Here is a 144,179-nt window from a genome sequence, read left to right on the forward strand (position 1 = left end):
TTAAGAAACAGAACAGAGCTGTAATTCTGCAGAGCTGTAATTTGACTCCGACTGGTTCGGTAGTAGCTAATGTTAGTCCCCAGACCCCCACCCCCACTGTAATGGCAGAGCCGGTGTCCCCTTTGGCCCCCACACCCCCACCTTATAAGGGTAGGATGCCTCGGGTTACAGAGATTGCCCCCTCGGTGGGACTCTATCCTTTGCTTACCGAGACTGTTGTGGCTTGCCCAGGGGCAGAGGGACGTCAGGCTACCACTATGCAAGTTTACACCCATGTGCCATTCAATCCAATAGACCTAGCAGCTTTTAAAACACAGGCTGGGGAATTCTCAACGAACCCTAGCCGGTTTATTTCAGTCTTTGAGGGGTGCCTCAGTAGTCACAAGCCAGATTGAGACGACTGTAATATCCTCCTGAGAGCCCTGTTGTCTGAGGTGGAGAGGGATCAGGTTACAGCTAAGGCAAGGAGAGCGTCAGCTTTCAAGCGAAAAAAAAAAAGAAAGGAAGCTATCTATCAAGTTCCTACCCCAAGTAATCGTAAGCGGCTCAGGGCATTTCTGGGTATGGCAGGCTTTTGCAGGATATGGATCCCAGAGTTTGGACTGTGGGCTAAACCCCTGTACGACTGTGTAAAAGGAGCAGATCATGACCCCTTCTATTGGACCCCAGAGGCTGACAGGGCATTTAAAATCTTGAAAAGGAAGTTGATGGAAGCCCCGGCTCTGGGCCTGCCGGATCTCTCTAAGCCATTTCAGTTGTATGTACATGAACGAAAGGGGGTGGCCCTAGGAGTGCTCACACAGCTGTTAGGAGCGCTCACACAGCTGTTAGGAGCATAGAAACGTCCCATGGCTTATTTTTCTAAGCAACTGGATCAGGTTGCAAAGGGTTGGCCGGCATGTTTACGGGCGATCGCAGCTACTGCCCTAGTGCTTGAGGAAGCCGAGAAGCTAACATTGGGAGGGGTTATGCAAATCTATACTCCCCATATGGTCCGAGCCTTATTGGATGCAAAGGGAGGGCTTTGGCTCACCCAGGCTCGGATTGCTCGGTATCAGGCTAAGCTGTTAGAGAACTCTGAAGTCACTTTACAGCCTTGCCCCTCCCTTAACCCAGCCACCCTCTTGCCAGAAACAGAGGAACAGAAACATGACTGTTTAGAGATCATAGATGCCCAGTACTCCAGCCGTCCGGATTTAAAGGATGTACCCCTCCCAAATGCAGATTATGAGTGGTACTGATGGTAGCAGTACTGTAATAGATGGGCAAAGGAGGGCGGGTTATGCTGTTGTGACCCTCCATGACACTGTGGAAGCTGAAGGTTTGCCTGCTGGGACCTCTACCCAGCTTGCCGAACTAATAGCCCTGACCCGTGCACTTGAACTGTCAAAAGGAAAGCGGGTCAACATTTTTACTGATTCAAAGTAGGCTTCTGGTGTGCTACATGCTCATGCTGGCCTATGGAAGCAAAGGGGAATGCTGACAGCCCAAGGCTCCCCAGTCAATTACAGGACCCAAATCCTCTGGCTCCTAGAAGCCGTACAACTTCCCCCGGGAGTGGTGGTGGTACACTGTAAAGCCCATCAAAGGGAAGATCAAGATGTGGCCAGAGGTAATGCTAGGGCAGATAGAGAGGCTAAGCATGCTGCCACCCTGCCATCCCCTCAGACTGAGAACACCCATATGCATGCCCTTATCCCATCAGTAGGGGAGCTTCCAACACCTCAGTACTCTGGGGAGGAGAGACAGCTAACTGACAAACTCGGTCTCCGGGAAAAGGAGGGATGGCTCCATTCCCCGGAAGGGAAGGTCCTCCTACCAAAGGGCCTGATCCAGCCGGTGCTGCAGAAACTACATCAAACCACTCATGCTGGCAGGGAAGCACTTATCCAGCTAATGGGAAAATACTTTATCACTTCCGGACTCTGACCCCTGGCTGCCCAGGTACAAGCGGACTACTTAGTCTGCCAAAAAAATAACCCCCGACCGGGACATCCTGTGCCACCAGCTGCCCTAGAACCCACTCCGGGCCCCGGACAAGTGTGGCAAATAGACTTTACTGAGTTTCCCCAGACCCAAGCGTTCAAATATCTCCTTGTCATAGTGGATCGGTTCAGTGGATGGCCAGAAGCCTTCCCATGCCGTAATTGCACTGCCAGAACCGTGGCCCTCAAGTTTGTTAAGAAGATCATTCCTCGCTTTGGACTCCCCCTGTGGATGGAATCTGACAACGGGACACACTTCACGTCAAAAATCATTCAAAGCATCTCACATGCCTTACAGATCCCCTGGAAACTCCATACGCCCTGGAGACCGCAAGCCAGTGGGGTAGTGGAGCGTACCAATCAGACCCTTAAACGGCATCTCTCAAAAGTGTGCCAAGAAGCCTAACTGCGATGGCCTGATGCTTTGCCCCTCGTTCTACTTTGTATCTGCGTTCTCCCAAAGGGTAGATTAGGGCTCAGTCCCTTTGAAATTATGTTTGGAAGGGCATGGCCTATGAATGGCACCCCGGTTCTGTCAGGGGAATGGGAGTTGGGTAATGGTTTTTTGTCACAGTATATGTGTTCCCTGTCTGCTGTTCTCTTGTCTCTTCACAGGTATACCAAGGCTTCCCAGCCTCTCCCCTTGGACTCTCCCGTCCACTCCTTACAGCACGGTGACTCCGTGCTTGTTCGTACCTGGAAAGACGAGCCTCTCCATGAAAAGTGGAAAGGACCCTATACCGTCCTGCTGGTCTCCCATACAGCGGCGAAGATCGAGGGACACAAGAACTGGATCCATCACTCTTGTCTGAAGGCAGTACCCGCCCCCTCGTCAGCAGAACAGTAGACCGTTCAACCTGCTGACTCCTCATCTAGTGACGATCTCGGGCTAAAGCTACTGTTTAAAAGACACAAATAGCGGGCATCTTAACGCCAAAATGGGCCCACCCAGGTATGGAGACCCTGGATTGGGAAGACTCTGGTGATAATTAATTGGGTAACATTGTTATCTCTGTATTGTTATTTCCAAACTGTGCATATCGGGAGCATAACTCCTTTGTTTCGCTTGCGCACCATGTTGCTACTTTAACAAACCAGACTGATTGCTGGGTATGTGCTCCGACTCCACTGTCCCCCAAAATGGGAATGCCCCTTGACATGCTGCCCCTGACCCTAGCAGAATTAGCCGCCACCAAAGAGCAGGAAAGAATGGACTCGTCGTTCTGGAACAAGACTTCTTTACAGCAAGCCACCTATCAGGACCAGGAGTATTCAGTTGCAGTACTCACTGAGGGAGTGTTATGTTTTACCCGAAACCAATCTGATCACTATGGGCGTCCTGTGTGAAAAAGCCCCTGTGTTATTACACAGTGGGCTGATGGGTATTGGATAAAGACCAAAAGGGGAGGCCAACAGTGTGGGTGTAATGGTTCTTCCCCTTTTAGGGAAACTCTTACAAATAATCTTACCACAAAAGAAAGGTTTGGAAATATAACTTGCCGTCCAGTTAATATCTCCAATGTAGCAAACCAATGGTGGGTTTGTAGTGCTCCCTATGGCGAGTGTAATTTGAACGGCACAATTAGAAACGCCTCCACTTGTACCCAATCAGGAGGATGGGATGCCCCCTTAAGGGCATATGAACTATTTGGAAAAGCAGCCTTAAATATCCCAGGAATCCCCTTAAGAAACAGTCCTTACTGGACCCTACAGGGTCACTATTTTGTATGTGGCCGAAAGGCTTACAAGGTGCTGCCAGCCAACTGGACAGGTAGCTGTTATATAGCTCATGGAGTTCCTCATCTTTCCATAACTGCCACACTGCCCAAAGGAAAGATTAGAAATGCCCGAGACACCTCTGTTAAGTCACGAGAAAAGACCCTGTGGCGACTGACTATGGCATTGGAGGGCAATATAAAAAAATTCCCTCACAACTGAAAAGCTTGTAGGGTGCTCTGTACTGGAAATAGCGCCACTGTTTACCGGGCCAGCCATGGCATGCATAGGCTGCTATACTGTAAGGCTGCAAATGGTACTTGAGAAAGTTGCCTTAGAGTTAGAGGACTTGGTTAGTGATTTAGGGTCAGCAGTAAAAACATTAAAGAAAGAGGTACAGCAGCTCAGGACGTTTTCCCTCCGAAACAGGCTGGCTTTGGACTATCTCTTGGCATCCCAAGGAGGGGTTTGTGCCCTCGTCGGGCCCCGATGTTGTGTATAGGCAAATGATAGCAGTTATGAGATCTATGAAAAGGTGGTACAGGCTGAGGCCCATGCTTGAGCCGGAGCACAGGTTTCCTATACTGCCCCTGAGAGCGATTGGTTGCAAACCTTGTTTTCAGGCTGGGGTCTGTCGTTTTGGCTTGGTGGTTTATTTAGCCTGTTATTGAAACTTCTCTTTCCTGTATTGCTTGTATTACTGGTATTATGCTGTGCAGTATCATGTGTCAGGGCCCTTTTGCAAAAGTTAATAAGTCATTCTCTTCAGGGCTATCATAAAGTGCTTATGCAAAGTCCTATTGTAAAGAAATAAGTAGCCCAAGTGAGAAAACTCAGAGCCAAGGCTGTTGAGTGTTCTCAAAGGAGGGAGTTGTTGGGGACACTGGGGCATGGCCACTAGGTAACTCGAGGGGATGGAAGACCACGAGTGTCGATGAAGCTCCCTCGCACTAGGCCCAGATATCCTTGGGCCCGCCCCCGCCCCCCCCCGCCTGGAGGCACTCGCAGCAGCTCTGCGTACTAGGCCCAAGTGTCCTTGGCCCCCCCGCCTGGAGGCACTCTCAGCAGTTATGCTGAGGATCTGCAACAATATGTTGCAGAGTCAGACTGCCTGAAATGAAACAAGGCCAAACAAGGCAGATATGGCAGAACAATGCTGAATAAAGCAGCTTTATGTATAGTTTAACAAATGATACAAAAAACAAGGGAACTAGCTGGTAACTGGATTGGCTGGCTATATGGATACTTAGGGCAGCTTGCTATTGGATAAGTATGCTGGGAAAAAGGATGTATAAAAGCCTGTGTAACTTCCTGCTCTGTGTGCAGGATTTGAGATCTTATTCTCCCTGTACCTTTTTGCAGCTGCAAATAAACTTTTCTGCTTCTCCACCCCGTTGTGATTATTGGGTGACGCACACTGGGTAACGAACCCCTGCTGTTGTTTTGCCTCTCGGCACTGGGTGCCGGCAATACTCTGGTTTCTTGTTTACCAGTTAGACTTTGGGGGGGAAAAGTCCAATGTGCATTTAAAGGTAATTCCATGTAACTGACCCCGAACTGCATCGTGCGTGAGAGAAAGAGAGAGAGAAAATTTAGTGCTGGTGAAAACTGCACAACACCCGAAAGGAAGGATGGGCCAGTGATGAGGACCAAATTGCTAAGGGCAGCATCCTCATCAGGAGGATGTACGAGTAGGCGTCACTGAAGGTTTCACAAAGTAACCAAATAAAATAAAGGCAGCAGAGTCTGAGGGTCAATGGCACCCAGCAGATAGCAACGCTTGTTAAGCCTTTACAGCATGAGCATGGCTCGCAGGCCGCGTGTGCTACGACAACAAATACCAGGCCAGCTCCCTGGCTGGTGTAAATGGTTGTCGCTCTGTTGGCAGCACCCTTTGTCCCCAGCTGGGGAAATGGCCCAATGCGGATGTCTAACTGTAGGAACAGACACGCACATTTCCTTGTTAAAGAGGAAATCAACCAGATGGGGGCGGGGCTTGGGGGAGAGGGGCTGGGGTTAGAAGGCAAGAACATTCTGTTTCATTCTTGCCCCTTCCCACCTTTCTTTATGGGGTTAATTTTTTTCCCTCCAGGGGTTTACAAATGTTCGCTGAAACGCGCAGGCCAGCTGCCTGCCTGCGGCAGCAGGAAACCAGGCAGACAAAGCAGATGGGCCCAGCAGGGGTGAGGCAGCACTGTCTTCAATGGGCCATAGGCATCACTAAAGAGTAAACAGCTCTTCAAAGGGAACCGTGAGCTAACCCCCAAACCCCATCCTCTCTGAGGTACTCAATCACAGTGCATTAACAAGAGCTCCTGAACTGCTAGGGTAGAGTAAACAATGAGAGGTTAGCAGGAGAGCGGGAAAAGCAATGCCCCCTCCAGCTACTATTTATTGTAAAAGGGTGTAAAAGTGGCTTGTGGCTAAGTATGTTGTCAGCAAGCTGTATCCTTTGTCACCGCTCATCTCCTTTTGGAAAAATTGTCCTTTCTTTTCCACCATGACAGAAAATTAATACCATACACAGAGAGAGAGAAGTACATTAGAGATACCGGTAATGGGCCTGAGCAGTGCCACAAGAAATTAACAAAGGTAATTCCAAGTTAAAGGTTAAATAACATCCCTAACCTACCTGCCTCCCTCCCCATCGGCCTTTATACCTAGATTTTGCAACACCTGACAGGGAATAAGCTGGCCTATGGATGTGCAGTGTATTTAAAAATGCAGACAGGGAGCAATATAGTTTCTGGGCCAGATTCTCCTTCTTTAACATGATTGACTTTAACGGAGTTACTCCTGATTTACGCTGGGGTAGTTGAGCGGAGAATCCGACTCTTTGGCTCACATTTCAGAACTCAGCATTATCATGTTAAACATAAAGGGGCTGATTCTCCTCTCACGTACCCTAGTGTAGCTCCATTGATTTCAGTGGAATTGCTCCAGATTTAAACAAGTGAGAGATGAAGAGCTTTGTTCTTTCATCTACGTATTGCATTGCAGCAAAGTTGGTTTATAAAACTTTTGGGAGCAGGAAGTATCTAGAGATCCTCTTCCCTCTCCCCTTCTAAACATCTGAATTTCTCTCTTTTGGCCCCTGCTGCAAAATTGATTGGCCTCATCAGGCCGTGTCTGACACATGAACCATGGAAAATCTTTTCTACTTTCCAATCCCTGCACTTACTTGGGAGCCCGGCAGTCTGTTAGCAGCATGGGTGGGTGGCCTCCAGCAAGGGAGTTTGCCGCCTTCTGGAGCGGCTTTGCTTTCATGCTTTGACGTCCGATCCCTTTGACGTTGTGTGAATGAATTTTTTTTGTAGCTTTGTTTCCTTGGTGCTCTTTTAAAAACAACGGCAACATCACTAGTAATGTGCCCCTTACATGCTTTGGTGTCTGCTTTTGAAATGGATGCTTTTAGATACAGCTGAGTTTCGTGTCTGAGAACCAACTGCACATTCCCATCACTCCCTGCATGGAGTGTTAAGAGAAGAACAGCACATACGCATGTTACAGCTCCAAGGCACCAAACGTACAGTAAAGCTTCTTAAGAAAAAACTAGTTCTAGGGCACGCAGAGTAGCTGGTTGTATATACTGTGTCTCTGTATTTTAGCCATGGTTAATGATGCTTTAGGAAACACACTAAGAGGGTTCAGTGCTTAGCACACTTGGGCTACTATAGAGTTAACAACAATAATGGGCCCATGCACTCCTTAGCTGGATATTTGGGAAACATATTTAAATGTGTCATTTTCTCTTAATCCTTCTGTCTCAGGGGTAAGAGGTTTGTCAACCCATGAAAGAAGCTGGGGATTCAGCCCCCGTGTACTAGGAACTGGATGAAACACCAACCACACTGCTTCCCAAAGACCACCTGAGCAGTGATCAGATGAGAGGTAACAATGTCCGATCATTGCTATCCAACTGGGCTCTAATCAGTCCAGTGACCTAAGTCAAAATGCTCTCTGTCCTAGTACTGATTCCTTGAACCAGTGACCATCCCGTCCCCACTCTACAGCTGCCACATTTCTATGCAGAGTCTTCTTCATAGTGTTATGTAAACCTTGAACCTCTCTTTAGACTAGAAATCCCCCGACATCCATAATGACTCCAAGCCAAAACCCACTGAAGTCAATGGCAGCCTTTCCGTTGATTTCAGGAGGCCCAAGGAGAGTGTCACTATAGCTTAAAAATATCATCAGACCTTCCTTGATTTTTCTTTTTAAGCAAGACACACACAAAACTTCTTCAAAGCCAATAACAATACAGTGAATTGCATTGTGTGGGTCTAATTTAGCATATTGAAAGCATAGCATATTCCTGTTAGGAATTTAAGCTCTCTTCTCTTTTAAACCTCAAAAGGTTAAACACTTGAGTGAAAAATGATTCTCCTCTTTAGATACCTATACATGATGCCTGAACTCCAGATAAAGTAACTCAACTCCAGTTCAGGCTTTTGCAGTTTATTGGAGTCACTTGTTTTCTCTCTGGTCTCTTCTTTATTTTTCTGCTCATCCACCCCTACTAACAGCTGGTGCTGCTAATGTTCTGCCTCTAGCCATGGAGCGTGCTGTTGCTTCTGTATAAGACGGACCTTTCCCCTGCTGCTCCCTCCTAAAACTGAATCTTGGTCTTGAATATAATTACTGATACCAGCAACAGAGCCCGCAAGCATGAGCCCTGCTGCAGGGCAGTTGCAAAGCAATACTGTAGGTGTACGTATAGCCCTGATTCTACACGCAGCTTCCTGCACTGGCAGAGCCTTGACACAGACTTTTACTGGACCAGTCAGTTGTAGGCAGAATTCCTGGATCCATGATAAATATTCAGCAGCCCTCCATCTCCCCTAGGGCAACGCTTCGCACTGAGAGGCCATGGTCATTGACAACAGATGCCGGGGGTTCCAGGAATGGCCTCATGCTTTCAGCTCATTGTACCGTGTTCTATGCATGGTACCACTCCCTCTCAGCTGGTCTGCAAGAATTTAACCCTTAGGAGTCTGGCAAAGAAATGCTCCTACTGTTAGGAAGGTTGCAGGTGCGTTTCTTCAGCAGCCAAAGTCCGGTCACATTTTTCAAATGTGTCCACTAATTCTGGGTGCTTCATTTTTTTTTGGAGTGTCTGGTTTTAGGTACCTCGGGCCTCATCCTCCTTTCATTTACACCGTTGTATCTCCATTCTGATAGCCTGATTCGTCTCTCATTGACACCGGTGTCAATCGGGGCAACTCCAATGAAGTTGATAGAGCCAAATCGGTCAGTGATGGTGGAACACTTTTAATAGTGGGGGTGCTGAAAGCCAGCCCCCTTACCTCTGGCCGTCCTGTCCCCCCCCACCTGGGACCCGGAGCATGGCCGTGTCTCCAGGAGGAGGGCACCCGGACAGGGGTAAGGGGGACAAGGGTGGGGCCAGCAGCCAGGACCCTGGGTGTGGGGCGAGGAGCAGAGCCCCAAATAAAACCTGGGGGTGCTGCAGCACCTCCTGCACCCATAGTTCCCACACCTATGATATCAGTGTAAACCTGGTGTAAGGGAGAGGAGGATCGGGCCTTCAGCAGCTCTCACAGACCTCAGTAGGAGTTATGGCTTCTCAGCACCTCTAAAAATCAGGCTCTCAGAGGCAAAATTAATCCCAGTGCAGAGATAAGAATGTAAGAATGGCCCTACTGGGTCAGACCAAAGGTCCATCTAGCCCAGTACCCTGTCTTCCGCCAGTGGCCAGTGCCAGGTGCCCCTGAGAGAATGAACAGGTTATCATCAAGTGATCCATCCCCTGTTGCCCATTCCCAAGTGGCTTGTGCTTCTTTGGTTCCTGGGTGGGGGAGCTGCTTTAGCCTCCAGAACAGGTTAGGGCAGCCCCGAGGCCATCCTAACTTGCACCAGTGGGGAATCACTGGGAAACATAACTATGCCCATCTGCCACTCACCCCAAATGCAACCTGTGCTGGGGGCTTCTGCTGAGGTGGTGCAAAGCTGGCTCCATGGTAGGTTGAAAGGCCCCCTGTGATGGTGCTATTTACTGGGGTGAAGACTTACGTTTGCCATCTATGCCTTTGCACTGATTTACAATGATGAATTTGCTGCTATGGCCAATATTTTCAGAAGTAACCAGTGATTGGGGCCCCTTTGTTTTTTGGGGGCTGATTTCCATAGGGCAGGAGCTCAGCATTTTCTGAAAATCAGGCCCCCGTAGGATGTCTCAAGCTGGGCACCCAAAATCAGGTGCTATTTTTGGAGATGGGGGCCTCAGCCTCGGTATCATTACAAAATGGGTGTAATGATACTCTGCCACCTGGCAGGAGTGTTATGAGACTTGCTTAATTAATAACTGGAAAGTGCTTTGAAGTCCTTGGCTGAAGGGACATATATGCAGTGAATCCAACGTATGGTTATTATTCCCAAGAGTTGTTTGCCAGCAAATTTCAGGGATTTGAGTTACCAGATGGCAAATATTGCTCACTACAATGCATTGACCTCTGGGTTGCTGTTTTATTTGTAAAAGGCATTACTATTCCCCCAGGAACAGTGCTTGCTATGTTTTATGCTGTAAGGATATAGCTCCTTTCACGTTTATCTTTCATTTGAATATTGTAAGGGGCAGTCCCTCACACTCATGCAATTCATTGTATTCTATCCATGAGAAAGTCTCCCCTGCTGTTTGTATCTTTTTCTTTCCAGTGCAGCTAGTAAAATATTTGAACAGGGGGAAAAAGGACCCACTAAACAGCTTCCAGCATTTAGAGGGTAAATCAAAGATTAGAGAGGAAGCATGGCTGTGTAGTTAATGCACAGGGTTGGGAGTCAGGAGATATAATTTCTATTCCTTGCTCTTCCCATGTGACTTTGGGCAAGTCACTTGACCTCCATCTGCAGCAGTGGTAGGATATTGTAAAGTGCTTTGAGATCTCTGGTTCGAAGGCAAAATATTATGAAGAGCTCACATTCAGTGGATGTTTGCAGTTATTCTTTGTCTATCATTTTTATTTGTATTTTGGTAGCACCTAAAAGCAAATCTGAGGATCAGAGCCCATTGTGCGAGGTTCTGTACACACACACACATATAACGAAAAGGTGGTCCATGCCCTAAAGAGCTCAAAGGTGCATAGGAATTGCCAGTATCCTGTCTCCGACAGCGGTTGGTACCAGATGCTTCAGAGAAAGGTGCAAGAACCCTGCCATAGGCACATGTGAAATAACCTGCCTCACCTTAAACCTCATACATATATACATACACATACCTTCTGTGCCCTATCCCTTCTCTTCCCCATCCCCTCTCCCTCTCCTTGCCTTATTCCATCCCCTTCCTGCCTCACCGTGGGCAGTCACCTTTGTACCGAAAACAGGCTGGTTCCCAGCATACATAGAAGGGGACATGACCAACACTAGGACCCAGGAGGCGGCATCCCGCTGCAGTCAGTTAGCTGGAACAGAACCCTCCCTCACCCAGTCAGCTCTGCGCTCACAGAAATGGGAGGGAGCAGTGGAACGTGCCCCCAAAAGCCCCCTCACATTTTGCCTGTGTTTGGGAGGCAATGTCCCCTGCCCCGCCAAACTACGCCCATTGGTGTCCACAGCCACTCCCCTGGGGTGATTTACCGCTCTGCTAGCTGCTCCGGGTGCTGGAAATCATGTGCTCACACTACTGGGGAGGGGTGCGTGCCCGCTGTTGCGGCTTCCCTTTGCTTCCCTGTCACTTTCTGTGGGGAAGCAAAGAAATCTGCAGGGGACATGAATTCTGTGCACGCGCAGTGTCACAGAATTTTCCCAGAAGTAAACCCACACGGCCCACAAACTCAAGTTTTCTTCATCTGATCGTCTTCATGTCAGTTATCATCCTGGTCATGCTATAAATCTGGGTGATTACCTCCTTGTTATTCATGTGTGAGGTATAACTAATGCACAGCAATCACGTGATGCATTTCAATTTGGAGGCAGAAAGCCTCTTAATGTCCTGTTTCCTTAACGTCCATGTCTTACCTGTGTACAGCAAGATGCTGAAGACAAGAGACTACAGCAATTTCATTTCACACTTCATAGTAATACTTTTACTTCTCCAAATTAGCTGAATGTTGCTAGAGCAGTAGTCACACGTCCCATTGTAGGTCAAATATCTAAGTGATGTTTAGTGTCTCTTGTAGTCATGCTACCCAGGCACTTGAAATACTCATTGTACTCCAGTGCCTCCTCAGATTTGTGAAGCAATATCTTTGCCTTTTCAACAGACTCAGATGTCATCATTATCTTTGTCTTTTCATATGATACTTTTAAACCTAACTTCTCTGCTTCCACCTTTCTAGTAATTTTTGAACCTCTTCTTGTGACTATCCAATCAAGTCAATTTCATTGGTGGAGAACCAATAACTAAATTTCCATCCACTGATGGATACACCACCCTCTACATTTCCAACAATAGCTCTTAATATTTCTTCAAGATAACAGCTGAAGAGGGTCAGTGATAGCAAGAGGCCCTTTTTGACATCTGTCCTCAAGTCAAACCAACTACTTTATTCATACCCCACAAACATCAAAGCTGTTGTGCTTCCACAGAGATTTTGTATCAGACTTAACACATTTTCACCACTCCAGCCAGCCACAGGATTGCCCAAAGAGGTTTGTGCCACATGCTATCAAATGTCTTAGCAAAATCCACAAAAAGATGGACCACCTTCCCGTTGTTCTCCAGCACTTTCTTGTACAGAATCATAGAAGATTAGGGTTGGAAGAGAACTTAGGAGGTCATCTAGTCCAATCCCTTGCTCAAAGCAGGACCAACCCCAACTAAATCATCTCAACCAGGGCTTTGTCAAGCCGGGCCTTAAAAACCTCTAAGGAAGGAGATTCCACCATCTCCCTAGGTAACGCATTCCAGTGCTTCACCACCCTCCTAGTGAAAAAGCTTTTCCTAATATCCAACCTAAACCTCCCCCACTGCAACTTGAGACCATTACTCCTTGTTCTGTCATCTACCTCTACTGAGAACAGTCTAGATCCATCCCCTTTGGAACCCTGCCCCCTTCAGGTAGTTGAAGGCTGCTATCAAATCCCCCCTCACTCTTCTCTTCTGCAGACTAAATAAGCCCAATTCCCTCAGATTCCCCTCGTAAGTCATGTGCCCCAGCACCCTAATAATTTTCATTGCCCTCTGCTGGATGATCTCCAATTTGTCCACATCCTTTCTGTAGTGGGGGGCCCAAAATTGGACACAATACTCCAAACGTGACCTCACCAGTGCTGAATAGAGGGGAATAATCACTTCCCTCGATCTGCTGGCAGTGCTCCCACTAGTGCAGCCCAATATGCCGGTAGCCTTCTTGGCAACAAGGACACGCTATTGACTCACATCCAGCTTCTCGACCACTGTAATCCCCAGGTCCTTTTCTGCAGAACTGCCGCTTAGCCAGTCGGCCCCAGCCTGTAGCAGTGCATGGGATTCTTCTGTATAGCACATGCAAATTGAATATTTGCTTCAATTTAATGCTTTGGGTTTAAACCCAGCTAGTTCTTCAGCCAGAAAGTTCTCTATCTTGGGCACAGTTCTCCTCAGCATGATGCACAGCAGTATTTTGCTAGGGTGTGTCAATAAGAGATTGTGCGGTAATTTTCACAAACAGCTGCATCCCCCTTTTAATGAATAGGACCCATCAGGGACTGTACCCAAGTCTTGGGCCATCTTCCAGACTTTCAAATCACATTGACAAGCTTATGGTATGCCCAGATGAGTGCCTGTCCACCACTTTAAACTAGTGCTGCTTGTATATTGTCCACTCCAGGGGCTTTGTTGCTTTTCAGTGTCCAAACCACATCTGCAACTTCTTTGGTTGTAGAAGGAAGTTCATCAAAGTAAGTCTAGCTTCTCACGTAGATCTCCTCTGCCTCTTTCACTTCGAACTTAGAATTAATTTTGTTCCTCAGGAGTCTAAGAATCCCTCAATGCCAACTGGCAATGAGTTCTCTGCTCTGTAACAACTATCAGGCCTGACAAATTCATTACCTCTAACACTTTGCGCTCATTATCTAGAAAGAACCTCATGTAAGGTATCAAGTAAAAGCTTATATCATACTGGTCATCATAAGCATTGCAAGACGTATGTATGGATGGATGGATGTCATTCAAGAAGTTGTAGGTATGTACTAAAAATATGTATAAACAACGTAACCAGGCAGGGTAAGTAATCAACTTTTTCCCAGACAAAGGAATGTTGATTTAACTGTCTACCTAGATCTCTAAGGTAAATGAAGCAGCATATGTCAAACACAAAGGAAGTGCTATTTGCATATTAAGTCAACAGGAAAACAGGTTGACAGGGGGAGGGATGTGAAATCAGCATGGGAGACCAAGGCAATAGGGAGTTGTCTTGCCTTTAGGGTCAAAACAGTGAGTTTTGGGCAAATGTAAGGTGAAACAAAAAGACTGGTTATCATGGAGGAGAACGATTCATGAAAAACGTGGATCCTGATTTGATTGAAAATCAGCAAACTCTGCAAAAGGGCTTGGAGGGTAAGAAAACTGCTTTAGCCAAAGCATTGAAGCATGTTATACTTCTGTTTTATTTGTAACCAATTCTGTGTCCACTCTCCTTACTCAGTGTCACTTAAAACTCTATCTTTGTTTTAAGCTTCTCTTTGTTTTATCATCAGTAAATCTCAGTGCTGCAATATGAAACATAATATGAATTCTTAGTTGACTGAAACAAGCTGGTGTGTAAACTGTCTCTTTGGAGGTAGCAAACTAGGTAGTTTCTATGCATGTCCATTGATGGGCCGGACAGTACAGGGGAACACTTTTCTGGAGGGCTTGGGAACTCGGGTGCAACAAGTAAGAGCTGGCAGAGTCTTGAGAAATCTGTCTGGGGTGGTTAACAGACCGGGGTGACAGGAAGCTGTTATCTCTTTTAGCTCCAGCAAGTCTCTCTTTTGCTAAGGCAGAGTGGTAACAAGGTCATGCATAGTTCTTGGCGCCTCTAGAAAGCGTTATAAATGATTGGAAATACCTTTTCACCAATAGAATCATAGAATCATAGAATATCAGGGTTGGAAGGGACCTCAGGAGGTAATCTAGTCCAACCCCCTGCTCAAAGCAGGACCAATCCCCAATTAAATCATCCCAGCCAGGGCTTTGTCAAGCCTGACCTTAAAAACTTCTAAGGAAGGAAATTCTACCACCTCCCTAGGTAACGCATTCCAGTGTTTCACCACCCTCCTAGTGAAAAAGTTTTTCCTAATATCCAACCTAAACCTCCCCCACTGCAACTTGAGACCATTACTCCTTGTCCTGTCATCTTCTACCACTGAGAATAGTCTAGAACCATCCTTTTTGGAACCACCTCTCAGGTAGTTGAAAGCAGCTATCAAATCCCCCCTCATTCTTCTCTTCTGCAAACTAAACAATCCCAGTTCCCTCAGCCTCTCCTCATAAGTCATGTGTTCCAGACCCCTAATCATTTTTGTTGCCCTTCGCTGGACTCTCTCCAATTTATCCACATCCTTCTTGTAGTGTGGGGCCCAAAACTGGACACAGTACTCCAGATGAGGCCTCACCAATGTTGAATAGAGGGGAACGATCATGTCCCTCGATCTGCTGGCTATGCCCCTACTTCTACATCCCAAAATGCCATTGGCCTTCTTGGCAACAAGGGCACACTGTTGACTCATATCCAGCTTCTTGTCCACTGTCACCCCTAGGTCCTTTTCCGCAGAACTGCTGCCGAGCCATTCGGTCCCTAGTCTGTAGCGGTGCATTGGGTTCTTCCGTCCTAAGTGCAGGACCCTGCACTTATCCTTGTTGAACCTCATCAGATTTCTTTTGGCCCAATCCTCCAATTTGTCTAGGTCCCTCTGTATCCTATCCCTACCTGCCACCGTATCTACCACTCCTCCTAGTTTAGTATCATCTGCAAATTTGCTGGGAGTGCAATCCACACCATCCTCCAGATCATTTATGAAGATATTGAACAAAACCAGCCCCAGGACCAACCCTTGGGGCACTCCACTTGATACCGGCTGCCAACTAGACATGGAGCCATTGATCACTACCCGTTGAGCCCGACAATCTAGCCAACTTTCTACCCACCTTATAGTGCATTCATCCAGCCCATACTTCTTTAACTTGCTGACAATACTTGGGGCAAGTATTTTTTCCTGTCATAAAAATCTTTCAAAAGAGTCTTGATGGTTTGGTAGGCCTTCCTGGTGGCATTTGCCACAAAGATTTCTGTATATCAGGTCACTGTTGTTCAAAACAGTCGTCTTTTGCCACTTTAATTAGTGCATCTATTTTTTTTCATCATACAGGAATATTGCTCTTTTGCAGTTTCATTCATCTTCCTTTGTGCTCTTAGCTTCCTTCCTTGATCACACAACTTGATGATCTTCTCCACAATCCAAGGTTTCTTCTTTAGGATCTGTTTCTGCAGGAGTTCACCCGCAGTCTCTGTAATGGAGCAGGAGATGTTGTCCTATATCTGATCTATGCTCGCTGTGCAGAGGTCTGTGGCTTTTGTTCAATTGCCTTCTTGAATTTCACTTGTGTTTCACAGGCTTTAAGAGTGTGAACCTTATAATGGACTCTGAAGGTACTTGCAGGTCATTTCTTGCTTTGCAGTTTGAAGGTTATGTTGGCTATAACTAAGTTTTGATTGGCTCCTGTGTTGATCTTCTTGAAGGATCAACTCCCCATCACATCAGAACATCAGCTGTTTGACTTCATCATGATCTCAATCTGGGTCTGAGTCTGCAAGTCCATTTAGCTGCATGGCTTCCTTTCATATCAATTCGGCACAGGTCTGATTTCAGACCAGGGTCATTAGCTATCTGCCTGGCTGGTGGCAAAGATCTCTTTTCCAAGGAAACTAGTCTTAAGACCCACAGATTCAAGTTTGACAATCCTTCTAGTCCATCTAACTATTTTACTTTTCAGACGACAGCTCCCTCAGGCCAGTAACAGTTTGTTAATGTTATATGTATTATAGTATCCCAAGCATGTCAGAGATCCCATTGGGCTAGGTGCTGTAGAAACCTAGTAAGAAACAGTTCCTGCCCCAAACAACTTATGGTCAAGTAGGCAAAAGAGTGGAAGAAAGCGTGTTGTTATTCCCACTTCTCGCATGGGAAACTGAGGCATAAAGAGATAAGTGACTTACCCCCAAGATATCCTAGAGAGAGGCTGTGATAGACAGGTATTCTAGAGAAAGGCAACTGAACTCCTAGTCCAGGGCCTTGACCGCAGGTCTAGCATTTACTTCTGAGCTCCAATGACTAGTGTCAAGTTTAAAGCGGGAAAGGAACTACAAATTCCTTCTAGCCATATGGTGAAAAAGGCACTAACTTTCAATTTTTCAAGACAGTATATAGTTGTATAAGACTGCAGCAGGATTCAAAGAGGGATTTGACATTTATATGGAGATCAAGACTATCCAGAGTTATCATAATTAATGGTAAAATTGGGAAGAGATAACACACTTCATGCTTTACGTCCTAAGCCAGTCTCTAGCTATCTATCAGGACTGGGACATGGACAGGTAGGCCTACTGGTTGGAGCATCTGGCAGTCAGGTCTAGTGGTCAGAGCTGGAGTCAGCGGCCAGGAACACCACCAAGGGTCAGAGCTGGAACCAGGAGTCAAAGCCACGGGTCAGGGACCCGGAAGGAGCAGGACTGGAGTAAGTCTGGGAACAAAGCAGGCATGGGAGCAATTGCAGCTGCAGGCATTACGTGTTGAGCAGCTGGCCACCTGCTGGCACTGCTAGGCTTAGGAGCACAGCTGCCGGGTCCCTTCAGCCAATCAGGCGATTCTGTTGTAGCTGATCTGGGCTCATTAGTCTGCCTGAATGCTGAACTAGCTAGTCCCCAGGCTCAGCTGCAGGCACCTCCTGATGCTATTACAGAACAGGATGAGGACCAGCGAATCAGGAGTTCCTTCTCCTAGGCAGGCTGTTTACCAAGGCTGACGAGCCACGCTTGTCCTGAACAGACGTTCCCTTTTTGTGCCCCTGCTTTTAGTAGAAATACCTCCACTGCATGAAGGCAAAAGATGGGGAATTTGGCTGTCCGAGGTGGTTGCTTTCACCAGCCATTTTATAGGAGTTTGTAGCTTGTCCCTAACCCACCCCAGCCATAATCCTTTTAGAAGACAAGCTTGGCAGGAACATGTTCTAGTGGTGGTGGTATCTCAAGAGGTTAAGAGATTTGCTGTAGTCCAGACAACGACTCCACAGTTCAGATGCTTCCCTTGGGCATAACTGGTGATTGGTTGGCGGGGGGCGCCAAAGCTGGCAATGATTAGCTTTTAATTTGGCCTTTCATTTGAATCAATTGAAATATCAGAATAATGGTGGTCTATGTGCTTGTGGTAGAGATGTGAGTCTGAGAAAGAATGACCAGATTTTTTTTTCCCCCATAGGAAAGCACGAGGCCTTTCATCATGTCTAATACCAGGCAGGAAGAGGGAATGGGGAGCATAAATTTCACCTCTGTGGGTGATGGTTTGAAAATGGTGGTCCCTAATTCTAGGAAAGATTGGCTGGAGTCAGGCTAGCAATACGTGTAGTGTGCTGCCGGATTCATTATGGGTGAAATTTCCACGAGGCCTAGGCACCACTCCACTCTGAGTGAAGCCTTCAGAATAGGGTTTGTGTAGTACCTAGGCCTTGGACTGGCCCTCTGCCGAAGGCAAGATTTTGCCCTGCTGGTGAAAGCAGATGCAACTCAGCTGGCTGCAAAGGCATCATGTCTGCCTACACCAGCAGGGAATGTGTCCCATTAAATTGCAGTGATAAGTAAGTTACAGGCTACGGCAGAAGGACACGGGTAATTGCTGGTTTGAAAATGGTGGTGTGTACTGGTAAATTTGAAAAGACGGATTAGAGTAAAACTAGAAAGTTAGAAACTGGTCCGTGTGCTGTGCCCAGATTCAGATTCTGAATGGTGGGCATATTGAAAATTCCCCTTCTGTTATCCCCAGTGAAGCTGTCTAGTTCTGGAAAGCAACAGAAGTTGTGCTTTCACTAAAGATCCTGTCTTCTTTGGTGGGTGCTAGAGGACTAGCGAGGCATTAGGTGTGATTAAACCCCTTGAGTATTTCCTTGTAGTTCATGAAATACTAACTGTGTTTCCTTGTCTGTTTTGTTGTTGTATTTTCAATTCTTGAATCAGGCCCCTAAATCCCTGTTTCGGCACCAAAGTGCTGAGGCCCCAAAGCTCCCATTGTAGCCAATAGGAATTATGGATTCTCAGCAGCTCTGAAACCTAGATCATATAATCAGGTGCTTAATATGGGTTTAGTTGTCTAACTTTAGGTGCCCGAGTTTGAAATTTTGGCCTTAGTTTGTGAGGTCTTTGGAGCAGAGCCCTTCTCTTCATACAGGCTGTTGGATGCCATAGAGGCAGACTCCATATAATTACAGACAAGTTCTATCCTACTTGGTAAAGTGCCAGGAACACTTGGTGCTAAATAAATAATAATCACAAAATAGCACAAATACAAGGGAATTGTCAGGAATTCCCCCCCCCTTCCGCCGCACAAGAAAATAATGCACCCTCCCCAGTTGGATCCATGTGGGGGGACCCTGTGCACATGCAGTGCACGGTGGGTCTCTGCACAGGCACAGTCCACCTGCATAGATCCAGTTGTGGACTCAGGACCTACAAAACCCTCTTGGGTTTTTTCAGGTTGACCCAATCGTGCTTTTTGTTCCAATGGGTCTTGTCAATGTCGACACATTCTGACATGAGCAAGGCTTACAGCACTGCTGCCAGCACATGCAATCCCAGAGAGGAGCTTTCGTGATAATACAATGTCTTTCCAACTCCTTTCTTGTCACTTCTTTTCCAGCCCGACCACATCGGTCTCAGGAACTGACCTCATTTTTTGCTATTTTTGAGCTAGAAACTTGGAGCACAGGGGATGTATGCACACAACACCTGTTATTATAAAACCTTAACAGGTTTTGTGAGCACATCTCCCATGCAATCTTCCAGAAACCTGCCCGGAATATCTAAATCAATACACTGTGTCAAGAACCATGGAGGTTTCTCAGTTGCTTGATGGTCTCAGCAGGCTCTGGTTTTAAAAGCAAGAAAATAAGGTTCTGATTCTCTCTGTTTAAAAAATTGTAGCACTGTCATGCAGAGCGAGGGCAAGGGAAGTACTGGGAATTAGTAGACAAGGCTCCTCAGGGCTTCCAGTTAAATTTCTTTTTTCTATTTAAATGAATGCTAGTTTCTAAGGGAACGCAGAAATACCGAGCCAGACCAATGGTCCACGTAGCCTCTTGTCCTGTCTCCAACAGTGGTCAGGATTAGCGGCTTCAGAGGCAGGTGCAAGAAACTCTGTCGTGACAGTTACGGGATAATTTGCCCCCAGGGAAAGTTTCTTTTAGATTCAGTGATGATTTGGGGTCTGCCTGTACAATTCATGAAGGCTATGTCTATGCTACAGCCGTTATGAAGCCTTTTGTCTCTTCTGGTGTCCTTTAACTTCCATGTTGAACAGTAATCCCAACAGGAGCAGTGGCGAAGGCCTAACAACAGGGGGTCACTAAATGTGGGTGGTCCTTTATTCAAGATGGAAGCACCCTAGATAAAAGGCTGGCCCCTGCCAGGAGAACTGGTTTATCACGGGAGAGGTTGCCTAGCAACTAAGTCACCTGGTAGGGCTCTGGTCACCTGGGAGTCACCTGATGGAGAGGCTGGAAGGTTATGAAAGGGCAGAAGCTGCTCTATTTGCTCTCTTTGACTATTTTTCACCAGCATAAAATGAAGGAAGCTGAGCCAGATCAGGAAAGAGGGGTGGAGGGTACCCTGCCTACCTGAGTACAGATGGTCCCCCAAAGACTCTCAAGAGAAGGGGAAACTAGAGAGAGGAAATGCATGTAGGATTTACTATTTTTGTACAGATCTGTGTATTTCTTGTGTGACTGAGCTAAGAGCAACAGCGGGGCAGTGTTCTGTGCAAAGTGTTGTTTGTAATATTCTATGAGCTGCCAGGAGAGCTAAACTGTAACCCAGAAGGCTCCCATCTTTGGTGGGATGCTGAGAGAGGGAGTGTTTAAAGTATGGGGGCAGCCTGATGAGTCAGCACTGGATCCAGGGGCTGGGCAGCTGGGCCGCATGGTCATAGCTCTCAGGAGGGAGCGCCAGGCAGAGGGTCTGTGCTCTGAGGGAGTGCCTCCAGACCCCAAGGCTGGGACAGTGCCTGGGCTCTGTTGAGATTCTTGAGGCTTAAAACACCTGGGGATCTAGAGGCTAGATTCCCCTAACAGCAATCTGTGGCCACTGCCAAGGGGAGCCTGAGCGGATCTGTGACAGATTCCCTTTAGAGGCTAGCTTGTGTCCTAAAGCATGAAGGTTTATATCCCTTCCAAAACTCTTAATTCTGTTTTTAATCCTTACTAGTTTAATTCTGGATATTCTTGTTATCCATATAAACACCCAATCCTTTTTTGAATCTTTGGCTTCAGTAATATATATATATATATATATATATATTCACCATATATATATATAGTGGCAATGAGTTCCACAGGTTAACTGTGATTGTATGAAATCTGTGGATGTCAGAGAGTCTAAGTGAGATGACTTTGGTAACCTCAGCTTCCCTGCTGATGATCTAGGTGTTTCCATATCTAGTAGTTTGGATAAATTAAGACCCATCAGGAACCTTTGCCTCAAACTAGAACCCTGTGCAATACAATTTTTGATTCCTGCTCCCATCCCATCCAGCAATTCCCACTCCCACATGCTCCTGCATTGTTTCTTGAATTTTTATCTGCTCCTGCTATTATGGCTGTGGAAACTGTGGGATCCCAGTCCCACTGCAGGGCTCTAAAATTGTCCCAGCAATGGCTGGACATGCTGCTCTCAGCAAATGTCTCCCCACCCACCCACTCCCTGGACCTCCATGCAAAGGGATGGGAACTCCCGACCCTCCCAGTTCACCCATGCAGATGGATTGGCGTCCTCATGCACTGCTACAAGGGGATCAGCAACCCCTGAGTCTCCCCTTCCCCATGCAAAGGGCTTAGAAATCTCTAACCTTCCATGCAAATGGCTGGAGAGCTCCTGCATCGTCATGCAAAGGGGACAGGAAGCTCCCATGCCCTGCCATCCTCAGGCACAGGCAGAGAGAGTCCCCATTGCCACCCTTACTTCTGTGTTGCTGCTGGCAGCAGCGCTGCCTACAAAGCTGGGCAGCTGGAAAGCAGCAGCTGCTGGCTGGGGCGTTCATGTTGTTGGTGCTGTGGGAAGACTTTTTTTTTTTAATTCCGCTCCTGCCCTGCAATACCCTCTCTCACCCGCTCCCGCATTGGTTCTTGAATTGTTACCCTTCTCCCGCTATTATGGCAGCAGGTCCTGCAGAACCCGTGGGATCCCAGCCGGGCTGTGGGGCTCCACCACAAACTCAAGTTAAAGAAAGTTTTGTTTTGTTTTGTAGATTTAAGAAATATTGTTGGTTTGACTTTTTTTTTTTTTTGGTCTCTGTGTTACTTCTATTTGTGTGGCAGCCTTCCCCACCCCTTGGTCTGGCCAGAAGTCAAAGTACTGACATACGGTTTTCTTTATTCAAACATGTAGAGGAAGTGGTCAAAACTTGTAGTAGAAGTAGCAGCAGTATTTTATCATTATTATTTTATTTAATATAATTTTTACTTAAGATGCTGTTTGCCTGTCACGCCTGACTTTTGTTGCTCTATTTCTTATCCCATTTCGAGTTACTGTTCATTTCATTTTCCAGATTTTGAGATCTCATTTTGTGCCAACAAGACCAGTGAGTTTGATTTGAAAGTTGATGGTGCTGAGTCATGTACTGTTCTGGTACCATCTGTGTGCAGCCCATATGAAGCCGAAGCCAAAGCCATGAGCCTACATTCAGCTCTTACCACCAGTTTCTCACTCCGCAGAGGCTGGCAGGAACTGTGAATGCTATGGAAGCAATGTGCCCAATCACAGCTGGTATAATCAGTTGCACCACTTCCTTGGAGCTGTTCACTTGACTTGTGTTCAGATGGTAGAAAGAAAGTGTCCTGTTTCTAGTGACTTCCGTGGCTGATTATATGCACAGTGATGAGCATGATATAAATAGTGTCAGAAGAATCACAGAATATCGTTGATTGGCTCTAAAGGGAGTCGCCAAATCAGAAAGGATCGTAGTTGGCAACAATAGGGCACAGTAAGATTCTTGAGGTTGCAACAGATATGTGGAGAATCCAACATGAAAGAATTATGTAAACTGGGGGGCGTGTCCCTTTCCAAATTTGCCCTGAGCAAGTCACGACTTTTGTTGGTCATCTTATAGCCAGGACACTGGCACATTGTCTGTTTAGCTTTATCACCATTGTATCATAGCACAGTAAGCACCTCACACTCATTTTATCCTCACAACACCCCTATGAGGGAGGGAAGCATTACCCAAGTTTTAGAGATGGGGCACTGAGACAGTGTGGATTAAGTGACTTGCCTAAAGTCACACAGGAAGTCTGTGGCTAAATCAGGAATTGAACCCAGGTCTCCTGAGTCCTAGGCTAGGTCCCTATCTGCCAGGCCATCCTTTCTCCCATATGGGCTTTCCTCCCTCTCTGGTTTGGAGTTTGTACAGTATGTGCTTCTGTGCCTAGATTGCCTTTCCCAGCTCTATTGGTATATCTCAGAATCCATAAATCAGTGGAAGACCTAGCAATGCATGATGGAACCAGTTTCAAAATGCCAAGCCACCATTTTTGGTGCAATTGCTCCCGGGGGGGGTGTTCATGAGATTTAGTGCTGGGAAGCCAATGAAGTGGCTAGTTTACAAAGATTTACATGGGGAAAAAATATTTTCAGGTTCTGTGTTCTTGGATGGAATGTTGGGTTATTTCAGTTTAATTCTTTCCTAATTTGGTACATTTAGCATGGCAGAAGCTGGCGTTAATCTATCTGTTTTCTAACAGCAGTCCACATTGTGCATTTAAAATCAACTTATCAGTGTCTCCCCTTCTTTTTCTGTCTCTAGGAACAATGGAGAAGATCCAATATAATTTCTACCTCCTGGGTTCCACTGCTTGAAGAAGTAGATGGCACTTTACTGAGGGACTGGTATTGCTGTTTTTGTGTATAGAGTATAACTGGTTTGCATTTCTGGGTTTCCAGAAGGGAATGGCTTTGCAGTGGCTTTCCTTTTGCAGATCAATTTCAATCTTGGCTTTGGTCACCAGTGTAACGACTTTCATGGCCAGGAGTTATTTCTTGTGGTCATTTGCAAGGGAGTGCATTCTCAGAACAGAATTACAATAGGTAACTTAATTTTAATAGGAACTGCATGCATGCCTAATCCTTGCACAGCACATTCAGGTTTGACTGTACCTCTACAAAGAGGAACATCATCGTCAAAGAGCCTAAACATGTGAGCCATTGACATCAAGTGTTTTCTGGATGTCACCAGTGATGAGCTACCAAAATCTTAACAATGGGTTCCCTCCTAACCCCAAGAGGGGGTCGTTGCCCACCCCTGCCCCCCGGGACTCCTGCCCCATCCAACCCCCCGGCATTCCTTGACACGCCCCCCCAGGACCCCTGCCCCATCCACCCCCCTCCCCTGTCCCCTGACTTCCCCCAGAACCTGGCAGGAGGGTCTCGTGGGCCACCGTAGTGGGTGCCCACCCCACCCCAAGAGCCAGAGGCACCTGTCGGGGGGCGAGGTAGGGAGTCCCAGAGGTGCTTACCTGGGGCAGCTCCCAGGAAGCATCTGGCAGGTCCCTCTGGCTCCTAAGGGCGGGGAAGCGTAGCTGGGGGGGAGCAGGGGGAGTGGCCGCTCCCCCTCACTGATCACATCAAAAGTGGCACCTTAGGCGCCGACTCCCTGGGTGCTCCGGGGCTGGAGCACCCACGGGGAAATTTGGTGAGTGCAGAGTCCCCACCGGCAGCTCCCCGCCCCGCACCCAGCCCCAGCTCACCTCTGCTCTGCCTCCACCTCCTCCCCTGAATGCGCCGCCCTGCTCTGCTTCTCCACCCCCTCCCCCGGCTTCCCGTGAATCAGCTGTTCGGCGGGAAGCCTGGGACGGCTGAGAAGCAGGCCGCGGCTTCCCGCTCAGGCAGAGGGTGGCGGAGATGAGCTGGGGTGGGGAGCGGTTCCCCTGTGCCCCCCCCACCTCGGTTACCTGCTGTGGCGCGGGCGGCCCTCCTCGCGCCCCCCCCCCCCCCCGCCCCAGCTCACCTCCGCCTCCCAGGGCCTGAGCAGGAAGTCGGGGCTTGCTTCTCAGCCTGCCCCAGCTTCCCGCGGGAACAGCTGATTCGTGGGAATCCTGGGGCGGGGCAGAGAAGCAGAGTGGGGCAGCACGTTCAGGGGAGGAGGAGGAGGCGGAGGGGAGGTGAGCTGGGGCTGGGGGTGGAGCGGGGAGCTGCTGGTGGGTGCTCTGCACCCACCAAATCTTCCCCTTGGGTGCTTCAGCCCTGGAGCACCCATGGAGTCGGCGCCTAAGGCGCCACTTTTGCCTAGTTAAATTTAGAAGCCCTTTTAGAACCGGTTGTCCCTCGCAGAACAACCAGTTCTAAAAGGGCTTCGAAATTTAACAACCGATTCTAGCGAACCGGTGCAAACCGGCTCCAGCTCACCACTGGATGTCACATGGGGGGGAAAATAACTCAGTGAAGTCAAATCTTAAAATGTACCATAACTAGAATACACACAGGAACATAGGAATTGCCACACCACAGCAGACCCAACGTCCATCTAGCCAGTATCCTGTATTTGACAGTGACTAGTGCCAGATGCTTCAGAGGAAGGTGAATCTGCATACTATGGGATAATCTTCCTCTTCCTCACATACAGTAGAACCTCAGAATTACAAACAACCTCCATTCCCAAGGTGTCTGTAACTCTGCGGTTTCTACTGTAGGTCTCATGCTGATCTCTTAAAGCAAATATTATTATGGCCAACATAGCATCTGTGCATTAGAAATAAACCACAGGATGGATCACCCTGACTCAGCAAAACAACAAGTAACTGGGATAAATGTAGACACAAATGTCCAGGTCCTCAGCTGCTGCACCTCAGTGTAGTCCCTTTGACACCAACAGAGCTCCTCTGAGTTACACCAGCTGAGGGTCTGGTACACTGGGGCCAAATACATATCATGCTTCTTTCGTAGAGCTTCTCCTATGTTCATACTCCGTCCGTTATATTGAAAGCAAGATGCATTTTTAGCATTGTCTTTTCACTGTGTGGACAGAAGGAAGAGGCCGTCAGTCAACAACGTTTCAGCAGCCGGTACATAGTTATTGTTTATGTTAAACAAAATTAGAATGTGCAGCATTTGAGTGTATAAACAGCAGGGCATCAGTAAAGATAAAAACATAAGATGGGAAGCAGATTTCACTTTTGGGCCTTGGGAAGCAGATGGATCTTAGATTGTGGTACATTTGTACAGTTTCCAGACCTATAGAAACTCTATCCCTTTGTCAACATAAGGTAAAGGAGCTGAATGCATCACTGGTGCAGAGGGACACAGGTCCATTGAAAATAATGGGCCAGAGCCTATCCCCCGCCTAGCTCTGTCCCTTTTGCACTGCTCCAGCAGCCCTAAAGGGATGAGTGCTGCTCTAGTCTTGCAGCTGGAGATTCCTTTGACATAGCCACCACTCCACCACCTTCCATGCCTAGGCTGCGGGGGGCGTGGGGTGCGGGAGTGGGAAGCTGAATGGGAGGGGGAAGCCAGAGTACACTGCATTCCAAAGATCCATGGTTAGTGGAGAGTGGTGCTTCACAAAGGGCTGGTTTGTTCCAAGGATCAGAGTAGTGGAAAGGTGGCTTAGACCCTCCTCCCTCTTCCACTCTAGATCATACTCTGAGCACAGCACATCCAAACACAGGGATCTGGCCCACACATTGGAACTGCATCCCTGTGCCCTTGTGTAAATCAGGAGTGACTAAATGAGAAGAGAATCAGGCCCACTTAGGGTTGCCAGGTGTCCAGTTTTCGACCAGAATGCCCGGTCGAACAGGGACCCTGGTGGCTCTGGTCAGCACTGCTGGAGGGGATCATGTTGCTGCTTCTGGGAGCTGCTTGAGGTAAGTGCCGCCCGAAGCCTGCACCCCGACCCCCTCCCACTCCCCAACCCCCTGCCCCAGCCCTGATCCCCCTCCCACCCTCTGAACCCCTCAATCCCAGCCCAGAGCCCTCTCCTGCACACCAAACCCCTCATCCCCAGCTCGATTTTGTGCGAGTAGAAAGTCGGCACCCCTAGGCCCCCTGAATATACTATTAGAGATGCAGCTTTCCTTTCATTCTCTTTCTCCCTTGGTCCTCAAATACGGGTGACAAAATGGAGCAATTCAAGGCGGGTTTGAGGTAACAACACTAATCCACAGGCTGGATTGAGAAACGCAGATTGGGGAGGGGGGATTGATACGCAGCCAGGGTGCAAATAATAACTGTAGAGGGGGCAGCTATTTTCCCGTGCGGGGCTTGTTAATGGAAAATGCAGAGTGAGAAGAACAGAGCTCCAGACTCATTTTTTTTTTTTAATTTCTGGTACAGCATTGTAAATGAGCCACTGTACAAAGGCAGCAATAAAAGTATATCACTAGGGTTACAGTATCGCTGAGTTTGTCAGCATTTAGCTGCATCAGTGCTTATCGTAAACTAACAGGCTGAATAATATCCATGTTAGCAAACATTGGGGAAGAGAGCAATTAGAAAGAAGGGCATTACGATTACAACAGGGCTCATCAAGTGCTTGATCCTCCTTCCTCTGGCCACTCAAAGGGAGCTATGTATGAATAAATGTGGCAGGACCATCCCCCATGTACAGAATCAGCACAGAACCCTACCGTTTTCCCGTAGTGGGTATAGGTTTATTTAGACTACCTAGTAGTCCTGCTACATTAGTGAGCTCACTTAGAAAGACAGGAACTATTCAGCTGGAAAAGCTACTCATCCACAAATAAGGAATTTTAATACATTAGTTTAGTGTACATGCTATATGTGTAGTCGGCAATCTAAGTGTATATTCTAATCACGCCAATGCCACTAGCAGCAGTGTCAGAAAGACCAGTGTTCGAAATGGGTATGAGTTTTCAAGTGGAAAAAATATTGCATGTTTCGTACAAAATTGGACCCTTTCTTGAAAATTTGACCAGACAGAGGACACGGCGAGTGATTTTGGGTGCCTCAGGTTTTACGTGTCCATCTGGAGACACCTTAAGGGGCTCTGATTTTCAGAGGGCAGCTGCTTAGCGCTGAAAATCCAGCCCATTCAAGGTGTCCCAATGTGGACAGTGAAGAATGGAGGCACCCCCCAATCACTAGTTGCCTTTGAAAATGTAAGCCTGCATGTCAAGATTTTCAAATGCTGCTGTGAATATTTTGCATAACCCTATCTGAGAACCAGGGTTGAAATCCTTGCCCTATTGATATCAGTGACAAAACTCCCATTGACTTCAGTGGGGCCATGATTTCACTCCAGCTGTTGTTAGGATTTTAGTCTCCTTCTCAGTCCTCTAAATCGTGCTGCCTCTACAAGAGGGATTAAAGTCCTAATAAATCAAAAGAAGCATGCTCAATCTTTCTTGATTTAAACATTCAGTAAGGGTCAGATTATCTATCCTCTGAACCCTGCATGTTTTGGATATTTTATTTTTCAGAGTTTAGTACATAGCCTGATGTGAGTTTTTATGGTGCTTAAGACGGAGGCTTTATTGAATTTGGCTTTAAGTTAGCATTGACTGGATAGACTGTATCAATTCAGAGAGAACTATTGTGGTCTCTTCTGCTAATTATCTGTAGCTTGAGTATCCCAAATAACGTGCACCAATAGATCTTAATGTCAATAACCTTAATCCATACACATGCATGCTGAGATTTGACATCGCCTTTTTTACTCGTTTGTTAACAACACAGAATATACACAATTATGTATTCCATGTTATATTAAAGGCCACATTCTCTTCACAGTTACATACATACATTGGTGTCAATGAGGTTGCATTGGTGTAACTGAGAGCAGAGTTTAGCCCCAAGGTTGGACATCAATGAGTCCAGGATATGGCTTCATCCTAGGGCTCAGCAGTTTAGGACTACAATATAGTCTATATGCAACAAAGTTGGAAACCTGACCTGGAGTCTTTGGTCTTTCTCTCTCCTTGAGCAGGTGGGAGTAAGGACAAAAGGAAAGCTGAAATATTCAGTCAGTATGGAGTTAACAGCGGTCTGAAGGCGTCTCAGTTCCATCCAGTGGGATGGAGGACAGTGATGGTGATATGAGGTCTGTAGGCTATATAGGGTAATAGTAAAGATTTCATGAACATATCATGTAGGTTTAACCCAGAACGCAACCCTTCTCTGCGGCCCAGGCCATAGATTTCATGTACTGGTCTTTGAGGTGAGGTAATATCTTTTACTGGACCAACTTCTTTTGGTGAGAGACACAAGGCTTCCAAGTTTATGCTGAGCTCTGATCAAGCACACTTTTTATAATCAGGATGATTCTATGAGCAAAAAGTTCTGAGTTGTGAGCCTAGTCTGAGTCTTAAATTTATCAGAAGGAAAATCTCCTGAGTAGGGCTGTAGATTAATCGCAGTTAACTCACATGACTAACTCAAAAAAATTAATCGTGATTAAAAAAATTAATTGCAATTAATCACACTATTAAACAATAGAATACCAATTGAAATGTATTTTGGACTTTTTTTACGTTTTCAAATATATTGATTTCTATTACAACACAGAATACAAAGTGTGCAGTGCTCACTTTATATTATTATTTTTATTACAAATATTTGCACTGTAAAAATGATAAATGAAATAGGATTTTTCAGTTCACCCCATACAAGCACTGTAGTGCAATATCTTTATTGTGAAAGTGTAACTTACAAATGTAGCTTTTTTTCTTACATAACTGCACTCAAAAACAAAACAGTGTAAAACTTTAGAGCCTACAAGTCTACTCAGTCCTACTTCTTGTTCAGCCAATCGCTAAGACAAACAAGTTTGTTTACATTTATGGAAGATACTGCTGCCTGCTTCTTATTTACAATGGCACCTGAAAGTGAGAACAGGTGTTCACATGGCACTTTTGTAGCTGGCGTTGCAAAGGTATTTACGTGCCAGATATGCTAACATTCGTATGCCCCTTTATGCTTAGGCCACCATTCCATGCTGATGATGCTCATTAAAAAATAATGCTTTAATTAAATGTGTGACTGGACTCCTTGGAGGAGAATTGTATGTCTTCTGTTTTGTTTTACCCGCATTCTGCCATATATTTCATGTTATCGCAGTCTCGGATGATGACCCAGCACATGTTCATTTTAAGAACCCTTTCACAGCAGATTTAACAAAACACAAAGAAGGTACCAATTTGAGATTTCTAAAAATAGCTACAGCACTCGACCCAAGGTTTAAGAATCTGAAGTGCCTTCCAAAATCTGAGAGGGATGAGGTGTGGAGCATGCTTTCAGAAGTCTTAAAAGAGCAACACTCCAATGTGGAAACTACAGAACCCGAAACAACAACAACAACAAAAATCAGCCTTCTGCTGGTGGCATCTGACTTGGATGATGAAAATGAACATGTGTAGGTCCATTCTGCTTTGGATCATTAGCGAACAGAACCCATCATCAGCAGGGACGCATGTCCTCTGGAATGGTGGTTGAAGCATGAATCTTTAGCCCCTCTGGCACATAAATATCTTGCAACGCTGGCTACAACAGTGCCATGTGAATGCCTGTTCTCACTTTCATTGTAAGCCGGCAGCATTATCTCCTGCAAATTGTAACCAAACTTGTTTGTCTGAGTGACTGGCTGAACAAGAAATAGGACTGAGTGGATTTGTAGGCTCTAAAGTTTTACATTGTTTCATTTGTGAATGAAGGTTTTTTTGTACATAATTCTAAATTTGTAAGTTCAACTTTCATGATAAAGAGATTTCAGTACAGTACTTGTATGAGGTGAATTGAAAAATACTATTTCTTTTGTTTTTTATAGTGCAAAAAAAAATACAAAGTGAGCACTTTACACTTCTGTGTTGTAATTGAAATGAATATATTTGAAAATGTAGAAAACAGCCAAAAATATTTAAATAAATAGTATTCTATTACTGTTTAATCGCATGATTAATCACGATTAATTTTTATTAATTGCTTGACAGCCCTTCTCCTGAGCAAACGTCAGCCTGGAGTCTGCAGCCTCTGCTACGATTGGCAGTTTGACACTGCAGATTTGGATCCCTAGGCTAGAAGAGGTAAAGACTTAGGGTGGGGTTTTCAAAAGCGCCCAGCACTGATCTAACTCTGCCCCCACTCTGGTCCATGGCAAAAACTCCCATTGAGTTCAGTGGGAGCAGAGTTAGGCCAATGCTGAGTGCATTCGGAAATCCCACTCTAGTCTAGCATATGACTGCTGCAGAGGGCTCCCCCTGGCTTCTGGGGATGGGGGATTACACTTCAAAGGCAGCTGATTCTCCCTCAGTATTTAAAGGGATAGAGCTGTGTGCAGAGCTAGGGGAGATGACCAGGCCCTACATGACTTTCATTAATAGGGTGGTGAAGCACTGGAATGGGTTACCTAGGGAGGTAGTGGAATCTCCATCTTTAGAGGTTTTTAAGGCCCGGCTTGACAAAGCCCTGGCTGGGATGATTTAGTTTGTGTTGGTCCTGCTTTGAGCAGGGGGTTGGACTAGGTGACCTCCTGAGGTCTCTTCCAACCCTAACCTTCTATGATTCTATGACTTACCTCACAGAACCAAAATGGGATCAGCAGCCTCTGTCTGAGTGAGAGGTGCTGCACCTAGAAGAAGCTTTCTCCCCCACCCCCCAACCCCTTCCTTCTGCATCCTATGCAGTCCATCGAAGATTCATGCCAGTTAACGCTAGTGCCGTTGATGGAGATTGTACCCATGGTAGGGTACATTGTGGCTGCTATGTAAATATGACATTTATTTTCAGCAAATGAGAGGATGTGTCCTATCAGCCACATTGCATTTGACATCTTTGGAAATTTAGAGCCCGATATTTGGTATCCAGTGAAGCCATAAAAATGTGGACTCATCACATCGCTAATCACAGCACTTAAGCAGCTCACATGGGTACTGTGGGGCTTATTTATATTTAATATTTATGAATTGATTTGTGTTCTTTCTGCAGACGGGGCTCTTTAAGTGCAATGTATTAATCTTATTGTTCTGGTTGCCATCTCTTGTAATCTCTCAGTTTTAACCCTATCCTCATTAGTAACAGGAACAAGCAGAATCCTGCACTGTTCTCTTTTCACGTGAGCACGAATTCTCTCAGTCCCCATTCCTTTGCCCTGCATATGCTCCCAGCTAGGATAGCCACTCTCTTTGCTAGTCCTCCCTCTTGTGACACCCCAGGTCATTCCAGAGGTCTGAAATAATGATTTCCCAAATCCACAACAGGACTCTTGTGATGCCCACTTATTTGTATTTCAGGAGGACGCTGTAGCTTTCAGTCACAATCATGTAGTGTAGTCACATGACTGTATAAATGAGTGTCCTTTGACAGGGTTCTATCTCTTTGGGCGCCTTTTGTGAAAGAAAGGCCTGCTTGTAAGGAGGAGCAGCTGTAATCCCTGAGCAATAACAAAATAGATACATAGATAACAAGGTCTGTAGATTTGGAAGTGCTCGCTTTTTCCATATTACAACAGTGCATAGAGAAACTTTTTAATTCTGTTCATGTTATGAGAAGTGGCTTTTGCAAGCCTTTCCTTTAACATACAGTGTTCTTGCCAGCTTAATAGCTTTATAACATATGGTAACGGTGCAGGGAGGAGGTGGCTAGGAATTGTATTGTCAAGCCCTGTATTGCAGAGGTCACTAAATGTCCTGTAATGCAGACAGTGGGCCGTGTTCTCTGCTGCACAGCACTTCATGGAGTCACTTACACCTGTGCAACATGAGCATCAGAAATGGTACCCAATCAACATGGCAGCCTGCCATACCCATTTTTCACTTGCTGTATAAACAATGACACAGGGTGTAATAGGGGAGAATCAGGCCCAATAAGTACCACAAATGCCAGCCACAATGGGGAAGAGTTGAGCATAATTGTTCAGCCTTAACCCTGAATTGTGCATGCACAAAAATGTCATTATGAATGTGTTTTGATTGGCGATGGAGGGACATCTCCAACTGGATGGAGTTTGGGGTGAGTCCAAAAGGCTCAGCTACTTCTCTGATGCTTATCAAACCTTGGGAGTTTGCACAAGTGGGCTGAAGACTCTGTCTCAAGCTTTCCAGCACTGGTAGGATCTGGGAGCACAAAGACACCAGAAATGAATTCAACAAGTTCCCTGAGAACCTCCAGAAAAGGTTTAGCATAATCCTGAAATATGGGAGAAGGCCCTAAAGCGATGGGAGCTTCTTAATCTAGTTTTTATTATATCCAAACAAGCTTGTCCAGATCATTTCTGAAAAGCCAACATCAATGCGGGCTGATCAGGGAAGATGCATGACACACGCATCTTTAAGAACACAGGCCTGTACGGAAAGCTGCAAGCAGGGACTTTCTTTCCACACCAGAGGATTACCACTGGGGATGTGGAAATGCCCATAGTGATCCTGGGAGACCCAGCCTACCCCTTCCTTCCATGGCTCATGAAGCCTTACACCGGCCACCTCAACAGCAGCAAGGAGCGCTTCAGGAACAGGCTCAGTAGGTGCAGAATGAAAATTGAATGTGCCTTTGCCTGTCTGAAAGGGTCCTGGTGCTGTCCACTCACGAGATTAGACCTCAGTGGGAAAAAAAATCCCCATGGTCACAGCTGTTTGCTGTGTGCTTCATACTGTCTTTGAAGCAAAGTGGGAGAAGTTTCCCCGGGGGGGAAGATAGAACGGCTGTCTGCTGATTTTGAGCAGCCAGATACCTGTAAGAAGGCTGTAAGAAGTGCTCAACTGCGCGTGGAGGTGAGGGGAGGGGCTATAAGGCTCAGGGATGCTTGGAAGAACCATTTTAACAATGAGCCACAGTAATGTGTGTTGCTGTAGTGTGCTGTGCCTGGCTTTTTTTTTTTTGCACTCTGGTATTAACATTATAATGAGTGCTGTGTATGTGGTAATAGAACATTGCAAATGCATCTGTTGCTATTATCAGTGAATGATGTCAGCCCCAGCCAATATATCTTGTGAACTAATAAAGATGAATTTAGTTTCCATAAATAGACTTTTATTCTGAACACATACAGACATATTTAACACTGAACAAAACTTTATAAATACAGGTGTGATGAGGTGTATAAACCCCTCACTGGCCAGGAAGAGGTTAAAGAACAGTTGTGGGCTAAGGAGGCCCCGCCCCTACACCCTTGAGGAGCATACTTGGGCTGGAGGCAGTGTTTAAACGCCAGCCACGCAGTTTAGACAAGGGCTGGAAAGCCAAGGAAGAGGATGTGCCCTGGGAGGGCCCCCAGAGGACCAGAGCTGAACCCGCAGCAAGCCAGGAACAGGGGAACCACAGCATCCAGAGACTGGGATGAGGGCTGGAAGCCCAGAAGGCAGTGTTCACCAGAAACCAGCGACAGCTGGATGGGATACGGACTGGAGTAGGAAGTGGCTCAGGCAGTCTGATGGAGGCTGACACCATACAGAGATAGGTGAGCAGCTGAACCAGCCCCACAGAGACCTGGGGTCAGAACTCGGTGGAGTAGGGTGGGCCCAGGTTTCCCTACCTCGCTTGCACTATAGCCACTGGGCGGGGCTGCTGCCACATTGAAGTGTTGCCACTAGGCAGGGCTGCTGCCATCTGCACTGTAACCAGTAAGCAGGACTGCTGCCACTTCAAACTCAAACTGTTAGGCAGAAGCCCCCTGCACCATGCCCCCGATCACAACAGGGAAAATAATCTTTGAAGGGAAAGAACAGTCATTTCCATTTCACTAACACATTCACCAACCATGTCTCTCACAGGTCAGTGTGTGTATGGCTGTGATTGTCTGTACTCTCCCCCGGGATGGAGTGATAGGAGTACTGCAGTGGCTCCGGATGCCATGTGGAATGGGGCAGAGGCGTGTAGGGAGGAACTGTGGAAAGCAGTTCTCTGTGGGCTGTAGCGGGAGACGAGCATGGATCTATTGAGCCTGAAGATCAGTCAGAGACAGCAGAATTGGGCCAAAAGAAATCTGATGAGGGTCAACAAGGACAAGTGCAGAGTCCTGCACTTAGGGTGGAAGAATCCCATGCTCTGCTACAGACTAGGGACCAAGTGGCTGGGCAGCAGTTCTGCATAAAGGACCTGGGGGTTACAGTGGACGAGAAGCTGGATATGAGTCAACAGTGTGCCCTTGTTGCCAAGAAGGCTGGGGGTGTCGCTGCACTCCTTGGCTTGAAGTAGTTTCCATCATATACAGGGTTTACAGTTTTGTTCAACTGCTCTCAGCGCCCCCCAGCCCCAACACAAATTGTTCTGGCACCCCTGTTCCTCAGTGTAGTACTTTGCACTTGTCTTTATTGAATTTAATCTTATGGATTTCAGACTAATTCCCCAATTTGTCAAGGTGGTTTGAATTCTAGTCCTGTCCTCCAAAGTGTTAGCAATCTCTCCCAATTTGGGATCTTCCAAAATTGTATAAGCATACTCTCCACTACATTATCCAAATTATTCATGAAAATATTGAATAGTACTAGATCCAAGTCAGAACCTTGTGGGACATCATTAGGTACATCAACCCATTTTGACAGTGAACCACTGATAACTACTTTTTGAGTATGGGTTTTCAACCAGTTATGTACCCACTTTATACTAATTTCGTCTCTATACCAATTTTGCTTATTAGACTGTCATGTGGGACTGTGTCTCAAAGTCTTTACTAACATCAGGAGATCACGTTTACTACTTCCCGCCCCCCCCATCCACTGGACCAGTAACCCTGTCAAAAAAGGAAATTAAGTTGGTTTGGTGTGATTTGTTACTTATTATTCAGCTTGTCAGAAATCGATTTTTAATGTTGACAGACATCTGTTTTAAGTACTTTTTTATATTTTCACAGTTGTGGAAAATTTTTGAGGGGTTAGACATTTATTTAATGACAGTGGAGGTTGACCTTCAAAGAGTTAGTTTTATAACTGTAAAAACACAAATTGTCAACCTCACATGTCAAAATATTCAAAGTAAAGATCCTTAAATCAAGCTCTGAAGTTCTCAAGCAACACTTTTCTTATTCTGCATATCTATAAATGTTGATGATGATTATTGATGGAAATATTTTCCCATCAGTTTGTGTGTATACAGTGAAATTGATTGCCAACATTTGCTGATTTTTTTTAAAAAAATCTTATACTTCCAAGATTATTTAGCAACCTGTTTAATAATTTGTTCCAATATCTTGCCATGTATAGAAGTTTGGTCTATAAAAAAGAATTTGAAGAACAGCTAGCCAAAGACTCAAAAAGTAATAATTTTTTTTTAAGTACATCAGAAGTAGGAAGCCTGCTAAACAACCAGTGGGCCACTGGACGATCGAGATGCTAAAGGAGCACTCAAAGATGATAAGGCCATTGCGGAGAAACTAAATTAATTCTTTGCATCGGTCTTCACGGCTGAGGATATGAGGGAGATTCCCAAACCTGTGCCATTCTTTTTAGGTGACAAATCTGAGGAACTGTCCCAGATTGAGGTGTCAGAGGAGGTTTTGGAACAAATTGCTAAACTAAACAGGAAGAAGTCACCAGGACCAGATGGAATCCACCCAGGAGTTCTGAAGGAGCTCAAATGTGAAATTGCAGAACTGTTAACTGTGGTATGTAACCTATCATTTAAATCTGCTTCTGTACCAAATGACTGGAGGATAGCTAATGTGATGCCAATTTTTAAAAAGGGCTCCAGAGGTGATCCCGGCAATTACAGGCTGGTTAACCTGACTTCAGTACCAGGCAAACTGGTTGAAACTATAGTAAAGAATATAATTGTCAGATACATAGATGAAAATAATTTGTTGCGGAAGAGTCAACATGTTTTTTGTAAAGGGAAATCATGCCTCACCAATCTGCTAGAATTCTTTGAGGAGGTCAGCAAGCATGTGGACAAGGGGGATCAAGTGGATATGGTGTACTTAGATTTTCAGAAAGCTTTTGACAAGGTCCCTCATCAAATGCTCTTAAGCAAAGTAAACTGTCATGGGATAAGAGGGAAGGTCCTCTCATGGATTGGTAACTGGTTAAAAGATAGGAAACAAAGAGTAGGAATAAATGGTCATTTTTCAGAATGGAGAGAGGTAAATAGTGGTGTTCCCTAGGGGCGTGTACTGGGACCAGTCCTATTCAACATCTTCATAAATGATCTGGAAAAGGGGGTAAACAGTAAGGTGGCAACATTTGCAGATGATACAAAACTACTCAAGATAGTTAAGTCCCAGGCAGACTGTGAACTACAAAAGGGTCTCTCAAAACTAGGTGACTGGGCAACAAAATGGCAGCTGAAATACATGTTGATAAATGCAAAGTAATGCACATTGGAAAACATAATCCCAACTATACATATAAAATAATGGGGTCTGAATTAGCTGTTACCACTCAAGAAAGCGACCTTGGAGTCATTGTTTATAGTTCTCTGAAAACATCTACTCAATGTGCAGTGGCAGTTCAAAAAATGAACAGAATGTTGTGAATCATTAAGAAAGGGATAGATAATAAGACAGAAGATATCATATTGCCTCTATATAAATCCATGGTATGCCCACATCTTGAATACTGGGTACAGATGTGATTGCCCCATCTCCCAAAAGATATATTGGAATTGGAAAAGGTTCAGAAAAGGGCAACAAAAACGATTAGGGGTACGAAACGTCTTCCGTATGAGGAGAGAGGAATAAGACTGGGACTTTTTAGCTTGGAAAAGAGACTACTAAGGAGGGATATGATTGAGGTCTATAAAATCATGAGTGGTGTGGAGCAAGTAAATAAGGAAGTGTTATTTACTCCTTCCCATAACACAAGAACTAGGGGTCACCAAATGAAATTAATAGACAGCAGGTTTAAACAAACAAAAGGAAGTATTTCTTCACACAATGCACAGTCAACCTGTGGAACTCTTTGCCAGAGGATGTTGTGAAGGCCAAGACTATAACAGGGTTCAAAAAAGAACTAGATAAATTCATGGAGGATAGGTCCATCAATGGCTATTAGCCAGGATGGGCAGGGATGGTGTCCCTAGCCTCTGTTTACCAGAAGCTGGGAATCAGCAACAGGGAAAGGATCAGTTGATGGTTACCTGTTCTGTTCATTCCCTCTGGGGCACCTGGCATTGGCCACTGTCGGAAGACAGGATACTGGGCTAGATGGACCTTTGGTCTGACGCAGAATGGCGATTCTTATGTTCTATGTCCTTTTTAGTGAAGACTAAAGCACAAGAGGCCTTATACACCTCAACTTTCTTGGTATCATCTATTAACTCTCCTTGCCCACTAAGTAGTGGATCTACACTTTCTTTTGTCTTTCTCTTGCTCCTAATATATTTAAAGAACCTCTTCTAGTGGCCTTTTATGTAACTCACTTTGTCTTAGCCTTTCTGATTTTATCCCTATATACTTGTGCATCTTTTGTACTCCTTAGCCATTTATCCATGTTTCCAGTTTTTGCAAGATACCTTTTGATTTTCAGGTCATTAAAGAACTCCTGATGCAGCCATATTGACCCTTTACTATTCTTCCTATATTTCCTTTGTATCAGAATAGTTGTTGCTGTGCCTTTAATATTGTGTCTTTAAGAAACTGCTAACTCTCCTGAACTCCTTTTTCCTTAGATTCCCCCATTCACATGGGACCTCTCCTACTAGTTCTCCGAGTTTTAGTCTGCTTTCTGAAGACCACTTTCCTTATTCTGCTCTTCTCACTCCTTTCTTTCCTTAGAATAAAGAAATCACTTCATGTTCTCTTTCATCCAAGTTCCCTTCCACCTTCAGATTTGCACCCAATTCCTTCTCTCTGTTACTCAGAATCAAGTCTAAAATGGCTGTCTCCCTGATTACTTCTTCCACCTTCTGAAACAAGAAGTTGCCCCCAATGCATTCCAAGAACTTATTGGACATTCTGTGTTTTGTTTGTTTGTTTTTCCCAACAAATATCTGTGTGATGGGTTCCTCCCGCAGTTCCACCTGGAACTGGAGTACCGCTGAGCCCTCTGACCCACCAGACTGGGCTCCCTCTCACACTGTGCTGCTGTGACAAGCTGCAGATATGCTCCTGGTCTTGCACTTCCACCAGCATACACACAGGTAGGGATACACCCAGCTGCAGTTACATGCAGGCTCTCTGACCAGCCACTGAATGTGAACCAACAATGGAGAGGCTACAGCCAAAATAACCCCCAGCTTTATAGCTTAGGACCCCAAAGTGGTACTGTCCTGTCCTGGTCCAAACTCCCCAACCAGTATGAATTTATCATCCAGTTCACCTCCCCTCAATATGCAACAACGTCTCTGAGCTAAGATTCCCACACGCTTCACTCCAACTCACTGGTTTAGATTAAAACATAAAATAAATTTATTAACTTCAAAAGATATATTTTAAGTGATTATAAGTGACAGCAAATAGACCAAAGCAGATTACCTAGCAAATAAACAAAAACACAACCTAAGCTTAATATACTAGATTGGATATTAATACCAGATTCTCACCCTAACGGATGGTACAGGCAGACTCATAGATTCTTGAGGTACAAGCTGCACTGGCTTTACAGCTTGGGTTTCTCAGGTCTTCAAACACAGGCTAGAAATCCCTTTAGTCTGGGTTCAGCACTTCCCCCAGTTCAGTCCTTGTTCCTCATGTATTTCCAGGAGTCTTGTTGTGTGGGGAGTGAAGAACAACAGATGATGTCACTCCCTGCCTTATGTAGCTTTAGCATATGGCAGGAATCCTTTGTTTCAAAACGTGGTTCCCAGATCGGTTTGTGGAAAAATACTGACATCCCAAGATGGAGTCCAGAATCATGTGGCCTGGTCACATGTCTTTGTAGAGTCATAGCAGCCATTGCTTACAGGCTGGCCAAAATGTTCACAGGAAGGTTACGTTCTTTCAGGGTCCATTGTCTTTGCTGATGGGCCATCAGCACTGTATGGCTTCTTCATTGTTGTACCAGAAAGGCTAGTTGTGGGTGTTACCCAGGGTAAGTGTGATTGAAATAAGATACATAGTCAATATTCCTAACTTTAGATACAAAAATGATACATGCATACAAATAGGATAATCATATTCAGCAAATCATAACTTTTCCAATGAAACCTCATATGACCCATCATGTACAAAATGCGTCATAATTATGCCATAATCATATAATAATATCACTGAAGAATATGGGGTGCAGTGTCACAAGCTGGATAGTTAAAGTCCCCCTTTACCAGGTCTTGTGTTTTGAGTATTTGTTAATCTAGAAATGCCCCCTTCTCCTGATTTTGTGAACTATAGTAAAGCCCTAAATGTCACCCCTGTTTCTCCCCCCCCCTCCCCCCGCTTTTATCTTTACCCTGAGACTTTCAACTGGTCTGCCACTCACCTTCTTCCCCACTTTAGAAAAAGCGTATGCATTCTTGATGTATAATGCAACATCTCCTCCCTTTCCCCCCTGCCTGCCCTTCCTGAACGAGCTATACCAATATTCTAGTCATAAGATTTATCTTACCAAATCTCTGGTGCCAATTAAGTCATAATTTAGCTTGTATACTAAGACTTCCAGTTCTTCCTGTTTATTCCCCTTACTTCTTGGGACGTGGCTGAAATCAAGTAGTTCCGGTTGCCTAGGAGAGGTCTAAATTGGAGGCACAAATACCTGCAGTTAGAAAAATGAATGTGTGGAGCCCCGAAGGATTAGTGCCTCTTTAAGGGTTATTGACTGACTAGTGAAAATCCCATTCTGATAGCCAACCTAAGTAACTCTTTATTCAATCTCATTGTGTAGCATTTACACATTCTTTCTTATGGTGTTTCCAGTCAGGCATTTGTAAACCTAAAGTCTCTGTAAATCAATCTTTCTACAATGAACTTGTTTCCTTTTTGAAGTCTTTCCTCATAACACTTTTCTTCCCATATCTGCAACCAGCTCTTTTACCCTCCTAAGTGTGCTCCTTTGTCTGATGTTGGCTTATTTATGTATGACAATGACAAGCATTTCTAAAAATAAAATAATGGGGCTGAAACTCCGAGGTACAGAATAGCCTGAATGCAGAGGGTGTAACTTAGCCCTGGTGTGTTGTGGAGATCTGAAGCCTTTCACAAGCTACTCTGTTTTGGAATTTGCCAGAGTCCTATCACATGATCGCTTTATGCACTAATGTGGAGAATGGGAAGCTCCCCCTGCTTTGGGGTAGTTCCTTTCCTTTTCATTGGGACTCCCCTGCTATCTACGGTAGTTGCATGGCCCCCATTACCAAGGAATCAGAGCCCCTCACAGTCTTTGATGTAGTTATCCTCACAACACCCCTGTGAGATAGGAAAGTGCTGTTGTCCTCATTTTGACAGAGAGGGAAGTGAGGCACAGATAGCTTAAGTGACTTGTCCAAGGTCACCCAGGAATTCTCTGATGAAGCAGGGGAACCAGCCCTGGTCTCCTGAGTCTCAGCCCAACAATCTAACCAGAGAACAGCTCTTCCTCTCTCCTGTTTGGGAAGGATGATATTAGTAAAAACAAACAAACCTTTTCTCAACATCTGCTTTAAAAACATGGAACAAATTCTTCCTCCCCTTACAAGCATGTAACCCTACGGATATGGGGGTGTGGAAGTAGTTGTGGATAGAACTTGTCCTGTGATTAGAGGAGCCTCTGACTTCCTTTTTCTTTCTTGCTGGATCCCTTCCATATTGTGAGCAGCAAAAAGAGGAACAGAAGTCAATGGGACTACTCACATACTTAAAGGTAAGCACGTGAGTACAGGTTCATAGGACTGAGGCATAAATGCGTGTTTTGTTCTTCAAAACTCAGCATAGAAGATAGAAACTCATCTTGAAGTAATATAAATATGCTTTAACAAGCAAAAGTAGCAAACAGTGCCAGGTGTCTGACATTGTGATGAGTTACTGCAGATCAGGTACAGTGTCTGAGCACCCAAATGACCATGCAGTTCATACTTTACCAGCAATAAAATATTTAAAATTAGTTATTTTTTGGTTTCTCTGATGATCCATTTGTTTCTAATGGCATGTTTTACACAACAGCAGAAAATACTATGTATTTTAATTTGCTCTGAGGCTAGCATCTTAGTGAAGAGAATACAGCCAGAGAGATTTAAAACACAAACATTCCATCTTCTAGTTGAGCTGTGACTTGCACAATGGCATTTGGCAGTGGTGCTACTGTCCACTGAGTACAACATTCTGTTTTTTATCTACTATCCAATCTCCCATAGTGTCACACTGAAAGGATGAAATTTCTCCTCTCTAATCTGTAAAGGATACTAAACAAAATACTCCCCTCCCCAGCAGCATTGGGCCAGATTGTCACCCTGAGTGGTCCCTTATTCTATGAGCACTTCCAATGACTTCTGTGAAACTTGAGTAAGGTAGTACTCAGTGGAGTAATGTTCTCAGAATCTGACCTGTTAAGTCAAAGTAGGCAGAAAACTGTCACTAGTAGGCAGGGAAACAATAGTAGTGGTGTAACTTATCGCTTTCTTTCCCCATATTTTAACCTTGGTCAATATTTGGGTGACAAATTGAAGACTATATTCTTTTGTTTGTTCACAGGACTCATGCAATATAAGCAGTGGCATTTGCAAGGCAGTGTGGAGAACCTTGCACCATGTTTCCATAACTAGCTGGAGGGTATGCCTCTAGGATTGATTGGATCTGTACTAAGTGGAGTTGGGGTAAGTGGAAGATGGATGTGGTCAAGGGGGAAGGCATATGTCCTGTTGTTTGAACAATAGAGGAGAGGGAAGAACAAGATCTGGTAAGGTTCAGTTAATGTGGAATAAACATCTGGGGTGAAATCCTGGCTCCATTGAAGACAATAGAAGTTTTGCCACCGACTTTAGTGGTACCAGGTTTTCATCCCTGAACTGTGGGGACATATTTAAAAATTTGACACTCAAGTATCTATCCTGCAAGTCCCTGCATGATGCAGTGATGGGAGTGCAAGGTCATTATGCTCCATCACAGTGTCAGAACATGATTCCTAAGTGATCTCTGATGGTAAGTAAGGAGAAGTTGTAATTATTACATTGTCCAGTCAAGTGCCTCAAAGTGTTTCACAATGTTTTTTCATTTAATTATGCTTCATAATAATGCAGTGAGGCAGGTATGTATTGTCTCCATTGTGTGTTCTTCATCCCCATGGTGTTTAAAAGTGTGGTCTTCCTCTAAAAAGTATCTTGGTAAAAATGTCACCTTCTTAATCAACTGATGGATTATCCAAGTGTAGTCAGCGGCCTATCTTCTTATTTTGTAGACTAAGGGCCACAGTTCCACCTGAGCACACAGGTTGTTCCACTGATTTATCTGGAAGACGCAATTGAGTTCTGGGACTATTTTCATACTAAGGTTCTACTCAACATGAATGAAAACAGGAGAATTGGGCCATAAGTTTTTACTGCTCTCTACTCCTGTTAGTCCTGCATGGTCAATATAGTAACAGGAGAGGCAGCTGGATTCTATTTTGGCTCATGTATCATCAGCAGATTTGCTAACTAATTTCTAGCTGTATATTCTTTATTGTTTGATGCATGGGCCAGAAGTAACTCAGCTGTGGACACTTAGATTCCAGGATGAGTTTGCAAGGGTGGCAGGAAAAAACTACCATCCTTTCACTTGTAAAGTGAGTGCATTTGATTTGGAGTCACTGATGTCCACACTACTGTGGTAAGTCGACCTACGCTATGCAATGCCAGCTACATGAATAACATAGCTGGAGTCTACGTACCTTCAGTCGACTTACCGCGGGGGTCGACGGGAGAAACTCTCCTGTCGACTTACCTTACTCTTCTCGCTGGGGGTAGTTCCAGGGTCAACTGGAGAGCAATCTGCTGTTGATCTGGCAGGTCTTCACTAGACCTGCTAAATCGACCGCCGGTGGATCGATCTCAGAACTTTGATCCCAGCTGTAGTGTAGATGTAGCCTCACGACAATACACATGGCCGTCTTTACAAAGTCACTTTTCAGACCAGTACCATACACCTAAAGAGAACAGAATCCAGCAATTCTGACCCCATGTCACCTGCTCTTTAATATACCCTTCCTGGAAAAGCAGAATCATTCTTTACCTTTAAAAGTAAGAGGGATTGAGGGAAAGCCAGGAGTTTAGAATGCTAACTAGCCGAGTGCTCCTGTTATGGGTGGAATAAAATCGCTGTTCGTGTTTCTGTCCGCTCATAACGATTTCCACAATTCAAGTAATGTTGATCCATTCTGTGTCTGACTTGTTTTTCAAATGTACTTGATCCTACTATCTGGAGCATATTACCCCCAGGTGCTTGAGTTTTAAATGTAGAAGAGATGGGGGGGAGGGGGGCGGAATCTAATCCAGTTTAAAAACCACCCTGAAGGAGAAATAGCAGAATAATTGCTCTTTAACACAATTTGCTGTCCTGCTCATCACACGGTCCCTTTGCTATGATACCGAGAACTTAGAGGAAAAACTTGGCTGAGGTGTTGTTGCAAGCCAGGAAACACACATACAAGTAAATCAGAGCACAGCATTTTCCTAAGGGAAAATTGGTAGATGCGCAAATCATTTTTAAACTGATACCAGAAATGAACTTTTATCTTCAATCAAATTTACTGTAAATCAGAAATTACTCTGTAAAATGCAACCTATTAGGCAAAATGCATCCTGTCACTTTCAATTAACGAGCTAAAAGGTTGTTAATGAATAAATATTGACTTTAAGAGGAAACACCGCTTAACCAGCTTCAGATCCATGTGCATAATATTTGACAAATGAGCAATACAGAGCTGGTACACTCATGCTAACCTGAAGGTAACTGTTCAGGATGGCTATGCACAGTGATAAATATGTTTGTACAATGAGTCAACTGTAATAATAAAATAAATGCCTAGATATTTTAAAGTTGCATATATTAATATACTAACGCTTCTGTAGCTGTTAGCACAATAGGGTCAGAATTGTCAAACTTGTGAGCCTAAAGTTAGCTGCCTAGAGGGGGATTTAAATGCATAACTTGCACTTGATTTTCAGAGGGGTTGAGTGTCCCCACTGCCCTGTGAGGTCAAATGGGGAGCTGTGGGTGCTCAGCACCTCAGCAGACCAGGCTACTTATTTAGATGTCTAAAATATGGATTTACCTGCTTAACTCTAAGCTCCCAAGTTTAGATAACTGAAGCTCATTTGCTTATATAGAGTTACCTCCTCTGTGACGTGGGACAGGTGAAAACCCATTGATAACACATCACTTCTGTCAATCAGCGTGTAGTGTCAGAGGTGTATGGTGGAATGCTCCAGGCCCCTGGGGCAAGCATGAATGCTTGGAGCTGACTGCTACTCCTTCCTTGTGGACATGCCAGGCTCAAAATGCAGTGGAAGTGTGGGAAGATGCCAGATGATCTTGCTTGGCAGGAAAGACGATCCCTTGCTTAAGGCACTAGTTTGGGACTTGAGATATAGTTTCCAATCCTGGCTTTGCCACATGACTTCAGGGCAAGTGACTCAATCACTATGTGCCTCTGTATGCAAACTAGAGATCCTGCTGCTGCTTTTGTCTGTCTTGTGCATAGAGACTGGACTATTCCCAGCAGGACTGTCACTTACTGTATGTGTGTACAGCACCTAGAAGAATGGGGCCTCTAGGGGTTGTTGCAATAGACAAGGAGGAGACTGCCGGGAGCAGTGTTGGGGCCTATCAGCTATAATAATGGTTTCGGTGACGTTGACTTTCCAGGGCTTCCCTTTGCTGTAGCTTTTGTACAGATTTAAAAGCCACTTTGTTCAAAGCTTTACAGATTCAATTTAGCCTTAAACGAAACTGCTGTCCTGGAGCTGATCATTTCTAGAAACCTAGAGATCACATCTGAACCAGGACAGCTGCCATCACGTTAGTTGCATGTTTAAAGTGGTATGATTTTGTTGTTGTTTTTTTAAGTGGTTTTCCTAGTGGAACGGAAACCCAAACATCTCCTGCTCCCTGAACTAACCAAGAATGATCAGATCATAAAGTTCATGGACAGCATGCTGCTGTAGCAGTATATCTAAATGAAAACTAATCTATCAGCTAGCTCTCCTTAGGAGAGCATCTGCAAGATTACTGTTTGAAATAAGCCTGTTGCTATAAAGGTTAAAAGGGACCCTGTTGAGAAATATTTGACCTCTCTTAACCGATGAGTGTAATCTCTACTCTCAGTACCCTGCTGCTTCAGTGTTGGATACATTTTTTTATAGAAGAACTGAAAAATTATTGTGTGTGATAAGTACACAGTGCACTAGTTGTGACCCTGCAACCAACAAAGCACACCACAGTTTTTCTTTGCTGTCTCAGATGTATGGGGCACAGATGTCTATATTTCCTCATTCTCCACCCCCCACCCCCTTTTGATGTCTATCTGATCCATTTTTGTAGTCAGACAAAGGACTACAGCTCACTAGAATCCTGCTAGGTGAAGTCAAGTGGGTAGATCCCCAAGAATCATCATAGGACAGAGTCAGAGTCAGGTAGATCATGACAGGCTGAGGACAACTCTAAAAGTTTATACCAGTGGGTGGGCTGCCCAGGCCTGGCACCGCACGCTGTGTCTGTACTCTGACATGGAGAAGTGGTACTGTCTGTCTTATTTCACTGACATGTGTATGACATGGGCCACTCTCATTCATCCTCTCTGGGTCCTGTATAGTACTTGTATAAACACACACTTGTCTAGAAAATGCCAGACTGTAGCCAGGCCCCAAACATGGGTATAAGGAGCCATGAATGCAAAGTCACAGGGGGAGTGTGAAACAACTGGAGTCCTTGTGTTCCCCTGAGTACAAAGAATACTCGTGGCTACCGCTCCTAGCTACCCCCAAAAGGAGTGGGGGGGGGGGGTGACACCTTGAAGCCGTTTGCACCTCTGGCTCAGGTTCATCTCCTTAAGGGAAGCAGCAATACTTCCCCTGAATGCACAGAGCTCAGGGCCCATCATACCTCCTGGAGTTCCTGCTGTGGAGGTTTGACCCCATCAGAGACCCCCATCAAGGAGCTGAGCCAACAAACTACAGCCAGGCCCTGAAATGGCAAATTTCTATTAGATTCTGCCAGCCTCATTCACATTCAGTAGCACCTTATTCTAGAAAAAGGTGCTTGAAATCAATGGGAATACTGGCAGACTAAGTGCTACTCCTGTGAGTAAAGGTGAGAGAATTTACCCCTATGATTTTCTCAATAGAGCAGTGTAGCAAGGCAATAACTCACTGGTGTGGAGCCTCCTGCTGGTTGTCTCAGGAATTAGCTCTTCCAGCCCTGTGCAGGCCGGTGTCTCATCTGCCACTGGCCCCCGGGGCCCTCCCAGACCCCCTTTACCTTGGGGTGCTGCCCCCTGGCAGTGCCCCCACACTCTGGGTCTCCCCTCCCAAGGGAGCCCCCACCCTCTAGCTCCACCTTGCCTCAGTGGCTACTGCCAGTCACCATCTAGCCCCCACTCACTGGGGCAGACTACAGTCTGTAAGCCACTCATCACGGGCAAGGAGGTTTGGACCAGCTGCCTCTGCCTAACCCCAGGCTACACCTCTGGCACCAGTACCTCTCTAGGCCTTGCACAAGGCCTGCAGCCTAGGGAGTTAGCAGGCTGGTTCCCCAGCTCCTCTTGCCTTTCCCCAGCACTTCTCTACTCAGGTACCCTGCTCAACTCCCAGGAACCTGGGTCCTTCTCTCCCTTGTATAGGACCAGCTGTGCCCTGATTGGGTTGTGGCCCCAGCTGTGGCTGCTTCCCCAATCAGCCTAGCCTTTCCTCTCAGCCCCAGTCCTCTCCAAGGACTGGATTTTAACCCCTTCTGAGCTGGAGTGGGGTGACTGCCCTGCTACAAGCAGGAATTAGTTTACCAATTAGTTAATAGTATACCCAGACACACCTATATTCTTACCTCTTTCATCGGAAAACAGGACAGAACCCTCACTCCCCCCCACAGTTAATTACAGATTCTTCATAAAAATTATATCCATTAATATATGCTTTCCATAGGCCACCTCAGCAGCACCAGCTGTGTATTAGAGGGCTCACTATGGCATTTACAATGAGGAGGTTTAGTTGTTCGTTGGGAGGGAAATATGTATAGAGATTAGATTTACACAAAGTCAATTGAAGGGGACCTTGACTTGCATGAAATTATGCCACTAGATTGTCACAAATTCTTACCCGTCACAAGAACTCAGAAGTAGAGATGCTCCCTCTCCAATTGCTCTAATGTTCTGCTCATCCGACTTCACTATTCATCTCACGTTCCCGTCCAGGCAAAGACTAATGCTGCACAAATTATAGGAATGGATGTTGGGTGCATCAACAACAGTAAAAGCTAACAGTACTGCACAGCGACCGATAAAGCTTAGATAAGAACTCCGGGTTTTCTCTCTTCTTCATTGGTAGTTAAATGTGATTCCTATTATCTTACTGTTTGCTTTAATGTTATATGGATCCTGTCAAAACCCCATAGTCTCAGCACCGACTGTTCCACTGGAAAGAAAGGACTTTGTAAATAATAGTACCATTTCCTGCTGAAATGTGTTTAAAAACAATCCTATCTGATCTAATGCAGAGAACCCTTCACTGTTAGCAATAGCGGCAACTTAGAAGATTAGGAGGGTCAGATAAGGGTCGATATCAGTCTGAATCTAACTCTCCTGACTTTACCCCGCATTCATCCCTTGCTCTGTCCCAGCCCAGATCCAGTGCTGAATATCCCCCCTTCCTAATACATTCAATTCTTGTTCCCTTTCTTCTGCCATTCAAGTCCTTGCATTAGACCTTTAGCTGGTGTACATGGCTATGTCTGCACTGAGGTCACAGCCTCGAGCATCTGGGCCATTTGGACTGCAAGTCTTGCAAACTCTCTCTTGGATGGGATTTCTGGTCACCACAAGTTTCAAACTTCCCTGCATTTGTGGACTCTAGGGCCTTCCTGTTACTCCAGCCTCAGACTGCCCCATGTATCTCTGGGAGAGAGGGGACCAGTGCAGGGGTATCAGTGGTGAGGTTGGGCTGATTGTCATTAGAGGGATTAATAGTGCCATCTAGGAGGGAGTGTCTGGAATTGGATCCTTTGGACAGCAAAGGAGGGGGAGAGAAAGAACTAGCCTGAATATTTCTTACTCAGAGCTGATTTGTCTGTCTCTCTTTGTCAAGAAGTTCTAGATGATCCTAACTGTGAGCTCAATGAGTGAGGAAGTCCATCCTTTCCCTTCATAGCTGAGCCTTCCTGAGAGGTTTTGGAAGGCAGTTCCAAATTACAGGGCCAATGAGGAGAAAGTCATCCAGAGATCAAAGGTGAGTCCTAGGAATTAGAAAAAGAGCTGAGGCAGAGGCCCTTAGACATCTAGCCGGTGTGTAACTTGAGCCAAGAAGATGCCCGACCTAGGAGAACTTTTTCTATAAGAGCATAGGGCTACAGTCAGGGTGGCGTGAAGGCAACTTTGTGCTGCTCCTCTGGCACAAAGGGGGCTTAACTGGCCACTGTAGGATTCCCTCTGGGTGGTGAGGACCTTGGGTTGTCCAGAGTTGTTGTAATGACTCCTTCACAATGATCCCTCCTGGCAGCTAGTAGCAAGGGAGTGACTGGGTCAAGCAGCAGCATTTGGGGCATCTGTCCATACTGGTAATCTCCTTAGGGGCATTTACAACTGGCATAAATTAGAGTAGGCTTCAGGCTTCTCTAATTTGTGCCAGGGACTGGACTTGCACACAGTTTGCCCCAGGATATGGGGAGCATTAAGGTGGCTTAACACCAGCCTTGCAGTCCTCCTTGCCCTATGCTAAGCTGCAGCCGCAGATCTGGCTCCTATATTTTCAGGTGAACTTGCTGTCTTATGAGCAGGCAGACAGTGCATGCATTAGATATTTAAATGAGAATGTGACTTACATGAAAGACCTCTAGATACTGCAGTATTTGGTGAGTACTCAGCAGACAGGGTAGTTAGAGGAAATCATTGGAATTACTCCATGTCTATTGTATTTTGTTGAATTTGTCTCATTTGTTTTCTCCCCTTATGGTGGATCAGTTCATTAACAACCCCTTCTTCATGCCTCATGCACAGTTGTCTTCCATCGTATGCCTTCAAGAGATCAGAAAGCCCATTATAAAGCTGGAGCCATCACCACCTTTTCAGGATTTCAGGTAAATTGATTGGAAATTGCCTCATGCACAATTCTGAGTTGTTGAGGACAGGAATGTTCATTGGATGTGGAACTGGAACACCCATAGAGGGACACAACTGGAGGCCATCTCAACTCGATGGGCACTGGAAACAAGATGTGCATTAAACCAGTGGCTCTCAACCAAGGGCCCGGGGCCCACTGGGGGGCCGCGAGCAGGTTTCAGGGGGTCTGCCAAGCAGGGCTGCCATTAGACCTGCTGGGGCCCAGGGCAGAAAGGCAAAGCCCAGGGCTCCAAGTCCCATCACCCGGGGCTGAAGCCGAAGCCTGAGCAACTTAGCTTTGCAGGGCCCTCTATGGCAATTGCCCTGCTTGCTACCCCCTAACACCAGACCTGGCTTTTATATGCAGAAGACAGTTGTTGTGGCACAGCTGGGCTGTGGAGTTTTTATAGCATGTTGGGGGCGCCTCAGAAAGGAAAAGGTTGAGAACCCCTGCATTAAGCTAATGTTGCAATTGGACTTCATTGAATAATGGCTCCTCTGGCTTTCTGAGCTAATTGATGCACAGGAACAAAGAGAATTTATTCATGAAGAGTTAGTTCTCCTAGGATCTAAAAAAACTCAAACAAGCAGAACCTATAATACTTAACAGATGCACTCAGGATCTCTGCAGACTTCTTTGCTCTGTCTCTGAGGAACAACTCTGTGTGTCGTAATATTTATATTCTGATAGCACCTAGAGGTCAACTGTGTCGGCGTCCTATTGTACCGCATTCTGTACAAACATCATAATAATCTTTAGTGCTTATATTGTACTCTTCGTCCATAGACCCCCGGTGCTTTACGAAGGTGGGAAGTGTCATTACCCTCATTTTGAATATGGGGAAACCGAGGCAGAGAAATGTCAAGGGAGTTGCCCAAGGTAACTCAGCAGGCTCATGAAAGAGCCAGGAATAGAACCTACGTTCTAGCCCCATGCTCTATCCATTAAGTCAAATTGCCTCTCTTTTAGTAAGTGACAGTCCCTTCCCCAGAGAGTTTATAATTTAGAAGACAAAATGCAACAGGTGAATGACAAACAAATGCACCAGGATGGGTCAGGGCAAGGGGAGAAAACAGAAACAAAAGTAGAATGTGTGCAATTAACCAGTCACGAGAAGTAATCACAAATCACCATCTACCTAAGGTAGTCTCATCCAATAGCACTGCCTGGATGACGGATTAGACAATCAGAAAGGTCTTTTCTATCTTACTTTTCTGATTTTTCTGAGGTCACACCTTGGCACTGCACTAATGCTGGCTATAATGTTGTTAATATGTGCCAAAATTTCCACTCTATTGGAAGCAGATTTTTTGATGCCCTTGTTGGGGGATCTGATGGGATCGATCAGGCCTTCTGTGTCCTCTTCTGGAGGCATCAGCACCCCTGCTCAAGGAAAATCCACTCAGTCCAGGCTACCAACAAGACAGCCCTCTAAAGCCTAGAAGGGCTTGGAAAAATATTGTCCAATCAAGAGCCAGCAGGCCAATTAAGATAGATTGCCTGCATCTTCCTAGTGGAAGAGCTAGGGAGACTGGAATACAGCATCTCCTCCTCCTCTGCACTAGTGCAGAATCAGGTCAAGACCTTGTGTTTAGTGCTTGCATTTGAGTTTTTTCTTTCTTTATTTAAAGGCACAGAGAGCCAAGTCCTGGGTTATTTTGTTATTTAACTGTGGAGAGACTGATGCTGAGTTTATGGCATGGGCTATTCTGCTCCAAGCAGGCAGCCAAAACTTATGGATGAAGGCAGGGAATGCGTGTAATACCATGCTTGGTCCCACAGGGACCTCATGTTTGATGTTGCTAGAATTCTGCAACTGGCCATTTCACAAGATGCAAGCAATATCATATATGTAGCAGAGGCCTCCTGAAACATGGCTAGACATTGTCCATCTCTATGCCAAATGGCTAATGATCTGTGGCTGGAAGGATCTACAGCCCCTATTGATTCAGGATTGATAGTATTATGCAATATTTGTATTCTAGAAGCAACCAGAGAGCCGTCCCCGCACCACACAGTACCAAGGTCTTGTTGTGCCAGGTGCTGTACAAACACATATGAAGTTGCAGCTGCTGCCCCACAGCATTTGCAAGCCAGGAAGCATGGAAGACATTGCTGGCTTTGAAGAGACAGCTTCCATGATAGATCTGAGGCATTCTTCCTCCTAGGTTTCCCAAATGAACTTACCAAGCTAAAGGAGGTTTGAGCAGATTCTTCAATGTAACCTTTTCTGGCAACCCTCTGTACAGGCAGTGTGGTGAGATGGTGCTGTGACTTTACAGCCCATATTCTTTATGAAAATATGCTTATGATATGGATATGGCATAACAGATATTTTATGCAGAATGGGTCTCGTAAGGTATCATTGGAAAGGTTTTAATTTACTGAATGTGATTATCCAATTTGTATGCATGTATCATTTCTGTATCTAAAGTTAGGAATGTTGACTATGTAACAATTACAACTGGGTGTGTACTTGGGAAACACCCACCAGACAACAGGCCATCAGCCTTGATGGGCCATTAGGAAGAAACAATAAGACTTTGAAGATACTAATATCTCTCTTTCCTGAGAGGCATCCTGGGATATTGCTGTGACACTACTAGGTCATGTGGTCATCTGGTACTAAATACCATCTTGGACTTCGAGTAATTTTCCACTAAAAGGAGGGGGACGTCAAGACTGGGAAACAAAAGATTCCTGCCTTATATAAATCTTATTTAAGGCTGGGGAGTAAGTTGATCTTGGTTCACTCTTCACTGAATCCCCACCCAGGATGAGCGCTGGAAACACCTAAGGAACAAGGGAAAGGGGGAGGAGAACTGAACTCAGTCTGGAAAAGGGATCTGGTCTGTGAATAAGATACCTGAAGATTTAAGCTGCAAGCAGGGTAGCTAACCTTCAAGAATTTCTGCAACCTGCCCAAAAATCAACATTTAGGGTGAGAAATGACTACTTGTAACCCATTTCTTTAAGATCTTCAGCTCAGTATGCATGTTTTGTTTTATTTGCTTAGTAATCTGCTTTGTTCAGTTTGCTATCCCTTATAATCACTTAAAATTTACCTTTGATAGTTAAAATTATTTCTTGTTTATAACATAACACGGTTTGTGCAATTCAATTATTTATTGATGATGATGAATAATGATCATCAATCAATGATGAATAATAATTATTATTCATATTTGGGGGGAGGGGAGGGCAAGAAGCTGTGCATACCTCTCTCCACATTGAGGGAGAAGGTGAATTTTTATGAGCATGTGCTGTGCAGACTTCTCTATACCGCGCAAGACAATATTATTTTGGGTTTACTCCTCAAAGGGGGTGTGCACCTGAGTGCTAGGTACTTTCCTAGCTGAATCTTCCCATACAGAGCTGCTTGCAGACTGTGTGTGTGTGTGTTGCCAGAGACCCTGATTCAGCAAAACAGGGAGAGGGAGCCCAGGCTAGTGAAGCAGGCAGGCTCAGTGAAACCCCAGTACATCAGGTGGCATATCAGACAGAAGGAGAGGGGGAGAAGGTGGGGGCAACCCCTCATGGGTGCCACAATCAAAGCAGACAGAGCAGCTTTGTGCTCTAGAGCAAAGCAAAATGATTTAATAACACTTATCATTGCTCCCCATAAGAAAATACCAAAAGAAACCTAGAATTATTCAAGAACAATACAGATGTTTCTATAGCTACCTCCTCTCTCATGTATTCCATTTTGGAATTCACCCTCCCCCATAATCCTACCTGCACAGACAAAAAGCTCCTGAGGTGTTTGCCTCAAGATTTCAAATATCCCAGAAACCCCAATGATGCCTCAGGATCCACTAATTGGGAACTGCTGCACCTGTGGCTTTCAATTAGCCACAGCTGGACTAGGCAGGTTCAAGTGGTTGCTACCAGCCAGGAAATAACTAGTAGATTTATTCCCGCCCTGGGCACAGCTATAACTTTATGTAAGGGGATAAATAAAAATACAAACTCTTTCAGAGCTTTTTATTATTGGGAGGCCCTAATCTTTCCTGTTGATTTCAGGTGAGCTTTGTCTACACTGCACCACTCAATTTCCTCTTTGTATAGGAAAAGAGAATATGGCTTTCTTTCTGATTTGGGGGAAAGGTAAACTAGAACATTGTAGAGGTTTACAAAGGAAAAGAATGGTGATGCCTTTTTACACCCTGTTGGAATCATGTTCATTCATATCCATGCACCCCTATGAAAAAGACTACCCAGGACAGCATAAGAGCTGTTTGTTAAAGGGACAATGCCTCTGCAGTTTTGGAGAGGGGAAGGAAAAGCCATTGCCCCCTCATGAACTCCTTTTGGAGGTGTCCTTAAACAAGAAAGAAGGGGTGGCAGGTGATTTCATTCCCTGGGAGCTGTCCTTTCCTGGATAAATAAGAAAGGAAGGGAAACAGGTAAACAAATCTTCTTAAATAGACAGGCTACCCAACTGGATTGTTGCTTGCGTGATGAGCTCTTGGGGGAGTCATGTATGTAGGTCTCTACTTATTTCTGGCTGTCTACCTTTTGCGGATCCTCTTTTTTCCTTTATTTATGCTGCTATCCCTCTCCTCTTTATGTGAGTTCTCAGCAGAGCAATCTCCTTGAACCAGCTCCGTGGTCCATATTAAGTTAGTTATGCCTACAGACTCAAAGCGTCTGGGGTGGTAGCGGGACTTTTGCTGTTTGACGTTTCACTTTAAAAAGATTAGAAGATCTGTGTGATTATTTAGAACCTTGACTTCTCAAGGCTTGTACTCCATCCAGCCCACTTTTGAGTGACCCCCAAGTCACTTCTTTGGGAGACTCTTGCACAGTCCAGGTCTTTCCATCCTGCCCCTCGTACTGAACACAATACACATGGTTTTTAAAACATACTTTTTGTGTGTGTGTATATATCTAAAAAGGTGCTCTCTGGAGCTGTGACTAGTTGATGTAAGGTTACCTGCTGCTTAAGCTGCACAACTGGGAAATGCAGAGTGGTGTTGAAGAATTCAAGCACAGAAGGACTGGGGAGCCTTGTGAATCTGTGCAGTCAAGTTTATTCAGTGCTGGAAGATAGGTCAGATTTTGCTCGTACAAGGCATGCGAATAATATAGCTGCTCAAAGGCATTTAAGCAGCCAGTGCGCTTCAACTACTGCATGGAATAATGCATGTTTTAAATATTTCAGACACATCTTGTTACGCTGAGTTGTGTTGCTTCAGTATGTTCTGTTGCATTATGTCAGAAACTGACATGACATGAGGTAATTGGACTTGATGTGACATAATCCAGCCATAGAGGAACATGTGATAGATGAAAGAATTTTCCCTGAGGCAAGCAGAAACAGGCTGGTACTGTATAGTACCTGCAAGAGGGGAACGTTTTTAATTCTTTACTGCTGTTAGTGCAGGGTGGTACATTTTTCAGTCTATGCACAGCTGTAATTGAAAACTCTAAATGTGGATTTTTTTAAACCACTATACATGATGCTGAGTTTGAAGTGAAATGAAGCTAAATAAAAATTCTAAGAACCCCAAGTATCCAATAGCATGAAAAAAACAGAAGCCCATTTATATACAATGAAGTGCGAGCTCCCACAGCCTATGAAATACAACTGAATTTGCGTCAGCTCCTTCTGGCCTTCTAAGCTGGCTGGCCGTGGCATAGCTAGTTGGTGTTAGAGATGGATCTGAAATTCCATTTTAGGTCCAATTCCTCCTGAATTTGGAGGATGTTCAGAGCCAGATTCTGAGCCAGTATCCATTGTTTGGTGGAAAAGCAAATGCTGATGGGTTCATACATGTCTTCATTTAGGTCCCAATTCTGAGCTTCCGTGGGTGTGTCCCTCCCTCCCACTGAAGCCAATACCACTCTCTATTGATGGAGTCTGCTTCAGGATTGGGGTCTTAACTAGTAGCTTCCAGTCAAACTCCATTCTATCTAATCTTTGCTTGGGAGACATCATGGACCCATAGATGTTCATTTTCTCTATAACTAGAGTGGGCCCGGGGGGCCTTGAGCAGGGGGTATCCCAGAGAACTTTTATATCAGCCACTGGATTGGTCCTAAGGTTGTATACTTTCATTTGTGGAGGGACATTCCCCATTGAAGCATTTTAGAGCAGGCAGAAGAGCCCCTGAAAATGCATTAGTGGGGGTGTAGTTCTAAAAGGAACTGTCCTCTGTCTCCTTGAATTCAGCTTGCTGACGCTTAGATATTTTATATGCTTTCATTTCAATGGTACTTTATTGGACATTGGCTTCTGTTCATTAAATGAAAAATGCATAAAAGGTCTAGGATGGGTGGGAGGAGAAGAGCCTGACAAATAGAAGGGACTTGGAGCGGGGGCGGTCTGAAAATACTTGTCTTGGTTCTTTATGACTTTGCTGCTGCTGTTCCTCCCTTAGCATGCTGTTTTCTGAACACTGTCTGTTTGTGCCCCAGTTGCAATCCTTTTTTATGTGCAGTGTGTGACTGTGTTACATCATATGGATAGTCAAGTGACAACCTGCTTCTATCTGCCCCTTGGAAACATCCTTTGCAAGGTGTCCGGTTTTCAACCAGAACACCTGGTCAAAAAGGGACCCTCCCCAGCTCACTGAAAATGAGTGAGTCAGGGTGGGGAGAGCGAGTGACGGAGGATGGAGTGAGCAGGGTGGGGCCTCAGAGAAGGGGCAGGACAAGGATGTTTGGTTTTGTGCGATTAGAAAGTTGGCAACCCTAAAGAAAAATAAACAAAAGTAGCAGTTGACCAAGTATCATGTCCAACAGCCTCCTACCACCATAGTGGGACATTAGCTTACTTTGGATAAGAAGGGAGGGGACGCCTTTTACTGCGTAACCAATACCAATCCCTGTAGTATTCTAGAATCATTTTCATCATTGTCTGCCATCCATGAACTAATTAGGCCTGATGGTGCTTAACGTCTGAATTCTCATGATATTCTAGCCTGACGAGGTCTGACTATGAATGGAAGCGTAAAGCCGACAGACCCTGGTCATCAGCGGGCAGGATTGAACTTGGGACCTCTGGAGCTTAGTGCATGAGCCTCTACCACATGAGCTAAAAGCTAACTTCCTGTTAGCTAAGGCTGTAGAGCAAACTCCTTAATCTCTCTCTCTCTCTCTGACAGGTTTCAGAGTAACAGCTGTGTTAGTCTGTATTCGCAAAAAGAAAAGGAGTACTTGTGGCACCTTAGAGACTAACCAATTTATTTGCTGGCAATGGCCCACCTTGATTGTCATGCACATTGTGGGGAGAGTGGTCAGTTTGGATGAGCTATTGCCAGCAGGAGAGTGAGTTTGGGGGGGGGGAGATGAGAAAACCTGTATTTGTGCTGGAAATGTCCCACCTTGATTTTCATGCACGTTGTAAGGAGAGTGGTCACTTTGGATAGGCTATTACCAGCAGGAGAGTGAGTTTGTGTGTGTGGTTTTTGGAGGGGGGTGAGGGGGTGAGAGAACCTGGATTTCTGCAGGAAATGGCCCACCTTGATTATCATACACATTGTGAAGACAGTGGTCACTTTGGATGGGCTATTACCAGCAGGAGAGTGAGTTTGGGGGGGGGTGGGCGGAGGGTGAGAAAACCTGGATTTGTGCTGGAAATGACCCAACTTGATGATCACTTTAGATAAGCTATTACCAGCAGGAGAGTGGGGTGGGAGGAGGTATTGTTTCATGGTCTCTGTGTATATAATGTCTTCTGCAGCTTCCACAGTATGCATCCGATGAAGTGAGCTGTAGCTCACAAAAGCTCATGCTCAAATAAATTGGTTAGTCTCTAAGGTGCCACAAGTCCTCCTTTTCTCTCTCTCTAAGTGGTCTCGGTGCTACTAGATGGGACAGAACACCACGTGCAGGAGGTGTGGGAGTTACAGAAGCATGTCTTGACATTACAATGTCTGTGAATATGAGGTGATGCTCTGTCATATCAGCTATAGTATCCTATTTATTTGTCTTAAGTTTAAACGGTTTCTGTTCATCTATCTGCCTGAGATTTTTTTGTGGTTCCTCAACACTGTTCTATCCAAGTGTTATCAGCAATGGCAAACTGAGTTTCAGTCTTAGCCGTGAACATCCTTCATTTGGGTTTGAAAGAGATGCTAAATGTTGTTCTTCTAGCCTGTGTCCTTTGAGGTTTTTTAATATAAATCTCTGCCCCATTTCTTAAAAGCCAGCTCAGCTGCATGAACTAGGCTTTATTTTTATAGGCTCATTATTTTTTATATTGATGTTCATTTTCTGAAAATAGTGTGAGAGCTAAATGTGTACAGCCCTCTAGACATTTTAACAAAATCATATTTCAGTGGTGATATTGATTGCCTATCGATATGGTGAGATATGGCCATGAGTTAACGTTAACAGTGCACTGTGTTAACTTAAGTAATGTGAAAAACAAAAATGAGAGGTGGGCTTGTTTTACTTTTTGCTCCACTCTGTGACCCTCTCACTGTGCTTTATCCCTCCTCCCCCCCCCCCCCCCCCCGGGGTGTTAGCTGATCACAGGCACAACCTCTAACTGTTTCCCTTAATGGGTGATAAGCAAAATCAGCCAGGGTTTCTAGTATGGAGATAGGATATAAACTGTCCTCCTCCCCTCCAGTCTGTGCACATGCTTTGTGTTGGTAAGTAGAGAAGCAATCAAGTTCACAGTTAAAAGAATTCCCACTCTTGATCACCCCTAGACGATCCTAGAGCCTTAACATTCCACCTGCCCTACAGAAGGGGTGGGTTCATTTTACAGCAACTTGGGGTTTTTCAATTGAGTTCACTTTTAAAGCTAACACCAGAAATCAATTAGGCACCAGTTCAGCCTGCAGAACCTTGATTACTGTTAAGAATATATAAATTGTAGGGGGAGAGAATCCTAGTCTGCACTGCAGTGATAATCCCATCAGTCACAGCAGATCTGTGCACAGCCCACTTTGCTGGGAGCATTATTTTAATATAGGGTTGTTGGTTTTTTAAGTACAGCAAGTATCTTTATTTCCATTTTACAGGAGGAGAAACCAGAGGCACTAAAAGGTGAAGTGATTTACTCAATGTCACATAGTATGTTAGTGGCAGAACTGGGAATAGATCCCAAGACCCTTGACTCCCTGTTTAGGGCCTTATCTGCTGGACTATGATGCCTCTGTAAGATAAACCAGTAAAACTATATATTGGTTATAGCAGTGTGTGGATAAGACCCTGACTAGGTACAGGGAGTAGGAGAGGAAGGATGGTCTAGTGGTTAAGGCTTTAGGTAGGACGTGGGTTCAATTCCCAGCTCCATTGCAGATTTAGGGCATGGCACTTAGCCTTTCTGTGTCTCATGTCCCAGTCTATAAAATGGGGATGACGGGAAAGTGCTATCCTACAGAGGTGTTGTGTGCAGATAAATACATGAGATTATGAGGCACTCGCATACTAAAATGATGGGGATTATATGAGTGCCTTAGATAGATAACAGGTCTGTCAAGTAAAACAGTACCATTTTCAGAGTTAGGAGAGCTGCCCTTTAAGCAAACAGAAGAAGCTAGAGAGGACCAAGGCCCAGTTAGGTCAGTTATTCCTCTCTGGCCTACTGTCTCTTATAAATTTTTTTATTTTTTAAATCACATTTGTTGGTGGAAACTCCACTCTTCTCTAGTTTCCCCAGGGCCTGATTGGACAGCTTCTGACAGTGCGCAGGATGGGGGCTAGCAATAAAGAACAAGGGAACCACTCATAAAAATGAGCTGGGGGGAGGGCAGCATGAGGGACTCTCTTCAGATCATTGGAGAATGGGGAGAGGGGGAAGTGGCACTCCCCCAGACCACCACAGTAAGGGGAAAAGTGGGAGTTCTTCCTCTGGTTTTAGCTTTGCTTCCCTTCCCCTTAACCCCTGCTCCTCTTTTACGCTGGAGCGAGCGAGAGAGAGACCATGATCAGGCCCTTTAAGAGAAAAGAATTCCTGTAGGACTCCACCCATTACTCACACAACATAAGCACTATGGCCGCCAAGCGCTCTTTCGCTCAGGTCTCAGTGTTAATGCCTCGTACCCCAGTTTCCCCATGCATTCCCTTTCACCTCAAACTCTGGGGAGAAACATAAAATCAGCCACAGATTACTCAAGTCTGCTGAGTGTGCTGTCTAACCCAGGGCATATATTCTCTACACGATGCATGTGCATAATTCCCATTAACACTAATGGGAGTTATGTGCTTGCATTCACAGGAGAGTATGCCCCTATGTCTGACATCTCATTTTATGAGTTATGGTACTGAAATTACCTGCAAACAGTGGGGGTCAATGTGCTGCAGCTGATCTGAAAGAAGTGAACACTGGTCGCAGCAGTTGTGTGCGTGTCCTCTCAAGTGTAATTCGTAACAACACTAGTAAGCCATTTTGGGTGCCATGGTTACATATAGGAGCTAATTCTCTTTCCCACTGTTAATGGAGTGAAGAATTGGGCTCACATTCACTCTGTGGTATGAGTGCAAATGGGGAAACAATAAGATTTTTGCAATGTATTTACTAAACTTTTGCTATTGTATTGAAATAAGTCTAACCTTAAACTCCCAACTGTGCTTATGCTCATGTGTAATGTACTAACTCCTCTCATTTACAATCTTATAAATCAGGTGAATCAGCCATGTGGTGATGGTCTGCAAACATTATGAGGTATAATTTCTATGGAAGAACAACATTTGGTACAAGGTGGTACAACTAGGAGTATTGAGATAAAACTGAGAAGGGAAATTTAGGTTGAATATTAGGTAAAATTTCTAGACAGTGAGATATATTAGGCTGTAGAATAGTTTAAAGGGGGTGGTAGGAACGTCATCACTTGGGGCATTTAAAACTAGACCAGACGCTTCCCTGCATATGGCTCTGGAACCCTGTGGAGAGACTTTTGGTGGGCTGGGAGAAGTGGGGAATGATGCTACAGAGGCAGGACTTTTGTACCAGGCCGCAGGGCTGGGCTCTGATTGAATGCTATATTCTCTTCTGAGACCAGACGAGTGAGATATGGGGTATAGTTAACTGAGCCCCACAACAGCCCTCTGAAGTGGGTATCAATATCCCCATTTTACAGATGGGTGGCATGAATGTTATAGAGCTTAAGGGCCTGATTATTTTTTAAAGGTGCAGAGCAGCTGCTGCTCCCCTCAACTTCAACTGGATTTGTGGATGCAGAGCACCTCTGAAAATCGGGCTCTAAATGACTTGCCCAAGGTCATACAGCAAGGGACAAAACTGGGAAGTGAATATGGGAGTTCTGACTCCTAGGGTCGGCAACCTTCGGCACACCTGTGTAATCTGCTGGCAGGCTGCAAAACATTTTCTTTACGTTGACCGTTGGCAAGCATGGCCCCCCCACAGCTCCCATTGGCCGGGAATGGCGAACCGCGGCCACTGGGAGCTGCTGGGGGCCGTGCCTGCAGATGGCCAATGTAAACAAAATGTCTTGCGGCCCACCAACGGATTACCCGGATGGGCCGTGTGCCAAAGTTTGCTGACCCCGACCTAGAGGACAACCCTCACTGTGTGTGATAGAATTTGGAGTAATTGGTAAGAAAATTTGGTCTCTATGAGCCCTCTGTAAACATGTGGTATAACAGCCTTGACGTGTACAGTCACAGCTTTAATTATAATGTTGCAGTGGTTTTATTTTATATCCATTATTTATACACGACCCCACTTCAAGCCCCCTTTTAATATTATCAGCACAAACCTAAAATAATCTCCTTTAGATTAGCCTAGTGTGTTGACAGTGGAGAAAAATCTATGGGTGGAATTAGGGCACTTTCCAGTATTTCACATATGCCCAGTGCTGTTCTTTCACCATTTATAGAACTTCATTTCTTTCCCTTTGTAAATGTTTTCCTCCAGGCATGCTTGTCTGGATCAAATGTAACCACGTGGTTCAGAATTCACAGCATGGGCTTGATCCTGCTAGCTTCGCTTAGGCAAAACTCCCATTGACTGAAGTGGGAATTTTGCCTGAGTAACGCCTACAGAACTGGGCCTTGAGTGTTTGTCTATATCCAGTGTTTATGGTAGTCCCATGCAGAGCATCATGCCACTTGACCCTTGTAGGGATCATCATTTTGTTCTGTGTTTGTACAATGCCTAGCACAATGGGGTCCTGTCCATGAATGAGGCTCCTAGATTCTGTGATGGTTTTATACCTGTAAGCGAGGTCCGAATGAGCTCTCCCCTGACATCTGGTGATGAGCAAGGAGAAAAGACTTCAGGAACAGACCGTATTTGCGTAGACGTGCCTACTGTGCCTAGGTAAGCAGCAGATGGAGCTGTCTTGCCAAAATGATCAAGTTTGGCTGGTTTGGGTTTACACATCGCTCTAGTATTTGAATGCCAGGGTAATGAAATGTTGTTATCCTGATTGTACAAGTAAAGGGCAGAAGAACTGTGCTTAATACACCCTAAACTCAACCTCACTTGCTAAGCAGGGGGTTGGGGTGCCAAATCCCAGTGAAGATGAGAGTGGGTGGGGGGCAGGTATTCCTGTTTGGTGGGGACTCTGCCTGAAGAGTCCTAGACCGCCCAGTTGATCTTTTTATTTCCTAGGTTTAAAGATAGAGCGAATTAGATCTATTGAGAGTTCTTGTTTCTGGTTGGTGATTCCTAGAGCTGACAGCGCTGCTGAGGAGGTCTAGGAGCTGACCTTAGGCCTTGTGTGGGGTCAGTGAAAGACAACACAGAGGTGGCACTGGCGGTGAGAATCCCTGATGAAATCACTGAGCGCTCAAATCACTAACGACAGGCCTGCACTTAAAATACTGCTCTGCTGTAGCGCTTCAGTGAAGATTGAAATAGCCGAATCTATCTCTGTGAGAGAGGGTGGCTATGCCCTGTCTACACCAGGGGTTAGGCTGGAATAACGGTGTCACTGAGGGGTGTGGATTTTTCACACCCCTGAGCAAGGCAGTTGTACCAATGTAAGTTTATAATGGCCGAAGAGTTGGGTTAAGTGGTGGAACGTCAGAATATGTTGTTGTGGGAGCCCTGAGCAGCGGTGGCTAGAAGCCGCAGGGAGCGGTGGTGGTAGAGAAGTCGCAGCGGTAAGACAGTGGCGAGTGGCGGCAGGAGAGAAACAGTGGTAGCTTTGAGCCAGTTGCAGAGGCAGCAGCAGAGACACTGCTTGATGCCCTCTCTCTTTCTGGGGTGGGAGGTGAATGCCATGAACACACCTCTGAACTCTGGGTCTTTGCTAACCAAGGACAACCGACTGTGAGTGGGGTGCAGCAAAGGGAGAGGGGAGTGATGTGTTCCAGGGATAGACATTCATGAGAACAGCCCTACTGGGTCAGACCAAAGGTCCATCTAGCCCAGGATCCTGTATACCAACAGTGGCCAGTGCCAGGTGCCCCAGAGGGAATGAGCAGAGCAGGTAATCATCAAGTGATCCATCCCCTGTCTCCCATTCCCAGCTTCTGGCAAACAGGCTTTAGTCGGACTTTCCCACCACAAGGTGGGAAACTGAGGCAAAGGACACTACCCAGTGCACTGTGGGGTCAGGTTTGCTTACGGTTGTCTGCTTTTGAATGTGGTTGTCGCCTTTCCCCAAACTGATGCTGGGTTTCCTTTTAATAAAAGATCTTTTTTTGTTATACACACACAGGCTCAGTGCTTGCGAGTGGGGAAGTATTGCCTCTTCGAGGCAGCCAGGGGTGGTGGTAGGGTTACACAGATTACGGGATGGGGCTTGAGCCAGTTCTGTGTCATATTGTCAAGAGCAACCACTGAGAAATTGAACCTGGCTTTGTTGTTGCCGACTCCACTGGCAGAAGGGTTACAGACACACAGCGTGATGGAGCATTTATTTATAGTGAATGATATATGTGACCTTCCTCATCTCCTCGCTACTCCTGTAAGTCTGTGCTAATCTCATTTAATAAGCAAATAAAAACTTTAGGGTATGTCTACACTGCAGTAAAACACCTGCGGATGGCCTGTACCAACTGGCTCAGGCTGTGGTATTGTAGTGTAGACATTCAGTCTGGGGCTGGAGCCCGGGCTCTGGGACCCTCCCACTTCTCAGGGCCTCAGCCTGGACGCCAGCCCAAGGCCAAACATCTACACTGCAGTTTTATAGCCCACAGCTCGAGCCCCATGAGCCTGAGTCAGTTGACGTGGGCCAGCTGTGTGTGTTTTCTTGCTGTTTGGACATACTCTTAGAGGGAGAATCTGCACCTGAGTGGCCAGCTCAAATAAAGCTTCAAGTGCTATAAGGTGAAAAATCTGGAGATTGGCTATATAGGAATCGACCTGAGAGAAGATATGAACTAGCAAGCAAATGACAAAATGGCATAAAAGGAGGCTGATTTCTCCCTCCCCACATCTTGATTTAACTGCTCATTTTCATGGGGGGCAGGAATAATAATAAACCACTGACTCCCTTGGGAATAAGGACTGAGGGACAAATTCATCCTGGCACCAGTGGAGCACCAGCAGGAAGGAAGCTTCCAGTCCCCATTCCCATATGGGGCTGCTAGGGGCCAGTTCAACCTATGGCAAAAGTCTAAGGCCTGAGATATGCTCTCCTATGCGCCTCTGTTGGGCACTAGCGATGGCTCATAGGGAGCATTGCAAGTGTGCTCTGGATAGACTCTGGCCCCCCTCCAGCCTGCTCCTGATGTGCCACCTAACCTGCATTACCCCATGAGATAGGGCCGGGGCAGAGCTGGCTCTCTACCTGTTGGGCACCCCCACTGCATTGGGAAAATTCACAACAGCAGCCACAGCAGAAGAGGAAACACTCCCTGGGGCCTGGTCTGTGCTTAAAACTTGTGCTGGCACAGCTGTGTCAGCCAGGGGTATGAAAAAACCCACAGCTCTGACTGATGTTGCTATGCCAACAAAGCCCCCAGTGTAGGGGCAGCTGTGTTGACAGAGTGGGGGTGGTGTTCCTACACTGACAGAACAACTCCTGTTGGTGTAGGCTGCCTCTACGCTAAGGCTATGCTGGCATAGGCTCTGTAGTGTAGCTGTAACCTGAGTCAGCTTTGGCTAGGGAAATCTCTACCCAGGAGTGGGCAGCAGGGGTAATAGGACTGAGGGCCTCCATAAAGACTCTGTCTTTGATGGATATGGGGGTCTGTGAGTGCTGAGGGCCAGACCTACAGCTCATGCACGCCGCTCCCCAGACATAATGATGTGTGGGGGAAACTCCCCAAAGGTGTGTTTCTTCTCCTCCTGTGGGATTTTCTGGGGCAATATGGCCCCAGTTTATAAATTTAGCGACTGAGCCATACTCACTAACAATTGAAACATTAAATCTCCCGTCGTGCTTCCAGGCTGATGCTCCACTTTTTATTGTCTACACAAATCTGTAATTGTTAACTCTGAGCAACATTTCATGGGCCAATAAATGTTAGTTATGGTATATATGGTAGCTTTATGAAATGTAATTAGTGCTGGAATGGTATGTGACACCCAGGCGTTCTGGAGTCTGGAGAAGAACCTTTTATCAGATGTAGACATTTAAATCGCTTTAACAAAAAACCAAAAACAAATAACGATATTGTTATCCCGGGTTAGACCTCCTGCCCCTTTTGGAATGACATTTGATGTACTGGGATTTCACTGAGCCCATCCTGCTCCACCAGCCTGGATTCCCTCTCCCTGTTTTGCTGAATTAGGCTCTCCGGCCTCTTGCAGCTTGAGCGCGAGCGTGCACGGACACACACACTCACACGCAGAGGTAGAGCCACACATCTGCTGACACAGATTGAAGTCAGCTCTGTATGAGAGGATTCACCCAGCACTCACATGCACACCCCCTTTGGGGAATAAACCCAAAATAATACTGTCTCGTGCAGTATAGAAAGATCTGCACAGCACAAGCTTATAAAAATTTGCTCTCTTTCTCTGTGTGAAGAGAGATACGCACAACTTCTTGCCCCCAGTTAGAACTTTCACAAACTGGGTTTAATAATAAACAAAACAAATTTATTAACTATAAAAGGCAGATTTTAAGTGATTATAAGAGATGGCAAACAGAACAAAGCAGATTACTGAACAAATAAAACAAAATATGCATACTAAGCTTAAGATCTTAGAGACGGGTTTCTCCCCCTAAATGTTGTTTTAGGCAAGTTGCACAGTTTCTGTAGCTTAGAGTTCCAGTTATTTCTTCTTACAGACTGGACTCCTGTCTCAGTCTGGACTCACCCCTGCCTTTCCCCTCAGGTTAGTTCCTTTGTCCCTTTAGGTACTTTTAGCAGTCTTTCTTCTTGGGTAGGCAATGGAGAAGAGTCTAGATTAACCCCCTCCCCAGCCTTAAAAGGATTTACCTAAGGCGGGAAACCTTTGATCCCCATCCACTACAGAGGAAAAGTACCAGCAGTGTCCAAGGTGGTATTTTGTATCAGGTGATCTTATCAACTGACTTTGCAGTGTCAAAGCAACTATGAAGCCAGGTTTGTTTGAAATGTCCACAGGAAGGAACTCCAGGCAGATGGCAGATCCACCTCAAAGACTCATTGTCTTTTTCTAATGGCCCATTAAAGCTGATTTCTTACTGTCTGGTGGGCGTTTCCCCAAGTACATACACAGTTGTAATTGTCACATTGTCAATATTCCTAACTTCAGATAGGTAAATGATACATGCATACCAACTGGATAATCACATTCAGTAAATCATAACCTTTCTAATGATATCTAACATGAGCCATCTTGCATAGCGTATATCTTAGTTATGCCATATTCATTTCATAACCATATTTCTATGAAGAATATTACAATTGTGTCCTTGAACTGGCCCATATACCTCCTGTTAACTTACTTACTGTTTCCAAGGTTTCCTTATGTGATGTTAAGTGCTGGAATGTTTGTACTAAATTGTAATTGATTACTGTTAGCTCTGGGATTCTAAGGGCAGGTCTATATGGAGACTTAGTGCATGGCAAACTGGTATGCTGTAGATTTACACCCTGGCTTTCTGCACACCCGGTCTCTGTATAGACAAGCCCTAATTCAGGTTTCACTATCCCATGATTATTGATTATATTACAGTGGAATCTAGAAACTTCAATCAGGATATTGAGCCTTATTCAAGGGTCTCAGCATGCTTTGCAAACAAAATCCCAACAAGCCTATTCCATAGGTTAGTGTTAATTATCTGTACCACGAGGATAATAACATGAGGCACAGTTAGGTTAAGGGTCTAATTTTCAAAATGCTCACTTTAGGGACTGATCCGAGAGGTGCAGACTGCCTCCTCTATCACCCACCTAATCTGTCTGTCTACACGTTTATACAGCACTCATCACCTTGGTATTTTAGCACTTTACTAATCTGAAAATAAACCCATTAGGGATCTCTATCTCTTTCTGTCCAGCCCTGTAGCAGTCAAAACAGACAAGCCAGGTCCTGCTGCCTGACCCACCTCAAGATTTTCCTGACAAGGTTTAAGCCCCTGTCCACACAGCAGGTATCTCCAGCCAAGCCTTCCACCTAGTTGCTGTGGTGGACCCCCCTTCCCACCGATCCTTTCACCTGACCCTGGATCTCATGCAGGTCTCCCTTTCCCTGAGTTGCTTGCCTACCTTTATCTGGGGATCTGGTGATCTGCAGGACTATCACCTGACCCCTGACTTCAAACCAATCACTTGAGAAGCAGCTAACTAGACACAGGCCAACTCCTTTAGATGGCCAGCTCACCCTGTGACAAGGTATGTAACATTACCAAGTCCAAATGGCGGTTCAACCCTCTTTGCCGGGGCATAAAAGGCAACACAAGAGGCATAGGAAGTGGCCTGACTCTCCTCTCATTTACACTGGGGTAAATAAAGAGCAATTCCACTGAAGTGTATGGACATATGCTAGTGTAAACCTGGTGTAAACCGAAAATGAGACTCCTGGCATCTGACTCTGTATTCAAGGGGGATCTAGTGCAGAGAGCTGTGGAGTAGGTGAGTTGGAGTCGGGAAGCCAATAAAAGGTGGGAACATTCAGCACCTCCCAAGATTGGTCCCTCAGTGCAGACTGACTTTGTGTGGGTTGGGGGTGGGGGAGTGGATTCACTCCAATCCAATGCATTTTTACATGATTTATATTTGCTTTCGCTGACCTCGGAGGTCTTGCGATGTTTGAAAACTGCATTGTCTTAACATTGCATTTGTAGGTTATACATGTTGCAGAGTTATAAATCCTTCTGAACGCAGCACGCTTCTACGGCCTAATTATATTGTCCCCAATAAGGTCTGGATCAGGAGTGTATGTGGCACAGTGCTCTGCTGGCCCAGAGTTCAGATGGCATTCATAGAGGCATTTTATCAGTCAGTTTCAGGAGATATTAATTAATGAGATACTTCAATTAGATCATTTCTATCACTCGGAAGGAATTATTCTTCATGGTCAAGATTACATCATCGTAATTAGTCCCTCTCCAAGTAATGTGTTTCTTCTCAAGCCCTCAAGATGGGTACATTCATTATAGATAATTAATATTCAAGTTAATTGACTGTACCCTACAATTCATGGAGCCCCTTTGAAACAGATTTTCTAGTTAGGCATAGGAGAGGGTCTGTTAAGCTGCACTGCACAGTTTTATATAGGGCTTCTCAGTCATCCAAGGGTTTAAATTATAATAATCAGCCCCAGGCCTGCCTTAGTCATGCCAGTTAATAATCACAATAGGGTGCCCTTTCTGAGCAACTAGTGTGTGTGTGTGTGTGTGTGTGTGTGTGTGTAATACATAAGTTGAGACCAGAAGGCTGGCTTAGTTTCTTGTATTTATGGACACACTTTATTATGAATATACAGAAAACATATTTTTTGTCAACATATGTTCACATCCCTCACAGTGAGATTCCTCCATTTCTCATTTATTCCTTGCAATTCCAAAAGGTAATTTGATAACTGTCTTGCCCTGAATTTTTGTTTGCAGTGTTGTTGTAGCCATGTTGGTCAAACCCAAAATGTTCTATTTATGTATTCTATATAAAGATTGTCACACCATGCCTGCATTGTTTCTTTTAGCACTACCAGCAATCCACAGAAAACTACCCTGTGTGCAATAGTTATTTTAATGCATTTTGTCTGTACTGTATATTAATGTTACTGCATAAAGCCATCTTAAGAACACAGAATGGCCATACTGGTTCAGACCAAAGGTCCATCCAGCCTAGTATCCTGTTTACTGACAGTGGCCAATGCCAGGTGTCCCAGAGGGAATGAACCTAACAGGTAACGATCAAGTGATCTCTCTCCTGCCATCCATCTCCACCCTCTGACAGAGGCTAGGGACACCATTCCTTACCCATCCTAGCTAATAGCCATTAATGGACTTAACCTCCATTAATTTATCCAGTTCTCTTTTAAACCCTGTTATAGTCTTAGCCTTCACAACCTCCTCAAGCAAGGAGTTCCACAGGTTGACTGTGAGCTGAGTGAAGAAGAACTTCCTTTTATTTGTTTTAAACCTGCTACCCATTAATTTCATTTAGTGGCCCCCTAGTTCTTACATCATGGGAACAAGTAAATAACTTTCCCTTATTCAATTTCTCCACACCACTCATGATTTTATATACCTCCTATCATATCCCCCCTTAGTCTCCTCTTTTCCAAGCTGAAAAGTCCTAGCCTATTTAATCTCTCCTCATATGGGACCTGTTCCAAACCCCTAATCATTTTAGTTGCCCTTTTCTGAACCTTTTCTATCTTCCTTTTGCTACTGTTAAAACCTGTCCTATAAGGCAGTGTTTAAGCTAAGGCCTTCAGCAGTGACTGGTGATTTGGGATACTTAATTTTTTGGGTGCCCAGTTTGAGACTATAGAGGGGAGTGCCTAGCACCTGCCTTCTGAAAATTGGACCCATTAAAGTGTCTCAAGGTGGGCATCCAAAGTCATTAGTCACTTTTGAAAACCTGGGCTTTCATTTCAATTTGGTAACACTTATGTACAGACTAGTAAAGTTATGGGGTCAGCTACAGCTGTGGTATAAGATAATAATACCTAGCTCTCACATAGCACAGTAGATCGCAAAGTGCTTGGCATTCTTTTTTTTTTTTTTTTTTTTTTTTAATATATTTGTCCTCAAAACGGTTCTGAGAGGTAGGGAAGTGCTGTTATCCCCATTTTACAGATGGGGAACTGAGGCACAAAGGGTACGTCTACACAGCATGAGACTCCCAGCCTGGGTCGACAGACTGGGCCTTGTGAGGCTCATGCTAGCACAGTTAAAATAGCTGTGTGGAGAGCACTTTGAAGTCCTGTTCTGAAGCCTGTTCCCTCCCTAGGCTTCAGAGCCCGAGCTCCAGCCCAAGCCACAACATCTACACAACTATTTTTGGGGCAGGAGCCCAAGTCTATTGGCCCAAGCTAGGAGGCTCATGGCCATGGGTTCTGTAAATGTACCCTAAGTGACTTGCCCAAGGCCACACAGGAAGTCTTTGGCAGAGCAGGGACGTGAACCCAGGTCTCCCAAGTGCAACTCCCATCAAAGTCAACAAATTAAACTCACTTACACCAGGGCTGAATATGGCCCATTTAAACAGAAATATCTTCATTCTTCATTTTGATTCAGATTGTAGCACCTTCTTGCCCTTTTCATCTAAGCAGACCTATTAAGGAAAGGAAGTGCAGGCCATACGGGCATCTGACTTTGTTTAAACAAACTTCCCCATTGACTCTATTGTATCTCAAACTATAAATAGTGAGCTGGGCAAATCGTGCAAAAAATGTATGTGAATTTTTGCTTGACTTTTTAAACGATTTAGCTTTGCCTGTCTTCATGCCCCTTGCATCTTAGCTTCCTCTGAATATTCTAGCAAACAAATTAAAGGGCAGGAATACTGGTGGTAGAAGTGAAACAAGCGAATATTGAAGAATATTGAGTATGTGAATTTTTTATTCCCAGCAGAAACCTAATTTTTAAGAGTTACACTTTTCGAGTCTGGGAACAGAAACATTATTATTATTTATTGGTATCACAGTAGCCATAACCAAGATCAGGGTCCCCTTATGCTAGGTGCTGTACAAATCGTAGAATTGTAGGACTAGAAGGGACCTCAAGAGGTCATCTAGTCTGGTCCCCGGCACTCATGGCATGTCTCACCTCCTCTTAAAAATCTCCAACAGAGATTCCACAACCTCCCTAAGCAATTTATTCCAGTGCCTAATCACCCTGACAGGAAAATTTTCCTAATATCAAACCTAAAGTGCATCTGCTGCAATTTAAGCCCATTGCTTCTTGTTCTATCTTCAGAAGTTAAGAGGAACAATTTTTCTCCCTCCTCCTTGTAGCAACCTTTTATGTACTTGAAAACTGTTATGTCCCCTCTCAGTCTTCTCTTTTCCAGACTAAACAAACGCAATTTTTTCAATCTTCCCTCATAGGTCATGTTTATTAGACCTTTAATCATTTTTGTTGCCATTCTCTGGACTTTCTCCAATTTGTCCACATCTTTCCTGAAATGTCGAGCCCAGAACTGGACACAATATTCCAGCTGAGGCCTAATCAGCACGGAGTAAAGCGGAAGAATTCTCATGTCTTGCTTACAACACTCCCGCTAATACGTCCCAGAATGAGGTTTGCTTTTTTTTGCAACAGTGTTACACTGTTGACTCATATTTAGCTTGTGATCCACTATGACCCCCAGATCCCTTTCTGTGATACTTCTTCCGAGGCAGTTATTTCCCATTTTGTATGTGTGCAACTGATTGTTCCTTCCTAAGTGGAATACTTTGCATTTGTCCTTATTGAATTTCATCCTATTTATTTCAGAAATACATAGTGAGAGTCAGTCTTGTAGTCTAAGGCCTTGTCTGCACTAGAAAGTTATACTGCTTTAATTAAGCTAGTAAGGGGTATAATTCCAGTCAAAACCAACGCAGCTCATATTTTGATAATCAAATAGTCTTAATAAATAGAGCAGGTTAAAAAAAGCAATTCACAACATTTTTGGCAAAGGTTTTATTTTTGTTGAAATTTCATTAACATTTGCAATGAAAATTACGAATTTCAACCATTCCTATCAAAGAACTGCTTTCCCCACAAGCTATAGAGCACAAGTGACCAACAGAAATGAACTGTTACATAATATCCAGCAGCAAATAAATTTGAGACAGTAGTAAGCTGTTGGGAGTCAATTTGCAAAGAGAGGAAAGAAAAAGAAGCAAAGAGTCTTTCCCAGGAAATGATTTGTTAGGAATTATTTGTCCTATGCTGTTCAATATGCATCCTGAATTAACACCCTGCTACCAGCTCAGTGCCTCTGCCTCACTCTGTTTTCCATGATTGATTAAACAAGTGCAATTCTCAGGAGATTGCCCAATTTATTTTTATTGTTAGACCAATAAAAGGCAATCATCTAAAACTTTTTTTAAACCCCTTTTCCCTACTGGGCTTGCACAATTACTGGCCCTGCCTTCTACATAGTTTCTGGTATCGGTATTCTTGCATTTGGATTGCTAATATTTTCCAAATGTGCCCCATAGAATGCACTCTGTCTTTTTGCTGTTGGTTTTAGAATGCATTAAAGCTGACATTTTGTGGCCCAAATCAAATCTATCTTCTGAAGCTTGAGTTTGTCATCTATTTAGAGGGAACGCTCTGTTCTTCTGTTGGCATATAGTACGGAAGGTACGCAGAGAAAGAACAAAACAATTGCATTTCTTTAAGTGTAATTTTAAAAGGGTTCCTTTATTGATTTTTGGATAGAACAATGCTGAAGAAAACATTTCTGATTGTGTTAAAAACTAGCCTGCCAGGCTGCCTGACGCCATATCTATGGGCACATTTACTCTTTCAGCTCTCTGGCTAACCATACTCTTTGCATAATAACCTTAAAAGGATTGGTCTAGGATTCTAGGTAGACCATGACAATACTTTTCTCTTCTATAGCATCTGATTCAGGGATCTCAGAATGCTTTGCAAATAGAATCCCTTATCAAGGAGGTAAGATGGCTTTTAAGATGGCTAATTGAGACCCAGAGGTTAAGACTGAATTTTGGAGGTTCTGAGCACCCACACCTCCAACTGAAGTCAATGGAACTCCAAGTACTTGACATCTCTGAAAAGTAAGGCCATAAGTGAATTGTTGAATGTTACACAATGAATCAGTGACATAGCTGGAAGTCTTGACTCCCAGGCCTCTTCTCTGATCACTTTGGGGCAGGGACCATCTTTTTATTATGTGTTTGTACAGTGCCTAGCACAACAGGGATCCCGGTCTAAGACTAGGGCTCCTGGATGCTATCATACAAATAATAAATAAATAAAACAGCACTTTGGACTAACTTGATTTAACCCATATTTGTTTGCCTAGCCATAATATCTCTTTGGATAGAATTGCAAAGTATTATTCTGACTATTAATAATCAATTACGTTTCTTACTCTGGAAAAATCCTTATTTATAAAAGCCATTTCGTGCAACTCTAATTTTAAACTAGGTACTTCTCAGTTGCAGCTCATTTGTAAAAAATTAGATGGATCATTGTTCCTGCAAATTTAGACTCTGAAGAAGATGGAGAATATAGTACCATCAGACTACCAAAGCTTAACTTTTCTAGGAACAAGGCCTCAGGCAAGACCTGTGTGGTCCAGCATTCCCTAAACCTTCAATCCAACAATTGTCTAATCCTCTTTCTGCTCCCTACCTCCATTGACCTCTTCAGGCCCTTCCCATGATCATAAAAGTTAATTGTCAAATCAGGGGACAGAATGCCATGTGATGAATAACATCTAAGCAGCACAGCTTGAATGTTGAAGACTCACAATAAACAACAATGGCCAGGTCCATAGAAATAAAGAAGATCACGAAAAAATTAATGGAGTGAATTTGTGCAATAAATGTACTTGAGTCAACAACAGTCTGTGTGTATGGGTATTTCACAAGCAGGAGGAGAGACTGTCTCCACTGAGAGAATTATTCACTGCAAATTATTCATTAACACCTCAACCTCACAAGGTAGAGAGTGCCCTCCACTCCTTCTGTAGGCAATGGGAATTGAAGATATTCTACACCTTGGAGGATCAGTCTCTGTGGTAGGTTTGATGCAAACCCCCATTTGCTAACTGGAATCTCCACCTGAATGCTAACCAATCAGACAGAGAGGTGTGGCCAGGATTTACAAAGGACAAAGATCCAACTTGGTTGGACACACTGACAAGACCCTTTGCCAACCTAAAGGCGAGGGACAGGAACAAGATTTTCAAAAGTGACTATTTTTGTGTGTCTGTCTTTGGACGCCAAACTTGAGACAGTTTAGTCACTAGTCATGTTTACATTCTTTGCCCTGCATCTCTTTGCAGTCATATTGTATCACTGTTCTAACTTAAAGCCTTCTCTACTTATAACTATAGCAACACTGTTAGTAATAGAAGACGGAAGCATTTACTTACCCTTTATTTTATTATCACTAGTTTTTCCATTAACAAATTAATTTTAATTAAGCCAACCTTATCTGTCGAGGTACTTATATTGTGCCCATCACCATGGTATCTGGAATTAAGATTGTGAAGGTCAACCATTGCTGGCACCTCCTGAGAAAGAAATCTGTTTCTGACCCTGGGGGCTAAAATAGAAGAAAGGTCATGGCCTAAACTCACAGTCAAAGCAAGACGATTGTGAGTCATTGCCTCAATAAGGTGTTCTGAGTACAGCTGACTACAGTTAAGACGGACAAGGCAAGAATTTACAGACTACAAGGAGGGCTAGATGAAACGATAGTAGTGACTAGAGATGATTGAAATTTTTCAGATGAACACTTTGAGGATCAAAAATGACCTTTTTCAAAATAGAAAATGTTTGCAAAAAAACCCCTGCCCATTTAAATTTTTTTGTCAAAATTATTTTTTCAAAATGTTCTGCGTGTTTTCATTTTTCACTTTTTCTTTCTCTCTTTCCTTCAAACTCGCACTCATTTTCCAAACCAATTTTAATGAAGAGAAAAAAGGAGAGGACCTTAGAAAAGGCAAAAGAAATATAAAAAATGAGTGAAAAATTAAATGGACTCAGTTTAAATCTTGTGAAAAGATAAAATGACTTCAAAAATGTAAGATGTTTTGTAGAATTGTTTACATTTTACAGCCAGCATTGACAGTGGTGCTGCAGATTTGTCCAAATTAGGCATAGACTTACATGAAACTCTATAGCTTTCTGCAACAGAAGCAAATATGATTTACTCTTTTAGTTATAAAAGAGGTTGCTGTCCTTTTGTGTGCATAGGTGCAAAAGGCATTTGTCCATTGCCATTGCACCTGAAATCGGCATACTAATCAATGTCATTTATTTTAAGTAGCTTTTCAATTCCTGCTTCCTCAGGGTGTTTGTCATTTACCCACATGACAGCCACCTTGTCCGAGCAGAGCCCTTAAATTGAATTCAAGAGGGGAGACATGGGTGAGGCAGAGCTGATCTGGCTGAAGGACAGAATTTGCTTTTCAACTCCATAATGTTGACAGGAAGTGATGTGTCACCATGCCAGGTCCCCAGCCATGACCTCCTGATTAAGTTTTTACAAGCAAAGGGGGCCAGTTATCCAACCAAGTATAAATCCAGACCAGTGAACAAAAACCACAAGGGAAAGGATCCCACATGTCCAACATAAACTTCAGCCAACCTGCACTGTGCAGTCAGAGTGCCTTCAATGTGATGTTTAAAGGGCAGTGTGGTCCAGTGGGTAAAGCACTGGATGGGGGTCAAGAGATGTGAGTTCTATTCCTGCACTTGCTGTGTGACTTGGGGCAAGTCACTTTACCTCTCTATGACTCTGGTTTCTACTCCCACTCTTCATCTGTCTGATCTGTTTTGACTGAAAACTCTTTTGGGACAGGGGCTACCTTTCACTTTGTGTTTGTACAGTGCCTAACACAAAGGAGCCCTAATCTTCACTGAGGTCTCTAGGTACTTATGTAATACAAATAAATAATAGGTCCTTTAATGTAATGTGTTCAGTCAGAACTTCATAAACCTGTTATGATGAAACAGGCTTATATTAGAAATAGGCTCTGCTCTGACAAGCACCGAGAGAATCATTAAACAAAGTTCACTCTTTGAAGCTATTTTTTCCCCTTTGAATAAAGGGAAAAAATTATCTGGAATTTGTGCTGTGGCAGTTTCCTATGGACTGTGTTATTTGGAAAGTGATGGAGTATTTTTAAAGTGATCTAAGCTGAAAACCCCAGCAGTGTATTGATTAAAAAGAGCTAAATATTGATACCCATGTAAAAGTAGAGGTGGTGCTTTTCTTCCGTGTACGGCAGGCTAGGGGAGGCCTGGCAACTTTCTTTGTCACAGAATCCAGAAACGGCATTTCATCAATCAGTGTAATATACATTTTGACACAGTTAGTTACCTAACTATAAACAGTCTAAAATAGCTAGCCTGTACAGCAAGCCTCATGTACAGTCATTATTCAGCAGCGTCAATGTTAGGCTTGGATATATGTTATGGTATGGAAACCAATTGCAGTAGGAGGACGTGCTATGGTTGTTTTATTGGGGTAGGCATTGTGGGATGGAAATTCTTTGAACATAAACAGTGAAGGAATAAACCCAGATTTTCCTTTCTAACCAGCATGTAACTCACACAACAGGATGTTAAAAAGAAATGCCCTGGAGACTCCTTGGCTTCTAGTCATGGTTTGTATAAGGAACCACACACTGACAGGGTGTCTCAATCTGCCGAGTGTTGACAAGCCCAAAAGCAGAGTTAAGAGAGCCTCTGAAGCTGAGTGAAGTTAGTGTCAACAAGGCTGGGATTTCTTCCAACCATAAAGCGTGCAACCAATATGGAATATCTGTCAAGCTGTATTCAGGAGCAACTAGTGCCGTTACCATAATACTTAATCTAGACTCACAATGAGCATTGAGCTCTGGGTAAAGGATGGAGCTGTAGAATGGACACGTGTTAAGCCTTTTGTCCAGAAAGATCCCAAAGCACTTAACCCACTTAAATATATGCACTTTTACTGTGATAACTGAGCAGTTGCAGAGCATTTTAATGACAGCTGCTAATTAATCCTGACAACAGCATGGGGGAGTTTCTATTGTTGTCCCCATTTTGTAGATACATAGAGGTTAAATAACTTGCCCCAAGGTTCTCAGCAAGTCAGTGGGAGAGCCAGGATTGCAGATCTGAAATTCTTGGCTCTCAATCCTGTGCTCATTCTAATGATACCACATAGCTGCCTGTGTTTTATTTAGATACACATTCATGTGAGTACACATTAGAAGAATACTGCTTGCCCCAAACTCCCCCTTAACGGACACTGGGTTAGGTCCCCGCTTTTGAATTATTTGCCCTTAATGTACATCTCTTATCTAACCCTCTGTTTATCCTAATGCTTATGATGGCTCCTAAACCATTGCTTATAAACAGGGTACTACTACATATGGTGTATAGGTCACACCACTGCTTCACTCCACACTCAGAGACAGCTACCGCTGGAGTGTAAGACAGCAGCTCTTGTGCTCCATCAGTGCTGTGTAACAATGGGACTGATTCAGGCACCCTGTGCAAGGTGCCCATCAGGGCCAGTGTGGAGCGCACACGTCATCACAGCTGCTCAGAGGAAAATAAAATAATTTTAAGGAATCAAGATCTTCTGCATTTTGCTGTGTTCCCCAGATTCTAAGATTTCATTTAAAGCCTATTTCTACTAGCTTTGCCACCTGATTCAGGTTCCTTGATACTAGAAACAGGTGTACTACTGTCCTTTTGAATTTGCAACCACACAATGGTAGCCCCAAAAGAGATTTGAACTCCCTGGGTTCATTGTATTGATGTGTTAACTAAGAAGCCTAATTATGATTCTTAAAAGTCATTATGTTTAACGATTTTATTGTACTGGCAACATTTAGATTGGTAGTTTTTAAGGCCAGTAGGAACCATTAGATCATGTAGTCTGACATCCTGCATAACACTGGCCAACACTTTTTACCCAATGACCCCTTTTATTGGGTCTGGGTCTGGGTGTTTGGCTAAAGCGTATCTTCCAGAAAGGCATCTAGTCTTGATTTGTAGCATCTAGCCAATGTGCTTGTCCATTGCATTATCCAGAAGCCACATCTGACTGATTGCTCTAGGAATTAGGCTGCTAGTGTTGAATCTATAAATAGCCCCATGCGCTATCAAATGTTCTTTTATTACATTTCTTGAAACCATTGGTATTTGGCAATAAAACAAAGGTGAAAGTAGTGTTTCCACTAGCATGAGGTAATAATAAGTATTAAACTCTTGTTCTAATTTATAGGATATAACGGAATTCTGGGAAATGTCGTGGGTTTGTGATCTACCAGGAGTGAAGTCAATTCACTTCAATAAGCAAACAAATATTTCTGAAAGAGCGTCTTTGATATTTTCTGATTTTTTTTTTAAGTTAGGGCTAAAGCAAGTAGAAATCAGAAAGGGAAAAACTTTGGCATCGATCCCGCCCATTTTTGGATAATCCTCTTCCTCAAAGATTTTGGGAGAAAAGAATCCCTGCTGAGCTTGCTAAAGTTCCCTTCCAGCTCCCATTGTCCCTGTTAATTGGTGATAGCCTCCTTCATGCAGAAGCACTAGAGAGGTGAAGTGAAAGGGAAGGGGTAAAAGGGGGTGAACAAGAGGCTGCTATATCCTGTGAATGAAGTACATAACAATGACCCAGAATAAGCTAATATATAAATGAAAATATCAGCTTGTTCCTTAGCTGGACTTTTTGATGCTTTGAAAGTTCACGTTAATTCCAGCTGTGTGAGCCCCTTCATTAATTAAATGGTCAAGAGAAACTCCGTGTGCAGTACCAGCTCTGCTATCAAATGATGAAAGCAGCATGTTGACATCCTTATTCTAAGCTGCACAATCACCTTCAGGGGCTGCATTCAGAAAGAATTACTTTGGCTTCGGTGAATTTAAAGAATTCCAGACTCCTCTCAATAGACTGTAAATCCCTCAATGCAGTTCACCTAAGAAATGAGAAGGAGCCTTGCTGACACCCTCCTTGATGTTCCTGATGGTAAAAAACATTAGGGCCAAGTAGGTAGATCTAATTATTTTACAGGGTGCCAAACTGCATTGTTCCTCAGTTTCTCCTTTCAGCATCTATTTAATGAGGAAAGTTGGTTTGGTTTATTTTTTTTTAAGTGGGTTCTGATAGCATTGCATTTCAGCTTTATACTCTCTTATGGCTTTGTGTTAATTTGAATATTCCACCGCACACATATCCTGTGGTTATCATTTGGGAATTTTACCCCTTGGAACTTAACTCAGAGAGATCAGCAAGAGAGTGAGTGTTCTTGATCAGGAATGTGGTACCGATATCAGTTACTCCATTGTGCTACCGGACTCTGACTGGGGCTAGGCTAGTGTAAATGCAGAAGAACTCAGTTGACTTCAGTGGATTTACACTGGCATGGCTGAGATCAGAATCTGGCCAATGGAGCTTTCTCTTGTCTGTGCACATAGCATAGGTAAACTAAAAATAAACTGGAATATCTTTAGAATTACACTTTCAGTCTGAAACCCAACTCGGCAATTTACACTGCACAGCAAGTGACTTGGACGATGACCATCAGCTTTATGGAATGTAAGAGCTAAATCCTGTGGAAGACCTGAAGGGCTGTTGGTCCCATGTGGATCAGCTGCATAGGGTGAGGCCAAGGAAAGGTTGTCCAAGTGGATTCCACTCTCTGCATATATCAAACACTGCTTTGAGCAAGAGCCTTGGGAGGGTGGGAATGTGACCAGTGACAGTATGAACCATACCTTCCTCCTCAGGTTACTCGAGCTTTGTGAGGAGTCCAGATCTGGCCCTACAGAAACACAATGAAAACAAAAGGAGTACTTGTGGCACCTTAGAGACTAACCAGTTTATTTGAGCATGAGCTTTCGTGAGCTACAGCTCACTTCATCGTGAGCTGTAGCTCACGAAAGCTCATGCTCAAATAAACTGGTTAGTCTCTAAGGTGCCACAAGTACTCCTTTTCTTTTTACGAATACAGACTAACACGGCTGTTACTCTGAAACCTGTCACAATGAAAACAAAATCATAGGTTCGGCTGACCTGATGCCAAGGGAAGACTACGATGATTGACCATGCCTGATGCAGTGTTTTTGGTACATAAGGGTTCTTGTAAACCTGTAGCTCTGATTCACAGGAGTGCGAGGGCAGAGAATGTGCCTCACACTCTTCCCCAAACCTTGTGCACCTATACAGGTTTGGCCACAATCTGGTCCACCATCTTTTAGGAAGCATTGACATTCTGCAGGTAGATTGTCTCTACAGTGCAAGGAATACCACCAGGTTGAGGTCTCAGTTGCATCTGGAAATAATGAATACTTCAAGTTTGGAAGATTGTAAATCCTGAGGCCCCGATCCATGAAAGCTCTTCAACATGAGCTTTACATACTTTGCTGATTTTGTACCTTAATGACTGGTTTGCCTGATACCCTGCATATATCCTAGGCTGGGCAAAACATGGGCAGTTTGTGGAAGGGGTAGTAAATTTGTACATCTGGGCACCCTATGTCATGCATCTAAGTAGGAGGGCTGATTTTGAGAAGGGCTGGGATCCCAGCAACTCCCATTGACCTCAACTGGGGTTCAGCGTGTTCTGCCCTCCTGAAAATCAGCCCCTTTGATGTAGGTGCCTAACTGTTAGGATAGCAAATCAAGAGTATACGAAGAAGAGTTTGGGAAGGGATGTAAACTCACCAGCTTTGGGGCTGCAACCAACCTCCAGCTATTGAGGGAGAAGAGGAAGCTTTCCCTGGGGGCAAGTAGCCCCAGAACTGGATTCAGGGTTCCTTCCTCTGAAGCAGGTGGCACTGGTCACTGTTGGAGGCTGGACGTGGGACTAGACCCCCCGTTTGTAAGTTGGGCCTTGGATTTCTTTTATACCATTTGAATGTTTATGATTTAAAAAGAAATCTTTGCACTAGTTGCAGGTGCCGATTGATTTATGGATATTGTTATTATACAATTACTTACAAGATATTGCATGGGCTTAGTACAGCTTAGTTTACTGATAATATTTTACACTATTCTATCTTGGGTCATCATTTGAGGTCTGAAAGCTGTAATTTAATAACATGCTCCAGTGGCCAAGTCAATTCCTCCTCCTACATTTTTTTTTCTCCCTTCCCACATTATTAGCAACTGGGGAGGTGGAGGCATATGGTGGCTGTACAAAGTGGGAAGGGCTTTCTCCTAAGCCAGTGCATGCCTCTCACTGCACAGTCTTGTATGCCCGGTGCTTAGAGGTTAAAGCCAGCTCTTAAGTCTCTTGCCACCTCTGGGTGGTGTCACAAGTATGAGCATTTTTCAGCTGATATGGGGAGACAGAAGCTGGCAAGAGCTCTGCACCATAGAGCTCCTTGTAGCTGTATGAGATGCTCATAAAAGATAGATCAATTCATCAGATTCCTGTATTAATATTAAAGTGAATAGCCCTCTCTGTGGTCCATGCCCTAGGTAAATGTTAATGCACTGACTGAGGTATCTTTCCTTGTGCTTTACAAACAGGTTGTCCAAGACCTTTTGAAACTGAGAGCAGAACCTGAGAATAGCCAGTAGTAAGGGGATGTGGGAAAACCAGGTGCAAGACCTTACATCTGCCCTGTCTCAGGTGAGTGGCTGAACCACCAGGCTGCAGAGTCAGTCTTTCTCTCAGACCCAATAAATTATTAATTAGGGTATGTCTACACTACAAACTTAAGTTGGCTTAAGTTGCATTGACGTACAGCCACCGCTGTAATTAAACTGCTGGTGCATGTCCACACTACGCTTCTTGTGTCGGTGGAGCATGTCCGGAGTAGCAGCTCTGGCATCCACAGGGAGAGCACTGCACCATGGGTAGCTATCCTACTGTGCAACTGGCTGCCATCTGGTGTTCTGGGAAGGGTTTGCAATGCCTCATGGGGGCAGGCTCAGTGTCCCATGGTGCAGCTTTCTCCATCCCATCATTCCCATGGGCTCCCTAGTACTGACCGTTTCTGTGAAAAGTTTCCATTTCAGTGCATCCGCATTTCCAACAAAAAAGGGTATTCAAATAACCCAACCTGCTCTAATCCAAAGTTTCAGTCCCTCTGTCTCCTGCACAGTGAGCTTTGCAAAGAACAGCTCGACAAGTGAAGAAATCAACTAACCCCGCAGGAACTTGACCTCATTTTAATTTACAGAGAGGGTGAAGGAAGGCTTATATAGCTTATCCCATGACCCTATTCTCTCTTCTCATACAACTGCAGCCACAATTAGCTTAAAGAATATTGTGCAGCAGGGTTTTAAGGATTGTTCTGGGCACTCCACCAGTTTGATCATTCCACATGATCAATGCATGTAGGCCAATGAAAACTGTGATCAGAAACACATTCTGCACCTTGCAAGGACAGAATGTATTCTGTGCAATTAGGGCTTGTCTTCATTGCAGAGTTAACTCAGGTTCTTACTTGGTATTGTCCCTAACCCAGCTCCTGTTCATACACACCTTCACCCCTGTCACCTGAGTGTGGTGGTGCTTTATGCCCAGGCTCGCTGGCCCATCCTAGGTTGTAGACTAACGCTCAAGTGCTGCTTACACGCAGGCTGGTAACCCACTCACATTGCACTCTGAATATCGGCTGAACCACATTAGCATTGATAGTCCTCCAGTGCCTTCCCACAGTTTCCCTGTGTGTCCAGAGGACAGACATATAACCCTTCTGCCTGTCAGAGTTGGCAGCAACAATGGCCGGGTTCAGTATCTAGGGGTTCCGTTTGAATAACACAATGCAGAACTGGCTCGAGCCCCCACCCAGTGACCTGGGACAATTACATACCATCCCCTCGGGCACCTCTAAGAGGCAATACTTCCCCTCTCACAAGCACTGAGTCTGAGTGTAGCAAAAGCCTTTTAATAAAGGAGGAAAACAATGTGTCAGTATGTTGGGGAAACACCACAAACAGGATTCATAACACCAACCATGAGCAAAAGATCCACCCCCAAGTAAGTTTGGTAGTGTCCTTTTCCCCTCAGGGTCTTAAGTCCAGCAACCCAATAGTCCCCGACCTCCCACCCCAGTTTCTGTCGTTGATCAGTGCAGCCCCCGCCCCACCCTCCAGAGTTCAGAAGTTCATCTGCAAAGTTTACTTCCGAGTCTGGGTGGAAGTGGAGGGAGGTATGGGGGGCATCTTACATGCTCCGCTGCTCAGGTCAATGGCCAAGTGCCATGCCTCTCCATGGGGTTCTGCCGCAGTCTTCACCACCAGCTGCACCTCTCCACCAGCTGCCCAGCTATCCACCCCGCTCTTTGCTAGCCATCCTGCTGTCTGCTCCTCTCCGCCAGCCACTGTGCTCTCCGCACTAGCCATCCACTCACCAACTTGTCTTCAGGGCCCCCCCCCTCACTTAACACAGCTCTCAGTGATTTTTTTAACTGGTAGTAGGGGGAGCCTCAGTGCTAGTGCACCACTAGCCCAAAGTAGGTCTCATGCTTAGATCTAGGTATTAGTGATTTCAACTCTGCAGCATGTCACAAGACTCCTAATGGAGCCAAAATTAACTCTGTTATTACACAGTGGGGAGAGACAAGGTCAAAGGAGAGCAACCACACTACCAGGTACACATACCTACCCCCCAGCCTCTCTCAATTCACTGGGTTTTGGAACCCATGTCCCTTGCCTAGTGAGTGCTACTTAGTTGAGGGCGAGTCCCTCCATCATAAAATGCCAAGTACAGTTCTACTGCCCTTGATTCACATAACCAGGATAACAACCTTTATTACTCCTGCCCCAATAACAAAGAGACTGGGGATCCTACAGCAGCCAAAGTGACCATTTGGGCAAGCAGTCCATCGTGCTAGGCAGGGTGGGTGTGCCCATGCAAACGAGATCAGCCCCTGAAGTCCTTTTCCACAGCTCACCACCAGATGTCAGGGTGGGAAAGAATCATGGAGCAGCTCGGCTTCTTGCAGTACTAAGTACCATGAGAGAAGTCTCCAGAAGTCCTAGTAACACACATGGTGGCATTCAGCACCAGTGAGGAGATAGAAATTCAGGTAGGGCTCTGCAGTGTGGTTCCTCACATCCAGGCTAGGCCAGCCTAGTGCTTGCACCTGAGTGCTGATCACCAGAGTGAACTCTGTAGTAAAAACATACCCTTAGTGTCAAGGCAGGTCAGTCAGTATATTGGCTCCAATTAGTGCTCCTATGAGCTGCTCAGTACTTTACCTATAGCCAAGTGGCCTTCAGAATTGTGAAGAATTCTTTCCTGGCTTTGAAAACAAAGGCAATCCAAAGAAGTAATTTTCAATTGGAGCCTGAAACCAAATGCCCCATCGATCAGCAGAAGTCAGGGTCAAGCACATAGGCAGCAATCGGAAATGGCTTTTGGAAAGTGAGATTGGATTCCCATAGCCCAAAGATTAATGCTGATCAGGGAAACCACAATCTACTGGCATGTTTTGGCTTTTTTTTCTTTTTTTTTTTTTTTCAGTAAGAAAACAATTCCTGTAGAGTGAGGTCCTGGCCACATGAATGAAATTTTCAGGCATGAATTAGGAGAGGCAGTGGTATTACTTGACCACCCCTTGTCCCCCAGAGGCATAAGGTGGATTCACCCAAACACACTTCTTGATTCTGGGACATTGCTGATGTTGGACAACAAACCATACATTGGGCGCTGCAGAGAAAATGGAGTGGCCTCTGTTGGATTTTCACACCTCAAGGTGGGAAACTGAGACACAGGACTACTGCCCATGATACTGAAGGGTGAAGGTTTAAGTTATTATTACTTACTTACTTTTCAGTTGTGGTGGTGTTTTCCCAAATTAATGCCATATTTCCTCCTGCTCTTAATAAAAGTTCTGGGGGTTTTTTTTGTTATACACAGAGTCAGTGCTTGCAAGTGGGGAGGGAAGTATTGCCTCTTACGGGCACCCACAGGTGGTGTTTAGTTTTTCCAGATTACTGGGTGCGGGCTTGAGCCAGTTTTGTTTTGTAAGGTTAAGAGGAACCCCTAGATATTGTTGCCGCCAGTGCCACCTGACAGAAGGGTTACATTTGTATAGCAGGGAGGTAGCCTGGCCATGGGTTACTAATAAACCCTTGTACTGCCATTTCATCTATTAAATGAGGATCTCCAAGTGCTTTTCAAATGTTAATTAAACCTTATGACATCGCTGTGAGATCAGTGGTGGATAGGAATCATGTCATCCACCACTGAAGTGCAGCTATTTATAGTGAGGAACTTTTGGACAGGAAGTTAAATAAAATCCTGTGTCCAACTGAAATTGCAAGTTAGGTAGGCAAAGTGTAATGACCTGGGTTGGAATGTGGTCACAATGATCTCTGTTATGTCAATTGGAGTCTTTAATGACCACAAGTAGTCAGGACCTCTGTTTTTACATCTCATCTGAAAGACAGCACCCGTAACAGCACAATGTCCTCTAAAACTGGGCAGGTAACATAGATGATTTCAGGGAACAGCACCACCTATTGAATCACCACTTCCTTTGTCCCTTGGGTGTTTCTCACGCTATCCACATATTGCCCAAGCCAGTTCCGCATGTGTGAAATCTGACAGGCTAACAGCACAAGGTGGCATGGATTTCATCTTTGGACAACTAGGGCACAAGTAAAGAATGACAAACCCAAGGAGAGTGAGAGGTGCTTTCAGAATAGCCAGGTTCTAGGTCATACACCCTGTGATGGGGTGTATCAGCCCCACACTGGTGAGGAAAGGATTAAGGAGCAGCTCTGGACCCAGAAAGCCCCACCCAGGGACCCTGCTGGGCACGCTCACAGTGGAGGCTGAGTTCAGAAGGGAGCAGCTCAGCTCAGTCTGGGTGGATGGAGCAGGGGAGCAGTTTTGTATTGCAGGCTCCTGCCAAGAAACTTCTGAGGCCTGATGTGGGTGGGCCCAGGCCTCACTGCTAAGCTGCCCCAGGCCTTTCTGTTGCAGAGGTCAAGATGTGACTGCGAGAGGATACCCCGTGGGACAGAAAGGACTCCAGGAGGGACCCAGAGGCAAACCAGTGACACAGATAGAGGAACCAAAGCGAGAGAGGGAAGTGGCCCAAGGAGCTGATTTAGGGGCACTCATCTCTAGGCTGCACATTTTGAATTATTGTTTCATTGGGGCCTGGACTGGAACCTGGTGGAGCAAGGAGGGCCCAGGTTCCCATACCCCCAGCTGTTGACTCTCACCACTAGGCAATATGACCACAGACTCTCGCCGCTGGATACTGCCAGGCTTGGACCCCAATCTCCATCTCCTGACACACCCTCAATTGAGAGAGCAGCCACATCCCCTGCAGATTCCTCCTTATGGTTTAGCTTTACCCACCATCATCTCCTGTGTCTTGTTCAGATTTATCCAAACCAAACCTAGCATGCCAGCCCTTTCATTCCTTACTAGTTGTCAAAGTCTATAATACAGACACAGTAGCTTCTTGCCATCTTTATTTCATGCTTTATGCACCCTCATCACCTGGTGGCAGTATTAGAAACACACAACAAGATTGTCTTACTTTAGTCCAGGGGTTGGCAACCTATGGCATGCATGCCAAAGACGGCACGCAAGCCAATTTTTAATGGCACGCTGCTGCCTGCCGGGTCCCAGCTGCTGGCCCCGCTCAGCCTGCTGCCGAACCCAGGCCGGGACCCCGGCAGGCAGCAGCGTGCCATTAAAAATCCTGCCCGCTCTTCTCTGTCCCCCTCCCACGGGGGCAGGGTGAAGAAGCTTGGTTCTGCCGGCTGCTGCTGCAGGGCAGGCAAGCTCCCCCCTCCCCGGCCTCTTCCCCCAGCGTGCTGTGTTCCTGCCCCTCCTCCTCTCCCTTCCACCGATCAGCTGATGGCCCTTGCGAGGGAGGGGGAGAAGTGGAGCCGCAGCGCTTGCGCTGCTCTGGGGAGGAGGCGGAGAAGAGGTGGGGACAGGGCCTTGGGGAAGGGGGGTGGAATCAGGGCATATCCCCTCCAGCTCCCTGCCATGAGCCGCTCTGGGCAGGGGGCTGGGAGCACCCCCATGACCCTAGCCCACACCCCCATCCCCCTGCCCTGACCCCTGCACCCCCCTCACACACCCCTAGCCCTCTGCCCTGACCCCTGCTCCTCCCCACACACCCACCCAGCCCTCTGCCCTGACCCCTGCACCCCCCACACATACCCAGCCCCCCCACACCCCATGCCCTGACTCTTGCACCCCCCACATTCCCACACCCACCCTGAGCACCAAACGGGAGCTCCTGCATCCCCCCCATCCCACCTGCACCCCTCGCACCAAGTGGGAGCTGCCCAGCTAAGCACTCCACACCCAAACCTCCTGCCCCAACCCTGAGCCCCCTCCCTCATTCTAGTTCCTGGCCAGACCCTACACCCCAACACCCAGCCTGCTCCTTCATCCACAGCCCTGTGTTCAGTGCACTCCCACCTTCAGCTCAGTGCAGAGAGAGAGGAAGAGAATGGGCTACAACCAGGGAGAAGGCAGGTAGCCACTCCATGTGGGCAGGGCCCGGATCCCAGACCGGCAGCGGGCTGAGCAGGGCCGCTGCCGGCAGCTGGGACCCTGGCTGGCAGGAGCTGGCAGACAGAACCCCAGACTGACAGTGGGCTGAGTGGCAGCGGACTGAGCCGCTCAGCCCACTGCTGGTCTGGGATCCCAGCCATCAGCCCCACTCAGCCCACTGCCGGTCTGGAATTCTGGCTGCCGGCCCCTTGCCAGCTGGGATCCTGGCCGCAGGCCCCGCTCAGCCTGCTGCTGGCTTAGGTGAACAGAACCCCAGGCTGGCAATGGGCTGAGTGGGCCAGCAGCGTAAGATCAGCATTTTAATTTAATTTTAAATGAAGTTTCTTAAACATTTTGAAAACCTTGTTTACTTTACATACGACAATAGTTTAGTTATATAATATATAGACTTATAAAGAGAGACCTTCTAAAAAACATTAAAATGTATTACTGGCATGCAAAACATTAAATTAAAGTGAATAAATGAAGACTCGGCACACCACTTCTGAAAGGTTGCCGACCGCTGCTTTAGTCCATAGTGGATAATTGCTTACAACTTTAAGTTCTTAGCCCTGATCTACTCTAGGAGTTGGGGTTGAATTTAGCAGCGTTAAATCGATTTAACCCTGCACCCGTCCACACGACGAAGCCCTTTTTTTCGACTTAAAGGGCTCTTAAAATCGATTTCCTTACTCCACCCCCGACAAGGGGATTAGCACTTAAATTGGCCTTGCCGGGTCGAATTTGGAGTACTGTGGACACAATTAGATGGTATTGGCCTCCAGGAGCTATCCCAGAGTGCTCTATTGTGACCGCTCTGGACAGCACTCTCAACTCAGATGCACTGGCCAGGTAGACAGGAAAAGGCCCGCAAACTTTTGAATTTCAATTTCCTCTTTGCATGGTCACCTGCAGCTTGCCACACTGGCCAGAGCTCATCAGCAGAGGTGACCATGCAGAGCTCATTAGCAGAGGTGACCATGATGGAGTCCCAGAATCACAAAAAAGCTCCAGCATGGACCGAATGGGAGGTACGGGATCTGATTGCTGTCTGGGGAGAGGAATCCGTGCTATCAGAACTCCGTTCCAGTTTTTGAAATGCCAAAACATTTGTCAAAATCTCCCAGGGCATGAAGGACAGAGGCCATAAAAGGGACCCGAAGCAATGCCGCGTGAAACTTAAGGAGCTGAGGCAAGCCTACCAGAAAACCAGAGAGGCAAACAGCCGCTCCGAGTCAGAGCCCCAAACATGCCACGTCTATGATGAGCTGCGTGCCATTTTAGGGGGTTCAGTCACCACTACCCCAGCCGTGTTGTTTGAATCCTTCAGTGGAGATGGAGGCAACACAGAAGCAGGTTTTGGGGACGAGGAAGATGATGATGATGAAGTTGTAGATAGCTCACAGCAAGCAAGCAGAGAAACCAGTTTTCCCAACAGCCAGGAACTGTTTCTCACCCTGGACCTGGAGCCAGTACCCCCCGAACCCACCCAAGGCTGCCTCCAGGACCCGCCAGGTGGAGAAGGGACCTCTGGTGAGTGTGCCTTTTAAAATACTATACATGGTTTAAAAGCAAGCATGTTTAATGATTAATTTGCCCTGGCATTTGTGGCTCTCCTGGATGTACTCCCAAAGCCTTTTTAAAAGGTTTCTGGGGAGGGCAGCCTTATTCCGTCCACCATGGTAGGACACTTTACCACACCAGGCCAGTAGCACGTACTCGGGAATCATTGTAGAACAAAGCATTGCAGTATATGTTTGCTGGCATTCAAACAACATCCGTTCTTTATCTCTCTGTGTTATCCTCAGGAGAGTGATATCATTCATGGTCACCTGGTTGAAATAGGGTGCTTTTCTTAAGGGGACATTCAGAGGTGCCCGTTCCTGCTGGGCTGTTTGCCTATGGCTGAACAGAAATGGTCCCTGCTGTTAGCCACGGGGAGGGGGGAGGGGCTAGCCATGTGGTGGGGGAGGCAAAATGCGACCTTGGAACGAAAGCACTTGTGCTGTGTATGTAATGTTAACAGCAAGGTTTACCATGAAAGAGTGTAGCCATTGTTCTATAAAATGTGTCTTTTTAAATACCACTGCCTCTTTTTTTTTTTCTCCACCAGCTGCATGTGTTTCAAGGATCACAGGATCTTCTCCTTCCCAGAGGCTAGTGAAGATCAGAAGGTGAAAAAAACGCACTCGTGATGAAATGTTCTCTGAGCTCATGCTGTCCTCCCACACTGACAGAGCACAGATGAATGCGTGGAGGCAGACAATGTCAGAGTGCAGGAAAGCACAAAATGACCGGGAGGAGAGGTGGCGGCCTGAAGAGAGTAAGTGGCGGGCTGAAGAGAGGGCTGAAGCTGAAAGGTGGTGGCAGCGTCATGAGAGGAGGCAAGATTCAATGCTGAGGCTGCTGGAGGATCAAACCAATATGCTCCAGCGTATGGTTGAGCTGCAGGAAAGGCAGCAGGAGCACAGACCGCCGCTACAGCCCCTGTGTAACCAACCACCCTCCTCCCCAAGTTCCATAGCCTCCTCACCCAGACACCCAAGAACGCGGTGGGAAGGCCTCTGGCCACCCAGCCACTCCACCCCAAAGGATTGCCCAAGCAACAGAAGGCTGGCATTCAATAAGTTTTAAAGTTTTAAATGTTTAAAGTGCTGTGTGGCCTTGTCCTTCTCTCCTCCACCACCCCTCCTGGTGCTTCTCTCCTCCACCACCCCTCCTGGGCTATCTTGGTAGTTATCCCCCTATTTGTGTGATGAATTAATAAAGAATGCATGAATGTGAAGCAACAATGACTTTATTGCCTCTGCAAGTGGTGATCAAAGGGAGGAGGGGAGGGTAGTTAGCTTACAGGGAAGTAGAGTGAACCAAGGGGCAGGGGGTTTCATCAAGGAGAAACAAACAGAACTTTCACACCGTAGCCTGTCCAGTCATGAAACTGGTTTTCAAAGCTTCTCTGATGCACACCGCACCCTCCTGTGCTCTTCTAACCGCCCTGGTGTCTGGCTGCGCGTAACCAGCAGCCAGGCGATTTGCCTCAACCTCCAACCCCGCCATAAACGTCTCCCCTTACTCTCACAGATATTGTGGAGCGCACAGCAAGCAGTAATAAAAGTGGGAATATTGGTTTCGCTGAGGTCTAACCGAGTCAGTAAACTGCACCAGCGTGCTTTTAAACGTCCAAATGCACATTCTACCACCATTCTGCACTTGCTCAGCCTGTAGTTGAACAGCTCCTGACTACTGTCTAGGCTGCCTGTGTATGGCTTCATGAGCCATGGCATTAAGGGGTAGGCTGGGTCCCCAAGGATAACTATAGGCATTTCAACATCCCCAACGGTTGTTTTCTGGTCTGGGAATAAAGTCCCTTCCTGCAGCTTTTGAAACAGACCACAGTTCCTGAAGATGCGAGCGTCATGTACCTTTCCCGGCCATTCCACATTGATGTTGATTAAATGTCCCTTGTGATCCACCAGTGGTTGCAGCACTATTGAAAAGTACCCCTTGCGGTTTATGTACTCACCGGCTTGGTGCTCCAGTGCCAAGATAGGGATATGGGTTCCGTCTATGGCCCCACCACAGTTAGGGAATCCCATTGCAGCAAAGCCATCCACTATGACCTGCACATTTCCCAGGATCACTACCCTTGATATCAGCAGATCTTTGATTGCGTGGGATACTTGCATCACAGCAGCCCCCACAGTAGATTTGCCCACTCCAAACTGATTCCCGACTGACCAGTAGCTGTCTGGCGTTGCAAGCTTCCACAGGGCTATTGCCACTTGCTTCTCAACTGTGAGGGCTGCTCTCATCTTGGTATTCTTGCGCCTCAGGGCAGGGGAAAGCAAGTCACAAAGTTCCATGAAAGTGCCCTTACGCATGCGAAAGTTTTGCAACCACTGGGAATCGTCCCATACCTGCAACACTATGCAGTCCCACCAGTCTGTGCTTGTTTCCCGAGCCCAGAATCGGCTTTCCACCGCATGAACCTGCCCCATTAGCACCATGATGCCCACATTGCCAGGGCCCGTGCTTTGAGAGAAGTCTGTGTCCATGTCCTCATCACTCTCGTTACCGCGCTGACGTCGCCTACTCGCCCGGTTTCGCTCTGCCAGGTTCTGGTGCTGCATATACTGCTGGATAATGCGTGTGGTATTTAATGTGCTCCTAATTGCCAAAGTGATCTGAGCGGGCTCCATGCTTGCCGTGGTGTGGCGTCTGCACAGAAAAAAGGCGCGGAACGATTGTCTGCCATTGCCCTGACGGAGAGAGGGGCGACTGACGACATGGCTTACAGGGTTGGCTTACAGGGAATTAAAATCAACAAAGGGGGTGGCTTTGCGAGAAACTGAATGGCCCCCTCAAGGATAGAACTCAAACCCTCAAGGATAGAACTCAAAACGGGGTTTAGCAGGCCATTGATTTCATGGAGGGAGGGAGGAGAAAATGAATACAAAACAAATCTGGTCTATTTCTTGTTTTGAGCCACTTCATCTCTTTATACATCTTGCTGGCAGCAGACTGTGCAGTACGACTGCTAGCCATCGTCATCTCCTGGGTGCTCGGCAGAAGACGGTGCAGTATGACGACTAGCCGTCATCTTCTGCTAGCTGCAGGTTAAAAGACAGTGCACTGCCAGTAGGACTCAATCGCCATGAGATGAAACTTAAAAGGGAAATGACTTGGCTGAGTCATTCCCATGTTTGCCCAGGCGTCCGGTTAAAAGAGCACCCAGGAATACGTCGATGACGGCTACCAGTCATACTGCACTGTCTGCTGCCAAAAGGCAATAAACTGCTGCTGTGTAGCAATGCAGTACCACGTCTGCCAGCACCCAGGAGACATACGGTGATGGTTAGCTGAGCAGGCTCCATGCTTGCGGTGGTATGGCGTCTGCACAGGTAACTCAAGAAAAAAGGCGCAAAACGATTGTCTGCCCTTGCTTTCACGGAGGGAGGGAGGGAACGGGGGCCTGATGATATGTACCAGAACCACCCGCGACAATGTTTTAGCCCCATCAGGCACTGGGATTTCTACCCAGAATTCAAATGGGCGGCGGAGACTGTGGGAACTGTGGGATAGCCACCCACAGTGCAACACTCCGGAAGTCGACGGTTGCCTCGGTACTGTGGACACACTCCACCGACTACATGCACTTAGAACATTTGTTTGGGGACACACACAATCGACTGTATAAAAACGCTTTCTACAAAACCGACTTCTATAAATTCGACCTAATTTTATAGTGTAGACATACCCTTAGTTAGAGATTGATCCAGGTGGTGCTTGATCTGCAAGGAGGCTACATTCCTTTGGGATTTGCCTTGATGATGGATGTTGGTTCACAACCTCAAGCCAGTGCACAATGGTGGAACTTCTTAAGACTGTTAACTTGTGCTCAAGACTAAAAGAGTATGTATGTTATACTGCAGGTCAGGTATCATATGCATGGCTCTGTTAGGAAATTTGCCCTGTACCTGCTTATGTTATACTGGGATCTAGTCAATGCTTGCTTCCAGAGCACTAAAATCCATTCCTGGTGGGTTTCTGTTTGCTTCAAAGTGTGTGTGTGTCAAACCCCAAGGATACAATTGTTCTGATAAGTGTGAAACCCTCCTGCCTCCTCCCATGAAATATGAAAGAGTCAGAACTGTGAACTATAAAGCACTTGATGATGATGTGAATGGCTAAAACTGACAAAAATATCAACACTAGTTAACCTAGCCTGCCAAAACTGATAGCAAAATTAAGCCTGGAAGCCAGTAAGCCCCTCCATATATGGCTAACATTGTAATGGTTAACAAACACTGAACAAAATATCAACTTCACAGCTTGAGAAAACACCTTAATGGTCCCTTGACTGGCTGGATATTTATCAAAGTGTAACCTATAGGTTAGCCTACAAAGCACCAGAAAGCAAAGGTTTTGTGCTCTAATCTTTGTAGGGCAGGGGAGTTAAACAAAGGACACTGGAATGTGCTATGTAGGGAGATCTTTGTTGCTGGAAATCAGTGGAATAAAGGATTTGGAGTAGTCCTTTTCATACTTCCTCCTCTGTCCTTGTCTGCAGGTGTCTTATAAGAAAGAAAGAAGTGGAAACAATTGACATCCATTGATGACATCCTTTGAGTAGCCGCATGTGTATCATCTGGAACAAGAATGTGTCCTGTTCCAAACAGTAAGGCCTGTTTTACTTCTACTTGGATTTCCTGCCCTACGTCTGGTATTTTCAAGATAAACTTGCACAAGGGAAGCACTCAACCTGAAATGCATAAATCAGCGTAGTTAACCCTCTGACCAAATTCTCCCAGTGGGAAAGTTACTTGTAAAATAAGGGACAAACACTGATCTTGCATCTGTTTACATCAGGTGTATCTCAGTGGAGTTACACCGGGGTAAGTGGGTTCAGAATCAGGCTCCGAGATACCCAGTTCAGTTGCATCAGACTGGGGAGAGCTACTTGTGGACTTGCAAAATACTACTTTGAGTATCACATAATTAAGCTGTGGATCTCGCTGCAGCAGAATCTTATTAAGGCAGACAGCTCAGAGAGTTTAAAAAAAATAATACAGAACTACTGGAAAAGTCCTTTGCTGGGCCAGTTCCACCTCCTAGGCTAACTACTGCATCCTACTCCTCTCCGGCTTTCTCCCTACACAATCTAATTGCTGAAATCCTCCTCCTGACTCAACAGGTTGACTACATCCCCCTTCTCTTTAAACCCCTTCCTTTGTTCCTCTTCTTCACTGCATCAAGTGCAAACTTGTCCTCACCTTCAAAGTTCTGCATCTGCAAACCATCTGAGCAAAGGGAGAGTCATTGTCCCTCCTACAGCCGTTAGCTCACATTAGAGGTTGAGAGTATACTGCAGGTGGAAGGTAATGGAATTTACTCCTGGAGCTCAAGCCGTAGTGCTTCATGCTTCTAGCACTAGTAGGGCCTGAGTTTGACCCTGCTGATGATCCAGTGGTTGCAAGGGGTGTGGTCTTATATATAACTCTGCCCCCACTGACTTATCCAAGCTAATCTCTTGTGCTGTCTGTCATACACCCCGCTTGCAACTTCAGTGCCCTGTTCAACCGCTTCTCCCACCATCATTTTAGTGCCTTCATCCAAGCTGCCCCTTAGCTTGGAACTGGACAAGTTTCCAAGGTCTGTGCCCTCTCCTCTTCTAACTCTTTAGCCCACTCCTAGCACAAAACCTAGAACGAGGTGGGAAACATTTCCCTGTCCCACAAGATTTTTTGAAAAATCAAAACATTTTTCCTTGCCCAATTAGGACAAAATGTCAATCTCAAAAAATTTTGTGAACCAAAAATCTGGGGAAAAAAATCATTTCAGAGCAATTGAAATATTTCCCTGAGAGTTTCATCTTTTGAATAAACTTTTTTGAACTATAATTAGTTTAAATATTGAAATGAAAAGTTGTTTTGAGCTGGAAAAATGGAAATTTTTGTTGAGAAAATGTGAAATATTTTGACAATTTTGAAACCTTTTTTCTTAAAAATTTTTGAGTTGAAAAATTTGTTGAAACTGAAAAGTTTTGGTTTCGACAAATTGGTAATTTTTTGTCAAAAACTTTCCCAACAAGCTCTGCCAATGCCTACAAGAAGGAAGTTGTCAGAGACTATTTTATTTGTGTGTGTATATTTAATGTATACAATGTACAATTGGTTCAACCATGGTGTGCACGGGCCTTTGCTGTGTATCCACCTACTCCTGTTACTCTCAACCCTGGATTTCCTGCCCCCTCCCATTTAATTGGCCCCTTTGTTATGTTAGAGTGTGAAATTTGATTGCAAGCTTTTTAGGATAGGGATCATATGCTATTTCTCTGAACTGAGAAGTATCTCAAATAATTGCACATGTATGTAAGCAGGGTCTGAATGAGCTTTCCCTTGACATCTGATGATGAGCTGGGGGAAAAGACTTCAGAAGCAGACTGTGTTTGCATAGACATGCCTACTCTGCCTAGGTGCACAGCATGGTGGAGCTGCTTTGGCAAAATGATCACTTTTGGCTCGTGTTGGGTTACTAATCATTTTAGTATTTGATGCCGAGGTAATGAACTGTTGTTATCCTTATTCTGTGAGTGAAGGGAAGCAGAACTGTACTTAGCGTGCCCTGATTGAGGGGGTCACCCTAAACTGAAGCTCACTCACTAAGCTGGGGATAGGGATGCCAAATCCCAGTGGAGATCAGGGGGGTATGGTGTTTTACCAAACTAATGCTTGGTTCTTCTTTAATAAAAGTTCTCATTTGTTATACACGGGCTCAATGCTTGTAAGAGGGGAAGTATTGCCTCTTAGAGGTGTCTAGAGGTGGTGTTAATTTTCCCCAGATTACTGGGTGGGGGCATGCTTAAGTTCTGTGTTGTATCGTTAAGAGGAGCCTATAGATATTGAACCTGGCCCTTGTTGCTGCCAACTCCACCTGGCAGAAGGATTACATGTATATAAACAGGAGTTGTATCTGCAGTTACAGCAGGATCAAATTACAAAACTGTCAGTTCTCAGGCTCCAGGGTACCTGCCGGTTGGGGATCAGGAACAAATTAAGGCTCTGTCCCTGCGAACTGCTCCATGTGGACAAACCCCTTTCCCTGTGGAGATCTATACTGACTTCCCCATAGTATCTGAATGCCTCATCTGAATTAACAGCTTTCAGAGTGAGAAGGTAGCATCTGAAAACTGGGAAAACATGGCGAATCCTACAGGGAATTAAGGGGGTCATTTTAAATATGGAGAGAACGCCCAATTTTAAAGAACTTGGTGAGGTTCAGTATGAATAGATGGATCTGTCCATGCACAGCAGCTTGCTTTAATATTGTGCAGTTGGGACATTATTATGTAGTCTTGCAAACTGAGGTCACTTCAAGAGTTTCTTGGTCTGTTTCACTAGTTGCTATGTTCCCATTAAGGGTATGATTTCACTGCACCCCGAGTTAACCCAGGCTCTGACCCAGGCACTGGACTTGGACTCTGAAAAGCTGTCTACCACAGATTTCACATATGATCTTGGGCAAATCACTTCATCTCTCTGGGCCTCAGCTTTGCATCTACAAATTAGGGATGATCACGCTTCCTATGTCTATTTGGTGTGTGAGGTTTTTGGGGTAGGTACTGACTATTACTTTGTATATGTGCCTAGCACAATGGGGCCCTGATCTCAGCTGGGTTGTCAAGGTGCCACTGTAATACAAACAACCTCAAAATGGAGTAAAAGATGGCTTGAGGGTGTAGTGTTAAATCAGAGACTGTACAGAGCTCGGTACCATGGATTAAAGAACATAATTATCGAGGGAAGGCTGCTTTGAATTCCTGAACCGTGTTTCTTAGTGATTAGTGCAGAGGACTGCAATTTAGAACTCCTGGATTGTAATTCCTGGTTCGGCCACTGACTTGCTGTGAGATCTTCTGCCAATTTGTCCATCAAACAAGAAAACAGAGACTTCTGCTGCCTCTCCAGTCATGTCATCTGTGTCCCCTCAAAAAGGGAATTCTGGGGATCCTTATTCACACAAAAACTCCTATTGGCTCCCAGTCTGAATCCATAATGCCCCCAGGACAATAAGGCTGAAATGTGACCCCAGTTTAATGCTACTTCTTCAGCCATTAAACCGTTTCGCACAATGTTGTTATCTCAACCGTTAATCCAGATTTTATTTACGTGAGTACGGTGACATTAAACGCTTGTCCAAGCGGCATGAATAGCACCAATAACAATAAGAACGTAACCAGCAGCAGCCCTAATAGTAATACTTCCAAAGCAGCTTGTAATTGTAACGACCTGTCATTATTATGCTGACTCAAGATGCAATTGCTCTGTGTGTGGAAAGCAATGTGCAAAAAAGCCCATCTGTGCCAAGCTTATTTTCCTTCCTTTGTATTTTTGTTTGTTTGCTTACACCTAATAGCTGAGAAAATGTCAGCATGCTTTACTCTCTTTATTGTTTGCCACATTCCAGACTGGCGCATCTCCTGGGCTGCCAGTCGCTGGGAACAGACTACAACAGTGGATTGACAGGAAAAGGACTGCTTTACTTGACACAGGCTTTGTGCGGGCGAGTCTCCATTGACTTCCGTGAAGTTATTCCTGATTCAGAGTGGTGCAGACTCTGACTCTCAGGGCAGATTTGCTAAGAAGTCTGTTGAAGAGTGACCATAATTTCCAAGAGATGCTTTTCTCATCATTTTGTTTTTCCCTGTTTTATACAGCCCCCAAATAGCCTTTGCTACCGTATGTCCTGGAAATGGCTCATATCCCAAACGAATGTGATATGAAGTTTTTGACGTATTTGATGTGAGTGGATTTTCAGGCAAAAGGAATTTAGAATTCTGAAATGTAACACATCAAAAATGTTGTGGGATTTATTCAGCCATTGGCTTAATAATGATTTCCAAAGGGAATACAAGTCCATTTTCCCCTCCAAGATCTGATATTTTTCCAGTGAAAAAATGGCAAAATATCTTAAATTCTTAATAAAATTGATGCCTTTTCAGAAAACCGAGGTGCGGTGAAAAATCTCAGTGTCTTACATTTTTCGTATTCCAGGTAGAATTTTCTGCACATCCCCACTGCTAGAACACGTTAGATAAGGAAAGAGCAGCTTCTAGCTAAGACAAGCTCAGCACACCTTCTAGTGTCTAAGGCCCTGAACCAAAGCCCATTGTGGTCAATGGAAAGACATCTATTGACTTCAGTGAGCTTCTGATCAATCCCTAGGTCATTAGCTATATGAACTGTTCCCAGTTTGTGTCTCGGCCATGATAATGCAAAGGATAGTTGTACAGTACAGATTGAGAGGAACCACCAGTCAGGGGAATTCCTTGTTAAGTGTGCTTTAGTGCTGTATGTTATACTTCCTCAGTGTAGAAAAGATTGACAAATAACCTCCCTAAACACTTACATGTGGAAAAGTTTTAGAACAGGGCCTAGGACCTCGGATAAGGTAAATCAATGTGGCACCACTGACTTATGGAGCTATGCTGACTTATACCATCTGAGCATCTGGCTCATGATATTTTGTTACTTGAGCTATTTGGGAATCAGAATTTCTGTTTCACAAAAAATCCTGAGATTTTGACATTTGTTTTCATTCTTCATCCGGGGAAATAACCCCATCCCCCCCACCCCCAATTCAAAATTTTCTGTGAAACAGAACTTTTTTAAAAAAAAGTTTCCCGTCACTCAGAAGTTCCATTTCAGTAAATGCAAAACATTTCATTCTGATTATGACTTTTATAATTTTTTACTACATTTATAAAAAATCAAAATTGAAAGTCCCATTCTCTGCTGCTCTCTAATAGAACGCAGAAGAGCAATGTGGAAATGAAACCTAATTGTTTCAAAAGTTAACCAGCCTTTTTCAAACTCAGAAAAGGTTTGGATCATCTTTGTTTTCAATTAGGGACAAATTAAGGTTTAGTGTGGTTCACATTTTTGTTCACCTAATAGTCAGCTTTCAGAAAAGTGGCTTTGTTTGTGACTACGGGAAAGTTTTCATAGGTGTCTAAATCCCATTTTCATAAGAGACAGGCATTTAGAAGCCTAAATCTCTGGTACTTAGAAGCCTAAGTGCATATCATTGCGACTTAGGCCCCCTAGGGACCAGGTACTTAGGTGCCTAAAGATGCAGATGTGGAATTTCCAAAAGTGCCTACGTGCCCATGGGAATTTGGTGCCTAGATGCTTTTGAAAATCCCACTACATGCCTATCTGCATCATTAGCCACCTAAATACCTTTAAAATCAGGCCATCCGTGGCCTAAGTCACCTTTGAAGATGGGACTTAGGCACCTAAAACATATTTTTACCCAAGACCCCAGTGTAGGAAACTATACATGACATAGTTCCATCCCGATTAAAGCAGTTTCCATCCTGACTAAATGTTTTAACATCGATTACAGAATTTTCTGTGCACAGTGGAACACTTGTTTAAAAGAAGAATTTCAAGACCTTTTTTTCCAGTTTTCTGATATTTTTCACAATCTTAGAAGCATGGAAATATTTTTCCTATTGAAATTATCTTTTTTTCACTTGACAAACATTGATTTCCACCCCCCCCTTGATTGTTTTGAACGGAGATGAAAATGACACAGTTGCTTGTTTACCACAGCCTCATTTTATCGAGTGCCTTTGAAAAGGTATCTCTGGGGTTTAACAGCATTTCTATCAGTGCACTGGAATGATCAGTCAGGTCAGCCCTAGGAATAGTGTTAGCTGCTGCCACAGAACCAGCAGAGGGAGCACAGCACATTGATTTAGGAAAGACTCACCAAAATGGGGGTGGGGGTGGTGATTCTTAAACAGTATTTGTAACAATATGGCAGTCTTTTTGTATTATTATTCAACATCTCATCAAATCTAGCATGGATCATTAGAAGCGGGAAGATATTCCCCATCTGAGTGTAAAAATTGTGAAGGAGGGTAAAACGTTGCATCTGAAAATCTCAAATGTAAGTTCCTCTTCCCCTAATGTTGGAAAGTGATTTGGATGATGAGGTCAATTTACAGTGGTGGAACGAGGTAAGTTTCTTTCTTCTCTTATACTGCAGGTGAGATTTTCAATGGGACTTATGCTTCTAAATCACTTGGGTGCTTGTGAAAACTTCACCATGTGAGTAGTTTACCTTTGGATGACTGTATCCGTGAGCAGTATGGTATAGTGGCTAAAGCACAGGACTGGTGCCAGGTTCTAGGTTCTATTCCTAACTCTGTCAGTGACTCTTCTGAAAGTCACTAAAAATCCCTCTGCAACTCAACTTACTTGTCTGTAAAATGAGAATAATAATAATGGTTAGAAGGTTGGTATACTGAGACCACTGCCTAGGATCATGGTTAGTGATGCAACTACAATGTAGAAATGTAAAATGGATAACAACATTTATTTTCTATGTCCCTAACAAAACAAAAAACAAAACAAAAAAGTTGACCCGTATTGTCCATTGTTTTCTTGTGATGTCTGTCTGTCTCTACCTATTTGGCCAGAAAACATCTTTTGCTCTGTATTTTCACAGCACCTCGCATGTCCTGGTCTGTGATTGGGTCCCTTAGGCAACTACCATAATACAACTGGTTATTAATAATACTTCCCTGACCTGCCAGGACTGTTGTGAGACTTAATGAATTGATGTTTGCATACTGATTTGAGATCCTCTAATGAAAGGCTACATATGTGAAAAATGCACGTGTGTTTATTTAACATATATGATACAGTATGACTGAGATTTTCAAAGGCACAAATGGCATGTAAGCAGTTAATTTTGAAAATCTCCCCCCATGTGTATAACAGCTAGATACTACAGTGGCTGATGCTATATAAATATCTTGGCTAAATAGTACGAACGGAGCAAACTAGAATTTCAATTTTCACATTGTACTACATAGAAACAATTTTCCACTTTTTTTTTTCTGCTTCATTGTAAACAAACTGACAGGTTTCAGAGTAGCAGCCGTGTTAGTCTGTATTTGCAAAAAGAAAAGGAGGACTTGTGGCACCTTAGAGACTAACCAATTTATTTGAGCATAAGCTTTCGTGAGCTACAGCTCACTTCATTGGATGCATCCAATGAAGTGAGCTGTAGCTCACGAAAGCTTATGCTCAAATAAATATGTTAGTCTCTAAGGTGCCACAAGTCCTCCTTTTCTTTTTGTAAACAAACTGTCACTCTATCTGGCTTCATTGTAAGTGGGTTCTACGGTACATCCTCCAGGGAAATTCATTATGGCTGGCAGTCTGGAAAGTGCCCGTATTCTAACCACCACCACAAGATGCTGCAATTACTGTACTTCTGTTTCTTAGCACGTGAAGCTACTGTATTAGCGGTAGCCTGTGCATATTAAACATGAGAGTACTCCCTGGACTCTTTCTCTGATGCTAGTATTTCTCTGACAATAGCAGATTCCAGGAAACATGGCTGGAGTGATTTTTTCATTTATTTTGCTCCCTTATTTTCCCTAGAGGGTTGACAGCAACTATGGTACAAACCTGGAGTCATTTAAAAATACCCCAAAAAGCTAAGTATAGCTCTACAAAATGTCAAAATGCAAAACATTTAAAGAAACCATAGGAATGTATCACAGGAAAGAACTGTTCGTACTACAGTTTTAGATTGGATTAATGAATGAGAATGAGCCAGTGTGATAATCAAAGTTGTCAGGCAATAATAATAATTAATAATAAAGCGTTGTTTAGAAATCCTTCAATTGGAAACAAGATTCAGCTTTGGGTAAACAACCTGGAGAGAGAGGGTTGGGGGTGGATCCAGAGCCCTTGGTGTGATAGATTATGTCGAAGCTGCTTTTATCTTTTGTCTAGTGCCGTTGTTGAATGTAAAGTTGGCTTCATCTGTGTGACATGTGTGGCAGATGCCTCTTTGGTCTGTGCATCCTACCGGGTGCAAAGGACCAGCTGGCTCAGCACATTCCTCCTGGCAATATTCCCTGCTCTTCTTAATACGCTGCATGGGGATCCGATGACATCCTTGGGAAAGATTGATTTGTGTGAGATGAGAGCCCGGTTGAAAGGCTGGGGGAGGGGAGAAAGGGAAGGGGCTGCAGAGCAGAAGTAGTCTGGTCTCCTGACGCTGAAAGGAATTTCTTTTCTGTTCCACAGCTCTGAATGGGAAGAGACGCTCTCAGTGACCTCTTTCTAGGTGGGATAGTATCCAAAATATTCTATTTGATGAATGAATGTTTTCACATTAACAAGTTCAAAGGCACTTGTACAAGCTTGTAAGAGATATTGCTGGGAAAGCGCTAGGAGTGTGGTACTGGAAAGATGTCCGCTAGCCAGGATATTAAGAGGTGTGTATAGAAGGAAAGGATACTCTAAGTTATCAATTTCCTCTGGGACTTGCAGAGGAGGGATGGTGTTAGCCTGGGATTTAGGAGACCCAAGTTCCCTGTTCTGCTACAAGCTTTCCTGTGTAATCTGGGGGCAAGCTGGATAGGGACAGATATTTAAAGGTATGTGTGCTTAGTGGGATTTTCCATAGCCTCTTAGACACTTAATACCCATAGAAGTCATTGGCAGTCAAGCACCCAGATGCTTTGAAAATCCCGCTAGGTGCCTAAGTACTTTAAAAAATCTGACCCTTACTTTCCCTGTTCCTCTGTTCCCCATCTGGAAAATAGCACTTCCCTTCCTCCGCTGGTTGTTGTGAGGATAAATACACTGAAGATTGTGAGGTGCTCAGTGTGACTCTAAGAGCACCACAGTGCCTGAGGGCAAGGGACTCCCTGGTAAGTAGCAGTGAGTCTCAGCTGGTCTGACCAGCTCAGGGCATCCCACGCACTGTTGTCATGACATTTGTTTGAAAGGTGTCTTGTGCTATATAACTGTAAAACTAGTAACTCGCTGATCAGAAATATTCTTGTGTGATGTGTGTACAGCTAACATGCAAAAAGCTAAACACATATGCTGGAAATAGGTCTCAAATGTGCTTGGCAATCCGTGCCTAAGCCCAGCCCATCCTAGACAAAGGAATGTTTTTTCACTGGCTTGACTCCATTGTCTCCAGTGTAAATTAAGCCAGGTGTGACCTAAGACAATGAAAAAACACATTTACATGCAAGGTAAACAAAGCCAGCAGGCAGGCAAGTGAGGGAAGATGACCACATAACAGTCGAGATGTGGGATGGAGACTGCACCCCCAGGAAGCCTTCCTCCTGCCTCCTGAAACAGGGCCAGTGAACTTTGGGATGATATAAGTGATGGCAAAAGGCCATTTTTTCATCCTTCACCACAAAGAAACTGAGTGCTTTGGGCTCTGTGTTGGATCCTGGCTAAAGACTGGCCAGCCATGCTGGGCGAATGACTGACTGGTGAGAAAACAACTTTGAACAAAAGACTCTAGTTGGTTGGGTTAGACTTTAGTTTTAGAAGCGTATTTTTACTTTGGTTAGTTTATAACCATTTCTATGCCTGTCCCCTCTGCTTGGTATCACGTAAATCTGTGTTCTCTTCTTAATAACCTTTGTTGAACTAGAAACCAACTCAGTGCTATGTATTGAAGTGGAGGGTGTGTTACCGCAGTTAAGCTAACAGGCTGCTATGTACTGGCCCTAAAGGAACAGTGAACTTGAGACGTTTTTGTGTGCGCTACTGAGAGAGGGGCTGAGCACTGCAGAGAAAGACTTTTGGGGAGAACTTGGGGCTGAAAGGGTGTTGAGGTCCCCCTGCAAAGAGTAACTGGGCAAGAAGGGTGCTTGTATATTGGCTGTTGGTGTTCTGGCTGTGAACCATGGCAACACAGCATTTAAGCCAGCGAGAGTTGCAAGGCAGATGTTGATTGAACCCCTTACTGGCCTGGGTGAACCCCAAAGTGTCACACTTAGATATCACTGTAATGGGGGTCATATAATATTTCTAGAGATAGTGTGTCTGTCCATCTAGTTACATTGTAAATCCAAAGATTGTAAATCAGCACCTTGCAGGGTCAGGCCCTTAAAGTATTATTTTAAAAAAACCTCAACTCAGTTACCTGCCTAGGGAGACTCCGAAAGAGCCCTTGATCCAGGAGGAATCTAGCATGGGTCCTTCATAGATGGCACATGGAGTATTTTTCATTTCTGAACCCTACATGCAATACATTTCTTTGGGGAAAGAAAACCAGGTGACTTACGGTAAGGATGCAACAGCCAGAAAAAAAATATTCTAATTTATGGTGATTTAAACATACCATACCTGCATCACCATTTCAAAACCACAATTGTAAAAGAACGATAACAGAAAAAACGTGGGGAGATATTTATTAAAGGCTGGGTCATTTTAGCAAAGCCAAGATCTGAGCTGCCTGAAATATAATGCAGCACTTCTAAACTAAAGGCATAAGTTATTAACTTACCATAAATGATTTCAGATTTGTGTTCAATGGACTTGGTAATTATACCAAGGAATTTAAGCTGACCTCATCAAGCCTGCTTTCTCTTTTAAAATGTGTTTCTATGTCAATTAAAATGCCTGAGTACAAAAAGCAAAGTTTTTATAGGACTGGTTATACAAATTCATTATCACGCTATTATATACTTGGCAGCCTACAGATAGACCAGTGATTAACTTAGCGTGCTTGGCTGTCAGTGTTGCAATAGTTCAGATAAGTGTGGCTATTGCTTACACGCCGCAGACTGAAATTGCAGTGAATATAGTTCTTGGATATCCTGTGGAAAGTAAGTTATTTCCAGCTAACTGCAGCCTATATAATATCCGGAAGAGTTGTGGTCAGTGGGCATCTCACTATGGCTAAAAATAAGAAATATCCAGTAGATCAAACTATCTCTCTACTTATAAGGCACACAAGTGAGACTCAGGAGGCCTGGGCTCCAGTCCTGCCTCTGCCAGCTGTATGACCTTGGGCAGGTCACTTCTCCTCTCTGTGTGTTTCTCCTCATGCTCTTTGTCTGTCTTCTCTATTTAGATTGTAAATTATTTGGGGGCAGGGACTGTCCATCACTTTGTGAGTGTAGGACACATAGCCCCAGGGGGTCTTGGTCAGGCCTTGGGGTGCTACTGTCATAATAATAAAGAGGCCCAAACTGGAAGTGTGTGAAACAACGTTACTGTCTCCTCTCTATTATTGTTATTACCAGTTTTTTATTACAGTAGTGCCTACAGACCCCAGTCACGGTACAAACTCAGGGTGGGAGACAGTCCCTGCTCCAAAAAGCTGACAGTTGAAGGCCCTGTCTACACTTACAGCAGCGTGTAGAGTGCAGGCAGTACACATGTAGCTACACACCGCAGTAAAAGGCAGCTGCATCCACACTTGTTGCTGAAGCGTGTAGCTATATACAGCAGGGAAAGGCTCCCGAAGTGGGGAGGCAGCGGGGAAAGGCTCTGGCAGCAGGGAGCTGCTACAGCCCTTCCCCACTGCCTCCTCTTTGTCGGAGCCTTTCCCTGCTGCACAGATCCTGCAAAAGCTTAAACACATGCCTAACTCTGCAGACCTGAGTAGGCCCATTGACCTTTGGTGACAATAGACAAGACACACAAAGGCTGGGAGAATGGGATAATAATATTATCCCAAACTTATAAATGGGGAGCTAAGGTGCAGAGAGACCAAGTCATATGCCCATGTGGTCACACAGGGACTGAATCCCGATCTCCTCCCAGTCCAGTGCCTTGGTCACAAGACCATCTTTTTCTTCTCCACCATAATTAGTTAAAAGACAACAGTATTTAACCCCTGCTAAATGTTACAAAATACCTAATATAAAACTAAATAAAGTGATATTGTCAACAGAGAAAAAACTATTTTCTCAGGGGAATGGGCTCATGCTGTCAGATAAATGCCAAGGAAAAGCTCAGGGAAGTACTGGAAATAGACATCAAGGCAAACCCCTGGGGGAAAATGTGTGATGCCATGACAGAGTTCTCTTCCTTTTATTTGCTGTGTCTGCCTCCTGGGGCCTGATTTTCACAGGTTCTGAGCCCCTGCATATCCCATTACAGCTGTGGGTGCTTAGCACCTTTGAAAATCAGTCCCCAAATGAAAACTGATGTTGACATCAGAGGAGTGAAGTTTTGGAATAGCCTTCCAAGGGAAGCAGTGGGGGCAAAAGATCTATCTGGCTTTCAGATTAAACTCGATAAGTTTATGGAGGAGATGGTATGATGGGATAACATGATTTTGGTAATTAATTGATCTTTAAATATTCATGGTAAATAAGCCTAATGGCCTGTGATGGGATGTTAGATGGGGTGGGATCTGAGTTACTACAGAAAATTCTTTCCTGGGTATCTGGCTGGTGAATCTTGCCCATATGCTCAGGGTTTAGCTGATTGCCATATTTGGGGTCGGGAAGGAATTTCCCTCCAGGGCAGATTGGAAGAGGCCCTGGAGGTTTTTCGCCTTCCTCTGTAGCATGGGGCACGGGTCACTTGCTGGAGGAATCTCTGCTTCTTGAAGTCTTTAAACCATGATTTGGGGACTTCAGTAGCTCAGGCATAGGTGAGAGGTTTTTCGCAGGAGTGGGTGGGTGAGATTCTGTGGCCTGCGTTGTGCAGGAGATTGGACTAGATGATCATAATGGTCCCTTCTGACCTTAGTATCTATGAATCTATGACCTGCCATTTTGTGTGATTACTAGACTGACAGCTGCCCAGTGGACACATTTATTGCAAGGCTGCATTCAGGCTGGGGAAGAGCAGATCCCATTCAAAGACACTAATTTCCCATGCCCTCTCCCCACTGCTTGTGCTTCTAAGCTAGCCCAAAGTGAAGCTTTTATGAGATTTGGGGTCTGTATAATTTTTCTCCCCTGTTATTTCTTACTTTTGTACAACTCTGCATTTGTGGACTAGTGCTGAAACTGGAAGTAATAAGATGCTATGCCCTGAGAGAAGCTGCTTTTGTGGTATTTCTAGCCTGACCAGGTGTTCCAAGTAATGGAAATCTCATGAGAAGAGTCTCTTCTTACAGCTAGATTTCCAGCTAGATTGTCTGGACCCGAGAGGTTCAGACACTGTAGATTGGTAAAACTCCAGATAAATGGTCTACACTTTCTCAGTTCACCCACTGTTGATTCTGATTGCTCTTATGGGACTTCTGAACCCTTGGGGCATGACAGCCAAGGGGTAAATATGGGGCACCGTCATGAGGACTAGCCCTCTGGGTGATCAGGCACCCAACCATTCTGTGACAGGCGCCACTAAGGAGAATGAGCCAGCCCTGATCCACCTGTGGATGGTTAATTGGATAAGTAGCTGGGCTGTAGTTAGCTAGTTAAGGAACACCTGGGCTGTATAAAGTATTATGAGCGCTCAGGCTGGAGCCCAGAACACACAAGGAAGATTCAGGCGAGAAAGCCCCTCCTAGGGAGCTGGGTAGGAAGCTACTTCCAGTGGTGTCTCCTGGAGAGCAGAGGCTCCCAGGGAGAGGAACAGCCCCCAGAACACAACGAGAGTCAGCTCCAGAGGAGAGAGACTACTGAGTCAGGAAGGCCAGGGAGATACACTGAATCAGCCGAGGAGAGAATGCAGAGCTCCAGGCAATGGAGAAGCCTGGGGACTTACAGCAGCAGGAGAAGGGTTGTTTACATGCCATGTTTGGTGATGCTTAAATAAACTAGACCCCTGAAGAGGCATTGTTCACTGTATACAAGCCTCACTGAGCTTATTGAGAGTCCAGCAGAGGAAACTGAGGCAGAGACACAACTGTGGTTCCACACCAGGCTGTCAGGAGGTGTTGCAGGCTTGAGAGCCCGCATTACAGACACTCGTTGGCTTTCACTCGACTGCTTGAGAGAACACAAAAGCAGCCGAATCCCAGTTACTAGAATCCACTGGGAATATGGACAGGGAGGAGAAGGAGCAGCTGACTTACTCCCCCATTCCAACCTGTTACTATTATCACCTTTGTTTTGCTCCGGCTCTGCCCCATTCAGTCGCTGTGCAGCTTCCAGCAGCCCAGCTCCCCACCAGCAGCCAGCACCTCCTCTCATATACAGACGCCAGCTCTCAGTGTCCAGGGTGCATAACCAGAGGATAGCCTCTATATGAAGGGGGGCCGGGCATTGTAAATCGTCCTCCAGATGTCAAGGGGGGCATTCTTCCATCACATGAGTTGTCTGCAATGCTGCCCCCCAGTCACACCCTGGAGAGGAAACCAGGCCAAGCTGGTGCATGGCTGTGGCAACTCTGTGAGTCAGAGTAGCCTGTTGAACCTGGTTCAGGATCTAAGATCAAGTAGACAAGAAAGCAGGTGCAGTGATGGATTCCTGTATATATGTCGTGTGTTAACATTCAGTGTAGACATATCCTAAAACCTGCAGCAGCAATTCTCAAAGCCTGGGTCTGCAGACACGAGCTTGCGCTATGGTACTAAAACCAGCTGTGTAGACTTCTGGGCTTGGGCTCTGAAACCCACTCCCCTTCACAGCTTCAGAGCCCCAGCCCAAGCCCAGATGTTTGCTCAGATGTTTTTAGCACCGTAGCACGAGCCTTGCGAGCCAGAGTTTGTAGACCTGGGCTCTGAGACTTGTTGTGGCAGGTTTTAAAACAGCGTAAACTTACCCTTTGACTCTCTTTCCCACCAATGCTTCCCCTCTATAAGAACATAGCTTCCTGGTGGAACTGATTACCTGTGCATGGTAAAGGACCAGTAGTGCTCTTGTCCAGGAGTATGTGAGCTGCCCTAGCAAAGGCTTGTGGAGAAACCAGCTATGAGTGTCACACACAGTCTGCAATTGTGGAATTTCTCCCCTGAATAGATGCAGACCTTCAGGTCGGTCCTGTCTGAAAACAGGGCATCACTGAAATGAAATAAGTTAGTTTCATCTGTCACTGCTCTCCAGGCATGCTTAAAAGTAATGGCATCTTGTCGAAGGTCCTGGAGAGCTATGGACACTAGCACATACAGATTGGAGGTTGGCTTATTATTCAAGCAGCCACTAATAATAGGAGTGGAAAATTCAGCCCCAAGTTGACCAGATGAGTGTGGCAATTGCACCTCCAGACCAATGCCCAGCATTCAGCTGGAGCCAACACCAGGGCCAATACAGATGTATGAAGGACCAAAGGATCTGCTCCCAGGAGGTTCCCAATAGTTTTCCTATCCAGGTGGTACAGGAAGAGATCTTCATTTTTGGGTGTTCCAGGTGTGGCCAGTATGTCAGGCTATGGTTGAATTTTATTCCCACCTATGTTGGAAGGGCAGCAACTGTCCTTATACGCGGATCGAGAGGGTCGATTGGCAAGATGATTGTTTAGATGTAAAGTAGTTGCCACTGTCTTGGTTTCACTAAGTATTAGTCTTTGCTGCTGGAAGTAGAGTCGAAATGTCCATGTGTTGACTGAGATTCCCTTCAGCCCTATGGAAATTGTTTCCAGTGTCAGCAATACAGATGTCCTCAGCATATATATATACTTTTTGGCCTGCATTTCAGGAAGCTCATATGTGTATATCTTGAACAAAAGAGAGCCGGAACTGATCCTTGTGGAAGGCCATCGCAGAAACGATTTAGGATTGTCTTCCCAAATTGCAGGATGAATCTTTGGTTACTAATCACTTCTTGGATGAACCGCACCATCGGACTACAAGGAATAAATTGCAGCAGCTTATCAGTCAATCTGAAATGCCACACAGTGCAATAGGCTGCCATCAGATCAATAAGGACTGCACCGACTGTCTGTCCTGTTTCAAATGCATTTGTTATGTCTTGAGTCAGACAAAGAACCCCATCCTGAATCCAGCATGAATGGAAGGCAGTTGAGCATCAACTACCTCGTTAATCTGCATCAGGATTAGTCTCTCCATCATCTTGTAGGTAACAAATAGCAGAGAGATTGGTCAGTAGCTCTTTGGGTCTGTCAGTGGTTTCCCTGGCTTGGGAGCAGCTGTGACCTTTGCTCTGTGTCAGGCTTTGGGATGCAGCAATCCTGGGTATAACAATTCAGATACTGAAGCCGCCCGCTTTTGGTGATTGGCCCAAAATGAGACACAAACTTGTTGTGGATGTTATCTAGATCAGAAGCCTTGTTAAGCTGCAATTGATGTATAACCAGGTCGCGCTCTTCATCAGTAGAAGGCACCTTCAGGTTTGTGTCCACACTTGTCATCTCTCAGCAACCATCGTTTTAACTGCACAGCTGAAAACTTTATCTCCATTTGGAGCGCTGCCATTGGCCACAAGCTGGGATGCAATGGAGTCTGCTGTGCCTGGGTACTCCCTCTTGCCAAGGCTAGACTCTCTCCTCACTCTCTTCATAGCTTGCCAGGTTTTGCAACTGGAATGTATTAAGTTCAATTTGGAACCAGTTTCTTTCCATCGCTCCTGCCTAGTTTGACTTAGGTGAATAAGGTCTCTACTTTTGTCAAAAACCTGCTGTTCATTCTTGGCAGATTTAAATTCCTGATATAGTCTAGTTGCATCACATGACCACCCAGGAATGAATTGTTGACAAAATCCCTGAAGCCTAGATTTCTTTTCAGTAGCCAGAACTTTTATTGCAGAAACCTTGGTAGATGGCACTGATGTTGTTCTGAATGCCTGTCTGATTCTGAATCTATATCCATAAGAGCATCCAACTTGGATTGGAACAGATCCCACCTTGCCTTCCACAAATTCCTCTGAGGTTTCTGGAAACCCCTTGTAGATGGAATTTGCATGCCTGTTGTGATCAGGCATGGCAGATGGTGGGATTGAGCAAGCATATCAAGAATTTTACACTCTGTGACCACTAGAGGATGTTGACCAGTTGTAGAAAAAGCAAGGTCAGGAGACAAACCCAAGGTTTATCTTTTGCTAAGAAAAGTGGGTGGCTGCTTAGGATCATACATAAGCTTCAGGTTGACCGTCAACATCCAGTCCTCTAGCCTACTCCATCCAGATCATCATCATCAGGGTATGCCCAGTGGGAGTGGTCTGAATAAGCTTAGTAGACTAAAGATTCTGTGATGATGGGTAAGCCAAGAGGTGGCCAGTTGGCAGATGGAAGTTTGTAGATATTGATAAAAGTCAGGTCTTTCACTTTGGTAGCCTGCCATTCAATAATGTCATTTGGACCTGATCATGAGACTGGAGCTGCTGGAATACCTTCCCTGACATAGAATGCCATCCTGTATTGCCTATGATGGAGGTGAGACATGACAGCAAAGCCAGGAATTGATAGTGAAGTAACACTAGTGGCATTTGTTTCCTGAAGAAAGATGACCTGTACTTCAAGTTCTATGGCCAACTGGAGGAGGAGATCCCTCTTGGCCACTGAAATTCCCTTGATATTAAGGTGCAGTACCTTGTGATCTGACTCCAGTGGTAAAGTTTATAATGCTAGCCCTCATAGTGGCCCCACTGGGCTGTATTTTTCTTTTGCTTTTTATGATGAGAACTTGAGCTCAGATTTTGCAATTTGTCTGTTTTAGCTTTGCTTTCCACAGCTGAGGGGGTCACCACATGAAGGCAGTAGACTTGCTCTCCTGCACCAATAACCCCACTAGCTCAGCACCCAGCAATGTCCCAGCAGATCTGCTCTACTGGAGTCCTGCATTAGCAAGCTATCTCCCAGCAACCAGCACCTACTACCCTGCTGCCATCCTGCCAGCTCTCCAAACCACCCAATGCTATTAATCCCTGTTCCACCAGCCTTTGGATAGGTAGGTGGTAGCAAGAAACCCTGGGTAGTTTTTGGGTGCTGCGTGGGAAGAGGTTAAGAACCATGACTTTAGACAAGTGAGTTAGTCGGAGTTACTTCACCAGAAATGAGGAACTGCTAGATTTTCATTTATAGGTATCTTACATATGGCAGTGAGTGTATAATACCAAATGGCTAATCCAATAGCCAAAAAATTCATCTTGAAAATTAATGGCCACATCCTGAACCAAACTTGGTTCCTACATGAACCATTGGACCTAAGCCTACAGTGAATCTCCAGGTGCATGATCTGTAGCTATATGTGAGCTGGCTAACCAGTTTATCTCTCTAGATACAGAGTAATGGTCCATAATTAGGAAAGGGTCAATGAAACTCATTCTGGGTGTATGAACAAAATCATGCAGTATAAAATGAAAAGTGTTTTAAAATGATCCTGATGAATACATCTGCATCTGAGGCCAGGATGTGATGTAGCAGCTTGGAAAGCACAAAATTATGTCCATACCAAGTTATGTATCTATGTCGTAGATTTGCTCTATGTATAGTATATTGGTAGGGCCTGAGACTTCTGCTGCCATTGCTTATTATCTTTATTTATACTAACGTTACAGTATCTTGGGGCCACAACTACTACTGGGGCATGTGGCAGGGTGGACTAGGTCCGGAGGTCCCCTGCTGGAGGCCTCGCAGCCCTGCATCACCCTGCCCCAGAACAGAGCAGAGAGAAGTCCTCCAGACAGCCTAGAGTGGCTGCAGAACAGTGGCCAATCAGAGGGGCTGATGGAGTGACCAATCCAGGGCCAGAAGGGCCCTACCTAAGACAAGCAGCAGAGCAGAGTTCAGTTGCTGGGTGGAGCTCAAAGAGCAAAGACTGGGTGACTGAAAGAGCAGCAGTACTGTAGACAGGACTGAAGCCCTAGTGCCTGGCTGGTGGGAAGAGCAGCAAGACCAGCCGAAGGTCAGTGCGGGCAGGCTGAAGCCCAGGGGGACTGAGCACAGAACCTGGCCAGGCTAGCGAGGGTACCAAGATAGGCCCTGCTGGTCTGGCTGAAGACTGAGCCCGGGGAGGCCTGCTGAAACACCACCAGCTGCGGGTACTGAGATGGGCCCTGGCTGGGTGGTTGAAGAAGGCAGTGCCTCTGGGAAAAGCCTTAGAGCTATGGCCCCATACCAGGGCCGAGATAAGAACTCTGGACTATATACCCCAGAAAGGGGAACAGTGTATGCGGCTCGGCTGGAGGGCTGAGTCACTGAACACCTACGAAGAGAACCATCAGCCTGGGGGGTGTCTTGAGAGGTGGGTGACACCCCAATATAAGAACTAAAACCAAAAGCAGGCTCACACCCAAACAACCAAAGGGGGCTGCTCTTGAGAGGCGGGTGCCACCCCATGTAAAAGACTATGATTGCAAGTATATCAGCCAGAGAGAAAGGGGGTACGCACAAGAGAGGGTGCTCACCTCATTACAGTGCCTCATTGTGGTATGTGCTGTACAGACACACAATAAGAGACAGTCTCTGCCTGGAACAGTTTGTAGTCTAAGTACAGAAGATATGCAAAGGAAGCAGCATTATCCTCATTTTACAGATGTGGGGGGGGGAGGAACTGAGGCACAGAGAGACTAAACAACTTGCCCAAGGTCACAACGGAAGCTTGTGGCAGAGTTAAGGACTGAATATGGGTCTCCTGAGTTCCTGCTTTAACGACAAAGCCACTTTTCCTTCCTTTCTAAACTTTCCCTCTTTGACGTTGTTAGGAAAGTTCCTGGTGGGAATAGGATCAGACCCAGAGACTAAAATGCTTTGGGATTCTCTGTGTAAGTTACTATATTTTATTCTACAGCATGGGGTACAAAATCCAGGTTTAAAGAAATCTAAAGTAAAAGAACAAGTTAAAATGTACCCAGGCACAGTTGCCTGTCTTATTCCTGAGCAGGTATAGCATAAATATAGGCACACAGGGGAGTTTCTAGGGTGAAGGGGGACAATTATGTATGCAAGAGGATACTTAAAACAACCAGACAAGTCGCAAAATGAGACTTGGAGGCCTAATTATTGAATTAATATTACTCTGTTTAAGCTAATGCATTTGTATGTAGCGCAGGACCTTATAGAATACATGCGGCCACAATAATAGCTCTGAGTCTGATCTTTGGAGATGTGACCGTCAGGAAAGTCTGCTGTGGGTACAACAGGCCCCTGATCTCTGCATGGAGTGTCTGGCCACTACTGTTACACAAATAATAACAATAATTAATGGTGTGGAACCAGTCTCACTTGGGTTCTCAGTGAGGTGTGAACTGAGATCTTAAGCACAAGTCTCTGTCCTCTGAGCTAAAAGATGGATTCCTACAGCTGGCAGCAGTAGGAGATTGTAAAACCTCTTCCATGAACCTGTGGTTAGAAGGGGCAAAGACCCAAACTCTCCAGGCATATAGCTGCAGCCCTACATTTTAAAGGTGGCTCAGCCGCTGCCCCATGGAAGTTCTGGCAGGCAGATACAATGCCTCAACTACAGTACATCCATAGCTCCATCTCGTACACCATTCATTCCTCACTCTGCCCAGTTAGCTCTGCTTCTCATTGTGGACGGAAGACTAGGACATAGCCCTGCTTTCTTTGCAGAGGCTGCAGAGACAGTGGTAGCAGCCAGCCTGTGTCCTTGAGCACACGGTCTTCCATTTTGTGTAGCTGCTGCAGATGAGCAGCCAGAGATTGCTAGCTAGGCCCCTTCTCAATTCACAGATCCATGTAGGCAAGCCTGGACTTTCCCCGGGTTGTTGCATCTTGAGCTCTAGAATCTAAGTTCACATTTAAAATAATAATAATCATGTAAGTCACTAGCCCTTATATTTGTGAAACTAACCTGAACAATGCAATCTGACTGCAAACTGCTGCAGTGACATGTTCCTGAGTCTTCAGACAGCCTGACACTGACAGCTCGAGGGAGGTGCAAGCTGCCCATATTCTTTTACAGTGATGTTAACTCTAAAACCCAGTGATGACAATACGGATGTCAATATTATTAATCATTTCACTGCTGATTAAAACATCCACAGAAGGAGAGGGTTGATCATATTAGGCAGATGTGCACAATCTACTGTGAGCGGCATCATAAGTAGGAAGAACTTGGGAGAATCCCACCATTATTTTCCACTATCTAAGCTTGAAATTTTTCAAAGCTACTGTTGTTCTTGCTGCCTTTCCTTCTTTCCCTCTGTTGCGTGAGATGGTGGAGGCAGTGGGGAGCTTGGTGAAGTGCTAAAATCCTCCCATCTAACGTTTAATATAATCATTTTGGACACTGGCCCAGTTCTTCAAAACCAGAACCATCCTTTTGAACTGGGATACTTGGTGGTCCTCTCGAGGCTGGGCCCATGAAGCTCGTTGTGGCGTGTTTGCTAATCAAACAGGCTTCTGGCATAGCATGAGCTCTGATGCTAGCCATGTGAGCTTGTCTCGCTCTCAACTGCTGTTCTGGTTTCAAAAGTGATAGAGTGAAATCAAATCATTACCCTCTATGTACTCTCTCCTCTAGCAAAGGATAGGCATAGAGATAATAAGTTGTAGAAAGGGTACTGATTGTATAGTATACTGGGAAGAGAGAGAGAGAGGAGTACAGTAACTTGACTGTTGATCATGAAACCACCCAGAATATCTCACTGTGCCTAAATCAGCTGCAGTTAGAGGGGTTCAAATGAAAGAACTGCAAGACAGTGACAGGTGAGCATTAGTTTACGAGACCTAATCTAGGCTGCAAATGCTTTAGGCCAAAGACCTGGCCAGGCAGCTTTGTTTGTCATTAGAGAAGGTTGTGACAACAGCCATTTATCTTTGTTAAATTCTTCTTCTTCTTTTTTGTAGAATGAACAATTGTCTCTATTTCCAGTGATCAGACTCTGTGAAGTAAACACCATATATATACATAGGGTTAATATTTGCTGGGGCTCATCAATAATATTACCAGTAGTTTTCTTTCTGATGCTGCCACCCATCTGAGAGTGAGTGGTCTGTGGGACTCAAGCTGCAAAAGTGAGCAGCTTATCTTTTTTTCATCAATAAAATCCCTCTTTTTGCTCTCAGTAAAATGAGCTCCCTGTGTGTGAGAGTGGCTTACGTTTACCAAGAGTGCCAGAATTAGGTTGTTTGCCTTTCCTTTCTTTTCATTGAACAAAGACTTTTGTTCTGGGGGAGGTCTTTTCACAATAAGTGCATTTTCCCTTCTTGTGTTTATTATAGTCCTGGAACCTGCAGGCCAGGCCCGGCTCTGATGTGATGTTGCAGTTAAATCATAAACCTTGCTTTGTGGTTTCTCGGGGTCAGATTGGTACGTTCCTGCAACACAATTATGTCTTCACTATAAGGAAATTCACTCCTGTGCAGAAGGCTATAGCAAGATTATGCACCACGTAAACCCCACTTACAGTATTGCCAACCCCAAAACCATGAATCAGTCTCCCCCCTCCCTCCCCTCCACCCTGCAGTCATGAGATTGGATGGGGGGATCCAGTAGACATGATGTAAATTGATTTTAGTGAGGCTTTTGACCCGGTCCCATATGACTTTCTAAAGCGCAAACTAGGGGTATGTGGTGTAGATGAAAAGTATTTGGTGGGCACACAACTGGTTGAAAACCTGTACTCAAAGAGAGGTCAGCAATGGTTTGCTGTCAAACCGGAAGGATGTGTCTAATGAGGTCCCTCAGGGGTCTGTCCTGGGAATGGTAGTGTTCAACGTTTTCATTGAGGACTTGGATAATGGAGTGGAGAGTATGCTTATAACATTTTCAGAGGACACCATTCTGAGAGGGATTGCTAGCACTTTGGAGGACTGGGATTAGAATTCAAAAGGATCTTGATAAATTGGAGCACTGGTCTGAAACCAATAAAATGAAATTCAATAAAGGAGGCAGTTGGGAAAGGCTTCAAGTGTGGGAAGCTGCCAGAGCATTTCCTTGCTGTGGCAGGGAAAGACTCCAGCAGTGGGGAGGCAATGGTACAGTACACTGCTCAAAATAGCAGTGTAGACGTGGGTAGGCATGTAGAGAGCCACAGAGTACATATATTAAACCACCTCTATTGACACCTCAGTCTGGGACAGTTCCACAGATTTGTCACCTAAAAAGAATGGCTCAGGTGTGGGAATCTCCCTCACATCCTCTGCAGTGAAGACTGATGCAGAGAATTCATTTGGCTCCTCCGCAATGGCCTTGTCTTCCTTTAGTTATTGTCCCATGGTCCCAACTGGTTGTTTGGCAGGCTTCCTGCTTCCAATGTACTTAAAAAAATTTTTGCTGTTAGTTTTTGTGTCTTTTGCTAATTGATCTTCAATTATTTTGTGTAGGTTTTTTGCTTTTGTTTTTTTGGGCCTGCCTAATTGTACCTTTACACTTGACTTGCCAGAGTTCATGTTTCTTTCTATTTTCCTCAGTAGGATTTGACTTAAATTTTTAAAGGACGTCGTCTTGTCTCTAACTGGCTCTTTTACTCTCTTTAGCCATGGTGGCATTTTCTGGTCCTCATACTGGTTGGTGTGTGTGTGTGTGTTTGTTTTTTTTTTTTTGGGGGGGGGGGGGTATACATATCAATTGAGCCGCTATGGTGTTTTTAAAGCTTCCATGCAACTTGCAGGAATTTCACTCTTGTGACTGTTCCTTTTAATTTCTGTTTCACTAGCTTCCTCATTTTTTCGTAATTCCCCTTTTTGACATTAAATGCTACTGTGGTGGGTTTCTTTGGTCTTTTTCCTCCTACAAGGATGTTAAATTTAATTACATTGTAGTTTCTATTAGTGAGTGAGTCAGCTATATTCACCTCTTGGACCAGATCCTATGTACCACTTAAGAGTAAATCAAGAAGTGCCTCTCCCTTTGTGGGTTCCAGGACTAGCTGCTCCAAGAAGCAGTTATTAATTATGTCTACAGAGTTTATTTATGAATTCTGTCCTGAGGTGGTGGTCCCAAAGAATATGGGGATAACTGATATTCCCCCATTATTATTGGGTTTTCTGTTTTTTATAGCCTCGCTAATCTCCCGGAGCATTTCACCATCCCCACCCTGGTCAGGTGGTCAGTAGTATATTCCTAATGCTACACTCAGAAAATCCATACATGAATAATAATATCTGTAGAGTTTCTGTGGTACAGTTTGATTCATTTAAGATGTTTTACTATATTTGACTTTATGCTTTCTTTTAAATATAGTGCTTACCCACACTAGTCAGACCTATTCTGTTACTCCTATATATTTTGTACACTGGTATTACCATGTCCCATTGATTATCATCATTCCACCAAGTTTCTGTGATGCCTATTATATCAAATAAAATGGAATAAATGGTCAGTTTTCACAGGGAAGAGAGGTAAACAGTGGGGTCCCCCAAGGATGTGTAGTGGGACCAGTACTGTTCAACGTATTCATAAATGATCTGGAAAAAGAGATACACAGTGAGGTGGCAAAGTTTGCAGACTATTGAAAAGATAATTAAGTCCAAATCTGACTGCAAATAGTTACATAGGGAGACCCAGTCACAAAACTGGGTGACTGAATTTCATCTGCCATTTTCTTGCCCAGTGTTGATAAATGAAGAGTAGTGTACATTGAAAAACATAATCCCAAGTATAGGTACAAAATGATGGAATCTAAATTAGCTGTTACCACTCAAAGAGATCTTGGAAATAGTTCTTTGAAAACATCTGCTCAATGTGCAGCTGCAGTCAAAAAAGTGAACAGAATGTTAGGAACCATTAGAAAAGGGATAGATAATAAAACAGAAAATATCATCATGCCACGATATAAGTTCACCGTACACCCACACCTTGAGTACTGCATGCAGTTCTGTTCATCCACTCTCTAAAAATATACATTAGTATTAGAAAAAGTACAGAGAATTGCAACAAAAATTTATATGGATATGGAACAGCTTCCATATGAGGAGAGATCAATAAGACTGGGACAGTTCCTTTTAGGATAAAAAGACACCTAAGGGGGAATTTCATAGAGGTCTATAAAACCATGAATGGTGTAGAGAAAGTGATGTTTATCCCTTCACATAACACAAGAACCAGGGTCACCCAATTACATTAATAAGAAACAGGTTTAAAACAAACATAAGGAAGTACTTCTTCACATAATGCATAGTCAACCTGTGTAACTTGTTGCCAGGGGATGTTGTGAAGGCCAAAAGTATAACTAGCTTAAAAAAGGAATGAAATAAGGTCATGGAGGATATGCTCATCAGGGGCTATTAGCCAAGATGGTCAGGGATGTAACCCCATGTTCTGGATGTCCCTAAACCTCTCACTGCCAGAAGCTGGGTCTGGATGACAGGAGACAGATCACTCAATAATTGCCGTGTTCTGTTCATTTCCTCTGATGCCTCTGGCACTGGCCACTATCAGAAGACCAGCTACTGGGCTAGATCGAGCATTGGTCTGACCCATTCTCATGTTCTTACATACCCTAAGGGTTCAGACATATCTTTACTCTCTGGAGCAGTGTCTCGCCATCTACACTTCTGTTTATAGCCATGTTAAGGGGGCATGTTGTGCATGTACTCTATACATGGCCAAAAGGAGAGTTCAGTGTAAGCATACTCCTAGACATGGGAGGTAACTTGGCACTGGTGAGGTCTCAGCTGGCGTATTGTGTTCAGTTCTGGGTGCCACTTTAACAAAGATGGGGACTAATTGTAGAGAGTCCAAAGGAGAGCAACAAAAATGATGAAAGGTTTAGGAAACCAGGCCTCTTTAAAATAACAAGGAGGCTCCTAATGAAGTCTATTTAGCTCTTTCTTTGAACAGTGTGGGAAACAGGTTAAACCAGTCTGGGGAGGACCCGTGGGGAGGGTCCACATTTCCTGGCTGCAACATCTGTCCCCACCCCTCTTACTTTCACAGGGCTCTGACATTCGAGTCCCTGGCTTAATGAGATCTTTCATCTGAGGGTGACCCCCTCATCTGGCACAGGTTAAGCACAGTCCTGCTTCCTGGTATTCATACAATACTGCCAGCTACATTGGTAACAGCATTTCACTACCCCTGCATTCAGTACTAAAGTGATTTGTAACCCAACACCAGCCAAAGTTGATTGCTTAGCTAGAGCGCTGTGTTGCTCAAAGTAGAGGAGGAACAAACTATTTAAATGAACACACCTAAAGTCTCTTCCCCTCTCAGCTAACTGTCAGGGAAGAATTCATTCAGACCCTGCTTACACTAGGATTTATTTATTCCAGTTAAAACTGAGATTCTCAAGTAATCCCATGACTCCAGGAGCTGGGGCTTTAAGACAAAGCTCCAAATATTGTGAGCCTAGCGATGACCTTGCCAGAGTTGACAACACTGGACTTAAATGGCCCATAGCTCTTATGTTGTTTGTTTGCATATGGGGTGAATTTCACCCTACAGGATCAAATGGAAGTTGTGGGGGGCTGGGGGAGGAAGTCTTATCCAAACATGGATATCTTGGGTGAAAAATAGTTAAATGTCATTGACATGTTGAGAATCTGAAACTTCTTGACCAGCTTTAATAGTAACAATCACAAAGAGGAGATGTGGAAAAACAGTGATCACAAGCTGATGCCTGGTGTAAGTCAACTGAAGACAGTAGAGTAATACCAAAGATGGATTTAGCTTATGAATTATGATTTGTTGGTTTGCACATGTGAATAGCTGAAGGTTAGATAAGAAAGCAACAAGAATATAGGAAGAATAAGTGCACATTTTTACACTATATTTCAAATGCAAAGGTTTATTAGCTCATATCAGTTAAGCTGCAAAACCCACTGGTGCTTAAATGATGATGTTTAAATCACCCTCCGTCTCTTGAGAAATGGAAGGTAATGGTACCCCAGCTGGTCAATGACTGTGCCAACTACCATTTGTTTATCTGGGCTGAGACACAGATGGTCTTGTTCTCCCTGTTTATTTTTGCTGAATGGCCTTTCCAGCCGCTTTGATCTGTGATCTCTACAGTTTCATATCTTCTCCTAAAAATGGGTGTATACTGTTTTGCCAGTACACTGGGACATTGGATTAATTTTCCCTCAAAGAGCTAGAGTCTCAACTGGTGTGAATCAGCGTGACTTCAGTGTAACCTTGCTGATTTACATCAACTGAGGAGCCGTTCCATTGATTCTCTCCCTCCAAAAATTTAATGGAAAGAACAATGAGGACATACTGTAGAACATATGAAGAATGTCCATCTTGTTGCATTTAAAGCACAGGTTATGCACACTGTAAATAACAGCCCCATAAATCATGGTTGGCTATAATATAATACTTGGCACTTTTCATCTTCAAAGTAAACCTGCGGTATAATATAAAAGATGTTCTAATCTTTGCATTTAATACAAAGAGGAGTAAAACACTAAACAACTCTTAATGTCAAATATAATAAAAGAAAGGAATGATTAACAATCAAAGAGCAGCAGAAATCTTGGCAGACTAATCACATAGAGTAGGACTTGGAGATGTAGTTCCTCTTAGAATTCAGGAAAAAGCAGGTACTTTCAGAGTGTAGGGTATGATTTGAAAAAATGTAGGTATACGTTTAGCAGTGGTTCGTTAAATTAACAAGAAAGAAGAACTTTCCTTCCAACAATGCTGAAAGTCCTTGCTTTGCCAAGGTTTGAAATAGGAGCTGTGTTCCATGAGGTCCTAATCTGTATCACTGAACTGTAGCTTCTGGTGAGGCGCACCAGTGCAATGGCCATTTCTACTGGGAGATCAATCTCTCTATTCAGATACAGGGTTAATGGCTGGTATGTCTCAGAACTGGTTTGAAAATGTCACGTGCTCCTTGTTATGGCAAAGGTGGGGATGGAATGCATGACTTTTATTTGTAGCACAGGAGCAGATCCAGGCACTATTGTTTTAGGTGACGCATACACACAGTAAGAGACCGTCCCTACCCTAAAGTCCTAACAATCTAAGCAGGCAAAGGAAGGGAGAAACTAAGGACTTGTCTACACTACAAAGTTTTGTTGGCAAAAGCTGCCTTATGCCGACATAACGGGAGGTGTCCGCACTACAAAGCTAATTTTGGAGGCAAAAGTCTGCTGTTTTGCCAACAAAAAAACCCACCTCAACGAGAGGCACAAAGCTTTTTGTGGCACAGTTAAAGCGACAGAGCATCAGTGTAGACACTGCTGTTTGTTTTGTCGACAGAACTGACTCCCACCAGTGTCCCATAATGCCTGCTGTGACCGCTGTGCTCACTGTTTTGATCTCTGCTGCCCTGCAAGCATGTGCCCCTCCCCTTTCAAGACTCCCAGAAATATCTGACAGCTGAGCGTGCTGCTCCCTTGGGGAAACAGAGCAAATCACTGAGGTGGAATAATCCTGTTCTGCCCTGCATTAGAACACCAGGGCAGACAGACTGCTGCTGCAGGGGGTGGGGGGAAGGGATGGGCTGTTTGCTGAGCTGCTTTGATATTCCTCAGCAGGGAGAGCTCACAGAGCTGCTGTGGATGTCACTCCCGGCAGCCCAGGAGGTTGTGCGAGAACTCGGAGGGAACCACAGAGCCATAGGCAGGCAGAGTGGGCTGCTTCGGGAGAGACTGCTGTGAGGAGCAGAGCCAGGGGCTGAGCTGACGTGGGGAGGGTGTCCCCCTGTCTCAGGATAGGTCGGTCGGCCTGCTGTCTCTCACACCCCAGACACGCCACTCTCCTCTCCCTCCCTCCACACGCTTCAGTTGAAAAGCGGCTGACCATCTACTAGGATGGCCCTGGAACAATGGGATTGAGAAACCTGCATCATGTGTACACTGTACCTGCCCTATGAGGCACTGCAAACCCTTCCCAAAGCACCCTGTGGCCAGTTGCACAGTGGGATAGCTACCCACAGTGCACAGCTCTGTGTCAATGCAAGAGCCGTTAGTGTGGATGTGCTCTGCTGACACAAGGAGATAGTGTGGACATGCAAAAGGGGTTTTAATTAAAGCAGCATAACTTTTTCCGACAAAACTTTGTAGTGTAGACGTGGCCTAAAGATTGATCTATGCTACAGGCTTCTGCCCGTATCACTACATCACTTAAAATTGTGGAAAAGCCACCCCCCTGAGCAACACACTTATACTGACCAAACTCCTGCCGTAGATAGCGCTATGTCGATGGAAGGACTTCTCCAGTCAACCTCACGGAGGTGGACCTACGCCGATAGGAGAAGCTTTCCCTTCAGCGTAGATAGTGTCTTCACTAAGTGCTGCAGCACTGTATGTGTAGACAAGCCCTGAGAATTCTTGTCTTCATTTGACAGATGGAGAACTGAGGCACAGCGACTTTAAGAGTTTAAGTGACTTGCTCAAGGTCCAGGAATTGAACCCAGTCCTACAAGGTGCTGAAGTCCCTCAACCATACCAATGTCGATGGGATTTGAGAATGCTCGGCAACTTGTGGAATCAGGGTTTTCATCCCAGGACTCCCAGGTATACTCCTTTGTGCTGCCTGAATAATTCCTGTCCTCACCCTGTCCATCCTGGTACTTCATTTACAGCTTCCCCCACAACTCCTTCAGTTTTCCTTTAACATTTTGCTCAGTTACTGCAGAAATGAACAAACATAAGGAAGTATTTCTTCACACATCGCACAGTCAATCTGTGGAACTCCTTGCCAGAGGATGTTGTGAAGGCCAAGACCATAACAGGGTTCAAAAAAGAACTAGATAAATTCATGGAGGATAGGTCTGTCAATGGGTATTAGCCAGGATGGGCAGGAATGGTGTCCCTAGCCTCTGTTTGCCAGAAGCTGGGAATGAGCGACAGAGGATGGATCAGTTGATGATTACCTGTTCTGTTCATTCCCTCTGGGGCACCTGGCAGTGACCACTGTCAGAAGACAGGATACTGGGCTAGATGGACCCTTGGTCTGACCCAGTAGGGCCATTCTTATGTTCTTAACATAAGCCTCACGGGGGATCTCTAGAGTAAGACTCTAAATATCTCAACAGAAAATGACCCACTGGTTCAAACCGGAATCTACCTGCTAGGAAATGATAGCTCACCACAGAAATGGAATATGGCCTAGTTGAATGGCAGACAAAGTAGTGACAGTACCAGCTTCATCAGGTGGAAGCTGCTCTAGGAACTGACAAGGAGCAAGCTTTAGCTCTGCAGCTTTCCACCCAGTGTGCTATTTGAGCCTGTGATGTTGTGAAGTTTTGGTAAAGGTTTGAAGGAAGTGCCAAGGACTCCCAGTGGCTGATGAGGTTTGCTAAAGCAGATCCCCACCAAATGCTCTTTTTCCTTCATGAACTGGCAATGCCAAGATCATTGCTTTTTCGAATGCAAACAGGATGCTGTCCAGCTGAGCTGCCTTACTGACCGTGCCGTGTAATGTTCTAATACAGCAGACAATCTAATGCAATTTTGTTTTGGATTGTGTTAAGACCACAGAGATCTATGGGTTTGAATACAGGCTGTAAATTTAGGATGTACCATCTTGTGAATTTTATTCTGCAGGATAAAGGCAGTCAGATACTGTGTGCTGATGAAAGTCAAAAGGCTTGTTTGTACAAGGAATTACACTACAGGAAGTTGAGTGTGAATCTGTCCTGCACTAACGTATCACAGGCCTTGTCTACACTTGCAAGTTAGAGCACATTAAATCAGCCCTGGGTGCCATAACTCCTGAGGTGTCCACACTGGCAAGGCACATAGAGTGCTTGGACTCTGCAGTTGGAGCACTCCTGGTAATCCACCTCCACGAGAAGCATAGAGCTTGCTTGTGACACCCTGGCCAGAGGACTGGGGTGTCAGTGTGGATGACGTGTTGCATTACTATGCTGTGATTGGCCTCTGGAAATGTCCCATAATTCCCTGAAGTCAAGTGGCCACACTGGTCATTGTTTTGAACTCTGCTGCAGGCATGCAGATATCCCCTTTCAAAGCTCCGTTTCTGACAGCCTGAATGCTTATCTGCTCCAGGACATAAAGCAAACCATTACTGTGGAATGTTCCTGCTACAGAGGCAGGTAGAGGGGTGTGTGTGTGAGGCGGGGGGTGATGTCGGATTTCCCCCTTTCCCTGTCTGAACTTACAAGATAGCATGCTGACACACTCTGCCCCCCCAAAACACATTGTCTCTCCCCCAACATACACACCACACACTCCCTGTCACACTGCCAGCTGCTTTTCAAATGAGGGGATGGGGAATCTAGTAGGATGCCCATGGAACAATGGAATTAAGAAGCCTGCATCATGTGATGCTGTGCCTGCCCCATTAGGCATTGCAAACCCTTTCCAAAGCATGCTGCAGCTACTTGCACACTGGGATAGCTACCACAATGCACCGCTCTCTGTGGCATTACAAGAGCTGCTAATGTGGACATGCTCTACAATCACAAGGAACACACAGCAGCGCTTTCCCCGCTGCTGTCTCCGAGAGCTGGTTTAATTCCCAGCGCTCTAAATCTGCAAGTGTAGATGTAGTCACAGTCTAACAGTCTACGTGCCCCTACTGATATGCATTAACAGTTAGTTACAGCGCTTTGATCTAGTCCTCTTTGAAATGGGACTAGCTCCAAACACTCTAATGAATTGTCAACATGTCATCAGGGTGCATACCCACAGTTAGATCATGCTAGTGCAGGATAGATTCACACCCCAGGTTGCTGCTTTCTAATTGTTGGTGTAGACAAGCCTTAAGAGAGCAATTACGTAGTGTCAGAGCCTGGCCCTGTCCTGCTTGCTGGATGGACAGCAATTTACCATGGGATCCAATCGCTGAATTCCATGTGCCTCTAAACCTCCTGGGCCTGGTTAGCGACTGATAACTGTTCCCAACTCTAGGTCTCTCAAATACCTTCCTAGGTGCAGACTCCATATTTGACACCCTTCTTGAGCAATGGGACCCTGCAGTCTGGCCACCTGGATCCCGGGACCAGTGCCTCAGTACTCTTGAGCCCCCAGTTTCTTAGACAAATTCCATTTTAGACTCCAGCTGGCTATGGAAGCTCTGATTTCTTAACTAACCACTTCAAGGACTATGTGGCAGTAAAGCAAGGAACACAGACTTAGCACAGGCATTTCTTAACCAAAACTCCTTTACTCTTAAAAAGAGCACAAGGGTTACAGATCTGTGGAAATCAACACACACCTGAACACAACTCCCTCTGTATAACTTCACCACCACCTGTCAGACCTAAGGTTTTGGTCCAAGTCCATAGACCTGATAACCCTCCCACACTTATTGGCCTAGGTGTTATTATCTGGCAGTGGAATGGCTGCCATCCTCACAGAAGAAGCTCCCTAAATAAAATCTTTCCTCTTTAGTCAGGCTGGGCAATTGCAGCTTTTCTAGCCATGTGCTTAGACCAAGGAATTTCAGCCCCCTTCTTCAAAGGCAGGTTTTTGTGTAGAGTCCATTCAAAGTCAGTGACCCCTACTAAGGGCAAACGTATTGTTCAGCTAGGGAAGAGTCATTCAGAGTTGGTGGCCCTTGATGGCACTCTCATTGTTAGCTCTCTAGGAGGTGTCCCAGTCCTCTGATATGAGCACAAAGGGTCTAGCATAGATTATCCCTCTCAGGATTTGACGGGTTTTCATTGCCATCCCATCTTGTCTTATCCCAAGATGGCATTTACAATGTAAAGTGAAGGTTACAATCAAAATGGCATTCACGAAACCAAAAGGAGTTTACCATTTGACATTGAGAGGATAAGTTTATTGCTCTGAAATGCAACAGGGTGATGCTGATCCTGGTAAAGTGGAATAATCCTCCTAGCATGGATGGAGTTATGCTGGTATAAAGATGCCTGTAGCAGTATAGTTTAGTTCTCATCCCACAGGGAATGAACTAGACCAGCACAGGGCACTTTTTACACCGGATAATTGTGTTCACAGGGTTCTAGCTTTCTGATTTAAAAAAAAAAACACACCCATAAATTAAATAGTAAGATGAATCCAAAAACTATATATACAGCAGGCGTATGACTCAATGCTAAACTAGAAATCCATAAGTGTTCTTGATCACTGTTCAGCCTACAAACAAACATTTGTGTTTTGAAGACCAGTGTGTCTAGAGCAGCATTTACAATTGCATTAGTTAGCTGAAGTTAATTGACGCTCAAGTTGGAAGGTCTGGAGCAGAAGCAAGCGGGTGGTCTGCATTGTTGCTCAAACAGCTCCTCCTGATGGCTTCCAAGTTTATATACAACCATGAGCCAATTAGTGGGCTGTGGGGCTGCCCCTCAGGCCCTGTTGGGTAGTACTTCCTGCAATATCTAGCTTCACAAGGTCCTCCAGGGGAAACCTGGCCTAAGTTTCCAGTGGTGATACAGAAGCATCAGCAGCCTAGAACCCCAGTGGTCCCATGTTCTTACATTACATGCCCTCCTCAGGCCCCTGTTTGGGGTGGTGCTGGCCTAGGCTTGTCAAGGTGAGTCCTGTAGAATCCCCCCACCCAGTCAGAGGCATGGGACTTGGGAAGCAGGTTCCCAAGAGCACTCCTCAATGCTGTAGCCTTCCCAGTCCACCAGGTAGTGCGGGCGGCCACATGTCCATCAGGTATCAAGCATGGCATGCATGTTATATTCTTCGTAACCCTGGATTTTGACTGGTGGAGGTGGTGGTGTTCAGTCAGGGAAGGGGTTCCGAGTATAGAACTTCAGAAGGAAAACTTGAAAAACTGGGTATATGTTGAGGGACTGGAGAAGCTGTAGTTTAAAGGTAACTGTGTTGATTTGCTTGCATATCTGGAAGAATCCCAGGAAGAAGTGGTCCAGTTTCCAGGAAGGTTGACTGGTCTGGAGATGCTTTGCAGTGAGCCACACCTTCTGGCCTCCTGTGAATGAGGGTGCTTTCTGTCGCTGACGGTATGCATGTTTCTTGTAAGCCACTTTTGCCGCCTCTTGGTTGTTCTTGAGCTCCTCCTGGACTGTTGGACCCAGTCAGTGGTGGCCGGGTTCAAGAATGCTGCTGGTGGCACTGTGTGACAATGGGGTGGAACCTGTAATTTGAAAAGAAGGGGCTATAACCTGTAAAGGCATGGCTGACATTATAAAATGAAAACACTGCATATGGCAGAAATGTGGAGCAGTTACCCTGCTGATAATTCACGGAACATCTCAAGTACTGTTCTAGTACTCTGTTCACTCTTTTGGTTTGCCCGTCTGTTTGGGGGTGGTGTGCAGCGGTAGTGGATATGTGACAGTCCAGTAACTGAAGCACTTTGTGCCACAAGCAAGAGGTAAACTGTGGGCCTTTGGTCTGAAATAGTGTGGTTTGGAAGTCCACGAAGATGATTCACGTTTTGCACCAGGAGTTGGGCAGTAGTCTCATCCGGGGGCAGGTGGTTGCAGGGAATGAATTGGGCCATTTTAGTCAGACGGTCCATGATTATTAAGACTACTGATAGGCCATTAAACACTGGAAGTTCCACAATGACATCTAGGCTGATGGTGAACCAGTTCTGGTTCAGACAATGTGTATGTCTGTTCATAGGGCACCTTTGTCACATGTTGAAAGTCAGTTGCAGCCCTTGTGTGGGGATAGTGAATCTGTCTTTTTCTTTTCAGAACACATCCAGGTAGTCTCGGTACTTGTCAGGGAGGGTGAGGTTCCGGTCTTGAGCTGCTCCCTTCTGGTTAGCCCCTGCCATCTGGGGTCTTAGCCAATCCTCAAGCCTGGATGTGGGCCCTCTGGGCGTTGGTCAGTTTGTTGGAGGCAAACTTTCTGGAAATATTCACAGGAGAATCCAATGCTCCTCTGCCACCAGGAGATACATAGGTCATGCTGCTCTAAGCAAAGAATTATTGGGAAGAATGGAGAGCAGGTTACATCATGTGATGTCCCAGGTGTTGAACCCAAGCCTGGGTGTACCCAGACAGCTGCCACATCCTGGACTCCACCCAATACCTACTGAAACAGGGTGGACTGGGAAGCTGCTAGGGATTGCCTGGCTCCACTGATTGGTCCACTTACGCTATTTAAGTCAGGAGGAGGAACAGGAAGTTTGTCCGAGCAACAAGGTGGTTTCCTGTTGTGGTTGCCTTGGACCCTGCTTGTGCCTGCCTCCTGCACCTAATCCTGTTCCTGGTTCCTGCCTTACTCACACCTTCACTCCTGTTCCCACTCTGCTTCTGTGAGTGCTTAATCCTTGGTTCTCCTCCTGCCTGTACGCCTCACTTCCAATCCTCAGTGACCAGTTCTGGCTCCGACCCTGGCCTCCGACTTCTGCTCTTAAGTCCAGCTTGACCCTTGGCTCTGGCATTTGGTATCTGACCTTGGCTCTGACCCCCAGCTTTGATTCCTGGTTCTGACTCAATCCCTGGCTCTGGGAACTGGCAGTTGACTCTGGTGCTGACCCTTGGCTTCTATCCCCACCCTGGACACCTGCTCCACCCAATAGACCTGACTCCTGCTCTGACTACTAGTCCAGACCACCTACATCCCAGTCCATAACGCATATTATTTCCTGGTGCCTTTCCACTATGGCCTCTATGGGGATGGTCTCTTGAGTCACTAGTCTTGATATTAGGAGCAAATCATTAATCATTTCCATCCATTGTGTGGATTTTGGCCAGAGAGGGATCTGGAGGATTTGGGCTAGGTTACAGACTGCAGGCAAGTAGCAGAGTCAGAGATGAACCAGGGTTATGCAGGCCACTTGTCCGGTATTAAACCGGAAAGTTATTTTTTCGGGGGGGCGGGGGGCAGGGGTCCTCCCATCTCATACTCTGACTAAACCGGATGTGGTTTTGTCCAATATAGAACAGCGGACGCCCCTTTGAAGAGCATGCTGCTCCATTCCCGCCAGCGTGATCTTGCACACAGTCAAGTGAGGGCGAAGCAGGGCACCCCTGTGCAGCATGACTTCACAAACACCGTGCATCTGAGGTCATGGCAGTGGAGGAGTCAAGCTGACAGGGCAGGCCAACGCTATTCCCAGAAGTACCGAAACATCCGGTATTCCAGGAATGCACGAATGGCTGCCCTAACCAGGGTAAGAAGCCCGAGTTTAGGGCCCACAGCAAGGTAAGATGTGGCAAGCAAGCAGTCTGCACTGTTGCTCAGACAGCTCCCCATGATGTCTTCCTGGTTATATACCAGAATGAGCCAATCAATGGGCCGTGTGCAGCTGCCCCTCAGGGCCTGCTGGGTGTTACATTCTGCAGTGTCTATCTTCACAGGGTCCTCCAGCAGAGACCTGGCCTAAGCTTCCAATGGCAATACTTAAGCATCGGCGGCCCCAAACCCCCATAGTCCCAGGTTCTACTCTCACAAGTTCTTAAAGAGTCTAGAAGCCGAGTCAAGGAAGGCTTTTAAGATTAACGTGAATATGTGGAATTGCACCTCAAAATGAAAAGGAAGCCAGTGCAGTATGGAGAGCACTGATGGAATCTGCTTCCTGTGGTTAAAAGTACTAAACAGTCACTGCCACATTTTCAACCAGCGGCAACTTCTACATAGTTGTCAAGGGAGATTTGATGTAGAGTCAGATTCCATGACTCTTACCCACTGAATGCCACCTCACTGTGCTAGTGGCTCCATTGAAATCATTGGGGCTACTTGTGGAGCAGGGGGCTACCCCGTATAAGGATGGTAGAACCCTGTCTCATAGCAAGCATTGCATTAAGCTAATCTGAAGGTCACAAGTGGCATGGATGACTGTGGCAATGTCAACATCAGAGGGAAATGGTTAAGGACATGATGATGTCACAGTAAAATGAAGCATAATTCATGGCATAGTCATAGTAATCAATAGATAATTTCACGCTATAGCGATGAGGAAAAAGTCAGCTCCCTCACATTGTTAGTTTGCTTTGATCTAGTCCTCTTTGAAACAGGACTAAATCAAAGCGAACTGATGAACTGTTAATCAAAGCGAACAAAAGAATTGTTCCGTTGGATCCTGCTGCTGCACACTAATGATTAGTTAGCTTGCTTTGATCTAGTCTCGTTTAAAAAAAACTAGATAAGAGAACGAACAAGTTGTTAATGTGTTGCAGCAGAGTCCATATAAAAGGCAAAATTCACATCTTCCCTGACAGTGGCGAGCACTGTAACATAATCGCATCCTTAGAAATGATTGCCAAGCAAAGAGGAGAAAAAGGCACAGTTGGCCATTGAAGCCACCTGAGATTTCAAGCTCAATTGAGGATCCAAAATTAATCCCTAAATACTGAACTTTCTTGAATAGTGATGTGCAAAACACCACAATAATGGAGGCAAGTAAATTTATTCATTTCTGAATATCAGTGGCAACAAAGCAGAATTTTCTGGAGCCTTCACAATCCATCTCTGATGCTGAGCACTCAGCAGCTGACCTTCCAGTGATCTGTCACACACCATCCACTTCCTCACTGGTCATCCCCTATACGAGGACCCTCCACCATTCCATCCATAACTTTCTCAACTTTCTCTGTGCCTATTGTGACAAAAGTACATAAGTCTGCGACTATTGATTTCTGACAGTAATATTTTGAACATAAAAAACAAAAAGAGTACTTGTGGTACCTTAGAGACTAACATTTATTTGGGCATAAGCTTTCGTGGGCTAAAACCCATCCAATGAAGTGGGTTTTAGCCCACGAAAGCTTATGCCCAAATAAATTTGTCTAAGGTGCCACAAGTGTGTGGTGTTTGTTTTTTTTGGCTGATACAGACTAACACAGCTGAACATAGGCATTCATCTTTTTTCCATCCAGGAGATACACAAGCACCAGCACCACATTTCAAAAGCTTCAATTTGCTTCTTGGCAGCAGCATTAACTTTCCACAATTCATATCCATAAATTGCTATGCCAGAAATTAGGCTCTTCATCAGTCACACCTTCATGCATTTCAAGATGGTCTTTCAACTGAGCAAGCCATCCCTAGTCTTCTTCCAATTTCTTTGGAACAGACTCCTTGTCTGGATATATATGATCCCAGATCATTAAATTAATCTACTGCTTCTACAGCTTTTCTGTTAATTGTGATGTCCATTTGCATCCTGTTTTTGTTAATTGTGTCAACATACATAATTGTTTTCAGTCTCATTTAGGACTAGTCCATATTCTTCACTAACTATTTTTACAGACACCAACATTTGTTATATTACATCAGGAATTGCAGTAAACAGGATCCATATCATCAGCATAATGGATGTTAGTTGAGGTGTCCACCAGTGGAAATCCCAAAACCTTCCAAGGTTTAGTATGTATATATTAAAGAGGGCTGGGGACAAAATACATCCTTGTTTCACACCTTGCCAGTAGAAAACCAGTCACTGTTGCCTACTGAGGTTTGCACCGTTGTCTGCTGGTGATGATAGAGACTTGTGATGAGTTCAGTGAGATGCTTTCGAATCCCCATGTCTGCCAGTAGCCTCCACAGATGGTCGTGTCGAATGGTATCAAATCTTTCGAGTAATCAATTAAACACATGATCAACAGGTGTTCGTACTCTTTGCCTTTTTCAGTGATGTGATGGATATTTGCAATTTAGTCATGTGTGCCTTGGCCCTCTCTGAAACCAACTGGTGGTGGTGGTAGTTCTGCTTCTACACTTCATTTCATACGACCCTGAAAGAGCAGAACTTCCTGTAGAGCAAAATTTTGCTCACGTACAGTATCAGGGAGATAATACAATCGTTACTACACTCTGTTACGTCTCTTCTGTGGTTGGGCAGAAAAATTCCCTTCATCCAGTCCTGTGGACAATTTCTGGTCACCCATACGTCTTTACAAATTGGTCATATAAGATCAGTATCATGTTCACCAGTTGCTTGGAACAATTCTGTAGGCTTGTTATCTACTAATGGTGTTTTCCCAAGCTTCATTTTCATAATAGCATGCATCACATACTCCTGCAGGATTGATGGCAGCAGCTCCATACTCTCTTTTCTGTCGTACTATATTATGAGTGGCTCTGTGAGGCAGACAGATAGGGATGGTAATCTCTCAACCTGTGTTTAATGTTATTGCCCTCAGTAAGGAATCTGCTATCATGATCTTTTATTCTGTTTGATCTTGGGAAAATCTATTGGTAAGAAGTCTGACCAATATGAACCTCCCTTTTGTATTACTCTTTATAATTCTCATGTTCCATACATTTTGCCCTTTTATATATTTGTTCTTGTCTGCCTTTGAATCTGTGTGCTTGATTTTTATATTATTATTATTATTATCTCCTATGTTCTGTTTCCAAGCCACTCTGTCATTTTCCCCACAATCTCTAACACCTTCTCAATTAACCATGATGCAATTCAACACTGACTTTTTGGAATGCGTGCTTTGGCAGTTTCAAGCGTAATAGTTTTCATTTTATGCCAAAGATCATTGCAGTAGTAGTCCTCATTCACCTGGACAGAAATTATATAATTTTAATTGATTCTCGACAAGTCCAAATGCAGTGGACCTGTCTAATGTTGTAACTTTTTAAGTTTGAGGCTAGCAGCAGATGGTCTCACCTGCAGTCAGGAAAGTCTTTGTCCATTGCACACTCAATCTCAAGTATTTGACTATATAATGATACAGAATCTGATTTTTTACCATAGTGTCAGGTGACCTTTATGTGTATAAATGTCTAAGATGTTTGGTGAATATGGTGTTTGTAATGGTCTGGTGATTAAGGCAGCAGAATTCAATACCTTGCTTTCTCATTTTGTAAACACAGGCCATTGTTTCCCATTACTTCTTTAGGATAGCTTACAGATCCAACATTTGCATTCAAGTTCCCAATAACAAGAGTGATATCTTTTAATTTGTGTTTTAGGAAGTGTCTCTTCAAGTCATTCATAGAACTCAAATCATGTCATCAACATGTGGCGCTGGATGGTGAAACCCACAGGCCAGAAGGCATGTCCGATTATACTGGGGAGGCCATTAAGAGTGCAGGCTGTGAGTGTTATGATGGTACTGTACCAAAACCTTCAGGCAGTATGTTGTCTGATGGTTAGTTTATGAAGGTTTGGCTCATTCTTTTCCTTGGTGCAACCATCAGAGTTGGAGCATGGAATGTGAGGAATACATATGAAGGGAATTGCCATTGTGACAAAAGTATTTGAAAGATGCAAGATAGAAATATGTGGAATCTCAGAGTTGCGTGGGAAGGCAAAGGGTCATTTTATGATGGATAGATATGCAGTGTACTTTTCAAGATCTGAGAAAAGGAGAGAAAATGGGATTGCATTTATTTTAGCCAAGGGGACAAAGTGTGTACTTGGATATAATCCAGTCAGTAATAGAATAATTACAATTTGCCTGTGAGTCAGCCACTATGTTGATTGTACAGGTTTATGCCTCTACAACTGGCATGCACTGTCCCCTGTGAATTCCTAGTTATCTACAACTGATCTACATAACCTCTGTCTCTGCAGAATTGAGCCTCAGCCAGCTCACTTTCATCCAAGTTCTGTAGCACCATGCCATCTGGGCCTGATGAAAAGGAGACTTAGAACTGCATGTCCCAAGCAATGATTCCGCCACTTCCTTTGGGAGATTCCATGGTAAAGTATTTAAGAATAGTATTCAAAGCAGTAGCAGAACTCCCAGCATTTAATTTCTCTAGTGAAAGTAGCACTAGGTGGGTTGCAGATGATCAGAGCATGTCAGTTGTCAGATGAAAGCATTTCCAAATGACTTTCTAGTTTTATTTACCAGACCAAGGTAGGTGAGGTAATATTTTATTGGATTATCTTCTTGGTGAAAGAGACAAGCTTTTGAGCTACACAGAGCTCTTCAGGTCTTTTGGCTGAAAATGTGTGATGGGTTCGGTCACAGACTCCCTTAAAAAAAGAAAAGGAGTACTTCTGGCACCTTAGAGACTAACAAATTTATTTGAGTATTATTTGAAACTCCCTTGGGGCTGTCATCTGGTGTGCTGAGACTACCTTTGAGCCAGTTTGGACCTCCAGAACCCTGCCTTGCAGAAGGCTTGTGTGTCTGGCTCAACAACACAGACCCAGGGTCTGAACCATACCCCCAAAACTGCAGACTTAAATGAAAACAGCTTAGCAAGTGCTCCTGTCTCCAGCACCCAGTCAGCCAGCTCCCAATGGGATCCAAACCACAAATCTGTTTTACTCTGTATAAAGCTTATACAGGGTAAACTCATAAACTGTCCGCCCTCTAACACTGATAGAGAGAGATGCACAGCTGTTTGCTCCCCCAGGTATTAATCACTTACTGAGTTAATAAATAAACAAGTGATTTAAGTATAAAAAGTAGGATTTAAGTGGTTCCAAGTAATAACCAGACAGAACAGGGTAAGTTACCTAGTAAAATAAATCAAAATACGCAAGGCTAACTTAATACACGAAGGATCTAGTTACAAATACTAACTTCTCACCTTCATGTTATTTCAGGTATAATCCTTTTTTGTACCTGAGATATGTTTATGGCCTGGGTCCAGCAATCACTCACACCCCCATAGTTGCAGTCCTTTGTTCCAGTTTCTTTCAGGCATCTCTTTGGGGTGGAGAGGCCAACTCTTGAGCCAGCTGACGACAAAATGGAGGGGCTTCCAGGGCTTTTTATATTCTCTCTTGTGGGCAGAAATCCTTTTGTTCTTATGTGCAAAATCACAGCAACAAGATGGAGTTTGTAGCCATCTGGGCAAGTCACATGTCCATGAATGATTCAGCTTTTTGCAGGATGATGCCATTGTTTTATATGTTAATTTGAAAGTTCCCAGGAAAGCTCAGATGTGGATTGGCATCTCCTGAAGTCCATTGTTAGTTAAGTACTCCCAATTACTTGAACAGCCCCTTAATAATATATTAGCCAAACCTCCTGTCACGGGGCACAGACTCACCTGGCAGCACCTCCTGCTGGTCATCATCTGGGAATTAACACCCAGCCTCTGGAGCACCTCCTTCAGGCCAGTGTCTCACCACCCCTGGCCCCTGTGTCCCTCCCAGACCATGGTGCCCTTGCCTTGGGTGCTGCCCCCTGGCAATACCCCCACCGTTCTGGGTCTCCCCCTCCCAGGGGAACCCCCATCCACTATTCCCATCTCATCTCAGTCTTAGGCTACTGCCAGTCACCAACTAGCCCCCATTCCCTGGGGCAGACTGCCGTATAAGCCACTCATCACAGGTGAAGGGGTTTGGACCTGCTGCCTTTGCCTACCCGTGGCTGCCCCTGCAACCTCCGTACCTAATAGGCCTTCCCAGGGCTGCAGCTTGGGGCTTTCCAGACCGGAGCTCCCAGCTCCTCTGGCCCTTCCCCAGCCCTGCTCCAATCTAGGTGTCGTGCTCAGCACCTTGCAGCCAGGCCCTTCTCCCTCTAAAGGAAGAAGGAGAGTGCCTGGGCTTCTGGCTCACAGCCTTTATAGAGCCAGCTGGGCCCTGACTGGGGGTGGCCCTCAGCTGCAGCCACTTCCCCCAGTCAGCCGGGGCTTTACTCCCTTCCCCAGCCCCAGCCCTCTGCAGGGTTTTTCCAACCCCTTCAGGGCTGGAGCGGGTGCTCACCCCTCTACACCTCCCTTATGTGTTTCCTACAGAAAACACTTCAAATACAAGCATAGAGCCAACGCTCATAACTTCAGATATAAAAATATCTTAGCAAAGATATGGTACATGGCATATCTAGCACAAAGCATATTCCAGTTATGTCATATTTACACTCATAGGCATATTTCCATAAACATATAGAGTGCAACGTCACAAAATGAATTTGAATTTTTTTTCAGAATAGGGCCTTTTTCCCCCCCTACTCTTCTTAAAAAGGAAACTGACATTAAAAGGCATTGAAATAACAGCTCTGGAAACTGAAGTTCTCATTTTATCTACAAAACAGATACAGTGCGTTCAGTGGCAGCGCACACCTGCCTCAGACCATTTCTGGAGAGAACACCTCTGGGGAAGAGAGGGTAGTCCATTCTTCATGCCCATTCTATCAAAAGTGTCTCTGCTCAGGCTGCCAGCCATGGTTTCAGATTGAGGACAGATTTTGTTATGTGGTCGTCTGTCCAATAGGAGCCAGATGGAGACCTGCAGTCCATTTGACATAGGCAATCAAATGGCCTTCAGATATAACAAGTTTTGGTCACCTGAGCTGGATTTGAACCAGTGCAATGACCGGTAAAAGCCGCTATGCCACGACCATGAGCGTCACTTTGAGGGAACTGGTCTCTATTTGCCTGCAAAGTGTATTCAATGAGATACAATGAGTACGTCATATAAGTTAACACACAGTTCTGGTTCATTTGACACTCCTCTTAAAGAAGAAAGCTGGGGCTTTGTTTTATTGTCAGATGAGTTTACACTTTAGTAAGGTCCATTTTTAAGGTCCATGCCATGAGCAAAATATTTGTAAACTGATTGGAAGAAATGCAGCGTCAACTTATACACCGGGCAATCATGTGTAGTTGATTTGTATCATGCAAGCCAAGGTTTGGCTTCCAGTTTGATCTATTGACATTTCCTCTGTAGAAACTTAGGCTGGAGATATTGCAATAATAGACTATTTTGGAAGATGGCCAGTGTTCCTTGCTTCTAGTGAGGTCAGAATTACCACTAGAATGGTTTTCCTTATGGTAGTCTAACACTCCTGCTTGAGACATACAAATAGAGTAAAAAAATGCAAATATTAAGTAAACTTCCATTGAACTTCCAGAAAGGGTTTGGTATAGATTTAATTATGGGGAAAGCTTAGGGAATGATTTAGTTTTTAAATGTGTGTGTACTGTAAGGAGAGTTTTAGTCTCACTGCGGCAGCTTCTAGGAGATGAAGGATAATATTGCAGTTAAAGCAGACAGCAGAGATCCAGGCAACCCAGAGGCTACTCTCAGCTCCATCAGTGTCTCACCATGTGACCTTAGGGAAGTCACTTTACTTTTCTATGCCTTAATCGCACAGTCTATAAAATGGGAATGATAATACCTCCTAACTGCACAAGGGTGTTCGTAAGAATGAATATGTTAATCAATGTATGTAAAGTGCTTTCAGATCCTGGGATTGAAGGCACTACTAGAAGGGCAAAAGAGAAATGTTTCAAAATTTAGAAATATCATCACTCCAAAAAACAGAGAGCTTCCTTGGCCTTGTTTTTTGATCATCTAAAAGAGCTGGTGGAAATTCAAAATCTTGAGTGTTTGAATTTTGAAAAGCTTCTTGCAAAATGTTTTTTCTTTTTTTTTCTTTTTTTCCCCCAGCTGTAGTGCAGAGTACATAAAACCAATCCTCCAAGTCTGGAAGTTCAACATTAAGCATATTGTCCATTATCAGGGTAATTTTTAAAAACTTTCTCTTCACCAGGTAAACCCAGTCCATGTATTTAGATACGTGTTTTCCTAGGCAATCTCCACCTACAGTGAACCTTTTTCATTTCACATGTTACTTTAAAAATTATACATATTACAGAAAGTGATGGTTAAATATCTAAGGTGATACTCTCTATACATTTTCTCATCATCATTGAATAGGAGAATGACTCATTTCTTGATTGATAAGCTGAACACTAGAGAAAGCTCATCTATAGATCTTATGTAAATCACACTAGGACCTTCAGCACAAAACTCTACCACTTGAGCCAAAACAGTAACTCCTTTAACTGGCAGCTGTGGTAGGCTATTGTCTTTGATGAGACTACCCACAAGGCTGGGGATATGACACACACACCTTTCAAGCACGATTTCCCCCCTCCCCATGTCACTGTTCACCATAGCAATAATATTTTGTAAATCTAAAAAATTGTCTCTCAGTGACTGTCACATACACATAAGATGTGAATGGAGGCAGTACAACACTACCTGGCAGCTGTTTTCATGCCAAAAAAAAAAAGTTCTCCAATGATTAATTGTCAAGAGGTGTGGGGAAGGGGGAGAGAAAGAGGCCAGCTAAATAGTTTAGCAGTGTGAAATTTATATGTGCAGTAAATCAGTTCATAAACCTGTCTGTTGAAAATGCCATGACTTTCTCTGATCAAAACGCTCCAGCAGGAGCTGCCTCTAGGACCTTATAGCTCAGTGGAGAATTGCAACCATTAATCTGAAGAATATTAAGAAGTGAAACAAAAAATAAACAACGCCCCTATCAAAGCCTCGAGTCAAGTGTCTATGGTCCTAAATGTACTTTGTCTATGTCACCTCGGCTGCTAAATGCTTTCTATTGATCTCTCTCTCACATACTCTATTTTTTATTTATTTGTTAACATACAGTCCACTTGTTTCATTTGTACGAAGTGTGCCTTAAAACAAAGGGCTGGGATGCAACTATTTGCAAGAGCAATACCTCCCTTGGTCTCAGTCCTTTGTTCTCAAAGCCAGTGACACCTAGGGAAGGAAGCTGGGTTTCCCAGGCTCTGGGCTAGATTCTGACTGTAGGCACATCTTGAGCAAAGGGGGCTGCCCAAGCTGCCTCATGCCAGGAATAACTCTATTCCTCTGTAGCTACCCCTCCTGTTCACTGGCCCAGTATAAGGGTGTTCAAGATAGGGGAAGCCTGCCTGGCAGCTTTTTACACAACTTTGGGAAAGTTTGAGGCTCCTTTGTGTGCTCTGCGCTGTGTGTTAGTGTGTGTTCACCTCAGACCAGATCCAGTCAGACAAACCACGAGGAACAAGAACATAGAACAGGATTACAGTCCAGCAGCTTCCTCTGCTTGCCTGCTACATGCTCCCAGCTCAGTCAGTGCTAAGACCTTCTGCTGGGTGGGGCGGGGGCAGAGGGTACATCCTTGCAGGAACCAGGAAGTTCTCCCAACATGCCGCAGTTTGTAGTCCACAACTTGTAGTTCCCATGGCTGCTGTTGAAGCACGCTGGACCTTGGGCTACACCTCTAAGGTACAATTCTGCCTCCTGGTCCTGGGGGTGGGGCAGTAGTTTGGTGTTGACAAACCATTCTCCCTCAGATACTCTGGCCAGTGATGGGGGTGAGGAGAGTCAAGCCTGTGTCAACTGCTTGCACCTACCTGTCCTTTCCCTGCCCATTTGCTCCAGGCAAGCAAGTGAGTGAGTGATCAGCCTTGCCTACACCTACACACCCAGACCCAAGGTCCAGTAGTCCCCGTAAGGGGGTTCCTTACTCCTTGAAGCAGGCACATAGACTGAATCAAGTCTAGCGCTAAGAGGTCTCAGAAACACAGCAGGATTAAGGGCCTGATCCTGAAAGGTGCTGAGCACCCACCCACAGGTCTCATTGACTTCAATGAGTGCTGAGAGAGCTCAGCACCTCACAGGATCAGGTCCTTATTGGGTCAGTTTGTCTATTTCCAAATGTTTCATTACCAGAAATAATAATACTCCCCCACTCTGCCCTCCGCCCCACCAGGCCAAACAGCATGTTAAATAATGAGACTCTTTTGAAACATGAACACAGTGGCAGTCTGGACAAGTGGTACCTGAGGCAGCGTGTTCTATTATGAGTGTGAGACAGGCCAGAACATCCCTCAGGACAACTTTCAACTCTGTTCTCTGTATGTGTGTTGAGGGAGAGGGGGGATTGTTTGTTTTTAAAGCCAGAGTGGTGGTGAGATGTGGCAGGATGACGTTGTCGCAGTTTCAGGGTAACTGCATCTGTGTGTCCCCCGCCAGAGTCTCTCAAGGGTGCCCACTTGAGGGTTTCTGGCTGCCAGCCATCCACCTCTCTCTCACCCCTTTTGACTGGGGGTTTTAAGGCTGCACACCACCCTGGATACACTGCAATAGCCCCGGCAAGCCAGTCTGCCTTCAAAGGCCGGTGCCTGTGCATTGTTTCTCTACGGGGGCTATGAACAGTGTATTGCCAGCAGTTACAAGTTACCACACCGCATGCACATTTATTCTTCAGCTAACAGAGAAAACATATACCAAATAATAAATGACCCTATATGCATGCTAACAGCTTACTGGAGGTCACCCATCAGTCTTATGGGGACCAAGTAGCTCAAAGTCTTTCCAATTCTGCCACAAGGGTTGGGGCCCACCTTGGACAGCAGGTCCTGGCAGTTTGCTGGTGGAGGAAGAAGGCTTTGAGTCAGTTGAATCCAAAAGTCCTTTCTCTGTCGGCTGGCCTCTGATGAATCCAGTTTGAAGTAGTATAGGTGAGGCTCCCCAGGAGGTGATACCTCTCTGGAGGTGTTATAACCAGAGTGATTTGCTTTAATCACCCCTTCCTGTTTTCATTTCCTGGAGGAGCTGTGGTAACCCTCTCCTTGACATGTGTACAATCCCTGGTCCACAATGATACATAAACTATTCATACTTAAGATACTGCAGGAAGTTGCCCTAGCTGTCACAGGCATATTTTAAAAAATAGAAGGCTTTTTTTCCCTTCAGAAGCTGGAAAATAGGGTTACTGATCTGAAAGAAAGCAGTGTTTGTGGTAAGATATGAGACACCTGACTAGATACGTGTAGGGCCCTACCAAATTCACGGTCCATTTTGGTCAATTTCACAGTCGTAGGATTTTAAAATAGTTGAAAGCTTGAAATTGACTATTTAAATCTGAAATTTCACAGTGTTATAATTGTAGGGGTCCTGACCCAAAAAGGAGTTGTGGGGGGATTGCAAGGTTATTGTAGGGCGGGGGAGGGAGGGGTTGCGGTACTGGGCAGCTGGAGAGTGGCAACTGCTGGCCTGGAGCCCAGCTCTGAAGACAGAGCCGCTGCCAGCAGCAGCGCAGAAGTAAGGATGGTCTGGCATGGTATGGCCACCCTTACTTCTGTACTTCTGCCCGCAGAGCTGGGTCCTCAGTCAGCAGCCGCTCTCTGGCTGCCCAGCTCTGAAGGCAGCAGCACAGAAGTAAAGATGACATGGTCTGGTATTGCTACCCTTCCTTCTGCGCTACTGCTGTCAGGGCGCTGCCTTCAGAGCTGGGCGCCCGGCCAACAGCTGCTGCTCTCTGGCCACCTAACTCTGAAGGCAACGCAGAAGTAAGGGTGGCAGTAACGTGGCCCCCTCCCCAAAATAACCTGTTGACCCCTGCAACTCCCTTTTGGGTCAGGACCCCTAATATGAAAAACACTGGTTTCCCCTGTGAAATCCCTATAGTATAGGGTAAAAGCACACAAAAGACCAGATTCAGGGGGGCAGACCAGAGTTCACGGTCCGTGATGCATTTTTCCTGGCCGTGAACTTGGTAGGGCCCTAGATATGTGCAAAGGCTGCTTCTCTCCCCACCCCCCACGTACACTTTTTCACTGGCCACCAGAGCTGAGATCAGTTCAAGTGTCTTGGCCACAAATTTGGTTAGCGAGCAAGGAAACTATGCCTTTGTTCCAACACTGACAAATCCTCTGGGCTTGATTATCTAAAATACAACCATCTGCAGCCACTCTAATCAATGGCACATGCATGGGGCATAAATACTGGCTGCGTTGTTCGTGCGAGATTTTCATTAGTTCAGATTGTTGTGCTGTGGGAAAGACTTAATGGGATAAAGCGAGTGGCTGTGACTTATCCAAATGCTAGAAGGGGCCATGTAACACATATGAACTGTGGGTAACTTGTCCCCTTTGGTAACTGGTCCACAGAAGATACGAATCTATTTCAGCTACTGGCTAGAGAAGCTGCTGCTTTAGTTCAAGTGGTGGAAGCTTATAGGAGATCTTGAGTTGAGACCCCCCATCACATGATGCTGTTTGCAGTCATACTTTTCAAACTGCAAATGGCTAGAAAAGCTGACATACTATAGCACACGGGGGGAGAGGAGGGCTATTCACATTTTGCCCCTTAGCAACTTCAGAGGAGCCCATAGCTCTCACTACATTTGCACCAAATGAAAAAATCTATCCAGTTTCTTATATTGGTGCACATCACCATATTAGCCAAATGCTTGTTCTCCGTCTTTATCATTAATATGGAGGCTTGGACACTGTAGCCACATGGATCAAATCAGTGATTATATACTGGAACCTGAAGTCTCCCTTGACTGAAGCTCTATGGCAGCCATAGATTGTATTGTTGCCCTTTCTGCCAATATCTGTATCCCATTCTGACACCAGCGTCACCCCCTCTGGTGAATGGCAGCAGATGCCCAGGGCTTTGCAGGTCGGCTTCCCAGTAGAGGAGAAATCAGTGATGTGGAGTCTGGAGATATGCTGAGTGTATCTTGTTTTATTTACATACATACACCAGTCCTGGAGCTGAGGTCACAAACAGCATGCAGGCAATCCCCTCTTTCAGGAATCTCAGCTCAACACCAGTGCCCAATTCTTAGGGAACACTTCTGTCACAAGAACTGACTCTAATCAGAGATCAAAACTGAGAGCAAATTCTCCTGCTGCTTATACAGCTTCCACTCCCCAGAACCTTGCATAACAAAACTAACAGCACACACCATGTCTTCACAACACTGAACATTTGCTCACATACTAAGAGAAAGAACTTGGAAAAATATTTGTAACAGCGCCATCTGGTGACACCTGCCCTAGCTATTAGAGAATTGGTTTACTATAATCTTTACCATAAGCATGAGGCTACTCAAATTTTTCACGCGGAATTCTTGTGACAAAGGCTATAACAGGAACAAGCAATGGTAGGCTATGAATCCATTCTCTTGACTGATAATACTGACTGTAGCTAGAACTGGAAACAGAACAAATGAAACCTTTCTCAAGTGGTTGGTACTCTCTTAAAATCATAAACTTGTGGTCCTTCTTGGACACTATATTGGTCCAACTGGACCAGTACACAACATGACGCTAGTTTAAGTAGCGGCTTTTGTTCTTCTCCTATCTGTATAGCATGACCTTCAATCCTGCTCCCACTCTAAAACCCGCATTTGTTTACCATTACATGAATCAGCAGTCGACATGTTTGCTTTGTATTCTGAGACAGCTCTTAAAACTACCCTCTTCCTTTGAATTCTGATAGGCAGGTTAAAGGGGCATCCAGTCACATGGTTGAATCTACAGCCTGCCTGACAACCTTTTCATCATATTCATTGCTTCCTCTCTCTCTTTCATTACAAAACAATGATTTGATTTTTAAAAGTCCACTCCATATCTGCCCACTTTGGGGATTGCTTTATGACAGCAAGGCCTGTTTGTAACCAATTTATCTTCTTTTCATCATGAATGTTGATCTGGGCTATACCAGATTAAACGCCTCCTACTGCGAAGTGCTACTTTATGGGAAAGATTGAGCATTTTTGACAATCTCCCAAACCAGAGCCAAGGCCCATAGCTAGCAAACCACTTAAGCACATGCTTAACATTAAGCAAGTGCTTAAATTCCATCAAAGTCAAAGGGTTTTAAGTGCCTGCTTAAGTGCTATGCTGAACTGAAGGCCAAAAGAGGAAACCACTGCAACTTCCCTGGCTGAGTTTTGGTCAGTCTCATATATTCAAAGCAATGGTGGAAGCCAGGGCCATCATAGGTGGATTGGACTCTTCCTCTTCTTTGCTTGTGAAAGCCAGTGTAGAATAATGAGGACTCTTACTGAAAGAGCAAGTCAACATCTCACCCAGTAAGAGCCTAATCCTTGCAACTATAAGAAATGCAGTGAATCTGACCCATGCACAAGCAGTCATAGGACATTATGACTTCACCAACTCCTGCCCATCTCTAACTTCCCTTTCTTGGGTAAGATTGAGAAGATTGGCTTCAGCAATGTTTCATCTCCGCCCTGAACAAAGAGTAGAGCCACACGGAAAAAATCTTAAAGAAATAGTCACAAAGATTGAATGAATTTGTGCCTCTTGTATTGGCTTTTCTCAAGCCTTACTAGTGTGAACACGCACTGAAAAGAATTTGAAAGTCCCAATGTTTGGATATTGACTGAAAGCAAATTTTGAATTTCACATCAGCAGTCAACAACAGTGTGAATTTTTGAGTTTTCTTCTTGAATGTGCAGTTTGAAATTCATGCTGCTGCTGTTTAGTTACATACAATTTTTCTTGTCAAGGAACAGACGTGTTCCCTCACC

The 144,179-nt window shown here is 44.9% G+C and overlaps 2 long non-coding RNA genes across 3 annotated transcripts; one reads left to right on the forward strand and one right to left on the reverse strand.

Moving 5' to 3' along the window:
- Positions 1-52,777: 52,777 nt before the first annotated feature.
- Positions 52,778-86,343, forward strand: LOC122464777. Of its 2 annotated transcripts, none has more exons than XR_006289133.1 (3): positions 52,778-52,877; positions 81,361-81,463; positions 85,775-86,343. It is a non-coding gene; the product is annotated as an uncharacterized LOC122464777 (long non-coding RNA). The 2 variants fall into 2 exon arrangements; XR_006289134.1 differs by lacking the exon at positions 52,778-52,877 and adding an exon at positions 53,894-53,959.
- Positions 86,344-116,760: 30,417 nt separating this feature from the next.
- LOC122464778 lies at positions 116,761-125,950 on the reverse strand. Its single transcript, XR_006289135.1, has 3 exons — positions 125,940-125,950; positions 117,057-117,071; positions 116,761-116,931 (listed from the first exon to the last, which is right to left on the reverse strand). It is a non-coding gene; the product is annotated as an uncharacterized LOC122464778 (long non-coding RNA).
- Between the last annotated feature and the right edge of the window lie 18,229 nt (positions 125,951-144,179).

The sequence above is a fragment of the Chelonia mydas genome, chromosome 2 (genome assembly GCF_015237465.2).
Source record: "Chelonia mydas isolate rCheMyd1 chromosome 2, rCheMyd1.pri.v2, whole genome shotgun sequence".
Classification (NCBI taxonomy): Eukaryota; Metazoa; Chordata; order Testudines; family Cheloniidae; genus Chelonia; species Chelonia mydas.